The sequence below is a fragment of the Cherax quadricarinatus genome, chromosome 24 (genome assembly GCF_038502225.1).
Source record: "Cherax quadricarinatus isolate ZL_2023a chromosome 24, ASM3850222v1, whole genome shotgun sequence".
NCBI classification, from domain to species: Eukaryota; Metazoa; Arthropoda; class Malacostraca; order Decapoda; family Parastacidae; genus Cherax; species Cherax quadricarinatus.
The window spans coordinates 12,083,114-12,227,292 of record NC_091315.1 but is presented as its reverse complement, the minus strand read 5'-3'; the positions used below and the strand labels follow the sequence as shown (position 1 = coordinate 12,227,292).

The window sequence follows — 144,179 nt, the reverse complement described above, 5'->3', positions numbered from 1 at the left end:
AGGTGCTGTTAGTGTGCAGCAATATTACAGATTAGATAGAACAAGCGACCTGAAGAGTGTCATCATAGACTTGGCATCCCTAGTTTTGATGCGATAGATACAATGTTGTGATCTTTGAAAGTGAGATCCTCTGACATAATAATAATAATAATAATAATAATAATAATAATAATAATAATAATAATAATAATAATTTTTGTTTTGACATGATACATAGTTGTACAAAAGAATGCAATAGTTGGGTGTACATGCCAAAACCCCCTTTGTATGCAGAGCATACATTAGTTTTTCTCTCTATTGTGTGGTTGGAATTTGTTTTATACTCCAATATAGTATTAATTTCCTCACGTTTTCCATATCGAAGTAATTGAAATTTCTCATCATTGAACTTCATATTGCTTTCTGCGGCCCGTTTAAAGATTTGGAGTCTTGCAGTGTCTTCAATGGAAGACACTGTCACACAAATTCGGGTGTCATCTGCAAATGAAGACACGGCGCTGTGGCTGACATCCTTGTCTATGTCAGATATGAGGATGAGGAACAGGATGGGAGCGAGTACTGTGCCTTGTGGCACAGAACTTTTCACAGTAGCTGCCTCAGACTTTACTCTGTTTACTACTACTTTTTGTGTTCTGTTAAGAAATTATAGATCCATCTGTCAACTTTTCCTGTTATTCTTTTATCACGCATTTTGTGGGCTATTACACCATGGTCACACTTGTCAAAGGCCTTTGCAAAATCTGTGTATACTACATCTGCATTTTTTGTCTTCTAGAGCATCCAGGACCTTGTCATAGTGGTCCAGTAGTTGGGACAGGCAGGAGCGACCTGCTCTAAATCTATCCTGCCCTGGGTTGTGTAACTGATGGGTATCTAGATGAGTGGCGATTTTGCTTCTTAGAACCCTTTCAAAGATTTAACGATATGGATATTAGCGCTTCCGTCTGTAGTTCTTTGCTATTGCTTTACTGCCACCTTCGTGAAGTGGGGCTACATATCTGTCGTTTTTAGCAACTGTGGGACGACCTCTGCGTCCATGCTCCCTCTCCATAGGATGTGAAAAGCACTTGATAGGGGTTCCTTGCAGTTCTTGAAGAACACGGAGTTCCATGAGTTTCGGCCTGGGGCAGAGTGAATGGGTTAGTTTTTAGTTTAATATGTTTATTATGCACCCCATACCCATCCTGTGGGCGGTAGTCAAAAGATTACAGAGGTACATAATGGGTCCAGGGACTGGGCCTCAAAGTTTTGATAGCTGAGCAAGTTACAGAGGCAATGAATTCACAATTTACAAAGGTAATGAACTCACAATTTACAAAGGTAATGAACTCCAGGTAGGTCTAGTCACAATCATTACAAGTTACAAAGGTATTTACAGATTACAGAGGTACACAATGGGTCCAGGGACCGGGCTCCAAAGTTTTGATGGCTGAACTAGGTACAAGGTAATGAACTCACAAGTTACAAAGGTAATGAACTCACAAGTTACAAAGGTAATGAATACTGTAAGAATGGTTACTTACGTTTATACATGGCTGCAATCATGAACAAATTTTAGAGTAATGAGCAATTCACACTTCCACACCCGGTCACAACTGTAGTGAGTTATTGGGCATGTCATTAATCGCCTTTTCGAAGTCATTTGGCGTCAGGGTAATATCAGATAGGCTTGAGTCTACCAAATTCTGTGGAACTGTGAACGACTCCTCAAAACTTGCACTGCCGTTACGGACGGTTTGCGAGTGAAGTTTAACACTATTCTGACGCTCCAGGACGCCTTCATTGTCGTGCGCAACGATGATGTTGAGGCTGAAAAGCTACTCACCTCCGCCGCCACCACCACTCTCACTGACCGAGGCTTTACTGTCATGTCCTCTCCGGCTTTAAGGGTCGAGAGGACTGTCTTCCTCAAGAAAATGGGCCAATTTCATGCTTCACAACCCACTGATGACCCCAAGACCTCCATTGAAGATCAGAACTCCTGGGCTACAGTGGGGGGCATTATCAAAATCCCTATTGCTTCATCCATGTTAAAAATCACTTTTACTGATGAGACCATGGCTGTCCATGCTGTGGCTGAGGGTCTGGCCATCTATTATTACTTCATAAGCCCCAGTTATAATGAAGCAGAAAGGTACCACCATATCCCACACTGCTGGAATTGCTATTCTTGTGTGCACAGTACTAAGGACTGCTCCATTAAGGACAGGAAGTTCTACACGACATGTGGTTGTGAGGGCCACGATTTCAAGACATGCTCCGCTACTACTCCGCCAACACCAACTTGCCTGAATTGCAAGAACAATCACCACACTCTTGCTGCAAAATGTCCTACACGGCTTGAAATATTGAAAAAAAAAATCAAGAAGTAGCACAGAAGAAATCCTCTTCCAGATCTCCCACTTACGCTGCTATCGCCAAATTACAGGCTAATACCACTAAACGTCTCCAGGCTACTCAACCCTCCACCACCACCTTCATACCTGATTGTGACCCAACCAAAATTTACTACTGTATGGTGTGTGCAGAATATAGCTCTCCCTGGAACCTTCAACACCACCATTAATGAACTCTTCAGGTTGAGCAACATGCCAGAGTTTACTTTTCCTACTTCCCCACCTTCTTCAGCCATACTCAAGACCACCTCAAATACTGTCAGTGTTTCCACACCAGTAAGCTCCTCTACCACCACCACCACCTTCATGTGACGAGACTCCTCCAAATCCCACTGAGAGGCCACCATAGACTTCTTCCACCACTACTGCAATGGACCAATCAGCCAGCACCATCGATGACTCGCACTCTATATCTTCTTAGGAAGAGGAGGAAGATGTCGATGACTCCTGCACCAGTTTACCTACTTGGGACAACCTGACTTTCTACACATCTTCGAATGAGGACACCATGACCTGCACAGAACTGTACAAAGGGGTCTGTGCTGGGTCTGTTAAATTTCCTTGTGAGACTCCACACCATTTCACTCTTGCCCAAGTTCTGGAGTTCATCAAACCACTCCGTTTTACTTTTGGTAATAAAACAAAACTGTACCACCTCTCCAGAACCATTTCCAAGAAATTTGAGAACGGCTCTTCCTCAAATTCTCCACGCTAAATAACACCTACAACTGAGATGCGTCTGTTGTCCCAACCTGCCTCCTCTCCTGCGACCAAGCCTGCTGCAAGCTACCCAAAAATCAAGACTTCCACCAACTAAGAACGATGCATTCTCGTCCTCAGACTACTCCTGCTTCTCCAGTCCGCTCCACGAGCGCCCCCCTCAAGGGAGGTTCCTTGACGCTGGTGAGGGGCTCTTGATCTAGGGAATTGGATCTGTGCTCCGGGTTCCCTGAATTGAGTCTGAATACCTTCCATCCCCCCCCACATGCGCTGTATAACCCTACGGGTTTAGTGCTCCCCATAATTATAATAATAATCCACGAGCGCCTAGCTGCTAGGTTAAGCCCTGGCATTATTTCTCCTAAAGGAAACGTTTCGCCACGAGTGGCTTCTTCAGTCCTCCTTCAGTTCTCCTACTCATAACCCTCCTCTCACCAGTTACCCTTCCACTATCCCCACTTTCGCGCTCACCTCATAAGGGTCTTACCTAAACTTTCATGCCTTGGTTCCTCTGGCTGTCATGACCCATATCCCCAGCAACAACAAACCGCAGATTCTGTATAAAAGTAAGAGATAAGATTTCGTTCGGATTTTTAACCTCGGAGGGTTAGCCACCCAGGATAACCCAAGAAAGTCAGTGCGTCATCGAGGACTGTCTAACTTATTTCCATTGGGGTCCTTAATCTTGTCCCCCAGGATGCGACCCACACCAGTCGACTAACACCCAGGTACCTATTTGCTGCTAGGTGAGCAGGACAACAGGTGTAAGGAAACGTGTCGAAATGTTTCCACCCGCCGGGAATCGAACCCGGGCCCTTCGTGTGTGAAGCGGGAGCTTTAGCCACCAGGCCACCGGGCCGGGTAAGAGTTCTCAGACTTCTACACCAGCCTTCATCGAGTGTAGGCGTCTTGCTCTTGCCTGAATATTAGTCACAAATTTTCCCCATTCTCTCTGGGACACTTGTCCTCATCTTTGCCCGCCGGGCACATTGTAGGAGGGGCACCTGTCATCGACTCAATTATAGCCAGCTCCAGTTTTCCGTTCTATGATATTTCTTTAATGGTTTTGGTGGGAAGCCGGTTACTGAACTCCATTGTGGGCGTTCCGCTCTGTTGGAGCTACAGGGCTGTATGACTCTTGTGGGTTTAGCGCTTAATGTTGATTATAATAATAATCTGCTGGAGCTTGGCGAGTCCACTTTAGCTCCTCTTTCTAATAATAATAATAATAATAATAATAATAATAATAATTGGCGAGTCCACATGGTCTATTTAGAAACTTCTAGTTTCCGTTTCTATTCACGAAGGGACTACCAATGGAAATTAGTCACTTTGATTTTTTGGGTTATCCTAGGTAATCTACACATATGCTGCTATATGTAATAATCTATGTAACTGTATTCATGTGTACCTGTGTAAACTTACTTCCTGATCTTTCATGGCCTGAGTCTGGTCATCACCGTCCACCGGGAAGTAGGACTCGATACTTCATAAGCTGTCACTGGCCCTTATAAGCCCAACAAGGAGACTGAGAAGAAAGATCTGTTACTTTATATATGTAACATGGATGGTTCGGTAGAAGATGCAATATTAGCAAGTTTGGCAGAGTTGGCTAGTGAAGGAAGCAGAGGCTGCTGCATCAGAGGTTGCAGGAACTCCACGTACAGGACTGATGCTGTGTACTTCACCCTGCCAGAGGATCCTCATAGGTAAGGAACCTAATAGAAATAAGTCAGCATGACTCACGAAATCGTAATGACACGACTGCAATCGTGTCATTACGATTTCGTGAGTCATGTTGACGGCAGTGAGGGGACTTGAGCTAGAGTTCGTCACGGCCACGCTAGCTGGAGATTCGTCTGTAAAAACTTGCATTTGTGGTCACAGTGGTGCTTGTGCTAACTTTCCTATGGTGTAGAAATATACCTAGTTGGATGAATCTTATTGTGGCTAGCTGGTCTAGTGGCTAACGCGACGGTCTGGAGTTTTGAGACTCTATGACCGCGGGTTCTATCCCCGCCCGTGGTATGGTTTAGAAATAAGTCAGTTTTGGGGTTATCCTAGGTATTTATACATATACTGCTATGTATGATCATTTATGTAATGGTATTTATGTGTAGCTGTACCTGAATAAACTACCGGGTATTGTGTACTGTGTTCCATTATTTTGATTACATAGTAAATTTGGTGAGGTATTTTAGGGTCTGAAGTTTGTTTGAGTAAAGGTATACATTCCAGTGATGGTAGATGAGTTTCTGACAGTGTTTGTCTTAAACTGTTTACAGTACTATTTTGAAGTAATCAAAGTAAACTTGGCTCCAGGTTTATAAGATAAGATTTACGGATTTTTAACCACAGGAGGGTTAGCTACCCAGGGTAACCCAAGAAAATCAGTGCGTCATCGAAGGACTGTCTGTCTTATTTCCACTGGTCCTCAATCTTGGCTCCAGGATTCAACCCAAACTAGTCGACTAACACCCAAGTACCTACTTGCTTGCTAGATGAATGGGAGAACAGATGTAAGGAAACACACCCAATGTTTCCACACTTGCCAGGAATCAAACCACAGACACTCAGCGTGTGAAGTGAGAGCATTGCCTACCAGGCCAGGTTATAATTTTAGACACTCCATAATCAATTAAGAGCATCAGTCACTTACTGCCCTCTCTTTTAATTTCTTTCATTCTTCTGCCATGTTTTTTTTCATTAATATGTGCTCTTTTTTGTAAACATTTGCTAATAATTTCTTTATTATTTATTTTAGTTATCTCACTATCCCTGTGACAGCAAAAGACATGGCAGGAGATGCAACATTCCCCCATGAAAACCAGGGGTGTCATGATTACACTGAGAGACAACACAGTAAGTGTCAGGGGCCCAAGACTGTTCAACTGCCTCCCAGCATACATAAGGGGGATTACCAATAGACCCCTGGCTGTCTTCAAGTAGGCACTGGACAGGCATCAAAAGTCAGTACCTTACCAACTGAGCTGTGGTTCATACATCAGTTTGCATGCAGCCAGCAGTAACAGCCTGGTTGAGCAGACGCTGATCCACCATGAGGCCTGGTCTCAGACTGGGCTGCAGGGACGTTGACCCCCGAAACCCTCTCCAGGTATACTTCAGGTATAATCCTCTGACTCAATTATCTGTTTGGGATTTAAATTTATTACATATAGAATGCCTTCTTATGTAAACAATCTGAAACTTTTATTTAGTACTATGCACACTTCCTCTTCCATTTCATTGACTTTTTTGTTTTTTGTCATTTTTAATTTAGGAAAAGGAAGACACTGGCTTGTTGAGGTTCTCCTAGACATGCACTTGACCATCATTAACGATGTTATCCAAAAGCCTCGGCTAACACTCAGATTGCATGAGGTATTACATTGCATTCTGAGATTGGTTCCTGATGCATGAATTGCCTTCAAATTCATGATCTGCTGCCATATCTACTGGATGATCAGTTTGTATTACAACAAACCCAAAACTACACAAACTGACTAATGTCATATCTTTGCTTAGGGGTGACAGGGGCCAGGAAAACATCCTTGTTTTTCCCGTTGAAATGTGTTCCACACCAGTGAATTTTAAATCCATTGTAGTGGAGTGTCGTACTTAAAATATTGGTGAAAGATTGCAAATCTAAATTAAAGCTTTTGCTATTCATTACCACAATATATTCAATTAAAACAAATTTCTGTAAAATATTTGGCTTGTGATGTATACTACTGTATACAGTATTTCACTTTGCCAGAATAATAAATATTGTTTCCTGGGTACAAGGCAATTATAATGTGTGTCTATTAAACTTGTATATACATTATGTATTCAGTTACATAAAACTTTACAGGTGTGCTGTTTGGCTGAAAATCTTGAGCAAATTTGTATCTGAAACTGATGAGAAATCTAAGATATGGATATGCTCAGATCACTTTTGTTCAAGAGATATCTCTCTTATCAATTCTCAGCCAGAACTCACACCTTCAGCAATTCCAAACATCCAAGTATATGCAAAATCTGGTAAGTATGCTTTGTTCTGAAAACTATTGTGACATTGCTTATACAGTATTACACTTTCATTATTTTTACTGTCTTTATTGTACACGTGCTGTATATCTGTTATAGTTTACAGAGCTCTTTTCCCACAGTATGTATATGTATTACCAGCTGTAAGTCTGCCTGGACTGTAACTCTAAGGATATTCTATATTTTGTTCCCAAAAACCAAGTTTTTAAGAATTTACTCCCTAAGGCTGAGTTTACTTTTTATGGAAATTTGTATTAATTCATTGTTATTAAAATCCATTAATTTTTGTACTGGAATTTGAAATGGAAAGTGTAATTAAAAGATGCCTGCCAATTTTTCTTTGATAAAATAACTTATATGAAATTACAGATGGAGCAATGCCAAAACTTTCAGTGATACCCAATTTCAGGCCAGTACCAATACCAATGCTTTCTCTATATTTTATGTTTTTAAACCTATGAAAGCTGTGTTCAGTATGTACAGGGAAGGCTTGTTGTCCAATAGGTATTAAATAATACAGAGAGGTTAAATATAAAATAACTTAATTTCTCTGAGATGCCAATATTATTAGTCATTACCAATTACAGGCACGCTTAAAAGGCTTACAAATTGAAAAAAGAAAACATTAAATATTTTAATCTATTTTTTTTTTTTTTTTTTTTTTTTCAACAAGTCGGCCGTCTCCCACCGAGGCAGGGTGACCCAAAAAAAAAAGAAAGAAAATCCCCAAAAAGAAAATACTTTCATCATCATTCAACACTTTCACCACACTCACACATTATCACTGCTTTTGCAGAGATGCTCAGAATATAACAGTTTAGAAGCATATATGTATAGAGATACATATATTTATTAATCTGATGAAGGCATAATCAAAAATAATTTATGAAAATCAGTGTCTGAATAATTTCCAGGTACATATATTAAACAAACTAAAACATCCAAGACTCATTGTTGAGCTAAAGCTTGAAACAAATTTTGAATACTGAAAAATGCACATCTTTTAAAATACTGTACAGTAAATTCTTAATTTACTGGATTAATAGGGAAACAGGTGGCTGGTAATGGTGATTGGTTTGCTGTGATCATAAAAATAATAGGCAATTCTGTAACCAATAGACTTTGTGCATTATTTACAAATCAGTTGACCCAACATTTTATTCCCGTATTTCCAAAATTTTGTAGGTAGTAGATTGGCAGACAGCAACTGCCCAGGGAGGTACTACCGTCCTGCCAAGTGAGTGTAAAACGATATCCAGTAATTGTTTTACATGATGGTAGGATTGCTGGTGTCTTTTTTCTGTCTCTTAAACATGCAAGATTTCAGGTACGTCTTGCTACTTCTACTTACACTTAGGTCACGCTACACATACATGCACAAGCATATATATACACACCCTTCTGGGTTTTCTTCTATTTTCTTTCTAGTTCTTGTTCTTGTTTATTTCCTCTTATCTCCATGGGGAAGTGGAACAGAATTCTTCCTCCATAAGCCATGCTTGTTGTAAGAGGCGACTAAAATGCTGGGAGCAAGGGGCTAGTAACCCCTTCTCCTGTATAAATTACTAAATTTTAAAAGAGAAACTTTTGTTTTTCTTTTCGGGCCACCCTGCCTTGGTGGGATACGGCCGGTTTGTTGAAAAAAAAAAATTGGTTATATTGAAGGTTTACTTTTATTAACCTGGTGGCTGCCACTATTATTTACTAATCTGATATTGCCTGAATCTTCTGGAACATACCCTTCACAAATAACAAAGTTTTACTGTATTCAAATTAAAATTTTTATTTTGTTTCATGCAGTACTACACAGATAATGTAGTTTACATGTAATATACATGTAGCATTGTTTGGCACAAAAGAAAGCTACTACACAGTAAGTATGAATTACCTCCAATAAATGTATTACTTCATTTATCCATTTATTTCATGAAACAGGTAATAATCATACCATTAAAAATATTTTCTGTGTATTCAAGGTTTTGAAAGTAAGGACAGTAGATTGAGCTGGGGAGATGACCAGTTAAGTTTCACATCACAAGCAGCATCATTGCCCAAGATGAACGTGGAAACTCAGAATGCACCAAAACCACTTGAGGATTGTGTTCAACTGCTGCCGGAATCTAGTAAAGATCATTTTAGTGAGTCTGGGAAATTTTGTATTAGAAAATTAAGAGTAAAGGTGCTTGTGCATGCGATAATTCCTTCAGTGTTTCCATTTGGAAATATAACTGTATTTAAAATACAGTGGACCCCCGGTTATCATAATTAATCCATTCCCAAGAGAGTGACTAAACCCGAATCTGACGATTTCCGAATTCATTTTCCCCATAAGAAATGATGTACATAAATCCAATTAATCTGTTCCAGACACTCAAAAGTATTAAAAAAAAAATTTTTTTACATGAAATATACATTTACCTACACAGAAAACAATGAGACATGCAGAATAAAACAATAATAAAATGACACTTACCTTTATTGAAGACTTGTTGATGTGTGGCATACAGGAGAAGGGGAGAGGATGGAGGAGTTAATATTGTTTGGAAGGGGAATCCCCTTCCATAAAGACTTCAGGTACCAAGTCCTTTTCTGGGGTTACTTCCCTTCTTTGTTTTTTAATGCCACTAGGACCAGCTTGAGAGTCACTGGACCCCTGTCACTCAAAAAGGTGTTCCAGAGAGGTTTGTTTCTGGCATATGTTAAGAATTGTGGCGGCGGCAGGGGAGTGTTGGGAAACAGGACACGATAGTCCTTCAATATGACACTAATATTAATTCTACAGCTTATTTATCTAGCACAATTCATCTAATATAACATACTAAACAATATTAATAACATAGAAACATGATACATACTCTAGAATGAATAAAATATGTCATGTGTCTCTCTCCTTAACTGACAAGTGTTGTATTGTTTGATTTGGGTGTTTAAGGGCCACTGAAAAATAAGCCTTCTATAATGGTGGTGAAGGCAGCAGCAAGAGGTGGTGGTGTTATCCAGTATCCCTATATAACTCTAACAACATTGGAGGAGTCAGTTTCGTGCTGTTCTTTTTCTGTCGATTAATTGCTTAACTTACTTGCTACAGGCTATAAAGAGCTGAGCTGTATAACCCTTGTGGTTTAGCGCTTCTTTTTGATTATAATAATATAAAGGGCTGAGAGAGAGGGGAGAATGTGCCTTCTTCAATGATTCTGTGATATGTACAATACTAAAGCAGCAGCAGTCGATAAAGGCTATAGTGCTGGCTGGCGCTATAGCCTTTATCGACTGCTGCTGCTTTAGTATTGTACATATCGCAGAATCACTGAAGAAGGCACATTCTCCCCTCTCTCTCAGCCCTTTACCAAAGGGCTGGCTGGCACTAGGAACTTTCTTGGGGCCCATGGTGGCTTATTTAGTAGTTGCAAGCACCAAAAAAATGGAATAATACGAAATGTATGAACACGTGGGATCGTGCTAACTGGCTGATAAACAATGGCACATTGAGTATTGGGCCGCTGTTACTGTGTGGATGTGTTTGGGATGAATTACTATTGCCGAACTTAATGACGATCACCAAGCCAATATTTTGACGAAAAAACATTACTATTTCTGAATGTTATGAAATCTGACAACTACAAAGTCCGGGGGTCCACTGTATCAGAAAGTAAAAGGACAACACTGGCAGAAGCAGAGGGTTGCATTATTGCATATATACTGCAGTACACTGCCAGGATAACATAACAGAACATCTTTATGAACATAGCATAATGATAGTGTTCTTAACATTTCTTTTGAATGTATTATAGTATGGTACAGCTGTCCATTGTAGGTAGTAGACTGGTAGACAGCATCCACCCAGGGAGGTACTACCGTCCTGCCAAATGCATGTGAAACGGAAACCTGTAATTATTTGACACTGGTAAAATTGCTGGTGTCTTTTCCTGATCTCATAAACACGCTAGATAACAGGTACATCTTGCTATGTCCTCTTGCATTAAGGTCACACTACACATTTATGAACATGTATATGTATACATGTCTATCAGAGTTCTCTTCTATTTTCCTAATAGTTCTTGTTTCTATTTATTTCCTTTCATCCCCATGGGAAGTGGAAAAGAATATTCCCAACGTAAGCCATGCATGTTGTAAAAGGCAACTAAAATGCTGGGAGCAAGGGAATAGTAACCCCCTGCTCCTGTATAAATTACTGTAACTTGAAAAAACTTTCATTTTCTTTTTAGGTCACCTTGCCTTGGTGGGAGATGGCTGGTGCATTGCAAAAAAAAAAAGTCCATTGCTTTATGCATTAGATGCATACCAGATCCTTGACAAGTGTATTAAACTCAATCAGGCCATCATTACATTTACAAAAAGATACACAAACCACATATGGGAGACTGAAACTTATGACCATGTTTTGGTTTGACTTGAAGACCATTAACTAGTTAATATTGTAAGTCACACTGAAACATTATCATAAGTTTCAGTCTCCTGTGTGCGGGTTATTTGTGTATTGTTCTAGCCACGATATTGTGCCTATTTATTGTTTATGAAAGAATTTAAGGAAACTGGTTAGTCTAGACTTGAATCCAAACTGCAACAGTGCTTGCACTATTGCAGTTTGGAAAGTCATCTGAGCTGTGGTGCCAGCACTGGCAAGACAGTGATTGAATGAATGACAGTGAATGTATTTCCTCCCCCTTTTTTTTTGGAGGGGGGGGGGGGTCACCCAACCTCAGTGGAAATAGGCCGATTTGTTAAAAAAATCTTCAAAATGTTTTGTGAATTTCACTTATCATACTTATATATATTGTGTAACAGTTAGTTTTATCTCATAGACCACTCTGGATTTTGAACCTCCTCCTTTAAATTGAGACCTAGCTGTAGACATGGATCAGAGAAATATTTTTTTCACTATTAACCACTAATTTGAAGAGGAAACTTCAGATGCCATTCAAGTTTGTTCTGGATCATTATCAAGTCACAACTGAGAGACAATAGGAAGGAGCAGAAGGCAAGGCAAGTGAAGGAGTACTTTAATCAGTAGGATGGAATCCCTACAGTGTTTATTTTAGACTGCGTTTTTAAACCGGAATTTTTTGTAATTTTGTGTAAACTGGCCAAATTACAAACTTCTGTGCACATTATAGGGTAGTTCTGATAGTTGAGTGGGCAGTTTCTTGTGCTCAAGTAATAGAACAGAAGGATGCTCTTGAAATAGCTAAGAATTGGGTCAGATTGATCATTGGAATTGGCTTAAAAAAAATTGGGCATAATCGCCAATGTTTAAATTGCGCCAAGGCTGCCAACTTTCGACCTGCTTAATTCCATTATTGTGCCATTAAATACAAAATTTTTGGTGTCACTACCTTCAGAAAAAGATTCTCTACTATTTCAGATAGTAAATTATTATTATTTTTAAACTGCAACACTTTCAATTTCAGGGGTTGCAACAGTGACAGGGTTAAAGACTTTTGAGGATGCACCTGAAATATATGGTATGCTAAAAACATGGCTCACTTTGTTTGAGTCAATTTAGCAGTGGCATTACTAATTACTAACAGTTGAGAAAAATGTGCTATATTATGCCAAAGAAAAGAACTATAAGATATTAAAAAGTACATCTATCCCTGTCACTTTTGAAAACAATATGAATAATTTTTCATAAATTAACATATTGGCCATTTCCTGCCGAAGTAGAGTGACGGAATAAAAGAGGAAACTCGTTCATTATTCATTCAGTCACTGTTTTGCCAGAAGTGAGATTACATCATAGGTCAGATGTTCGCTCTAAACTACAACATCCCTGCCCCTCTTTTATAATATTCTTAATTGGTCTTTTCTGTTATACAGGCTCAGATGTTAAGAGAGAAAACATGATAACAATTAAGGAGGAGCCACTGCCTGAGGTAAAAGCCACTTACAACACCTTTGGGGATTCACAGGTAACGTGCGAGACAAAAGAAGTTGTATTCAAGAGAAAACGGGGTCGTCCAAGAAAAGGAGCTTCTGTTCCTCAAACAATGAAGCCTCAGACAATCACAATAAATGATTCCCAGAAATCGAGTTCTGGCCCTCATGTTGGAAAATCAACCTGTAATACAATCACAAAATCACTGGCATATGACAGCACTGAGGACCCAGGAGATGCAGAGACTGACACTGAAAGTAAATCAAAGAGGAAAAGAAGATCAAAAGTTTTAAATGATTATGTATCAGATTTTAACACTTCTGATGAGGAGGATGTAAATTTAATAAATGATTTTTCTAAGTTTACACACCAAGGTAGAGGCAGGGGTAGAGGCAGAAAAAGTGAACCCTCAGAGACATATGATGACCTTTTTAGTAACTATGTTGGAGTTTTTGGAAAGAAATTTTCATTACCGGTGAATGAAGATTTTCTAGATGATGATATACTTGAAGAAGTGAATGACATTGAAGGAAGCATTTACTCATCTTCCATATTTAATAAATCCAGTTCAATCAATGAATCCAAGCCAATACATGAGTTTGAAGATAAGGTAGAGGTGATGCTTGGTCCAGGTGGTAGGACCAAAATACAAATTGTGTATACGGGTAAGAACTCAATAGTGAATGATGAAGAAAGCCTCATCTATCATGTGATCACAACCACAGGCAAGACTACAAGTGTTACACCTCTCACAATCCCTAAGCTAACTAATGATGCAGAGTGTGAGAGTGACAACATCAACTATCCATCTACATCACAAGCAAAGTGTGAGGCAAGTGATGAAGGCAAAGCTGACACTGATTTAGAGGTGGATGGCAGCAAGCCCAGACTATCATCACGAGGAAGAAGGATCAAAAGCAAGCACATGATGAGGTAAGATTTTGTAGCCAGCTTCTGTGTTGTATTACTATTATTATTATTATTACCAGTAGACCCTCAAGATAATTATTTTTTTATTAACACAGCCATTTCCCACTGAGGCAGAGTGATCCAAAAAAGAAGAAACACTTTCATCATTACTCACACTATCACTGTCTTGCCACAGGTGTGCCTATACTACAGTTAAAAAACTGCAACATATCTCCACCCCTCCTTCATAGTGCAATCACTGTACTTCTCACCCCCAGGACTCGAGTCTGACTAAATGGTTTCCCAGAATCCCTTCATAAATATTACTTTGCTCACACTCCAACAGCACGTCAAGTCATAAAAACCATTTGCGTCCACTTGCTCTTATCTAACACGCTCATGCACTCTTGCACACAAAAACTTCATTTACTCCCTCCCTCCAACCTTTCCTAGGATGACCCCTACTCCGCCTTCCTTCCACTACAGATTTATATGAAGTATTGGTATCCGATAATGTTGACGGTACTGGTATCGGCCTAAAATTGAGTACCATAAACCCTCGATATAATGGGATATCAGTCCCATTATACCTTGGTGGGAGATGGCCAGTGTGTTAAAAGCTTATTGAAAAAATTGAGAAATTGAATGATAAGGATTCAAGCAAAATCTTTAATGGATTAAGATAATATACAGGTGTGCTTAAAACTCATGATACACAGTATGTATGAACATTGTACAATGGACCCTTGGTTTTTGTAGATCTTAGTTATCGCTGATTTCGGTTTTGGCCAACTTTTTTTCGTCAATTTTTGGCTTTAGTTTTTGTCAATTACCTCCATTTTCGTCGATCATACAGAACCTGTCCAGTCCCCAGCGTGCAGATAAAGCCACCTCCGCACGCATTCTCAGCCAGTGTAGCGTTGTTTCTGGGTCATTGAACATATCCTCCCAGGTCATGTGAAGCATTTCGTAATAATCCTTTGTTTTTGCCACTTGTTTATCATGTGTGACTGCTAAATAAGCAACCATGGCCCCCAAAGAAAGCTCCTAGTGCTAGTGCTTTGACCCTAAGAGAGTTCTCGAAGAATCACTTCAATATCTTCCGCTGCATAGGCCTTATAGATAAGGCTTGGCAGGGAGTGACTTCCAGGACGATGAACTCTGCTTGGAGAAAATTGTGGCCAGATTGTGTCCAAAAGGAAATTGCTTCACAGGAGGAGGAAGAAGAGATGGAAGAAGGTGCCTTCTTCAAAGATTAAGGAGATTTGTGCAATGTGAACTAAAGCGCATTCATTTGTGGAGGAACATCACCCTGAGAAAGCTGTCGCAATCTGTGCTGGTGACTTTTACAATGACAAGAAACAGACCTATCTGGACAGATATTTTGTGTGACAGGGATCCAGTGACTCCCAAGCTGGTCGTAGTGACAGTAAAAAACAAAGGAGGGAAGTGACCCCAGATAAGGACTTGGTACCTCGAGTCCTTATGGGGGGGAATTCCCCTTCCAAACAATAACCTATCCTCCCTCTCCCATCCTCCCTGCCTTCCTTCCAGCAACAACAGCCTTCGATAAAGGTAAGTGTCATGTTTAACCCTTTGACTGTTTCCGACGTATAAATACGTCTACGAGCCAATGTTTCTGACGTATTTATACGCACAAATTCTAGCAGCTTCAAATCAAGCGGGAAAGGCCTGGTAGGCCTACATGAGAGAGAATGGGTCTCAGTGGTTGGTGTGCACCCTGTGAAAAAAATCTGGACCCAGCGGTGCATTGTGGGAACGCCATGTTGTTAGTCCATTTTCACCATGCCTCTCGGTAAGAAGTTCCTCACTCCTCGGCGGATTGGAGGTCTTTTGTTCCCAAGTGATAGCTCTAACAGCGATGAAAATGTCAGTGACAGTGAATTCCAGGGTTTTGAAGTGAGTGTTACCGGAAAAAGTGCCCAGGATAACGTAATTAGTGATGACCCACAACCTTCCACCTCTGGTGCTGGGCCGGCTTGTTCACGTTCGCGTTCGCCTGTACCAGGACAATAGAGGAAACTATTTGGTCGTGTACAACACCCAGATGTTAGCAGTGATAGTGATAGTGATTTCAAGGTCATTGAAAGCAGTTCTAGTGACAGTGAGAGTGAATATTCCCCAGTGAAGCGGCAGTATGTACGACGTAGCATGTGGTCTGGTAGTGTTTCATATGTTGTTCCAAGGGGAAGGAGAAACTCTGGGAGCACATCCCGTGGCCCTACACCACGACCTGATAGTGAAGATGATGATATTGTAACGATGGGTATGAATGATGTGAGTGATGGAGCAGGCAGTGGTGGTGATAGTGAGGGTGGCACGGCCCATATGGTACCATCAGCGGGCCACGCTACTACCCACACTGCTGACTCTGCACAACAACCAGCCTCACCCTACCCCACACTCCCACAACCTGCACCACCACAACCTGCACCACCACAACCTGCACAACCACAACCTGCACAACCACAACCATGGTACAATATCCAGACCCCACCAGCAGACCGCATCTGGGATTGGCAGGACGGTGACGAGTTTATTCCCAGTCCCCATGACTTTGATGAAACACAAAGTGGAATAAAGCCATCTTATCCACTTGGGAACAATGCCAGTGAACTGGACTGCTTTGAGTTATTCTTCGATGAACCCCTGATGGACATCATTGTCAGGGAAACAAACACATACTGTGATTACACCATGGCAAATACAATTCTCTCACCAAAATCACGGCTACACAAGTGGAAGGAGACAACTGTGGCAGAGATGTACCTGTTTTTTGCCACAATAATGCTTATGCCACATGTGTATAAGCACACTGTCACCACATACTGGGCAACAGAACGCCTGATTTCAACTCCAGGTTTTAGTGACATTATAGGTGTCAATCGTTTCCTGATACTGTTACGTATGTTACACTTTTCAGACAAAACCAGGCCTGACAGAAGCGACAGGTTATATAAGATCAGAAATGTGTTTATGCACCTGAAACAAAAATGCTGCATGTATTTTTATCCCTTCAGGAAGCTTGTTATTGATGAGTTCTTGATTTTATTCAAAGGAAGACTCTCATTCAAGCAATATATACCAAGCAAGAGGAAATGCTTTGGTATAAAGCTATTTGTACTGTGTGATTGCAGAAGTGGTCTAGTTTTGGATATCATTGTGTACACTGGCAGTAATACTTTGAGAGATACCATGAAGTTATTGGGTATCTCTGGTGATGTGGTTTGAACAATGATGGAACCATATCTTGGTAAGGGGCATATGTTATTTACTGATAACTGGTACACAAGCCCCTTACTCAGTGATTTCTTGCGAGTGAACTTGACAGACGTGTGTGGCACAGTGCGTCGTAATCGTAAACATATGCCAAGGTTCGACGCTGGCACTCGCAGAGGTGAGGTGCAAGCCTTTGCTGCCAATGACATCATGGCATTTCGGTGGCATGACAAACGTGATGTCACATTGTTGACATCAGTTCACAGAAACGAAATGGTACCCAGTGGCAGGGACAATAGAGAGACCAATGAACCCATTCTAAAGCCTGCAGCTGTCATGGACTACAACCTCAATATGCGCTTAGTGGACAAATGTGACATGCAGATTGGGTTTGCAGACTGTGTACGCAAGAGTTATAAGTGGTATATAAAACTTTTTTTCCATCTTGTTGATATCTCTATGCTAAATGCTTATAACACATACAAGTTGAAGACCAACAAAACACCAAAATATGGTGAATTTTGCCTGTCAGTAATCAGACAAATAATTGCAAAGTACCAAGGAGCAACTCCTGCAATAGACCAGCGCCCACACACGTCATCTCGTTTCAGGCCTGGTGATCACTACCCCATACAACTGCCTCCTACTGCTGCCAAGAAAAATGCTCAGAAGAGGTGTTATGTATGTATGCATACCACAAAACGCCCACAAACACGCAGACACTCGTTTTATGTGTGAGGAGTGTGAAGTGCCCCTCTGCATATACCCATGTTTCAAAGAGTTCCACAAGCTGCAGCAGTTCTAGGAACATGTTTAGTGACTGTACATATGTATATATATTATGGAACAATAGTAATAAACATTGTTTTGTATTGTTTGTTTGTGTAAACAAAGTGTATACACAAACTAATAGTGATAAAGTTTGTTCTGTTATTGTGTTGTAAACAGTGAGTGTATATTTGAAGAATGCACCTTACATTGGTCTCACAGGCCACATAAGTTACCTGGAACAGAAAAATATTGAAAAATGCAAGAAACCTTTGAATTAGAGTAAATAAAAGAATACCGGGTGGGCGGCAGTCGCCGCTGTTGCCATACGCACGTCACTTTCTGCAAGCTTTGCGGCTCTATATCTCGGTAAGTACTGATGGCAAAAAAATTTTTTTAGGCTTAAAACATTCACAAAAATATTCCTAACATTTTCATAAGAAATTTTTTTTTTTTTTTTTTTTGAATATTTGGCGACATAGAATGACAGTTTCAGAGAGGGGCCTGAAACAGTCAAAGGGTTAATGTTCATTCTTTTGTGTTTGTAAATGTATATTTAAGGTAAAAAATTTTTTTTTGTTGATACTTCTGGGTGTCCGGAACGGATTAATTCCATTTACATTATTTCTTATGGGGAAAATGGTTTCGGGTTTGGCTGATTTTGGTTTTGGCCAGTGGCTCTGGAACGGATTAAACATGAAAACCAAGGGTCCACTGTACTGTACTTTTTTTTCCAGGACTTACAACCAGCAAGTGGCATCCCTGCAACAGAAGTATTATCGTGCACTACAGGAAATAAGAAAAAGACCAAGAGTATATACTCTGGCAGATCTTGTGTATGGTGCCTCGAGATTTCTGACAGAAGATCAGCTGATATTCTTCACACTACAGCTCAAGTCCAGCTGTAATAACACACAAGGCATCAGGTCAGTTTGGTTACAGTTTTTCAAAATTTGTTTACATATCTTATGATTAATTGCAAATTTGTATAGTATGTAAATAAAAATTCTCCATGGGGAAGTGGAACAGAATTCTTCCTCCATAAGCCATGCGTGTCGAAAGAGTCGACTAAAATGCGGGAGCAAGGGGCTAGTAACCCCTTCCCCTGTATATATTACTAAATGTAAACTAAATGAAACTTTCGTTTTTCTTTTGGGGCCACCCCACCTCGGTGGGATATGGCCAGTGCATTGAAAGAAAGAAAGTAAATAAAAATATAATTAAAATATTAAAATTAGTATGCAAGTGTTGCAACCCCTGAATGCTTGCAATGATTATTATGTATATATATAATTATTACCTTTTCATATAATTTTATATTGCTTATATTTGTGATAATAGCTAAATCGTAAATGTATTGCTTTATATTGTTATTTGACTTATGTTGTTAGGATGTAACATATTATGTGCTCAGTTCAAGTCTTGATTGTCAAACTACTGTAATTATCGCTTGTTGCTCGTTATACTGCCGGCTTCTGCTTCTTGATGGGCGACTGCTGCCCACGGAGTTATCACGTGATCGAGGGGGGGGGTGTCCTCACCTCGTCTGAAGTATTCAGTCTGCTCTAGACTCTCTTGGTGGTTGGACAGATTGTCTGTCTCATTATTCTTGTCAGTTCTGTAGAACTCTGTTCACAGAACATTGTATAGACTTAGTGATTTTCGACGTTGTACTGAGGTTGTGTGTCGCTTAGACACTCCGAGCATCTCAGGTCCTGAGCTGTTGCTTCTGACTTAATTTGAACTGGTTTCTGTGTATGATCACAGTCGGGTATTTTCTTATGCTGAACTTAGATTCAGTATTATGGGAGTTTTGTGACTTTTGTGGAGGATCTGCTGATGGTCCCTACTAGCTGTCGTTATATTATCTCCTTGTTCCTGATTCTGTGTCGCAGTTGCTTGTTATATTGTTGTTCGGCTTATCAGTCGTTTTGTTGTTCAAGCAGACTGTTCTGGTTGCCAGTCGGTCAGGAAGTTAGTTTATTTAAGGACTTTGTCAGTCACTTGTTTAAGTCTAGTCGAGTCGTGAGACATAACGAACTACTTAGAGCACTTACACGCATACACAAACTTGTACATATTTGTAATATCTTATTAAATGTTAATGTACCAGACGGTACTTAAGAATTATAAATGTGATATGTGCTTTCAGCACAATAATATTGAACTCGAGAGAATTGATATTACAGTGGACCCCCGGTTAACGAACTTTTTTCATTCCAGTAGTATGTTCAGGTGCCAGTACTGACCGAATTTTTTCCCATAAGGAATATTGTGAAGTAGATTAGTCCATTTCAGACCCCCAAACATACACGTACAAACGCACTTACATAAATACACTTACATAATTGGTCGCATTTGGAGGTGATCGTTAAGCGGGGGTCCACTGTATTTTGATTACTGTGATTAATTTAATTTAATTTGATAATGTACCTCTAGACTTAATAAATTTATTAAATTTTAATTTCTCTAGTTAGTAGCTTACCAGTTGTAATCCTGAAGCACTATTAATTCATATTGAATTCTAGTGGATAATTGGACAAGGATACTGACTACTTGTTACGAAAACCCAGTAACAGGCTGGATGCTAGAAGGGCAGTCCTTTCTAGTATTCACTGGAGATCTCTAAGCTTTTAGAATCGCATTTTTTGTAACAAATGGGGGCCTGTCCGGGATGCTCTTGATCCAAGGTGTTGGAGAAATTGTCCAGTTTGACATACTAGTACCTCTATGGTCAAACACTTTGAGTACTTTCTTAATCTGAAGACTTTGAGTTTAGTCTTGTACAACATACCAGGTGGATGTATGTACCTGACTGAGTCTCTTGATCCAAGGAGATGGAAATACTGTTTATGAGTTCTAACTCTAAGACGACCAACACTAAAATTCCTATCAGGATTATAGTTTCCAATAATCACTCTCTCGTAGTACAATTATTTTCGTTATGTATGCCAAAGTGAAACAGTTAATTGATACTCTGACTTTGTCTGAGTTAAGTACATTAAAACTTCAGATGTGTTGGCGAGTAGCCAAATATCTCGGTGTGACGTATAACAGGAATTACACCGCAGAAACTGTCAGAGCATTAATTAAAGAGATGTTGTTTCCTGCTCATACAGAAATGTCTGATTATGATTCAGATTCAGAAAGCCTAGTGTCACAATTAGGAAGTATGACTCTATTTGATGAAGAAAGAGCAACTAAGGCAGGAGTGAGCCTAGAGTCTGAACCTAGTGTAGCTCAGTTCTCGCTCACGCCTTCCCTCCTAACTGTTAGCTTGACGCAGCCACACACTAGTACAGTGTATGCTACACCTGTATCGACTTATCCTAGACCAGATCTAGACTCTCTAGAGACGGCTGGACAAAGTGTCCGACCTAAGGACCGTCCAGACCACGTTAATTTCCCTACTCCTCCATTACCTACTGGTCCTATCTCTCAGGAACAGTTTGAGAGGTTTGAACGCCTCATTATGTTGCAGACTGCGCAAATAGAGGCACAGAGGAAATTGAACGAAGAAGATTTCCAGAGAGAAAATGTTCGTCTGGGAAGACAACAGACTGATAGATCACAGGACCCATTTAATGTGCAGAAAGCTGCATCAATGGTTCCTAAGTTTTTTTAAAGTGACTTAGACACCTATTTTGATGTGTTTGAGAACCAGGCACGTGCTATGAACTGGCCACGTAAGCACTGGGCAACATTGTTGCATACAGCGTTGACAGGAAGAGCTCAAACTTGTACCGCTGCTTTACCATTTACTAAGTACATTAGTTATGACGCTGTCAAGCAAACTATTCTAGAGACATATAACTTGTTACCTGTAAGTTATCAAAGAGCATTTCGTACATTACAACGACAACAAGATCAGACTTGTGTAGAATTTGCTCGTGAGAAAAAAGTTGCTTTTGAGAGATGGTCTAGAGCTGCCAAGTGTAACAACTACGACAGCCTAGTTCAGTTGTTACTACACGAAGAGTTTAACAACTGTATGTCTGCTGACATACAAGAATATCTGATCGATCATTCTACCTCGGATATTCTGGAAACTGCAGCATTAGCAGACAATTACGAGATTTCTCACAAACTTGTACGTACTAAAACACAAAGAAACAAGGTAACTAAAAATTGTCCTAGAAGTTGGCAACCTAAATCAGCTGCTCATTGCTGGCCTGATGTACCTGCTACTGTAACTTCTCGTACCTTTACCAGGAAAACTCACAATCCTGAATCTGTCTCTGTGGCTAGACAGAAATCTGATATCGAGAAGAAGAAAGTTAAATGTACATATTGTAACAGAAAAGGACATGCTAGAGAGTATTGCTATAAGTTAGAAAGAGATACGAGAAGCAGTCGTGCGGCTGGCGCCCCCACGCAAGTCGTATCCTCTTCCGAGCAACAAAGGCACCAAAATCCTAGTAATACCTCTGATCCTACTGTTTTAGATAATATTACTCAGAACAGATGACTAGCATCAGAAAGTGTATCTGATGAAAAGATTCGTTCAGCCATGAGTCCTTACTTTTCGAGAGGTAAAGTAGGATTTAACGAATCACATCTAACTGAAATAATTACTTTCAGAGACACTGGCAGTTATCTCACGTTATTAAGAGAAGATGTACTGCCCGTAACTGACGATACCTATTGCAAGATAGATGTATTGTTAGAAGCCTATGGTGGGGCTGTTATAAAAGTACCTCTTCACAAAGTTTATATTCAAACAAGCTATTATACTGGTTATATTTCAGTGGGTATATCCAGTGGTGTATTTCCCATCAGGTCAGTGGACTTGTTGATAGGGAACGATATCCTTCATGCTGGTATATGTAAAGAACCACTTGTGATTGATAATAACACTGATGATAATTATGCCATTGAAGCTTGTAGAGAGAAACCTATTTTATTTCCTCTCAGTGCAATTACTAGAGCTATGTCAAAGATTCAACAACCTTCCTTGTCTCCTGTTGAGTTAGTGGATGACCATGATTTGGGGTTGAATATGTTGTTTAGTGACGCTCTGCGCCCAGGATCATTAACACTGACTCCCCCCGGTCATCAACCTAGTCAGGACACACCTGATGTTAAATTTCTAACCCATGATGATTTAATCAAGGATCAGTTTGTTGATCAGTCACTGGAAAGACTGAGAGATATAGCAGTTACTGAGAGTGAAGCAAAGGATCTCGATAATTGTTACTATTATAGTAATGGTGCATGTAAGTTGTCAGCTGATAGTGTTTCCACCACAGTCAAGCATCTCGTAGTGTTACCAGATACATTTCGTGAACAAGCCATTGATTTTGCTCACAATAGTCCCATAGGAGGACATTTGGGTGTCAAGAAGACACTCGGTAAACTGGCAAAACATTTTACTTGGCCAAAGATGAAGAAAACAGTTGCTGAGCATGTGCGACGTTGCCACGTGTGTCAAGTGACAGGCAAGCCAGCGCACACACCTCCACCTGCACCTCTCACTGAGTTCATTAGTATCAAAGTTCAGTTCATCTGGACTAGACATTGTTCAGATTTGTTCAAAAGGTTGAAGCGCTTGCTATCCTCTGCTCCTGTGTTGAAAAGTCCTAATTTCAATCTTCCCTTCTTTTTACATATAGATGCGAGTGGCTATGCAGTGGGTGCTGTGCTACTCCAACAGACAACATCCACTGACATTCTCCATCCTATATGTTACTATTCATCTAAACTTAAACGACACCAGAAAAATTATGCCACTATTGAGAAAGAGGCTCTAGCTCTTGTGGTGTCCTTGGAACATTTTGTCGAGTATTTGGGCACTTCCCCATTTAAAATTTACGTAATTTTATGCCCAAATATCTTTTGTTACTTGCTATGTCAAATTCAGTAAAGTAACGTAATCCCTCCAGCCCATATTAACTATACAGTACTCATGTCATGTCTAATTATTATATTTATATATTCACAGTATTGTTGTGTGTGGTAAGGAGACATAAGCTGAGTGTTGAGTGGGTAGTGTGGTGTGGGTGTTGTACTGCGTGACGCAACACTGTCCTGCCGCAGACCCCCCCCTCACTACACACCTGCTTAAGCTGTTTCATACTCAGATGTCCATACTGCATAGCATTCCACAACCACTACTTAAGAGTGGAATGCAGTCTCCTCTACTATGATCGAGCCTCATCGTGCCAAGCTAGTCTGCGCTAGCCTGTCTCTACACTGATGTACATAACCTCGAGTATGCAGAGATACGATACTGTGTACTGCCCTAGTACTAGGGGCATATCCTAGTGACGGACGCTGTGAAATTGTAGAAGTGCTTGGCACGAGAGTGACTGATTAATTTATATATTATATTGTTAGTAATGTAACCTGAGTAATCAGTAATGTGAAAGACATTAATGCAACTCCTAGTGCGACCGTCTGTTGTGTTGGGGGGGGGGTGTTGCAACCCCTGAAGGGTTGCAATGATTTTTTTTTTTTTTTTTTTTTTTTTTTCAACAAGTCGGTCGTCTCCCACCGAGGCAGGGTGACCCAAAAAAAAAGAAAGAAAATCCCCAAAAAGAAAATACTTTCATCATCATTCAACACTTTCACCACACTCACACATTATCACTGCTTTTGCAGAGGTGCTCAGAATACAACAGTTTAGAAGCATATACGTATAGAGATACACAACATATCCCTCCAAACTGCCAATATCCCAAACCCCTCCTTTAAAGTGCAGGCATTGTACTTCCCATTTCCAGGACTCGAGTCCAACTATATGAAAATAACCGGTTTCCCTGAATCCCTTCACTAAATATTACCCTGCTCACACTCCAACAGATCGTCAGGTCCCAAGTATCATTCGTCTCCATTCACTCCTATCTAACACGCTCATGCACGCTTGCTGGAAGTCCAAGCCCCTCACCCACAAAACCTCCTTTACCCCCTCTTTCCAACCCTTTCGAGGACGACCCCTACCCCTCTTTCCTTCCCCTATAGATTTATATGCTTTCCATGTCATTCTACTTTGATCCATTCTCTCTAAATGACCAAACCACCTCAACAACCCCTCTTCTGCCCTCTGACTAATGCTTTTATTAACTCCACACCTTCTCCTAATTTCCACACTCCGAATTTTCTGCATAATATTTACACCACACATTGCCCTTAGACAGGACATCTCCACTGCCTCCAACCGTCTCCTCGCTGCTGCATTTACCACCCAAGCTTCACATCCATATAAGAGTGTTGGTACTACTATACTTTCATACATTCCCTTCTTTGCCTCCATAGATAACGTTTTTTGACTCCACATATACCTCAACGCACCACTCACCTTTTTTCCCTCATCAATTCTATGATTAACCTCATCCTTCATAAATCCATCCGCCGACACGTCAACTCCTAAGTATCTGAAAACATTCACTTCCATACTCCTCCTCCCCAATTTGATATCCAATTTTTCTTTATCTAAATCATTTGATACCCTCATCACCTTACTCTTTTCTATGTTCACTTTCAACTTTCTACCTTTACACACATTCTCAAACTCATCCACTAACCTTTGCAATTTTTCTTTAGAATCTCCCATAAGCACAGTATCATCAGCAAAAAGTAACTGTGTCAATTCCCATTTTGAATTTGATTCCCCATAATTTAATCCCACCCCTCTCCCGAACACCCTAGCATTTACTTCTTTTACAACCCCATCTATAAATATATTAAACAACCATGGTGACATTACACATCCCTGTCTAAGACCTACTTTTACCGGGAAGTATTCTCCCTCTCTTCTACACACCCTAACCTAAGCCTCACTATCCTCATAAAAGCTCTTTACAGCATTTAGTAACTTACCACCTATTCCATATACTTGCAACATCTGCCACATTGCTCCTCTATCCACTCTATCATATGCCTTTTCTAAATCCATAAATGCAATAAAAACTTCCCTACCTTTATCTAAATGCTGTTCACATATATGCTTCAATGTAAACACTTGATCTACACATCCCCTACCCACTCTGAAGCCTCCTTGCTCGTCTGCAATTCTACATTCTGTCTTACCTCTAATTCTTTCAATTATAACCCTACCGTATACTTTTCCTGGTATACTCAGTAAACTTATTCCTCTATAATTTTTACAATCTCTTTTGTCCCCTTTCCCTTTATATAAAGGGACTATACATGCTCTCCGCCAATCCCTAGGTACCTTCCCCTCTTTCATACATTTATTAAACAAAAGTACCAACCACTCCAACACTATATCCCCCCTGCTTTTAACATTTCTGTCATGATCCCATCAGTTCCAGCTGCTTTACCCCCTTTCATTCTACGTAATGCCTCACGTACCTCCACCACACTTACATTCTGCTCTTCTTCACTCCTAAAAGATGGTATACCTCCCTGGCCAGTGCATGAAATTACCGCCTCCCTTTCTTCCTTAACATTTAAAAGTTCCTCAAAATATTCTCGCCATCTACCTAATACCTCCCTCTCCCCATCTACTAACTCCCCTACTCTGTTTTTAACTGACAAATCCATACTTTCCCTAGGCTTTCTTAACTTGTTTAACTCACTCCAAAATTTTTTCTTATTTTCATTAAAATTTCTTGACAGTGCCTCTCCCACTCTTTCATCTGCTCTCCTTTTGCACTCTCTCACCACTCTCTTCACCTTTCTTTTACTCTCCATATACTCTGCTCTTCTTATAACACTTCTGCTTTGTAAAAACCTCTCGTAAGCTACCTTTTTATCTTTTATCACACCCTTTACTTCATCATTCCACCAATCACTCCTCTTTCCTCCTGCCCCCACCCTCCTATAACCACAAACTTCTGCCCCACATTCCAATACTGCATTTTTAAAACTATTCCAACCCTCTTCAACCCCCCCACTACTCATCTTTGCACTAGCCCACCTTTCTGCCAATAGTCGCTTATATCTCGCCCGAACTTCCTCCTCCCTTAGTTTATACACTTTCACCTCCCTCTTACTTGTTGTTGCCACCTTCCTCTTTTCCCATCTACCTCTTACTCTAACTGTAGCTACAACTAAATAATGATCCGATATATCAGTTGCCCCTCTATAAACATGTACATCCTGGAGCCTACCCATCAACCTTTTATCCACCAATACATAATCTAACAAACTACTTTCATTACGTGCTACATCATACCTTGTATATTTATTTATCCTCTTTTTCATAAAATATGTGTTACTTATTACCAAATTTCTTTCTACACATAGCTCAATTAAAGACTCCCCATTTACATTTACCCCTGGCACCCCAAATTTACCTACTACTCCCTCCATAACATTTTTACCCACTTTATCATTGAAATCCCCAACCACCATTACTCTCACACTTGATTCAAAACTCCCCACGCATTCACTCAACATTTCCCAGAATCTCTCTCTCTCCTCTACACTTCTCTCTTCTCCAGGTGCATACACGCTTACTATAACCCACTTTTCACATCCAATCTTTATTTTACTCCACATAATCCTTGAATTTATACATTTGTAGTCCCTCTTTTCCTGCCATAGCTTATCCTTCAACATTATTGCTACTCCTTCTTTAGCTCTAACTCTATTTGAAACCCCTGACCTAATCCCATTTATTCCTCTCCATTGAAACTCTCCCACCCCCTTCAGCTTTGTTTCACTTAAAGCCAGGACATCCAGTTTCTTCTCATTCATAACATCCACAATCATCTCTTTCTTATCATTTGCACAACATCCACGCACATTCAGACTTCCCACTTTGACAATTTTCTTCTTCTTATTCTTTTTAGTAATCTTTACAGGAAAAGGGGTTACTAGCCCATTGTTCCCGGAATTTTAGTTGACTTTTACAACACGCATGGCTTACGGAGGAAAGATTCTTATTCCACTTCCCCATGGATATAAAAGGAAAAGTAATAAGACCAAGAACTATTAAGATAAAATCAAAGAAAACTCAGATGAGTGTGTATAAATAAACGTGTACATGTATGTGTAGTGTGACCTAAGTGTAAGTAGAAGTAGCAAGACGTACCTGTAATCTTGCATATTTATGAGACAGACAAAAGACACCAGCAATCCTACCATCATGTAAAACAATTACAGGCTTTCGTTTTACACTCACTTGGCAGGACGGTAGTACCTCCCTGGGTGGTTGCTGTCTACCAACCTACTACCTGATTATTATGTATATATATAATTATTACCTTTTCATATAATTTTATATTGCTTATATTTGCGATAATAGCTAAATCGTAAATGTATTGCTTTATATTGTTATTTGACTTATGTTGTTAGGATGTAACATATTATGTGCTCAGTTCAAATCTTGATTGTCAAACTACTGTAATTATCGCTTGTTGCTCATTATACTGCCGGCTTCTGCTTCTTGATGGGCGACTGCTGCCCACGGAGTTATCACGTGATCGAGGGGGGGGGTGTCCTCACCTCGTCTGAAGTATTCAGTCTGCTCTAGACTCTCTTGGTGGTTGGACAGATTGTCTGTCTCATTATTCTTGTTAGTTCTGTAGAACTCTGTTCACAGAACATTGTATAGACTTAGTGATTTTCGACGTTGTACTGAGGTTGTGTGTCGCTTAGACACTCCGAGCATCTCAGGTCCTGAGCTGTTGCTTCTGACTTAATTTGTACTGGTTTCTGTGTATGATCACAGTTGGGTATTTTCTTATGCTGAACTTAGATTCAGTATTATGGGAGTTTTGTGACTTTTGTGGAGGATCTGCTGATGGTCCCTACTAGCTGTCGTTATATTATCTCCTTGTTCCTGATTCTGTGTCGCAGTTGCTTGTTATATTGTTGTTCGGCTTATCAGTCGTTTTGTTGTTCAAGCAGACTGTTCTGGTTGCCAGTCGGTCAAGAAGTTAGTTTATTTAAGGACTTTGTCAGTCACTTGTTTAAGTCTAGTCGAGTCGTGAGACATAACGAACTACTTAGAGCACTTACACGCATACACAAACTTGTACATATTTGTAATATCTTATTAAATGTTAATGTACCAGACGGTACTTAAGAATTATAAATGTGATATGTGCTTTCAGCACAATAATATTGAACTCGAGAGAATTGATATTTTGATTACTGTGATTAATTTAATTTAATTTGGTAATATACCTCTAGACTTAATAAATTTATTAAATTTTAATTTCTCTAGTTAGTAGCCTACCAGTTGTAATCCTGAAGCACTATTAATTCATATTGAATTCTAATGGATAATTGGACAAGGATACTGACTACTTGTTACGAAAACCCAGTAACAGGCTGGATGCTAGAAGGGCAGTCCTTTCTAGTATTCACTGGAGATCTCTAAGCTTTTAGAATCGCGTTTTTTGTAACAGCAAGCTTTCTTTGATTAATTAAGAGTGAAAAAATAAAGGTAATAGTAATAAGTGAAATTTTAGAAAGGGGTTATACTATTTCTCCTAAACATCTTACATCGGTATCACAAGTTCACTTGCAATTTAACTGGGGGCCTTGTTACACAGCCTTTCATTATCTAAATTGTGCATTAATTTATTTTATCAAATCAAGATGTTTATAAACCAAATATAAAGCTAAATATAGAAGCATCAATGTAGAATTCCAAATAAATGCAAGTCAAAATGAGTTTAGCAGTTTTGTAAATAAAATAATAATACGTATACTTCTTATTCTTAATATTATTACAGTGGAACCTCAAATATCTAACTGCTTCCAACTCAACCAATTATGTAAGTGTATTTTTGTAAGTGCTTTTATAAGTTTATTTTTGAAGGTCTGAAATGAACTAGTCTAATTTACATTATTCCTGACAGGAATAAATTTGTTCGGTAATGGCACTCGAACAGCTGTCTGGAACGAAGAGAGTTCGATATTTGAGGTTCCACTGTATTATTAATTGTCATTCATCATCATCATCATCAGTCATCAAAATGAAATGTTGCAATCTTCAACATGTTGGCCTAAATAGTGTAGTTGCTAAATAACAAAAAAAGACACAATACCGTGACTGGAACGATACACAAATAACCCGCACATAGAAGAGAGGAGCTTACGACGACGTTTCGGTCCGACTTGGACCATTTACAAAGTCACACTGTGACTTTGTAAATGGTCCAAGTCAGACCAAAATGTCGTCGTAAGCTCCTCTCTTCTATGTGCGGGTTATTTGTGTATAGTGTAGTTGCTAGCTGCTTCAGCTACAACCTACATCTAAACTAGAGTCTGCAGTGTTTTTGACCAACCTGACTAATCTTAGAAATGAATACAGCCTCTCTTCACTTAGCAACGTACTCATTTACAATGATTTGGACTTTCGACGGGTTCTCTGACCAGTATGCATACATAAATAATGTATATTAGAGCTGATTTCCTCTATTCTGTTTATTACAATATACAGTACACTGCTCTATAAACATTTAAAAATATACCAGAAATGTTATAAATGGTGCAAAGGTGACATTAAAACATTTTCAAAGATGGTTGACACAAACCCACTACCATTATAGTATGCTCCTCACTTAGCGACAAATTCATTTACCAACGTGGTCTTAGCAACAGAACTCCGTCGTTACGTGAGGAGAGGCTGTACTACGTAGCCTCTCCTCACTTAATGATGGAGTTCTGTTTCTAGCAAATGAATTCATTGCTAAGTAAGGAGCATACTATAATGGTGGTGGGTTTGTGTAAACCATCTTTGATATTGCACCATTTATAACATTTTCAGCATATTTTTAAATGTTTATACAGTAGTGTACTGTATATTGTAATAAACAGAATAGAGGAAATCAGCTGTAATATACATTATTTAGGTATGCGTACTGGTCAGAGAGCCCGTTGTAAGTCCCAGTTGTCGGTAAATGATTACATCACTAAGTGAGGAGAGGCTGTGTTATGAACTCTTTGCCAAAACCATCATTTTTTTTAACTTAATAGCTAAATGACTCGCATGGCTTTACCAGGTAATGCTTTCTTATACAGATACAAATCTTTATTTCAAAATTACTTTACTTAGGGCATACGTTATAGAACATTCTGGCAGGGTGACACTACCAGTGGTATCAAAATTGAAAGGATGTTACACATTGGTTATTATTGAGGGTTTTGATATTTCCTCAGTATCTGCTGTGAGTGGTAGTGTATCTGAAGCTCGCTTGTAACTCGGATTTTGGTTCGCTACTCAAAGCAAAAAAATCGACCGAGCGACGGCTCGTAACTCGGAAAATTCATAAGTTGGGGTACTCATAAGTCAAGGTACCACTGTATCAATATAAACCTTACTATCTTTGTTTTATTTTATTGCTATAATGTAATACTTTTTTTTTATTTCAGACTCAGTGTTCGTGAAAAAATACTGGCATTGGCCTTCTACCTACAAAGCCCAGCATTATACAAATGGTTGAGGGCAATTTTTCACTTGCCCTCAAAGTTGATCTTAGAACGATGGCTGGAAGGCATTGCCAAGAGAGATCCAGAGGCAGTAAAAAAAATTATGTATCACATTTATACTCAATATGTCTTCAGGTCTTAGACAGTATTATTATAATGTGAGGCTAATAATTTATAAAAGAATATGTACAGAAGTTGTACAAAACTATTAATCTATACTGAAAGAATTTTCATTAACCTTTATTACAAATAAAACCAAAAAAATGGGAATTCAAAGCAAAAAATTCTAAATAAATGTAACAAAATAGTTTTATTGCAAGACATAAATTATTCATAATTTAACAAAATTGTGGATAGTGCTGAAAAAAAGTTATGAAACTTTCCCTTCATGGGAGGATCCTTGATACCAGTGATGGTCTCTTGATCTTAGGAATTAGACCAATGCTCCCTTTCCTTGTATCAACCATTTTGCCAAGTGTTGTATGCCCCATACATATTTAACATTCCTCATGAATGTAATAATAAAAAGGAATTTTACATAAAATAACTAGTCCTAGAGGGCTTCAAATATTAACCAGGAGTATCTATGTACAGTGGAACCTTGGTAATCTAACTTAATTCATTCCAGAAAGCTATTTGAATACCAATCTGAGTACTGAACAAATTTTTAACAACCAATTTTCTTTTTTTTGTTGGCTGTTATCACTAATCTTATTAGGCCCCATGGTAACTTATTTATACAAATAATGTAAAAGAAAAAAAACTAAAAAATGCAAAGAAACATGAAATAGCTTAGTGAAGTTCTGGCAGGTCATGTTTGTTTGGTCAAGTGCCGAGCAAATGGTCAACTACCGACTGCTTTTTTTTACCAAAGCGGTCGAATGCTGAATTGGTGAGATTCATTCTGGATGTGGGTCTAAGAGAGCATGTAGGCCAGAATGAATTTTAACAATCAACTAAAGCTAAATTATGTTTATAGAATTGCTCACAACCAGTGTCCCCAATATCTTGTTGACAATTTTGTTAAAGCTGGGAACCAGTGCAATTACAGAACTAGGGGAAGGGAGAACAAATTTGTAGTACCTAGAGTCAGTGGTAAGGCTTTAAAGACATTTTTCTGTACTGCTATAAAAGAGTGTAATAGACTGCCTGCACATGTTAAAGCCTGTCATAGCATGAGCCAGTTTAAGAGGAGAGCCAAAATATACCTCATGAATAAGGCTACAGAAAGGGAGGAGAGTCATTTCTTGTATGAAAATAACAAATTTTGTCTCTCCTCTAGTAGTGTATCTTTTATTGTAACTGTTTTTACATAGTTAAGATTATTATTATAATCATGGGGGGAGTGCTAAATCCATAGGGATTATATAGCACCTGTGGAAGGAGGGGGTGATGGAAGGTATTCAGACTCAATTCAGGGAACTGGATCAGATCCATTTCCCTAGATGAAGAGCCCCTCACCAGTGTCAAGGAACCTTCCCTGATGGGTATAGTTAAGATACCTGTTCTTAACTTTTAAATTTAAATAATTATCACAAGGACCCCAATGGAAGCAAGTCACTCTGTTTGACTTTTTGGGTTATTCTAGGTTCTCTACACATATGCTGCTATGTATGATATTCTATGTAACTGTGTATACCTGAATAAACTTACTTAATTGTTCGAGTACTGAGGTTCCACTGTATATTTTTATATATATTTTTTAATACACTGCTATAAGTAAGTTTATTCAGGTACTGGTGCACATAAATACAGTTACATACATTATTATACATAGCAGCACATATGTAGATTACCTAGGATGACTTAAAAGACCTCTGTATCTGACCTAAGGCCATTACCAGTTGAACCAAATGCATTAGTGCATAACTGTTCGCAATAAAGTGAACAGAATCCTTGGCTTTATATCAAGAAGCATAAATAATAGGAGTCCTCAGGTTGTTCTTCAACTCTATATATCTTTGGTTAGGCCTCATTTAGATTATGCTGCATAGATTTGGTCACCGTATTACAGAATGGATATAAATGCTCTAGAAAACATACAAAGGAAGATGACAAAGTTGATCCCATGTATCAGAAACCTTCCCTATGAGGATAGACTGAGGGTCCTGAATCTGCACTCTCTAGAAAGGCATAGAATTAGGGGGGGATACGATTGAGGTGTATAAATGGAAAGCAAGAATAAATAAAGGATATGTAAATAGCGTACTAGAAATATCTAGCCTAGACAGGACTCGCAGCAATGGATTTAAGTTGGAAAAATTTAGATTCAGGAAGGATATAGGAAAGTACTGGTTTGGTAATAGAGTTGTGGAAGAGTGGAACAAACTCCCAAGTACAGTTATTGAGGCTAAAATGTTGTGTAGTTTTAAAAATAGGTTAGATAAATACATGAGTGGGTGTGAGTTTGACCTGACTAACTTGTGCTACTAGGTCAGATGTCGTGCTCCTTCCTTAAGTGAATGTGACCTGACCTGACTAGTTGAAGGGATTGGCTTAAGCCGACAGGAGAATTGGACCTGTCTCGCATGGGCCAGTAGGCCTGCTGTAGTGTTCTTTCTTATGTTCTTATGTACATACTTTGCTCATGGGACACTTGCACCTGCTAATAACTGCATGAATTCTTTCTGGTACAGTAAACCAAACTAGAAACTTGAAAAGTTGAAACCTATGGAAAATTTGGAGGAAGAAAAAGGAAAAAAAATACTTGTTGCCATCTTGAAAGTATCTCTTCAGGGATACCTAATTACTCCTTCCTTGGATTTTAGATCAATATATGACTAAAAGTGAGTAAGGTTATCCTTATTTGTGGGTTTCCTATAAACAGTTTGACTCTGTCCTTGTATGGTCAGTGTGATGCCCAGTACTGGTATTGTCATTAATTTCTTCCTCCAGGATGAACTGTACTGAAGGTTAAAGTTGGTTGAATTGGTTTTTAAAGTGTTTTAATATAAAGCGCCAAAGGACTACCGCTAAATGCCGTGCTCCTTCCTTAAGTGAATGTGACTTGACCTGACTAGGTTAGGGCATTGGCTTAAGCCGGTTGGAGAAATGGACCTGCCTCGCATGGGCCAGTGGGCCTGCTGCAGTGTTCCTTCTTTCTTATGTTCTTATGACTATAAATAAATAATCCAGTTCCCTGAATTAAGCCTGAATGAACATTAAAATGGTATAAAATACCGACAGATTGTTAGGTAAGACACATATGCAACAGTTAGGTATCTTTATTTCGAAACGTTTCGCCTACACAGTAGGCTTCTTCAGTCGAGTACAGAAAAGTTGATAGAAGCAGAAGATACTTGAAGACGATGTAATCAGTCCATCACCCTTAAAGTTTTGAGGTGGTCAGTCCCTCAGTCTGGAGAACAGCATTGTTCCGTTGTCTGAAACAATATGAAATTGAAGTGACAAAATGGGGCCTTATATAGTGCCAGGAGGTGAGACGTAGGTTGCTTTGGGAGGGCAGGTCCCTCTCAAACCCAGCCGTTCTCACTAGTAGAGGTTGTCGAAGTAGATGGTCTGTACCAAGATACCCTTGTGTTGCAGTGTCTGACAGAATGAACATTAAAATGGTATAAAATACCGACAGATTGTTAGGTAAGCCTGAATGCCTTCCACATCCCCCCCCCACAGGCGTTGTATAATCCTACGGGTTTAGTGCTTCCCTTAATATTAATAATAATAATAATGATAAATATAAACAATTACCTGAATATATTCACCAATCTGACTTCCCAAAAAAATGAGCAATTTTTGTATTTGTCATGACAAAAGAACCAACGTAAAAGTTATAAATTTGTTCGAATATTCTTCAGGCGAAATTCATTAAACCTTACATTGTTAATAATTGTCACTGTTAGTCATTGTAACTCAATAAATACATAAAAAATAATTTTCATGTGGTTAAATAACGCGTACAAATATAAGCTGACAAAATTTTATATATTTATAAAACAAAACCAAAGTCAAGGCACGAACACATTAGGCAAGTAAACAACAACAGTTATACTTCTCATTTCGTTGTTACAATGGCACTTGTTGCATATAGTGATGACAGTGACATTGGTAGTGACTCTGAAGAGACAGAAAAGCCTTTGGACAGTTCAGCTAGTAAAGAATTTAAAGACGAAATTAGAGTAGATGACGTTAATGTGAGAGGATTGTGTGTGGTAGAGAGTAATTCTGTCAACTCTCAAGTGCCACACAATACTGACTCTACATCACATGGAGTTAATAGTATAGTTGATGATGATGATGATATTAATTTAGAAACTAAAAGCTGTGGTTTACTGTCATCAATACCAGCAGCAAAGCCACTTCCAGTTGCTGGACATGGACTTAACCTTGGTGAGGAGGATGAGTTGACTGATGTGCCAACCGTTGATACCTGGAACATTACACAGCAACTTAAAAAACACAGAAATGATATCAATATAGTCTCACCTATGCCTGTAAAGTCAGCAACAGATTCTATATCAAAATCAAAAAAGAAAAGAAAAGTTCAGTTTTTTGTGCCTGCTCTTTCTGAGGTATGTTATTAATGCAAAATTTTGTTCACAATTGAAGTAATGTACGAGTCTTTAACGAAGGTGCCTTGCTGAGAGGCTCTTGATCCAGTGCCTTGGAGTCATCCTCTTTCCTTGGATCAAACCTGGTTATTTCCCATTCCCCTGGTGCTGTATGACTCACAATCCTTGTTATATGTCACTTTGCTTGCTTATATCCTAATAAATATTATTTCTAGGTAGTAGGCTAGTAGACAGCAGCCATCCAGGGAAGTATTACGATCCTCTCAAATGAGTTCTGTTGTCTGTTAAGTGATTATGGGGATTATTTACCCCATGACCCAGCCTCAGACCAGGTATCAGTTGCAAAGGAAATATTACGGCAGTACTTAATAATTTTTTTATAATCAGGCAGAATTGCTGATCATTTCAGTAATTTTTTTAATTTGTGCCTCAAGATAATTTTTGTGATTATTTATATGAGCATAACTTGCTAATATAGGTAGGTAGGTTGGTAGACAGCAACCAACCAGGGAGGTACCACCATCCTACCAAGTGAGTGTAAAACTGAAGCCTGTATTTGTTTTACATGATGGTAGGATTGCTAGTGTCTTTTTTCTGCCTTATAAACATGCAAGATTTCAGGTATGTCTTGCTACTTCTACTTACACTTAGGTCACACTACACATGCAGGTACATGTTTATGTATACACACCCATCTGAGTTTTCTTTGATTTTATCTGAATAGTTCTTGTTCTTATTGTTTTTCTTTTCATATCCATGGGGAAGTAGAATAAGAATCTTCCCTCCGTAAGACATGCATGTTGTGAAAGTCAACTAAAATGCCAGGAGCAATGGGCTAGTAACCCCTTTTCCCATATAACTTACTAAAAGAAAGAGAAGAAAACCGTCAAAGTGGGATGTTTGAAAATACGTGGATGTTGTGCGAATGATAAGAAAGAGATGATTGTAGATGTTATGAATGAAAAGAAGCAGGATGTCCTGGCTTTAAGTGAAACAAAGCTGAAGGTGGTAGGAGAGTTTCACTGGGGAGAATTAAATGACATTAGGTCAGGGATTTCTAATAGAGTTAGAGCTAAGGAAGTAGTAGCAATAATGTTGAAGGATAAGTTATGGCAGGAAGAGAGGGAATATAATTGTATAAATTCAAGGAGTATGTAGAGTAAAATTAGGGTTGGATGTGAAAAGTGGGTTATAGTAAGCGTTTAGGCACCTGGGGAAGAGGGAAGTATGGAGGAGAGAGGGATTTTGAGAAATGTTGAGTGAGTGCATGGGAAGTTTTTGCTAAAGTGGGTAAAAATGTTGTGGAGGGAGTAGTAGGTAAATTTGGGGTGCCAAAGGTAAATGAAAATGGGGAGCCTTTACTTGAACTATATGTAGAAGGAGGTTTGGCAATAAGTAATAGGTATGTTATGAAAAAGAGGATAAACAAGTATACAAGGTATGATATAGCATGTAATGAAAGTAGTTTGTTAGATTATGTATTGGTGGATAAAAAGTTGATGGGCAGGCTTCAGGATGTACAGGTTTATAGAGGGGCAATGGATATATCGGATCATTATTTAGTTGTAGCTACAGTTAGAGTAAGAGGTAGATGGGACAAAGCGAAAATGGCAACAGTAAGTAAGAGAGAGGTGAAAGTGTATAAACTAAGAAAGGAAGAAGTTACGGTAAGATATAAGCAATTATTGGAAGAAAGGTGGGATAGTGCAAGTATGGGTAATGGGGGGGGGGGGGTTGAAGAGGGATGGAATAGTATTCAAAATGCAGTATTAGAATGTGGGGCAGAAGTTTGTGGCTATAGGAGGAAAGAGGAGTGACTAGTGGAATGATGAAGTAAAGGGTGTGATAAAAGAGAAAAAGGTAATATCTGAGAGGTTTTTACAAAGCAAAGTGATACAAGAGGAGCAGAGTATATGGTGAATAAAAGAAAGGCAAAGAGAGTGGTGAGAGAGTGCAAAAGGAGAGCAAATGATAGAGCGGGAGAGACACTTTCAAGAAATTTTGTTGAAAATAAGAAAAAAATTTGGAGTGAGATAAACAAGTTAAGAAAGCCTAGGGAATGAATGGATTTGTCAATTAAAAACAGAGTAGGGGAGTTAGATGGTGAACTGGAGGTATTGGGTAGATGGCGGGAATATTTTGAGGAACTTTTAAATGTTGATGAAGAAAGGGAGGGTAATTTCATGCACTGGCCAGGGAGGTATAACATCTTTTAGGAGTGAAGAAGAGCAGGATGTGTGTGTGGGGGAGGTGCGTGAGGCAGTTATGTAGAATAAAAGGGGGTAAAGTAGCTGGAACTGATGGTATCATGACAAAGGTTAAAAGCAGGGAGGGATATAGTGTTGGAGTGGTTGGTGTTTTTGTTTAATAAATATATGAAAGAGGGGAAGGTACCTAGGGATTGGCAAAGAGCATGCATAGTTCCTTTATATAAAGGGAAGGGGGAAGGGGAACAAAAGAGATTGTAAAAATTATAGGGGAATAAGTTTACTGAGTATACCAGGTAGTGTACAGTAGGGTTATAATTGAAAGAATTAGAGGTAGGACAGAGAGTAGGATTACAGATGAGCAAGGAGGCTTTAGAGTGGGTAGGGGATGTGTAGATCAAGTGTTTATATTGAAGCATATATGTGAACAGTATTTAGATAAAGGTAGGGAAGTTTTCATTGCATATATGGATTTAGAAAAGGCATATGATTGAGTGGGTAGGGGAGCAATGTGGCAGATGTTGCAAGTGTATGGAATAGGTACTAAGCTTCTAAATGCTGTAAAGAGCTTTTATGAGGATAGTGAGGCTCAGGTTAGGGTATGTAGGAGAGAGGGAGATGATTTCCCAGTAAAATTAGGTCTTAGAGAGGAATGTGTAATGTCACCACGGTTGTTTAATATATTTAAAGATGGGGTTGTAAAAGAAGTAAATGCTAGGGTGTTGGGGATAGGGGTGGGATTAAATTATGGGGAATCAAATACAAAATGGGAATTGACAGTTACTTTTTGTTGATGATACTGTGCTTTTGGGAGATTCTAAAGAAAAGTTGCAAAGGTTAGTGGATGAGTTAAGGAGGGTGTGTAAAGGTAGTAAGTTGAAAGTGAATATAGATAAGAGTAAGGTGATGAAGGTATCAAATGATTTAGATAAAGAAAAATTGGATATCACATTTGAGAAAGGGAGTATGGAAGAAGTGAATGTTTTCAGATACAGTGGAACCTTGGCTTACAAACTTAATCTGGTCCTTGACCTTGTTCGTATCCTGATTTGTTCATATGCTGAGTCAGTTTTCCTCATTTAAATTAATTGAAATGCAATTAATCCGTTCCAGCCTGTCAGTAGGCATGACAAAATAATGCTAATATCAACTCTGTGGCTTAGTTATCTGTCACTATTCATCTAATATGACATAAACAATATTAATAACATAGAAACATGATATATACCCTAGAATGAATAAAATAGGCCATGATATGACGAGTGATGGCAACGCTGGCGGCAGCACCCTGTCACCATTTACTTTCCCACTCTAGAATCTTCCCAGTCTTCGTTTCTCCAGTTTTTTTCATAGTTTCTAATTGCTTCCTGAGCTTCTTGCTGATTGTACATGAATACTATGTCTTTGGGTGAGGCATTGTGTGAGAAATTTGTACAGTATAAGACAAAATTACGCATCCCAAGGGTCTGCTGCGGTCACTCACAGCGGCTCACCTCCTCCCCCCTTCAAATTCAAATTCAATTCAAAGTTTATTCTCTATAAGGATTACAATGCTGAGTTTACAGAATTTGGTTATTGTGTGGTTTACATGTAGTAAAATAATAATTACAGAGTGTACCACTAGAACACCTAGCATGGCTAGGCATTTCGGGCAGACTTAAATCGAATCTTAAGTTTAAAATATTACAGAATTATGAGGTAAGTTGGTATTATGGCTAAGTGACTAAATACTAGTTTGTGAGTTTAGCAATGTGAATGCTTTTGTTTTGGCACTATACATAGTTTCAGTATTGGAGTATCACAGGCCAACTTATGACTAGTTAAGATTCATTATTTTAAGATTGAGATTAGTATTTCTGTTTATGGTCAAATGGGTGAGTGAGTGTAAGTGTTAACCACCAGGTCGTATTCGTGTAATTAGTTGACAGGGTGTATCAGGGAGATAAGATGTTTTGTGATAGTAGTTTTGAAGGTGATGAATGTGTCTGCAGTTTTAGAATTTTCACGTAGGGTGTTCCAGATTTTAGGGCCTTTGACGTACATTGAATTTTTGTAAAGGTTTAGTCGGACACGGGGAATGTCATAGAGATGTTTGTGTCTGGTGTTGTGCCTGTGGTTCTGTCACAACTATCAAGAAAGCATTTTAGGTCAAGGTTAATATTGGAATTTAAGGTCCTGTAGATGTAGATTGCACAGTAGTAAGTGTGGATGTACTGAACAGGGAGTAAGTTTAGATCTATGAAGAGTCCGGGGGGGGTGTGTTGCCAGGGATGGGATTTAGTGATTATTCTTACTGCGGCTTTTTGTTGGGTTATTATTGGCTTTAGATGTGTTGCTGCAGTTGAACCCCAAGCACAGATAGCATAGGTGAGGTATGGATATATAAGTGAATGGTATAATGTGAGAAGGGCAGTTTGCGGCACGTAGTATCGTATCTTGGAGAGGATCCCTTTTGACCCTTGGTTGGCACTGAGATAGCCGTGGTCTAGCAGCTGTACCTACAGCCACCCAGAGGGTTACCAATTTGTATTTTGAAGCATTTGGCACAAAAATATGAAAAAAAAAATTATGAAAAATATCTAAAAATAACATATTATTACTACTACTATTATATTGTATTATTATTTTTATAATTTTTATTATTCTTAGTATGTACATATAATTATTATTAATACATATTATAATTATTATTATATTATTGTTATAATTATTATTCTTAGTATGTATTATTATAATTATTAATACATATAATTATTATTATAATTATTATTATTATTATTATTAGTATGAACATATTATAATTATTATTATTATTAATACATACATATTATACAGTAGGGCCCCTTTTTTCGGTGTTCCGCTAATACGGCGATCTCAAATTATGACCAAAACTTTCTATACGGCAAGCAGTCTTTCAAATACGGCACACGCCATCCGGTTTGTTTACATTCTCCATGAGCACATTTCTGTTATGTAATAATCATTCTTGGGCATATTAAATGTCTAATTGTACGTCAATATAGACATTTTTATTAATTCATCTTTGATATTTTCTTCAAAATCATTTAAGAAACATGTTACACAGCATATAAACATGCTGTTTATATGCTATGGAGGTGTGGTTGCCAGGTGGTGGGAAAACATTACATAATACTAATAGTAAGCACTCTTGGGCACATTAACCCCTTGACTGTCGCAACCCCCAATCCTGAGGTGTCTCCTGGTGTCGCAAAATTAAAAAAAAAATTATTTTTTCTTATGAAATGATAGAGAATCTTTTCCCGATTGTAATGACACCAAAAAAAACGAAATTTGATGGAAAACTGATGGAATTATGCTCTCGCGAAGTTAGCGACCTCGGTTTACAAATTGTCGATTTCGCCCACTTTGAGCCCTATTTTCGGCTAATTCCGTTGTTCCAGTCTCCCAAACTCATAGCTATTTCTTTAGAACTCCATTTTTTCTATCGATTGAGTACAAGAAACTGCCCATTTACCGATTTCAACTACCTAATAATGTGGTCAGAAATTTGCAATTTGGCCAATTTCACGAAAACTAAAAAATATGACAATTTCAAAATAAGGTCCAGAATGAACAATGCAGACATTCCTGGTTCTAAAATAGCATTTTCTTTGTTCATCAGTCATGTCTCCAGGCCCCTCTGATATTACTCTTGCTTTCTATTTTGAATTTTTATTCAAACATAAAATAGAAGACTTACTATTATGCAGACTACTGCAATACTGTAATAATTGTATAAATAACATCAACCCATTCATGACTGCATATTAGAATGGCTAGTTGGACATTTATTGGACAATGGCATCATTTGTTTACTTTTGAACATTGGCAAAAATCAAACATTTCCCCTACTTTGAGCTCCATTTCTAGGTTCTTTTTATAGTAAAATCAATCAAAATCACCTCTATTTCTATAATATGTTTTCCATTCTATCAAATGAGACCAAGAAAACGAGAATACAACCATAAATACTATACGAAAATAGACCACAAAGTCAGCATTTTAATTAAAAAAAACGGTCGGAGTTTTTTCTTTCTCATTATGCACTGCGTGCTCCAGGATTTTTTTTATATGGTGCACACTGACCACACAGACCCATTCTCTCACATGTGGGCCTACCAGCTTTCTCCTGCTTGATTTGAAGCCGCTAGAATTTACGAGTATATATACGTCAAACACGGTACCTCGTAAGACGTATATATACGGCCGCGACAGTCAAAGGGTTAAGTGTCTTATTTTATGTTAATACACGTATAGACATTTTCATTAATCCATCTATGATATTTTCTTCAAAATTATATAAGAAACACGTTACAAAGCATATAAACATTTTATGTTTATATACGTACTATGGAGGTGTGGTAGCCAGGCAGAGAGAAAACATTACGTCACTCCCCTTAATACATAACGCTTTTGTTTACAATTCTCAGCATGAATGAGTCATTACTTCTCCCTTTGTTTATGATGGCATCTAAAAGTAGTTGTTATAACGATTAAACTCAGTAAACATGGTATGTTGATGGTAATAATATGGCTCTGGGTCACATTAAATATCATGTAGCTATGTAGGTAGGTGTAAGTATGTAGCTCAGGCGGACTACATACCTACATTACTATTATAGCTGATAATTATACGTATTTTAGGTAGTAGGTTGGTAAACAGCAACCGCTCAGGGAGGTACTATTGTCCTGCCAAGTGAGTGTAAAACGAAAGCCTGTAATTGTTTTTCATGATGGTAGGATTGCTGGTGTCCTTTTTTCTGTCTCATAAACATGCAAGATTTCAGGTATGTCTTGCTACTTTTACTTACACTTAGGTCACACTACACATGCATGTACAAGCATATACATGTATATACACACCCCTCTGGGTTTTCTGTTATTTTCTTTCTAGTTCTTGTTCTTGTTTATTTCATCTTATCTCCATGGGGAGGTGGAACAGAATTCTTCCCCTGTAAGCCATATGTGTTGTAAGAGGCGACTAAAATGCCTGGAGCAAGGGACTAGTAACCCCTTTTCTTGTATAAATTACTAAATTTAAAAAGAGAAACTTTCGTTGTTTTTTTTGGGGCCACCCTGCCTCGGTGGGATACTGCCGGTTTGTTGAAAAAAAAAAATTATACGTATATGTACCTGTACCTAAGTACATGTATGCCTTCACTCAGGGCGTCATTTCTTCTAAAAATAATGTTACATGAGAATGGGAGTGTTTCTTTATTTATTCTACTGTATCAACATGGAGACAACCTGTACACAATGTAAAGTGACGAAAACCAGACGCTTTCGTCTGGTTTGTTTACATTACGTATGGGTGGGGTGGGCTGCCCTGGCTGGCTACCCATACTTCCTAAACCTGACTTCATACAAATAAAACTCACCTCTCACCCTACATTAATTAAGACTACAAATATTTTAAGGTAATTAATGAGTGTACTGTATATGCATTTTATCGCTCTGGGGAGCTTTAATTAAATAGTGTAGTACATTAGTGTGGGTGTTGTGGGGAGAGCTTCCCTGGTTGAATTCCATACTTCCCAAACCTGACTTCCTATAAATAAAACTCACCTCTCACCCTACATTAAGACTACAAATATTTTAAGATAATTACTGAATGTACTGTACATATATTTTATCGCTCTGGGGAGCTTTAATTAAATGTAGTATATTACGTGTGGGTGGGGTGGGCTGACCTGGCTGGCTACCATACTTCTCAAACCTGACTTCCTACAAATTAAACTCACCTCTCACCCTACATTAAGACTACAAATATTTTAAGGTAAGTAATGGGTGTACTTTGTGTGTATTTTACTTTTTATTGTTTTTAATGCCTAGTTCTATTGCTAACATAATACATGTATATGTTAGTGTAAACTTGTTACTTGGCATTTATATGTATTTATAAGTGGAAAAAATGGTGTTCTGCTTTCCGGCAGTAGCCTGGAACCTAACCTGCAGAATAAGTGGGGCCCTACTGTAATTATTATTATTATTATTAATCTAGGGAACTGGATCATGGATCTAATTCCCTAGATCATGAGCCCATCACCATGTACATACATACTAATAATAATAATAATCCTAGGTAGTAGGTTGGTAGATAGCAACCACCCAGGGATCTGGTGATGATTGATGGGATGGGAGGAGGGGAGAGAGAATGTTAGTGTTTAGAAGGGGAATCCCCTTCCATTAAGACTTGAGGTGGCAAGTCCTTTTCTGGGGTTACTTCCCTTCTTCTTTTAATGCCACTAGGGCCAGCTTCAGAGTCACTGGACTTCTTTCGCACAAGATATCTGTCCATAGTGGCCTGTACCTCTCGTTCCTTTATGACTTGCCTAAAGTGTTTCACAACATTGTCAGTGTAATAATCACCAGCACGGCTTGCAATAGCTGTGTGAGGGTGATTTTCATCCATGAAGGTTTGCACTTCAAGCCACTTTGCACAGATTTCCTTTATCTTTGTAGTAGGCAACTTCTTCAATTTCTCTCTCCCCTCCTCTGAACCAGTTTCCTCAGGTCTGGCCTCTTGCTGTTGAAGTTGATCTATCAGCTCATCAGTGGTTAGTTCTTCATTGTCCTCCTCCACCAACTCTTCCACATCCTCCCCACTAACCTCCAACCCCAAGGACTTTCCCAATGCCACAATGGATTCCTCAACTGGAATAATCCTCTCAGGGTTAGCCTCAAACCCTTCAAAATCCCTTTTGTCTACACATTCTGGCCACAGTTTCTTCCAAGCAGAGTAAGGTCTTCTTAGTCACTCCCTCCCAAGTTACCTATAAGGTTTACACAATTGAGGATATTAAAGTGCTCTCTCCAAAACTCTCTTAGAGTCAGTTGAGTTTCTGAACAAAGCACCTTTCAAACAGAGCTTTTGTACAGTTTTTTAAGTTTGCAATAACCTGCTGGTCCATGGGCTGCAGGAGAGGAGTGGTATTAGGAGGCAAAAACTTCACCTTAATGAAGCTCATGTCCCCATAAAGTCACTCTGCCACGTCTGTAGGATGACAAGGGGCATTGTCTAACACCAGGAGGCACTTAAGGTCTAATTTCTTTTCAGTTAGGTAATCTTTCACATTGGGGGCAAATGCATGGTGTAACCAGTTATAGAAAAATTCCCTAGTGACCCATGCCTTACTGTTTGCCCTCCACAGCACACACAAATTATCCTTGAGGACATTCTTTTGCCTGAACGCTCTGGGAGTTTCAGAGTGATACACTAATAAAGGCTTAACTTTGCAATCACCACTAGCATTGGCACACATCAACAAAGTAAGCCTGTCTTTCATAGGCTTATGTCCTGGGAGTGCCTTTTCCTCCTGAGTAATGTAGGTCCTGCTTGGCATTTTCTTCCAGAACAGGCCTGTTTCATCACAATTAAACACTTGTTCAGGTTTCAGTCCTTCACTGTCTATGTACTCCTTGAATTCCTGCACATATTTTTCAGCCGCTTTGTGGTCCGAACTGGCAGCCTCACCATGCCTTATCACACTATGGATGCCACTACGCTTCTTAAATCTCTCAAACCAACCTTTGCTGGCCTTAAATTCACTCACATCATCACTAGTTGCAGGCATTTTTTTAATTAAATCCTCATGCAACTTCCTAGCCTTTTCACATATGATCGCTTGAGAGACGCTCTCTCCTGCTAGCTGTGATTTATCCACACCAATAAGAGTAGCGATCTGCGAAAACACAGTTAAACCTTTGGTTCCTTGATTGTCCTGGTGCCCACAATAGTAGCGATGGTTGATTGGGGTTTCTTGTACAACTTGACTAGGTCGGCGATACGCACTCCACTGATCTCTTTCTTCATTTCAATGGGAATTCTCAGGTGTACGGTCACTAGAAGCTTTCTTGGGGCCCATGGTCACTTATTTTCTAATAATACGAAATATTCCGAGTGTATGCTTGGATGTTACTGGCTGGTAGGCACGGGCGGCACATGTGAGGCTGGCTGAGGGCGCACATTGGACGCGTCTCGGACGAAAATCGGTGAGCGGGTTTTTAATCGGTATGCGCGGCAAAATTTTTGCGATTAAAGCAAGCGGTATGCGGATTAATCGCTGTGTGATGCCATCGTTATGCGGGGGTCCACTGTACAAGTATATATATATACACCCCTCTGGGTTTTCTTCTATTTTCTTTCTAGTTCTTATTCTTGTTTATTTCCTCTTATCTCCATGGAGAAGTGGAACAGAATTCTTCCTCCGTAAGCCATGCGTGTTGTAAGAGGCGACTAAAATGCCGGGAGCAAGGGACTAGTAACCTCTTCTCCTGCATATATTACTAAATGTAAAAGGAGAAACTTTTGTTTTTCCTTTTGGGCCACTCCGCCTTGGTGGGATACGGCCAGTGTGTTGAAAGAAAGAAAGAAATAATAATAATAATAATAATAATAATAATAATAATAATAATAATAATAATAATAATAACAGTAAGGAGAAACTTCAAAAGGTTGCCACTAGTTGGTGCCACCATCAGCAAAACACTGGTAACCACTACAGTACTAGTACACTTTTCACCTGTCTAGACTTAAGTAGTCTATTAGCATTAGGTTAAATTTGCCCGAAATGCCTCAGCATGATAGTGGCTTTCTTTGCTCCAATCATATTATGATATGTAAACACACATTGTAACCTTTGCAAAGTTATAAATATTTATTTACTTATTTATTTAAGGAACCTCCCTTGAGGGGGAAGTTCGCATCCTGAAATTTCATTCATATCCAGAAGCAAAAAATTGACTGAACGACAGTTCGTATCCTGAAAAATTCGCATGGTGAGGCGTTCATAAGTCAAGGTTCCACTGTATTTGGAAGTTGACTTGTCAGTGGATGGGTTTATGAAGGATGAGGTTAACTACTGAATTGATGAAGGAAGAAAGGCGAGTGGTGCATTGAGGTATCTGTGGAGACAAAAAAACATTATCCATGGAGGCAAAGAAGGGAATGTACGAAAGTAGTATAGTGGTACCAACACTTATATGGGTGTGAGGCTTCGGTTGTAAATGCTGCAGCGAAGAGGCAGCTAGAGGCAGTGGAGATGTCCTGTCTAAGGGCAATGTGTGGTGTAAATACATGTATTATGCAGAGAATTCGGAGTGTGGAAATTAGGAGGAGGTGAAGAAGAGTTGTTGAGGTGGTTTGGTCATTTAGAGAGAATAGAACAAAAGAGAATGACTTGGAGAGCGTACAGATCTGTAGGGAAAGGAAGTCGGGGTAGGGGTCATCTTCAAAAAAGTTGGAGGGAGGTGGTAAAGGAAGTTTTGTGGGTGAGGGACTTGGACTTCCAGCTAGCATGTGTGAGCGTGTTAGATAGGAGTGAATGGAGACGAATAGTTTTTGGGACCTGACGAGCTGTTGGAGTGTGGGCAGGGTAACATTTGTGAATGGATTCAGGGAAACCAGTTAGCCGGACTTCAGTCCTGGAAATGGGAAGTACAGTGCCTGCACTTTAAAGGAGGGGTTTAGGATATTGGCAGTTTGGAAGGATTTCTAAACTGTCATATCTGAGCACCTCTGCACAGACAGTGATTATGTATGAGTGATGGTGAATGATTAAAGTTTTTTTTCTTTCTTTTTGGGTCACCCTGCCTCTGTGGGAAACAGTGTGTTGAAAAAAAAAAAACTCACTAATTTGGTGCTTTGCTAATACAGTGCTTTTGAGTTATATTAATGTTTATTATTTTTGGCAGAGACACACATCAGCTGACTGGTGCCATTTTTTATTTATTTTACCTTTGCATCTCCTTTTAGGCATAATGGTATTATGCACTTAATAAATGATAGTGTAAACATGTTTTTAGGCTTTTATGTAGAATGGCAAGTGAAAAAAAAGGCTGTGATTTACAATATTCCCTGGGTTATATTAACATTATGTAATTTATGTGTCTATTACACCTGTGTGCCTTCATGACTACTGTAACACTAACACACACACACACACACACACACACACACACACACACACACACACACACACACACACACACACACACACACACACATATGCACACACACACACATATGCACACACACACACATGCACACACACACACACATGCACACACACACTGACATGTATAGTATGCAAAATCATGGAGAAGATTATCAGGAGAAGAGTGGTGGAACACCTAGAAAGGAACGATCTCATCAACAGCAGCCAACATGGTTTCAGGGACGGGAAATCCTGTGTCACAAACCTACTGGAGTTCTATGACATGGTGACAGCAGTAAGACAAGAGAGAGAGGGGTGGGTGGATTGCATTTTCTTGGACTGTAAGAAGGCGTTTGACACAGTTCCACACAAGAGATTGGTGCAAAAACTGGAGGACCAAGCAGGGATAACAGGGAAGGCACTACAATGGATCAGGGAATACTTGTCAGGAAGACAGCAGCGAGTCATGGTACGTGGTGAGGTGTCAGAGTGGGCACCTGTGACCAGCGGGGTCCCGCAGGGGTCAGTCCTAGGACCAGTGCTGTTTCTGGTATTTATGAACGACATGACGGAAGGAATAGACTCTGAGGTGTCCCTGTTTGCAGATGACGTGAAGTTGATGAGAAGAATTCACTCGATCGAAGACCAGGCAGAACTACAAAGGGATCTGGACAGGCTGCAGACCTGGTCCAGCAATTGGCTCCTGGAGTTCAATCCCACCAAGTGCAAAGTCATGAAGATTGGGGAAGGGCAAAGAAGACCGCAGACGGAGTACAGTCTAGGGGGCCAGAGACTACAAACCTCACTCAAGGAAAAAGATCTTGGGGTGAGTATAACACCAGGCACATCTCCTGAAGCGCACATCAACCAAATAACTGCTGCAGCATATGGGCGCCTGGCAAACCTCAGAACAGCATTCCGACATCTTAATAAGGAATCATTCAGGACCCTGTACACCGTGTACGTTAGGCCCATATTGGAGTATGCGGCATCAGTTTGGAACCCACACCCAGCCAACCATGTGAAGAAACTAGAGAAAGTGCAAAGGTTTGCAACAAGACTAGTCCCAGAGCTAAGAGGTATGTCCTACGAGGAGAGGTTAAGGGAAATCAACCTGACGACACTGGAGGACAGGAGAGATAGGGGGGACATGATAACGACATACAAAATACTGAGAGGAATTGACAAGGTGGACAAAGACAGGATGTTCCAGAGATTGGACACAGTAACAAGGGGACACAGTTGGAAGCTGAAGACACAGATGAATCACAGGGATGTTAGGAAGTATTTCTTCAGCCACAGAGTAGTCAGTAAGTGGAATAGTTTGGGAAGCGATGTAGTGGAGGCAGGATCCATACATAGCTTTAAGCAGAGGTATGATAAAGCTCACGGCTCAGGGAGAGTGACCTAGTAGCGATCAGTGAAGAGGCGGGGCCAGGAGCTCGGACTCGACCCCCGCAACCTCAACTAGGTGAGTACAACTAGGTGAGTACACATGCATGCACACACACACACACACACACACACACACACACACACACACACACACACACACACACACACACACACACACACACACACACACACTTGAAAACCTCATGCATCAACATGTCAGGGACACAACCAGAGAGAGAGGGGAGGATGAGCCAGCAAGACTGGATCTTGTGTTCACCCTGAGCAGTTCAGACATCGAGGACATCACTTACGAGAGGCCCCTTGGAGCTAGCGATCATGTGGTTCTGAGTTTTGACTATATAGTAGAGTTACAAGTGGAGAAGGTAACAGGAACTGAAGGGGACAGGCCAAACTATAAAAGGGGGGACTACACAGGTATGAGAAACTTCCTGCAGGAGGTTCAGTGGGACAGAGAAATGGTAGGAAAATCAGTAAACGAGATGATGGAATATGTGGCAACAAAGTGCAAGGAGGCAGAGGAAAGTTTTGTTCCCAAGGGAAACAGAAATAATAGGAAGACCAAGACGAGTCCTTGGTTTACCCGAAGGTGTAGGGAGGCAAAAGCTAAGTGCAACAGAGAATGGAAAAGGTACAGGAGGCATAGGACCCAGGAAAACAAGGAGATTAGTAGAAGAGCCAGAAACGAGTATGCGCAGATAAGGAGGGAGGCCCAGAGACAGTATGAAAACGACATAGCATCGAAAGTCAAATCTGACCCGAAACTGCTGTATAGCCACATTAGGAAGAAGACAACAGTCAAGGACCAGGTGATAAGGCTGAGGAAAGAAGGTGGGGAACTCACAAAAAACGATCAAGAGGTATGTGAGGAGCTCAACACGAGATTTAAGGAAGTATTTACAGTAGAGACAGGAAGGACTCTGGGGGACAGACCAGATGGGGACACCAACAAGGAATACACCAACAAGTGTTGGACGACATACATACAGATGAGGAGGAGGTGAAGAAACTGCTAAGGGACATCGATACCTCAAAGGCAATGGGACCGGACAACATCTCTCCATGGGTCCTTAGAGAGGGAGCAGATATGTTGTGCGTACCACTTACCACAATCTTCAACACATCCCTGGAAACTGGGCAACTACCTGAGGTATGGAAGACAGCAAATGTAGTTCCCATTTTCAAAAAAGGAGACAGAAAAGAGGCACTAAACTATAGACCTGTGTCATTGACGTGTATAGTATGCAAAATTATGGAGAAGATTATCAGGAGGAGAGTGGTGGAGCACCTGGAACGGAACAGGAGTATAAATGCCAACCAGCACGGATTCACGGAAGGCAAATCCTGTGTCACAAACCTTCTGGAGTTTTATGATAAAATAACAGAAGTAAGACAAGAGAGAGAGGGGTGGGTTGATTGCATCTTCTTGGACTGCAAGAAGGCCTTTGACACAGTTCCTCACAAGAGATTAGTGCAGAAGCTAGAGCATCAGGCGCATATAACAGGAAGGGCACTGCAATGGATCAGAGAATACCTGACAGGGAGGCAACAACGAGTCATGGTACGTAATGATGTATCACAGTGGGCACCTATGACGAGCGGGGTCCCACAGGGGTCGGTCCTAGGACCAGTGCTATTTTTGGTATATGTGAACGACATGACGGAAGGGTTAGACTCAGAAGTGTCCCTGTTTGCAGATGATGTGAAGTTAATGAGGAGAATTAAATCTGATGAGGACCAGGCAGGACTTCAAAGAGACCTGGACAGACTGGACACCTGGTCCAGCAAATGGCTTCTCGAATTTAATCCTGCCAAATGCAAAGTCATGAAGATAGGGGAAGGGCACAGAAGACCACAGACAGAGTATGGGCTAGGTGGCCAAAGACTGCAAACCTCACTCAAGGAGAAAGATCTTGGGGTGAGTATAACACCGAGCATGTCTCCGGAAGCACACATCAATCAGATAACTGCTGCAGCATATGGGCGCCTGGCAAACCTGAGAACAGCATTCCGACACCTTAGTAAGGAATCATTCAAGACACTGTACACCGTGTATGTCAGGCCCATACTGGAGTATGCAGCACCTGTTTGGAACCCGCACTTGATAAAGCACGTCAAGAAACTAGAGAAAGTACAAAGGTTTGCAACAAGGTTAGTTCCAGAGCTAAGGGGAATGTCCTATGAAGAAAGATTAAGGGAAATCGGCCTGACGACACTGGAGGACAGGAGGGTCAGGGGAGACATGATAACGACATATAAAATACTGTGTGGAATAGACAAGGTGGACAAGGACAGGATGTTCCAGGGAGGGGACACAGAAACAAGAGGCCACAATTGGAAGTTGAAGACACAAATGAGTCAGAGAGATAGTAGGAAGTATTTCTTCAGTCATAGAGTTGTAAGGCAGTGGAATAGCCTAGAAAATGACGTAGTGGAGGCAGGAACCATACACAGTTTTAAGACGAGGTTTGATAAAGCTCATGGAGCGGGGAGAGAGAGGGTCTAGTAGCAACCGGTGAAGAGGCGGGGCCAGGAGCTAGGACTCGACCCCTGCAACCACAAATAGGTGAGTACAAATAGGTGAGTACACACACACACACACACACGGCAAATGTAGTTCCCATTTTTAAAAAAGGAGACAGAAAAGAGGCACTAAACTATAGACCTGTGTCATTGACGTGTATAGTATGCAAAATTATGGAGAAGATTATCAGGAGGAGAGTGGTGGAGCACCTGGAACGGAACAAGAGTATAAATGCCAACCAGCACGGATTCATGGAAGGCAAATCTTGTGTCACAAACCTTCTGGAGTTTTATGATAAAATAACAGAAGTAAGACACGAGAGAGAGGGGTGGGTTGATTGCATCTTCTTGGACTGCAAGAAGGCCTTTGACACAGTTCCTCACAAGAGATTAGTGCAGAAGCTAGAGCATCAGGCGCATATAACAGGAAGGGCACTGCAATGGATCAGAGAATACCTGACAGGGAGACAACAACGAGTCATGGTACGTAATGATGTATCACAGTGGGCACCTGTGACGAGCGGGGTCCCACAGGGGTCGGTCCTAGGACCAGTGCTGTTTTTGGTATATGTGAACGACATGATGGAAGGGTTAGACTCAGAAGTGTCCCTGTTTGCAGATGATGTGAAGTTAATGAGGAGAATTAAATCTGATGAGGACCAGGCAGGACTTCAAAGAGACCTGGACAGACTGGACACCTGGTCCAGCAAATGGCTTCTCGAATTTAATCCTGCCAAATGCAAAGTCATGAAGATAGGGGAAGGGCACAGAAGACCACAGACCGAGTATAGGCTAGGTGGCCAAAGACTGCAAACCTCACTCAAGGAGAAAGATCTTGGGGTGAGTATAACACTGAGCATGTCTCCGGAAGCACACATCAACCAGATAACTGCTGCAGCATATGGGCGCCTGGCAAACCTGAGAACAGCATTCCGATACCTTAGTAAGGAATCGTTCAAGACACTGTACACCGTGTATGTCAGGCCCATACTGGAGTATGCAGCACCTGTTTGGAACCCGCACTTGATAAAGCACGTCAAGAAACTAGAGAAAGTACAAAGGTTTGCAACAAGGTTAGTTCTAGAGCTAAGGGGAATGTCCTATGAAGAAAGATTAAGGGAAATCGGCCTGACGACACTGGAGGACAGGAGGGTCAGGGGAGACATGATAACGACATATAAAATACTGCGTGGAATAGACAAGGTGGACAAAGACAGGATGTTCCAGGGAGGGGACACAGAAACAAGAGGCCACAATTGGAAGTTGAAGACACAAATGAGTCAGAGAGATATTAGGTAGACAGCAACCACCCAGGGAAGTACTACCGTCCTGCCAGATGACTGTGAAACAAAAACCTGTAATTGTTTTGCATGATGGTAGGATTGCTGGTTTCTTTTTCTGTCTCATAAACACGCTAAGATAACAGGGATATCTTGCTACTCCTACTAACACTTTGGTCACACTTCACAGACACGCACATGCATATATATATATACATACATCTAGGTTTTTCTCCTTTTTCTAAATAGCTCTTGTTCTTTTTTATTTCTTCTATTGTCCATGGGGAAGTGGAAAAGAATCTTTCCTCCGTAAGCCATGCGTGTCGTATGAGGCGACTAAAATGCCGGGAGCAATGGGCTAGTAACCCCTTCTCCTGTATACAATTACTAAAAAAGAGAAGAAGAAAAACTTTATAAAACTGGGTTGCTTAAATGTGCGTGGATGTAGTGCGGATGACAAGAAACAGATGATTGCTGATGTTATGAATGAAAAGAAGTTGGATGTCCTGGCCCTAAGCGAAACAAAGCTGAAGGGGGTAGGAGAGTTTCAGTGGGGGGAAATAAATGGGATTAAATCTGGAGTATCTGAGAGAGTTAGAGCAAAGGAAGGGGTAGCAGTAATGTTAAATGATCAGTTATGGAAGGAGAAAAGAGAATATGAATGTGTAAATTCAAGAATTATGTGGATTAAAGTAAAGGTTGGATGCGAGAAGTGGGTCATAATAAGCGTGTATGCACCTGGAGAAGAGAGGAATGCAGAGGAGAGAGAGAGATTTTGGGAGATGTTAAGTGAATGTATAGGAGCCTTTGAACCAAGTGAGAGAGTAATTGTGGTAGGGGACTTGAATGCTAAAGTAGGAGAAACTTTTAGAGAGGGTGTGGTAGGTAAGTTTGGGGTGCCAGGTGTAAATGATAATGGGAGCCCTTTGATTGAACTTTGTATAGAAAGGGGTTTAGTTATAGGTAATACATATTTTAAGAAAAAGAGGATAAATAAGTATACACGATATGATGTAGGGCGAAATGACAGTAGTTTGTTGGATTATGTATTGGTAGATAAAAGACTGTTGAGTAGACTTCAGGATGTACATGTTTATAGAGGGGCCACAGATATATCAGATCACTTTCTAGTTGTAGCTACACTGAGAGTAAAAGGTAGATGGGATACAAGGAGAATAGAAGCATCAGGGAAGAGAGAGGTGAAGGTTTATAAACTAAAAGAGGAGGCAGTTAGGGTAAGATATAAACAGCTATTGGAGGATAGATGGGCTAATGAGAGCATAGGCAATGGGGTCGAAGAGGTATGGGGTAGGTTTAAAAATGTAGTGTTAGAGTGTTCAGCAGAAGTTTGTGGTTACAGGAAAGTGGGTGCAGGAGGGAAGAGGAGCGATTGGTGGAATGATGATGTAAAGAGAGTAGTAAGGGAGAAAAAGTTAGCATATGAGAAGTTTTTACAAAGTAGAAGTGATGCAAGGAGGGAAGAGTATATGGAGAAAAAGAGAGAGGTTAAGAGAGTGGTGAAGCAATGTAAAAAGAGAGCAAATGAGAGAGTGGGTGAGATGTTATCAACAAATTTTGTTGAAAATAAGAAAAAGTTTTGGAGTGAGATTAACAAGTTAAGAAAGCCTAGAGAACAAATGGATTTGTCAGTTAAAAATAGGAGAGGAGAGTTATTAAATGGAGAGTTAGAGGTATTGGGAAGATGGAAGGAATATTTTGAGGAATTGTTAAATGTTGATGAAGATAGGGAAGCTGTGATTTCGTGTATAGGGCAAGGAGGAATAACATCTTGTAGGAGTGAGGAAGAGCCAGTTGTGAGTGTGGGGGAAGTTCGTGAGGCAGTAGGTAAAATGAAAGGGGGTAAGGCAGCCGGGATTGATGGGATAAAGATAGAAATGTTAAAAGCAGGTGGGGATATAGTTTTGGAGTGGTTGGTGCAATTGTTTAATAAATGTATGGAAGAGGGTAAGGTACCTAGGGATTGGCAGAGAGCATGCATAGTTCCTTTGTATAAAGGCAAAGGGGATAAAAGAGAGTGCAAAAATTATAGGGGGATAAGTCTGTTGAGTGTACCTGGTAAAGTGTATGGTAGAGTTATAATTGAAAGAATTAAGAGTAAGACGGAGAATAGGATAGCAGATGAACAAGGAGGCTTTAGGAAAGGTAGGGGGTGTGTGGACCAGGTGTTTACAGTGAAACATATAAGTGAACAGTATTTAGATAAGGCTAAAGATGTCTTTGTGGCATTTATGGATTTGGAAAAGGCGTATGACAGGGTGGATAGGGGGGCAATGTGGCAGATGTTGCAAGTGTATGGTGTAGGAGGTAGGTTACTGAAAGCAGTGAAGAGTTTTTACGAGGATAGTGAGGCTCAAGTTAGAGTATGTAGGAAAGAGGGAAATTTTTTCCCAGTAAAAGTAGGCCTTAGACAAGGATGTGTGATGTCACCGTGGTTGTTTAATATATTTATAGATGGGGTTGTAAGAGAAGTAAATGCGAGGGTCTTGGCAAGAGGCGTGGAGTTAAAAGATAAAGAATCACACACAAAGTGGGAGTTGTCACAGCTGCTCTTTGCTGATGACACTGTGCTCTTGGGAGATTCTGAAGAGAAGTTGCAGAGATTGGTGGATGAATTTGGTAGGGTGTGCAAAAGAAGAAAATTAAAGGTGAATACAGGAAAGAGTAAGGTTATGAGGATAACAAAAAGATTAGGTGATGAAAGATTGAATATCAGATTGGAGGGAGAGAGTATGGAGGAGGTGAACGTATTCAGATATTTGGGAGTGGACGTGTCAGCGGATGGGTCTATGAAAGATGAGGTGAATCATAGAATTGATGAGGGAAAAAGAGTGAGTGGTGCACTTAGGAGTCTGTGGAGACAAAGAACTTTGTCCTTGGAGGCAAAGAGGGGAATGTATGAGAGTATAGTTTTACCAACGCTCTTATATGGGTGTGAAGCGTGGGTGATGAATGTTGCAGCGAGGAGAAGGCTGGAGGCAGTGGAGATGTCATGTCTGAGGGCAATGTGTGGTGTGAATATAATGCAGAGAATTCGTAGTTTGGAAGTTAGGAGGAGGTGCGGGATTACCAAAACTGTTGTCCAGAGGGCTGAGGAAGGGTTGTTGAGGTGGTTCGGACATGTAGAGAGAATGGAGCGAAACAGAATGACTTCAAGAGTGTATCAGTCTGTAGTGGAAGGAAGGCGGGGTAGGGGTCGGCCTAGGAAGGGTTGGAGGGAGGGGGTAAAGGAGGTTTTGTGTGCGAGGGGCTTGGACTTCCAGCAGGCATGCTTGAGCGTGTTTGATAGGAGTGAATGGAGACAAATGGTTTTTAATACTTGACGTGCTGTTGGAGTGTGAGCAAAGTAACATTTATGAAGGGATTCAGGGAAACCGGCAGGCCGGACTTGAGTCCTGGAGATGGGAAGTACAGTGCCTGCACTCTGAAGGAGGGGTGTTAATGTTGCAGTTTAAAAACTGTAGTGTAAAGCACCCTTCTGGCAAGACAGTGATGGAGTGAATGATGGTGAAAGTTTTTCTTTTTCGGGCCACCCTGCCTTGGTGGGAATCGGCCGGTGTGATAATAAAATAATAATAAAAAAAATTCTTCGGTCATAGAGTTGTAAGGCAGTGGAATAGCCTAGAAAATGACGTAGTGGAGGCAGGAACCATACACAGTTTTAAGACGAGGTTTGATAAAGCTCATGGAGCGGAAAGAGAGAGGGCCCAGTAGCAACCGGTGAAGAGGCGGGGCCAGGAGCTAAGACTCGACCCCTGCAACCACAAATAGGTGAGTACACACACACACACACACACACACACACACACACACACACACACACACACACACACACACACACACACACACACACACATGCACACACATGCACACACACATGCACACACACATGCACACACACATGCACACACACATGCACACACACACACACACACACACACACACACACACACACACACACACACACACACACACACACACACACACACACACACACTTTTTTTTTTTTTTTTACAAGAAATACTTTTGATATTACAATTGTTTCAAGGTGTGTTTCTCATCAAAACATGGAAATAATCCACTTTTTTTTAAACTACTGGGTTATCCTAGGTTAAATTTCACTCTTTGCATCATGATATTGTAATAAATTTGAATTAATATGGCATTTTTCTGCTAGCTCTTTGCTCTGTTTGCAGATAGGAAAGTTGATAATGGAACAACAGGTCTTGATTTCATTGCACTGTGTGGACTTATCTGCTCTTAGCTTTTTTTTTTTTTTTCAAAGGCATGAAGAGAATTGTGGTGATGTCAAAAAATATTGGTAGGTAGTATATATGGGGGCACAAAAATTTTTGCATATTTGTGTGGACACAAAGTCATCACCTGTGTACTAATATGTTGGACGCAATTAAAATGTTAATGGTCTCTTATTGGTGTCTGTCACTCATCTATAAGATTTCATATATGTATAAGAGAGCATGTCCTCTAATTCCATAATGTTTTAATTTTAGCAGTAGAATGTTGTGGTCTGCTGTGTCAATGGCTTTTTTTTTTTTAGATTAATTCAAGTATTGTAAGTGATGCCTTTGATACTGCATACTTGTTGTTTCCATGAAATTACTTCACTCCGGGACAGATGCAATACTGTCATAGATTAATATACTTTTTAGTTAGTACATATATGATTTGCAAGGTATGAATATACTTAAAAATCTTTTATTAATTTATGTATATACTGTACAAGGCTTTTATTAACTTCTGTCCTAGTTTGCAGAGGAAGATGAGGAGACTGAGCAACAGGAACCTGAGTGCAAGAAGTTAAAACCCTCCTCATCTGGTACAGGTCTCTTCTCATTGCTGCCTGAGCCCAAACATATTACCATCAAAGAAGCAAAACGTAGTCTTGTACCCCACGTCCTCACTAAAAAAACAGTGCCCGTGCAAAAATCTTCCAAGCCTAAATTTGAGCCGAAAAATTCAATAGCTAATAGTGGAAATGATTCTGAAGAAGATGAAGGTAATGAAGGATCTTCTGATTTCTTTTCCCTGTCTGAATCTGCTTCTGACATTGATTTAAAGACCATACCAGCAGGAATTGTAAGTGCATCAGATGTGGGCTCCATCAGCAAAAAACTAGCTGTATCACAGATTGTTGAAGAACACAAGTCTTTATCTCAAAAAGTAACTGTATATTCTGATGATTACTCTAACAATTCTCAGTATTCATCTACACAGTCTCAGGAAACAGAAGTACTTTATCCCTCACAACAGACAGAACCCTCTCCAGAGGGTCATGCTGGAATTGATGAAGAAACGATGCTTCGACTGGCTGGTAAGCGGAGAGGCAAAGTTGAGGCTATTAACTTTATAAATGTTAATGCAGATGATGCATTGCTTACACGTGATGAATGGATGACAAAGGCCTTGTCCGAGGAGAAACCAACCCATAGTTTTAGTAAGAAGAGGGATGGACTGCCATCACAGAAACAAAAACAAAAGCATCAGATCACATACCTTGCCCATCAAGCAAAGGAACGAGAGCTAGAACTGAAAAATAATTGGGCCCAAAATCGTATGACAAAAATGCAGACACAAGCAAAGTATGGATTTTAAAAAACTGTGCATACTTCATTTACCTGTCCAACATAGATAATTTTATAGACAAATGTCAAAAGTTATTCCAGTTACTATTTATTTTCTTTAGCGAAGTGGTTGTATTTTGTGTTAATGATAGTTTCACTACAATATGTCTTTGATAACATGTTAAAAATAGTTAATAATTAATAAATAAATTTGACTTACTTGTTATCTGTATGATATATAATGAATAGCCTGTCTTTTCTATTGACATTGTATGTACCTTGAATATTAACTACAATACTGTATTAGATGACTCATTTGAAATATAAGATATCTTGCATTATTTTTAACATGAAATTGAGTTTTTAAAAATATTAAAACAAATTCATCTAGCTAACCAGTTGCCTCCCTGCTAAAATAAAAGTTAACAGACAGTACAAATGTTTAAGTTAAATGTTTAGTATAACTGGTTTTAAATAACTACAAAAGGAAATGAAAAATCTAGAATTTCACAGTTCAAACCATATTTTTGTAAGTGTTTATTTGTACAGCATTGTGATACTTCTTAGTTATGTATATTAATCTAAATAAATTTTCCTTCGTAACATTTATCAGCTGTTTCACACTCAAATTATTTCCAAACAGTGTTGTACATTACTTTTGTTATATTGGTAGATAGTGAAACTACTGTAAGTAACACAGATTACAGAGGAGTCTATTGATACAAGACTGCTACAAACTGGCTTTATTAAGTACATAAAAACTAACAGAAAATCACTTCGTGTATAGTACATACTGTATAGTCTTCAGAGTACACAGCAGTATAAGCTTGTTAATGAGAATAACAGTTCAGCAGTTAATCACACTTGCTTCACAATAGGTGAAGACAAATAAGAAGCACATCTGTCTTGCATTCAGCAGATGGAGGATCAGGCCTCCACCAATTCATGCACTGAATGACCCCACATGGGTTTAGCGCTTAACATGAATTTTTTTTAATTACACTTGCTTCAACATCTTGCTATGTAAGTCTACTACACTGGCTCACTAATACTGCTTTATGTCACTAGTCTTCACAAATTTCTGGCACTGGCAGCTGATGATGTCTTTCATCTTATAATATCATTTGCCTGCTCTTAAATAAATATTACTAAGTTCCCATCTCCAGGACTTGAATCCAGGGGGGTGGAAAGTACATTCTGAAGATGAGGTGGGGATGTAGTTCAAGGGGCCATTTGAACTGTGATGTCTGCACACTTCTGGCAAGATAACTATTGAATGACTGGTGGTGAATGTATTTCCTGTTTTTTAGGATCGCCCTTTGTCAGTGGGAGATGGCCAGTGTGTTAAAAAATATACATTGTGACCCTTGCAGCCAGTATACAAAATGCGGTGTATCTATACACTGTATCATGACATCTACCAAAGTTTTTTTTTTTTTTTTAATCTGTACATGCTTTTCAACATTATTACTAATACACTGTTACATGAAGGCCTTGCTTATACAGCAGGTCAGAATTTGGGCTACTGCTGTAAAGCTAAAATAGCTGTAAGGTGAAGCATGAAGTTTTTTTCACTTTCAAATGCATATAAAAGCTTGATAATATATTCACACTATCATATATTAACCCTTTGACTGTTTCGGTCATATATATACATCTTACGAGGTACCGTGTTTGACATATATATACACTCATAAATTCTAGCAGCTTCAAATCAAGCAGGAGAAAGCTAGTAGGCCCACATGTGAGAGAATGGATCTGTGTGGTCAGTGTGCACCATATAAAAAAAATCCTGGAGCATCATGCAGTGCATAATGAGGAAAAAAAAAACTCCAACCGTTTTTTTTTTTAATTAAAAATGTCGACTTTGTGGTCTATTTTCTATTATAGTTGTATTCTCATTTTCCTGGTCTCATTTGATTAATTAAAAATGTCGACTTTGTGGTCTATTTTCTATTATAGTTGTATTCTCATTTTCTTGGTCTCATTTGATAGAATGGAAAACATATTATAGAAATAGAGGTGATTTTGATTGGTTTTATTATAAAAAGAACCTGGAAATGGAGCTCAAAGTAAGGGAAATGATTGATTTTTGCTGATGTTTAAAAGTAAACAAATGCCATTGTCCAATAAATGTCCAACTAGCCATTCTAATATGCAGTCATGAATGGGTTGACATTATTTGTACAATTATTACAGTATTGCCGTAGTCTGCATAACAGTAAATCTTTTATTTTTTGTTTGAATAAAAATTCAAAATAGAAAGCAAGAGTAATATCAGAGGGGCCTGGAGATGTGACTGATGAAAAAAGAAAATGTTATTTTAGAGCCAGGAATGTCTGCATTGTTCATTCTGGACCTTATTTTAAAATTGTCATATTTTTTAATTTTCGTGAAATTGGCCAAATTGTAAATTTTTGACCACGTTATTGGGTAGTTGAAATTGGTAAATGGGCAGTTTCTTGTACTCAATTAATAGAAAAATGGAGTTCTAAAGAAATAGCCATGAGCTTGGTTGACTGGAACAATGGAATTAGCCGAAAATAGGGCTCAAAGTGGGTGAAATCGCCGATTTGTAAATATCGCCAAGGTTGCTAACTTTGCAAGAGCGTAATTCCATCAGTTTTCCATCAAATTTCGTTTTTTGGTGCCGTTACAATTGGGAGAAGATTATCATTTCATAAGAAATTTTTTTTTTTTTTTTTTTAAATTTTATGACACCAGGAGACACCTCAGGATTGGGGGTTGCGACAGTCAAGGGGTTAACCCTTTGAGGGTCGACAGGCCCTCTCCGAAACTCGTTCTCAGGGTCGGCCAAATTTAAAAAAAAAAAAAATTATTTTCTCTTATGAAAAGATAGAGAATCTTTTCCCGATCGTAAAGACACTAAAAGTTTGAAATTTGATAGAAAACTTACGGAATTATGCTCTCGCAAAGTTAGCGGTCTCGGCGATGTTTACGGATCGGCGATTTTGCCCACTTTGAGCCCCATTTTCGGCCAATTTCACTGTACTAGTCGACAAAAAACATGAATATTTCGCTAGAACTCCATTTTTTCTATCGAATGGGTGCAAGAAACCACTCATTTATGAAATTCAACTATCCAGTACAGTGGTCAGAATTTAGCAATTTTGCCAATTTCACACAAATTTCAAAAGATGCCAATTTACGAATAGGGTCCAGAATAAACAAGAAAGACATTCCTGGCACTAAAATGACATTTCCTCTAGTCATTAGTCACGTCTCAAGGCCCCTCTTATATTCTTTTGCTTTCCACTTTGAATTTTTATTTTCACAAAAAATATAAGATTTACTGTTATGCAGACTACTGCATTAGTGTAAAAAATGGTATAAATATTATTGGTGCACTTGTGAAAGAATATTAGACTCACCAGTTGACGTGTATTGCACGCTTGGTACGATTTGTTTACTTTTGAAGTTTGATAAAAATCGAACATTTCTGCTACTTTGAGCTCAATTTCAAGGCACCTTTCTTTGTAAAACCAGTCAAAATCATCTCAATTCCTGTAATATGTCTTCCATTCTATAAAATGAGACCAAGAAAACTAGAATACAACAATAAATACCATACGAAAATACACTGCAAAGTCGCTGATTTATTCAAAAAAAATGGTCGAAGTTTTTTTTTTCTCATTATGCACTGTGTGCTGCAGGATTTTTTTTAGACTGTGCACACTGACCACATAGACCCATTCTTTCATATGAAGGCCTACCAGCTTTCTCCCACTAGATTTGAGGCCGCTAGAATTTATGAGTACTAGTACGTCAAAAACCCCTACGCGTAAGACGTACTAGTACGACGAAAACCCTCAAAGGGTTAAATGAGCAATAGCACCAGGCAAAAAATGCATATACAGTACACAATTTATGTTAAAATATTTTTGTACTTAGCTTAGTGAGTGGTGAATATATTTAATGTAGAAAGTCTGAATAAATGAAGAATGGGTATACCTGGAGTTTACCTGGAGAGAGTTCCGGGGGTCAATGCCCCCGCGGCCCGGTCTGTGACCAGGCCTCCTGGTGGATCAGAGCCTGATCAACCAGGCTGTTACTGCTGGCTGCACGCAAACCAACGTACGAGCCACAGCCCGGCTGGTCAGGAACCGACTTTAGGTGCTTGTCCAGTGCCAGCTTGAAGACTGCCAGGGGTCTGTTGGTAATCCCCCTTATGTATGCTGGGAGGCAGTTGAACAGTCTCGGGCCCCTGACACTTATTGTATGGTCTCTTAACGTGCTAGTGACACCCCTGCTTTTCATTGGGGGGATGTTGCATCGTCTGCCAAGTCTTTTGCTTTCGTAGAGAGTGATTTTCGTGTGCAAGTTCGGTACTAGTCCCTCTAGGATTTTCCAGGTGTATATAATCATGTATCTCCTGCCTGCATTCCAGAGAATACAGGTTTAGGAACCTCAAGCGCTCCCAGTAATTGAGGTGTTTTATCTCCGTTTTATATATATATATATATATATATACAGTGGACCCCCGCTTAACGATCACCTCCAAATGCGACCAATTATGTAAGTGTATTTATGTAAGTGCGTTTGTACGTGTATGTTTGGGGGTCTGAAATGGACTAATCTACTTCACAATATTCCTTATGGGAACAAATTCGGTCAGTACTGGCACCTGAACATACTACTGGAATGAAAAAAGTTCGTTAACCGGGGGTCCACTGTATATATATATATATATATATATATATATATATAAATATATATATATATAAATATATATATATATAAATATATATATATATATATATATATATATATATATATATATATATATATATATATATATATATGTGTATATATATATATATATATATATATACAGTGGACCCCTGGTTAACGATATTTTTTCACTCCAGAAGTATGTTCAGGTGCCAGTACTGACCGAATTTGTTCCCATAAGAAATATTGTGAAGTAGATTAGTCCATTTCAGACCCCCAAACATACACGTACAAACGCACTTACATAAATACACTTACATAATTGGTCGCATTCGGAGGTAGTAGGTTGGTAGACAGCAACCACCCAGGGAGGTACTACTGTCCTGCCAAGTATGTGTAAAACGGAAGCCTGTAATTGTTTTACATGATGGTAGGATTGCTGGTGTCTTTTTTGTTTCTGTCTCATGAACACGCAAGATTTCAGGTACGTCTTGCTACTTCTACTTACACTTAGGTCACACTACACATACATGTACAAGCATATATATACACACCCCTCTGGGTTTTCTTCTATTTTCTTTCTAGTTCCTGTTCTTGTCTATTTCCTCTTATCTCCATGGGGAAGTGGAACAGAATTTTTCCTCCGTGAGCCATGTGTGTCATAAGAGGCGACTAAAATGCCGGGAGCAAGGGGCTAGTAACCCCTTCTCCTGTATATATTACTAAATTTAAAAGGCAAAACTTCCGTTTATACTTTTGTACCACTCCACCTCAGTGGGATACGGCTGGTGCGTTGAAAGAAGAAAGATGTTGATGAAGATAGGGAAGCTGTGATTTCGTGTATAGGGCAAGGAGGAATAACATCTTGTAGGAGTGAGGAAGAGCCAGTTGTGAGTGTGGGGGAAGTTCGTGAGGCAGTAGGTAAAATGAAAGGGGGTAAGGCAGCCGGGATTGATGGGATAAAGATAGAAATGTTAAAAGCAGGTGGGGATATAGTTTTGGAGTGGTTGGTGCAATTATTTAATAAATGTATGGAAGAGGGTAAGGTACCTAGGGATTGGCAGACAGCATGCATAGTTCCTTTGTATAAAGGCAAAGGGGATAAAAGAGAGTGCAAAAATTATAGGGGGATAAGTCTGTTGAGTGTACCTGGTAAAGTGTATGGTAGAGTTATAATTGAAAGAATTAAGAGTAAGACGGAGAATAGGATAGCAGATGAACAAGGAGGCTTTAGGAAAGGTAGGGGGTGTGTGGACCAGGTGTTTACAGTGAAACATATAAGTGAACAGTATTTAGATAAGGCTAAAGAGGTCTTTGTGGCATTTATGGATTTGGAAAAGGCGTATGACAGGGTGGATAGGGGGGCAATGTGGCAGATGTTGCAAGTGTATGGTGTAGGAGGTAGGTTACTGAAAGCAGTGAAGAGTTTTTACGAGGATAGTGAGGCTCAAGTTAGAGTATGTAGGAAAGAGGGAAATTTTTTCCCAGTAAAAGTAGGCCTTAGACAAGGATGTGTGATGTCACCGTGGTTGTTTAATATATTTATAGATGGGGTTGTAAGAGAAGTAAATGCGAGGGTCTTGGCAAGAGGCGTGGAGTTAAAAGATAAAGAATCACACACAAAGTGGGAGTTGTCACAGCTGCTCTTTGCCGATGACACTGTGCTCTTGGGAGATTCTGAAGAGAAGTTGCAGAGATTGGTGGATGAATTTGGTAGGGTGTGCAAAAGAAGAAAATTAAAGGTGAATACAGGAAAGAGTAAGGTTATGAGGATAACAAAAAGATTAGGTGATGAAAGATTGAATATCAGATTGGAGGGAGAGAGTATGGAGGAGGTGAACGTATTCAGATATTTGGGAGTGGACGTGTCAGCGGATGGGTCTATGAAAGATGAGGTGAATCATAGAATTGATGAGGGAAAAAGAGTGAGTGGTGCACTTAGGAGTCTGTGGAGACAAAGAACTTTGTCCTTGGAGGCAAAGAGGGGAATGTATGAGAGTATAGTTTTACCAACGCTCTTATATGGGTGTGAAGCGTGGGTGATGAATGTTGCAGCGAGGAGAAGGCTGGAGGCAGTGGAGATGTCATGTCTGAGGGCAATGTGTGGTGTGAATATAATGCAGAGAATTCGTAGTTTGGAAGTTAGGAGGAGGTGCGGGATTACCAAAACTGTTGTCCAGAGGGCTGAGGAAGGGTTGTTGAGGTGGTTCGGACATGTAGAGAGAATGGAGCGAAACAGAATGACTTCAAGAGTGTATCAGTCTGTAGTGGAAGGAAGGCGGGGTAGGGGTCGGCCTAGGAAGGGTTGGAGGGAGGGGGTAAAGGAGGTTTTGTGTGCGAGGGGCTTGGACTTGCAGCAGGCATGCGTGAGCGTGTTTGATAGGAGTGAATGGAGACAAATGGTTTTTAATACTTGACGTGCTGTTGGAGTGTGAGCAAAGTAACATTTATGAAGGGATTCAGGGAAACCGGCAGGCCGGACTTGAGTCCTGGAGATGGGAAGTACAGTGCCTGCACTCTGAAGGAGGGGTGTTAATGTTGCAGTTTAAAAACTGTAGTGTAAAGCACCCTTCTGGCAAGACAGTGATGGAGTGAATGATGGTGAAAGTTTTTCTTTTTCGGGCCACCCTGCCTTGGTGGGAATCGGCCGGTGTGATAATAAAAAAAAAAAAAATAATAATATATATATACATATATATATATATATATATACATATATATATATATATATATAAATATATATATATATATATATATATATATATAAATATTTTTTTTTTTCTTTTTTTTTTTCCAACAAGTCGGCCATCTCCCACCGAGGCAGGGTGACCCAAAAAAGAAAGAAAATCCCCAAAAAGAAAATATTTTCATCATCATTCAACACTTTCACCACACTCACACATTATCACTGCTTTTGCAGAGGTGCTCAGAATACAACAGTTTAGAAGCATATACGTATAAAGATACACAACATACCCCTCCAAACTGCCAATATCCCAAACCCCTCCTTTAAAGTGCAGGAATTGTACTTCCCATTTCCAGGACTCAAGTCCGACTATATGAAAATAACCGGTTTCCCTGAATCCCTTCACTAAATCCTGCTCACACTCCAACAGATCGTCAGGTCCCAAGTATCATTCGTCTCCATTCACTCCTATCTAACACGCTCATGCACGCTTGCTGGAAGCCCAAGCCCCTCGCCCACAAAACCTCCTTTACCCCCTCTTTCCAACCCTTTTGAGGACGACCCCTACCCCTCCTTCCTTCCTCTATAGATTTATATGCTTTCCATGTCATTCTACTTTGATCCATTCTCTCTAAATGACCAAACCACCTCAACAACCCCTCTTCTGCCCTCTGACTAATGCTTTTATTAACTCCACTCCTTCTCCTAATTTCCACACTCCGAATTTTCTGCATAATATTTACACCACACATTGCCCTTAGACAGGACATCTCCACTGCCTCCAACCGTCTCCTCGCTGCTGTATTTACCACCCAAGCTTCACATCCATATAAGAGTGTTGGTACTACTATACCTTCAAACATTCCCTTCTTTGCCTCCATAGATAACGTTTTTTGACTCCACATATACCTCAACGCACCACTCGCCTTTTTTCCCTCATCAATTCTATGATTAACCTCATCCTTCATAAATCCATCCGCCAATACGTCAACTCCCATGTATCTGAAAACATTCACTTCTTCCATACTCCTCCTCCCCAATTTGATATCCAATTTTTCTTTATTTAAATCATTTGATACCCTCATCACCTTACTCTTTTCTATGTTCACTTTCAACTTTCTACCTTTACACACATTCTCAAACTCATCTACTAACCTTTGCAATTTTTCTTTAGAATCTCCCATAAGCACAGTATCATCAGCAAAAAGTAACTGTGTCAAATCACATTTTGAATTTGATTCCCCATAATTTAATCCCACCCCTCTCCCGAACACCCTAGCATTTACTTCTTTTACAACCAAATCTATAAATATATTAAACAACCATGGTGACATTACACATCCCTGTCTAAGACCTACTTTTACCGGGAAGTATTCTCCCTCTCTTCTACACACCCTAACCTGAGCCTCACTATCCTCATAAAAGCTCTTTACAGCATTTAGTAACTTACCACCTATTCCATATACTTGCAACATCTGCCACATTGCTCCTCTATCCACTCTATCATATGCCTTTTCTAAATCCATAAATGCAATAAAAACTTCCCTACCTTTATCTAAATACTGTTCACATATATGCTTCAATGTAAACACTTGATCTACACATCCCCTACCCACTCTGAAGCCTCCCTGCTCATCTGCAATCCTACGTTCTGTCTTACCTCTAATTCTTTCAATTATAACCCTACCGTATACTTTTCCTGGTATACTCAGTAAACTTATTCCTCTATAATTTTTACAATCTCTTTTGTCCCCTTTCCCTTTATATAAAGGGACTATACATGCTCTCCGCCAATCCCTAGGTACCTTCCCCTCTTTCATACATTTATTAAACAAAAGTACCAACCACTCCAACACTATATCCCCCCCTGCTTTTAACATTTCTGTCATGATCCCATCAGTTCCAGCTGCTTTACCCCCTTTCATTCTACGTAATGCCTCACGTACCTCCACCACACTTACATTCTGCTCTTCTTCACTCCTAAACGATGGTATACCTCCCTGGCCAGTGCATGAAATTACCGCCTCCCTTTCTTCCTCAACATTTAAAAGTTCCTCAAAATATTCTCGCCATCTACCTAATACCTCCCTCTCCCCATCTACTAACTCCCCTACTCTGTTTTTAACTGACAAATCCATACTTTCCCAAGGCTTTCTTAACTTGTTTAACTCACTCCAAAATTTTTTCTTATTTTCATTAAAATTTCTTGACAGTGCCTCTCCCACTCTTTCATCTGCTCTCCTTTTGCACTCTCTCACCACTCTCTTCACCTTTCTTTTGCTCTCCATGTACTCTGCTCTTCTTATAACACTTCTGCTTTGTAAAATCCTCTCGTAAGCTACCATTTTCTCTTTTATCACACCCTTTACTTCATCATTCCACCAATCACTCCTCTTTCCTCCTGCCCCCACCCTCTTATAACCACAAACTTCTGCCCCACATTCTAATACTGCATTTTTAAAACTATTCCAACCCTCTTCAACCCCCCCACTACTCATCTTTGCACTAGCCCACCTTTCTGCCAATAGTCGCTTATATCTCGCCCGAACTTCCTCCTCCCTTAGTTTATACACTTTCACCTCCCCTCCCTCTTACTTGTTGTTGCCACCTTCCTCTTTTCCCATCTACCTCTTACTCTAACTGTATATATATATTTATACAGTGGACCCCGCTTAACGATCACCTCCCAATGCGACCAATTATGTAAGTGTATTTATGTAAGTGCGTTTGTACGTGTATGTTTGGGGGTCTGAAATGGACTAATCTACTTCACAATATTCCTTATGGGAACAAATTCGGTCAGTACTGGCACCTGAACATACTTCTGGAATGAAAAAATATCGTTAATCGGGGGTCCACTGTATATATATATATATATACAGTAGACTTCAGGATGTACATGTTTATAGAGGGGCCACAGATATATCAGATCACTTTCTAGTTGTAGCTACACTGAGAGTAAAAGGTAGATGGGATACAAGGAGAATAGAAGCATCAGGGAAGAGAGAGGTGAAGGTTTATAAACTAAAAGAGGAGGCAGTTAGGGTAAGATATAAACAGCTATTGGAGGATAGATGGGCTAATGAGAGCATAGGCAATGGGGTCGAAGAGGTATGGGGTAGGTTTAAAAATGTAGTGTTAGAGTGTTCAGCAGAAGTTTGTGGTTATAGGAAAGTGGGTGCAGGAGGGAAGAGGAGCGATTGGTGGAATGATGATGTAAAGAGAGTAGTAAGGGAGAAAAAGTTAGCATATGAGAAGTTTTTACAAAGTAGAAGTGATGCAAGGAGGGAAGAGTATATGGAGAAAAAGAGAGAGGTTAAGAGAGTGGTGAAGCAATGTAAAAAGAGAGCAAATGAGAGAGTGGGTGAGATGTTATCAACAAATTTTGTTGAAAATAAGAAAAAGTTTTGGAGTGAGATTAACAAGTTAAGAAAGCCTAGAGAACAAATGGATTTGTCAGTTAAAAATAGGAGAGGAGAGTTATTAAATGGAGAGTTAGAGGTATTGGGAAGATGGAGGGAATATTTTGAGGAATTGTTAAATGTTGATGAAGATAGGGAAGCTGTGATTTCGTGTATAGGGCAAGGAGGAATAACATCTTGTAGGAGTGAGGAAGAGCCAGTTGTGAGTGTGGGGGAAGTTCGTGAGGCAGTAGGTAAAATGAAAGGGGGTAAGGCAGCCGGGATTGATGGGATAAAGATAGAAATGTTAAAAGCAGGTGGGGATATAGTTTTGGAGTGGTTGGTGCAATTATTTAATAAATGTATGGAAGAGGGTAAGGTACCTAGGGATTGGCAGAGAGCATGCATAGTTCCTTTGTATAAAGGCAAAGGGGATAAAAGAGAGTGCAAAAATTATAGGGGGATAAGTCTGTTGAGTGTACCTGGTAAAGTGTATGGTAGAGTTATAATTGAAAGAATTAAGAGTAAGACGGAGAATAGGATAGCAGATGAACAAGGAGGCTTTAGGAAAGGTAGGGGGTGTGTGGACCAGGTGTTTACAGTGAAACATATAAGTGAACAGTATTTAGATAAGGCTAAAGAGGTCTTTGTGGCATTTATGGATTTGGAAAAGGCGTATGACAGGGTGGATAGGGGGGCAATGTGGCAGATGTTGCAAGTGTATGGTGTAGGAGGTAGGTTACTGAAAGCAGTGAAGAGTTTTTACGAGGATAGTGAGGCTCAAGTTAGAGTATGTAGGAAAGAGGGAAATTTTTTCCCAGTAAAAGTAGGCCTTAGACAAGGATGTGTGATGTCACCATGGTTGTTTAATATACAGTGGACCCCCGCTTAATGATCACCTCCAAATGCGACCAATTATGTAAGTGTATTTATGTAAGTGCGTTTGTACGTGTATGTTTGGGGGTCTGAAATGGACTAATCTACTTCACAATATTCCTTATGGGAAAAAATTCGGTCAGTACTGGCACCTGAACATACTACTGGAATGAAAAAAGTTCGTTAACCGGGGTCCACTGTATTTATAGATGGGGTTGTAAGAGAAGTAAATGCGAGGGTCTTGACAAGAGGCGTGGAGTTAAAAGATAAAGAATCACACACAAAGTGGGAGTTGTCACAGCTGCTCTTTGCTGATGACACTGTGCTCTTCGGAGATTCTGAAGAGAAGCTGCAGAGATTGGTGGATGAATTTGGTAGGGTGTGCAAAAGAAGAAAATTAAAGGTGAATACAGGAAAGAGTAAAGTTATGAGGATAACAAAAAGATTAGGTGATGAAAGATTGAATATCAGATTGGAGGGAGAGAGTATGGAGGAGGTGAACGTATTCAGATATTTGGGAGTGGACGTGTCAGCGGATGGGTCTATGAAAGATGAGGTGAATCATAGAATTGATGAGGGAAAAAGAGTGAGTGGTGCACTTAGGAGTCTGTGGAGACAAAGAACTTTGTCCTTGGAGGCAAAGAGGGGAATGTATGAGAGTATAGTTTTACCAACGCTCTTATATGGGTGTGAAGCGTGGGTGATGAATGTTGCAGCGAGGAGAAGGCTGGAAGCAGTGGAGATGTCATGTCTGAGGGCAATGTGTGGTGTGAATATAATGCAGAGAATTCGTAGTTTGGAAGTTAGGAGGAGGTGCGGGATTACCAAAACTGTTGTCCAGAGGGCTGAGGAAGGGTTGTTGAGGTGGTTCGGACATGTAGAGAGAATGGAGCGAAACAGAATGACTTCAAGAGTGTATCAGTCTGTAGTGGAAGGAAGGCGGGGTAGGGGTCGGCCTAGGAAGGGTTGGAGGGAGGGGGTAAAGGAGGTTTTGTGTGCGAGGGGCTTGGACTTCCAGCAGGCATGCGTGAGCGTGTTTGATAGGAGTGAATGGAGACAAATGGTTTTTAATACTTGACGTGCTGTTGGAGTGTGAGCAAAGTAACATTTATGAAGGGATTCAGGGAAACCAGCAGGCCGGACTTGAGTCCTGGAGATGGGAAGTACAGTGCCTGCACTCTGAAGGAGGGGTGTTAATGTTGCAGTTTAAAAACTGTAGTGTAAAGCACCCTTCTGGCAAGACAGTGATGGAGTGAATGATGGTGAAAGTTTTTCTTTTTCGGGCCACCCTGCCTTGGTGGGAATCGGCCAGTGTGATAATAATAATATATATATATATATATATATATATAGGTAGTAGGTTGGTAGACAGCAACCACCCAGGGAAGTACTACCGTCCTGCCAGATGACTGTGAAACAAAAACCTGTAACTGTTTTGCATGATGGTAGGATTGCTGGTTTTCTTTTTCTGTTTCATAAACACGCTAAGATAACAGGGATATCTTGCTACTCCTACTTACACTTTGGTCACACTTCACAGACACGCACATGCATATATATATATACATACATCTAGGTTTTCCTCCTTTTTCTAAATAGCTCTTGTTCTTTTTTATTTCTTCTATTGTCCATGGGGAAGTGGAAAAGAATCTTTCCTCCGTAAGCCATGCGTGTCGTATGAGGCGACTAAAATGCCGGGAGCAATGGGCTAGTAACCCCTTCTCCTGTATACAATTACTAAAAAAGAGAAGAAGAAAAACTTTATAAAACTGGGTTGCTTAAATGTGCGTGGATGTAGTGCGGATGACAAGAAACAGATGATTGCTGATGTTATGAATGAAAAGAAGTTGGATGTCCTGGCCCTAAGCGAAACAAAGCTGAAGGGGGTAGGAGAGTTTCAGTGGGGGGAAATAAATGGGATTAAATCTGGAGTATCTGAGAGAGTTAGAGCAAAGGAAGGGGTAGCAGTAATGTTAAATGATCAGTTATGGAAGGAGAAAAGAGAATATGAATGTGTAAATTCAAGAATTATGTGGATTAAAGTAAAGGTTGGATGCGAGAAGTGGGTCATAATAAGCGTGTATGCACCTGGAGAAGAGAGGAATGCAGAGGAGAGAGAGAGATTTTGGGAGATGTTAAGTGAATGTATAGGAGCCTTTGAACCAAGTGAGAGAGTAATTGTGGTAGGGGACTTGAATGCTAAAGTAGGAGAAACTTTTAGAGAGGGTGTGGTAGGTAAGTTTGGGGTGCCAGGTGTAAATGATAATGGGAGCCCTTTGATTGAACTTTGTATAGAAAGGGGTTTAGTTATAGGTAATACATATTTTAAGAAAAAGAGGATAAATAAGTATACACGATATGATGTAGGGCGAAATGACAGTAGTTTGTTGGATTATGTATTGGTAGATAAAAGACTGTTGAGTAGACTTCAGGATGTACATGTTTATAGAGGGGCCACAGATATATCAGATCACTTTCTAGTTGTAGCTACACTGAGAGTAAAAGGTAGATGGGATACAAGGAGAATAGAAGCATCAGGGAAGAGAGAGGTGAAGGTTTATAAACTAAAAGAGGAGGCAGTTAGGGTAAGATATAAACAGCTATTGGAGGATAGATGGGCTAATGAGAGCATAGGCAATGGGGTCGAAGAGGTATGGGGTAGGTTTAAAAATGTAGTGTTAGAGTGTTCAGCAGAAGTTTGTGGTTACAGGAAAGTGGGTGCAGGAGGGAAGAGGAGCGATTGGTGGAATGATGATGTAAAGAGAGTAGTAAGGGAGAAAAAGTTAGCATATGAGAAGTTTTTACAAAGTAGAAGTGATGCAAGGAGGGAAGAGTATATGGAGAAAAAGAGAGAAGTTAAGAGAGTGGTGAAGCAATGTAAAAAGAGAGCAAATGAGAGAGTGGGTGAGATGTTATCAACAAATTTTGTTGAAAATAAGAAAAAGTTTTGGAGTGAGATTAACAAGTTAAGAAAGCCTAGAGAACAAATGGATTTGTCAGTTAAAAATAGGAGAGGAGAGTTATTAAATGGAGAGTTAGAGGTATTGGGAAGATGGAGGGAATATTTTGAGGAATTGTTAAATGTTGATGAAGATAGGGAAGCTGTGATTTCGTGTATAGGGCAAGGAGGAATAACATCTTGTAGGAGTGAGGAAGAGCCAGTTGTGAGTGTGGGGGAAGTTCGTGAGGCAGTAGGTAAAATGAAAGGGGGCAAGGCAGCCGGAATTGATGGGATAAAGATAGAAATGTTAAAAGCAGGTGGGGATATAGTTTTGGAGTGGTTGGTGCAATTATTTAATAAATGTATGGAAGAGGGTAAGGTACCTAGGGATTGGCAGAGAGCATGCATAGTTCCTTTGTATAAAGGCAAAGGGGATAAAAGAGAGTGCAAAAATTATAGGGGGATAAGTCTGTTGAGTGTACCTGGTAAAGTGTATGGTAGAGTTATAATTGAAAGAATTAAGAGTAAGACGGAGAATAGGATAGCAGATGAACAAGGAGGCTTTAGGAAAGGTAGGGGGTGTGTGGACCAGGTGTTTACAGTGAAACATATAAGTGAACAGTATTTAGATAAGGCTAAAGAGGTCTTTGTGGCATTTATGGATTTGGAAAAGGCGTATGACAGGGTGGATAGGGGGGCAATGTGGCAGATGTTGCAAGTGTATGGTGTAGGAGGTAGGTTACTGAAAGCAGTGAAGAGTTTTTACGAGGATAGTGAGGCTCAAGTTAGAGTATGTAGGAAAGAGGGAAATTTTTTCCCAGTAAAAGTAGGCCTTAGACAAGGATGTGTGATGTCACCGTGGTTGTTTAATATATTTATAGATGGGGTTGTAAGAGAAGTAAATGCGAGGGTCTTGGCAAGAGGCGTGGAGTTAAAAGATAAAGAATCACACACAAAGTGGGAGTTGTCACAGCTGCTCTTTGCTGATGACACTGTGCTCTTGGGAGATTCTGAAGAGAAGTTGCAGAGATTGGTGGATGAATTTGGTAGGGTGTGCAAAAGAAGAAAATTAAAGGTGAATACAGGAAAGAGTAAGGTTATGAGGATAACAAAAAGATTAGGTGATGAAAGATTGAATATCAGATTGGAGGGAGAGAGTATGGAGGAGGTGAACGTATTCAGATATTTGGGAGTGGACGTGTCAGCGGATGGGTCTATGAAAGATGAGGTGAATCATAGAATTGATGAGGGAAAAAGAGTGAGTGGTGCACTTAGGAGTCTGTGGAGACAAAGAACTTTGTCCTTGGAGGCAAAGAGGGGAATGTATGAGAGTATAGTTTTACCAACGCTCTTATATGGGTGTGAAGCGTGGGTGATGAATGTTGCAGCGAGGAGAAGGCTGGAGGCAGTGGAGATGTCGTGTCTGAGGGCAATGTGTGGTGTGAATATAATGCAGAGAATTCGTAGTTTGGAAGTTAGGAGGAGGTGTGGGATTACCAAAACTGTTGTCCAGAGGGCTGAGGAAGGGTTGTTGAGGTGGTTCGGACATGTAGAGAGAATGGAGCGAAACAGAATGACTTCAAGAGTGTATCAGTCTGTAGTGGAAGGAAGGCGGGGTAGGGGTCGGCCTAGGAAGGGTTGGAGGGAGGGGGTAAAGGAGGTTTTGTGTGCGAGGGGCTTGGACTTCCAGCAGGCATGTGTGAGCGTGTTTGATAGGAGTGAATGGAGACAAATGGTTTTTAATACTTGACGTGCTGTTGGAGTGTGAGCAAAGTAACATTTATGAAGGGATTCAGGGAAACCGGCAGGCCGGACTTGAGTCCTGGAGATGGGAAGTACAGTGCCTGCACTCTGAAGGAGGGGTGTTAATGTTGCAGTTTAAAAACTGTAGTGTAAAGCACCCTTCTGGCAAGACAGTGATGGAGTGAATGATGGTGAAAGTTTTTCTTTTTCGGGCCACCCTGCCTTGGTGGGAATCGGCCAGTGTGATAATAAATAAAAAAAAAAAATATATATATATATATATATATATATATATATATATATATATATATATATATATATATATATATATATATATGCATAATTCCTTTGTATGAAGGCAAAGGGGACAAAAGAGAGTGCAAAAATTATAGGGGGATAAGTCTGTTGAGTATACCCAGTAAAGTGTATGGTAGAGTTATTATTGATAGAATTAAGAGTAAGACGGAGAATAAGATAGCAGATGAACAAGGAGGCTTTAGGAAAGGTAGGGGGTGTGTGGACCAGGTGTTTACAGTGAAACATATAAGTGAACAGTATTTAGATAAGGCTAAAGAGGTCTTTGTGGCATTTATGGATTTGGAAAAGGCGTATGACAGGGTGGATAGGGGGGCAATGTGGCAGATGTTGCAAGTGTATGGTGTAGGAGGTAGGTTACTGAAAGCAGTGAAGAGTTTTTACGAGGATAGTGAGGCTCAAGTTAGAGTATGTAGGAAAGAGGGAAATTATTTCCCAGTAAAAGTAGGCCTTAGACAAGGATGTGTGATGTCACCGTGGTTGTTTAATATATTTATAGATGGGGTTGTAAGAGAAGTAAATGCGAGGGTCTTGGCAAGAGGCGTGGAGTTAAAAGATAAAGAATCACACATAAAGTGGGAGTTGTCACAGTTGCTCTTTGCTGATGACACTGTGCTCTTGGGAGATTCTAAAGAGAAGTTGCAGAGATTGGTGGATGAATTTGGTAGGGTGTGCAAAAGAAGAAAATTAAAAGTGAATACAGGAAAGAGTAAGGTTATGAGGATAACAAAAAGATTAGGTGATGAAAGATTGGATATCAGATTGGAGGGAGAGAGTATGGAGGAGGTGAATGTATTCAGATATTTGGGAGTGTACGTGTCAGCAGATGGGTCTATGAAAGATGAGGTGAATTATAGAATTGATGAGGGGGAAAAGGGTGAGTGGTGCACTTAGGAGTCTGTGGAGACAAAGAACTTTGTCCTTGGAGGCAAAGAGGGGAATGTATGAGAGTATAGTTTTACCAACGCTCTTATATGGGTGTGAAGCATGGGTGATGAATGTTGCAGCGAGGAGAAGGCTGGAGGCAGTGGAGATGTCATGTCTGAGGGCAATGTGTGGTGTGAATATAATGCAGAGAATTCGTAGTTTGGAAGTTAGGAGGAGGTGCGGGATTACCAAAACTGTTGTCCAGAGGGCTGAGGAAGGGTTGTTGAGGTGGTTCGGACATGTAGAGAGAATGGAGCGAAACAGAGTGACTTCAAGAGTGTATCAGTCTGTAGTGGAAGGAAGGCAGGGTAGGGGTCGGCCTAGGAAAGGTTGGAGGGAGGGGGTAAAGGAGGTTTTGTGTGCGAGGGGCTTGGACTTCCAGCAGGCATGCGTGAGCGTGTTTGATAGGAGTGAATGGAGACAAATGGCTTTTAATACTTGACGTGCTGTTGGAGTGTGAGCAAAGTAACATTTATGAAGGGGTTCAGGGAAACCGGCAGGCCGGACTTGAGTCCTGGAGATGGGAAGTACAGTGCCTGAACTCTGAAGGAGGGGTGTTAATGTTGCAGTTTAAACTGTAGTGTAAAGCACCCTTCTGGCAAGACAGTGATGGAGTGAATGATGGTGAAAGTTTTTCTTTTTCGGGCCACCTTGCCTTGGTATTTGTCAACATATATATATATATATACAGTGGACCCCTGGTTCACGTCATTAATCCGTTCCTGAGAGCTCATCGTAAAGCAAAATTATCGGAAAGCGAATCAATTTTCCCCATAAGAAATAATGGAAATCAAATTAATCCGTGCAAGACACCCAAAAGTATGAAAAAAAAAACTTTTACCACATGAAATATTAAGTTTAATGCAATAGAATAATTACAATAGCAATAATAAAAATGAAATAAACACAATAGAATAATTGACACATACCTTTAATGAAGATCTGGTGATGATTGATGGGATGGGAGGAGGGGAGAGTGTCGAAGTTTTTAATTTTTAGAAGGGGAATCCCTCTCCAATTTTTCACAGTGGGGGCAAATGCATGGTGTAACCAGTCATAGAAAAAGTCCCTAGTAACCCATGCCTTAATGTTTGCCCTCCACAGCACACAAATGAGCCTTGAGGATATTCTTTTGCCTGAATGCTCTGGGAGTTTCTGAGTGATACACCAATAAAGGCTTCACTTTGCAATCACCACTAGCATTGGCACACATGAGAAGAGTAAGCCTGTCTTTCATAGGCTTATGTCCTGGGAGTGCCTTTTCCTTCTGAGTAATGTAGGTCCTGCTTGGCAATTTCTTCCAAAACAGGCCTGTTTCGTCACAATTAAACACTTGTTCAGGTTTCAATCCTTCAGCCTCTATGTACTCTTTGAATTCATGCACATATTTTTCAGCCGCTTTCTGGTCTGAACTGGCAGCCTCACCATGCCTAATCACACTATGTATGCCACTACGATTCTTAAATCCTTCAAACCAACCTTTGCTGGCCTTAAATTCACTTACATCACCACTAGTTGCAGGCATTTTTCTAATTAAATTCTCGTGCAACTGCATAGCCTTTTCACAAATGATCGCTTGAGAGATGCTATCTCCAACTATCTGTTTTTCATTTATCCACACCAGTAACAGTCTCTCAACATTTTCTAACACTTGTGATTGCTGTTTTGTAATCACAGTTGCACCTTTTGCAAGAACAGCTTCCTTGATTGCCATTTTCCTGCTCACTATAGTAGAGATGGTTGATTGGGATTTACTATACAACTTGGCCAGGTCCGACACATGCACTCCACTTTCATACTTTGCAATTATCTCTTTCTTCATTTCAATAGTCATTAGCACCCTTGGTCTCGAAGGGTTGGCACTAGAAGCTTTCTTGGGGCCCATGGTGACTTATTTTGCAGAAACAAGCACCAGAAACAGTGATAATATGGATAATATGGAATGTACTGAATGTATCCTTAGATGCGCGCACATTGGCTGGCTTGTAAACACTGGCACACATGGGGCAGTTCAGGCCACGTGTGGACACGTCTCGTACGAATCGTATCGCGTACCGGGTTTTGTTACGGGAACCGGGGCAGTTTTTTGGCGATATAACGCTTCGGATACCGGATTTATCGGTTACTGGTGACTTCGCGAACCGGGGGTCCACTGTATATACATACACCTACCATCCGACTTACGACCGAGCTTGGTTCTGACCAACTGGTCGTAAGTCAAAATGGATGTAAGTCGAACCTTACTACTGAATATCAACATCACATTTTTCTAATGATTTTATTTTATTGTTTTATTCTTGTATTTCATTTTTTACATTACTTTTTATGCTGTTAGTACTGTGTTTTATACTGTAAGGTTTAGGACAAACACTGTGTACATCACAAACAGTTGTTTATTTCCCAGAAATTTGGCATACAAAACACAGTCATAAGTCGAGTGGTCGTATGTCAAGCAGGTCGTAAGTCGGATGGTAGGTGTATATATATATTTTTTTAACCCTTTCAGGGTCGAGAGGCGCTCTCTGAAACTCGTTCTCAGGGTCGAAAATTTTTTGGACAAAAAATTATTTTTTCTTATGAAACGATAGAGAATCTTTTGCCGATCATAATGACACCAAAAGTATGAGATTTGATGGAAAACTTAGGGAATTATGCTCTCGCGAAGTTAGCAGTCTCAATGATGTTTACGCATCGGCGATTTCGCACACTTTGAGCCCTATTTTCGGCCAATTCCTATGTACTAGTCGACAAAAATCATATTTATTTTGCTAGAACTCCATTTTTTCTATCGAATGAGTACAAGAATCCACTCATTTACCAATTTCAACTGTCCAGTAAAGTGGTTAGAACTTGGTAATTTTGCCAATTTCACACACATTTCAGAAGATGCCAATTTCCAAATAGGGTCCAGAATAAACAAGACAGACATTCCTAGCACTAAAATAACAAGTTCTCTGTTTGTTAGTCACGTCCCAAGGCCCCTGTTGCATTTCTTTTGCTTTCCACTTTGAATTTTTATTCTCAAAAAATGAAAGATTTACTGTTATGCAGACTACTGCATTAGTGTAGAAATGGTATAAATAATATCAGAGCACTTGTGAAAGAATATTAGACTCACCAGTTGACGTGTATTGGACGCTTGGCATGATTTGTTTACTTTTGAACTTTGGTAAAAATTGAACATTTCTGCTACTTTGAGCTTAATTTCAAGGTACTTTTCATTGTGAAACCAATCAAAATCATCTCAATTTCTGTAATGTCTTCCATTCTATAAAATGAGACCAGGAAAACTAGAATACAATCATAAATACCATACAAAAATATAGTGCAAAGTTGCTGTTTTAATCCAAAAACACGGTCCAAGTTTTTTTTTTTCTCATGCACTGTGTGCTGCAGGATTTTTTTATACTGTGCACACTGACCACATAGACCCATTCTTTCATATGTAGGCCTACCAGCTTTCTCTCGCTAGATATGAAGGCACTAGAATTTAAGCGTTCTAGTACGTCAATAACCCTGGTGCGTAAGCCGTACTAGTACGTCGGAAACCCTGAAAGGGTTAAGTCGGCCATCTCCCACTGAAGCAGGGTGACCCAAAAAGAAAATACTTTCATCATCATTCAACACTTTCACCTCACTCACACATAATCACTGTTTTTGCAGAGGTGCTCAGAATACAACAGTTTAGAAGCATATACGTATAAAGATACATAACATATTCCTCCAAACTGCCAATATCCCAAACCCCTCCAACTGAGTGTGGAGAGGGAGTGCATGACCTGTCGGTCTTTTCTGAGTAGAATGGGAAGGTAACGAAGTAACATCATCAGGAGATTGTCGTTGGCATTTAGAAGTGGGACCAGAGTCAGTCCGGACAGGCTGGCGATTCGAAAATCGCCTCGCCGCACCGTAGGAGAGGCCGGAAACATAGTCAAAGGAGAGCGGAGGTCAGACAAATTGAAGGAGTCAGTCGAAACCCCGGCACCTGAAGTGGGTGACGAAACAGCACCAGCAAGAGGTACAGGGGCCTTAGGAGTGTCCAAAGAGTGGCCAAAAGACGAGGTGAGGTCAGAACGGGGTGCGGTAACAATAAGGGGCCCGGGGGTAGCGGGGTCATGGATCGGGTACTCCATGGTTAGGTTACTTCTTTCTTTTTGTTTTTAAGAAAAAAAAGAAAGAAAAAAAATAAAAAGAAAAAAAAGAATAAAAAAAGGGGGAACCAGGGAGGGATAGTTCCTAGGAGGAATGAAAGGGCCAGAAATCTCCCTCAGCGCCCAAGAGGACCTCAGTACCGCAAGTAGCAAGTAGCGCAGATGCAGCATGGAACCTGTGCCATACCCTACCCTTCATACCAGTAAACCAGCAATCCGGGATAGCAACCTCACATCTGCCGAGCTACCTCGGTGGACAAAAGAGAGGGTGGCCGGATATCTGCCACAAAGCATACCTCCTTCAGCCACCACCCCCGGAATCCGAAAGGTGGCTTCCAGAGATACACCCGTCGCCCGAAAGATACCCAAAGCCACCCTCCGGGATACCGGAGAGGGATCGGGACATTCCCAGGCGATCCAGATTCCACGGCAAATAATAATAATAATAATAATAATAATAATAATAATAATCCATTTCTACAGGTACATGACACAGACCTAGTTAATATCATTGGCATACTATAGAGAAAGTCTCTGGTTATTCAAAGCATTTCAAACAACTTAGGTTAATCTTGTCCACTAGTTTAATATGTTTATTATGCACCCCATACCTATCCTGTGGGGGTAGACAAAAGATTACAGAGGTACATAATGGGTCCAGGGACTGGACCCCAAAGTTATGATAGCTGAGCAAGTTACTGTTCACTAGGATGTAACTCACGACACTCGCCTAACACCCAGGTACTGAGTTAATATAAGGTGAACAAGGGCAGGAGAGATTGATCCCAGACACCAGTGTGTGAGCTGAGGACTTGTTTGAAGAAAACGTCTAAGACAAGATTTGCAGGAATGGATCACAGCTGAGAAGTCCAGGTGTGGCAATATAGTTGTAGACGAATGGAAGCAGCTCAGGTAGCATTACTGAGACAAGAACTTGGACCGGAACGTGAATGGGTGTGGGTGTGTATGGGAAACACTTATTATGTTTCCTGACAAACCTTACCTAACCTAATAAGATAATAAAAGGACCCCAATAGAAATAATGTAAGTCATATCATGATTTTTTTTTTTTGGGGGGGGGGTATCCTAGGCAATTTACATGTGTTCGTGTATGTTTATATATGATAATTGTGGTCACCTAAATTTATGTACCTGTACCTAAATAAAGTAATATATATAATTTTTATCTGCACATGGATCATATTTACATGTCAAAAAACGAAATAGCATTAGTGCAGTTTGTCATAATATAAACGAAATAAAAAATTTAATATGCCAGTTACATAGGAAATTGATATTCTTTTTCACTGTTCTATAACATGGGTAAATATTGATTTCTTACAGATATTCTTATCCCATCTCTGAGATAGCACCACCTGTTTCAATCCTTGAACTGAATGTTAACTGTTACCTGATACTCTCACATTCCGAAGCTTAGCCAACATAAGTTAGTAAACATTTTTTTGCAAGTACTTACTAATAATATGTAAGTTACATTTGATATAAGTGCTTCATTACATATCGGCATTCTGGATGACATTATAATATAATAAGTCAAAATGTAGCTATACGGAGGAGGCGAGCAGGAACACCACAATCATCACACAGGAGGCGCAGCTGTGGGAAGGTTCTCTGTGGTAACAAGACATAATAATAATAATAATAATAATAATAATAATAATAATAATAATATATCTTTATTTGTACAAGTGCATGTACAAGGTATACATGTACAAGGTAGTTCTACAGTACATGTACAAGGTGTACACTGAACCAGGAGCATCACACAGGAGGCGCTGCTGGGGAAGGTTCACTGTGGTAACGACAGACATCACTCAACCAAAAGAAGCGTCATAATACATCCCAGCTCGTGCAGTTATCAGGTAAAGGAACCTTGGCACAAACTGCATATGCTGTATTACGTAGGTTTGGTGCTTCTTTTTGATTATAATAATAAAGTGCATATATCCTGAAGAAGGAGGTGGGTGTCCCAGCCTCACTGCAACATACTACCACCTCCAGGGGCAATACTTGTGCTATGATATATTTCATTGGTTTCCTATCTCTGATGACATTATCTGTCATTTTCATAACTTATTATTTTGACAAACTCTAATCCTATTATTATTATAATCAAAATAAAGCGCTAAACTCCCATCCTCTTATTGTAGCCAACTGGCCCAGTGGCCTATATAATGGCCTGGAGTTTAATGACTCTCTTACCTGGAGTTTACCTGGAGAGGGTTTCAGGGGTCAACGCCCCTGCGGCTTGGTCTGAGACCAGGCCTCATGGTGGATCAGGGTCTGATCAACCAGGCTGTTACTGCTGGCCACACGCAAGCTGACATACGAACCACAGCCCAGTTGGTCAAGTACTGACTTTAGGTGCCTGTCCAGTGCCTTCTTAAAGACAGCCTTGAGTTCTAACCCCCACCCACACTGTGGTTTGTTAGCCACTGTATTTGATATGTATTCAGTGTATTATACTATGCTGTGTAAGTTTTTATTCAGGTTCAGGTACACATAGTTACATATATTATCATACATAGCAGCATATGTGTAAATTACCTAGGATAATCCCAAAAAGTCAAAATGACTTATTTCCATTTCAGACCTTGTTGTGTTGTGGTAATTTTTAAAGCATAATTCCCTAGCACCTCAAGGAAGTGATATGTAGTTATAACTTATGAATATGATGCCAAGTATGTACCATCTTACTTTGGTCAGGCTATTGCAAGTAGTATTTATGCGAAGGTCATATAAAAGTGGTATGTTTTAGCTGATTAAGATATCACGTGCAGTAATTTGTGTTTTAAAATATGGTTTATGTGGCTGTTAATCATAGTCCTAAATTCAGATCAAATTAAAAGTTTATTCTCTAGAACGATTATAATGTAGGGTTTGCATATTATAAAATATTGGTTACAATGTGTGGTTTACATATTAAATACTAATTACAGAGAGGGCCACTATCATGCCTAGCATGATTAGGCATTTTGGGCAGACTAATAATAATTCAAACTCAATATTGATACAGGTTATGGAGCATATTGATATTAAGGCTAGGTAACTGCATTACAGTTTGTAAATTTAGCAGTGAGAATGGTTTTGTCTTGGCATGATATATAGTTTCTGTTAAAGCTCCTATATTGAAGTATCTCAGGCAAACTTATGACTAGTTTAAAATTCATTGGGTAATTGCTTTATTACATACTTTTATGTTTACAGTCATTTGGGTGAATGTAAGTGTAAATTGGGGGAATCATGGATATCAAGAGTAGGTCTAGTTTGTTTTTTATGTGTGTATAATACAAGTAAGAGAATAGGTGGTTTTCATGTAGTTAGCCGACGGCTGGTTGTGTCAGGGAGTTAAGATGTTTTTTAATGGTAGTTTTGAAAATGATGGTTGTGTCCTCATTTCTCGAGTTTTCAGGTAGGGTGTTCCAGATTTTCGGTCCTTTTATGTACGTTGAAATTTTGTGTAGGTTTAGCCGGTCACAATTTTAACGGTAGTTTTGAAAGTGATGGTTGTGTCTGCAGTTCTAGAGTTTTCAGGCAGGGTGTTCCAGATTTTGGGTCCTTTTATGTACATTGAATTTTTGTATAGGTTTAGCCGGACACTGGGAATGTCATAGAAATTTTTGTGCCTGGTGTTGTGCCTGTGGGTCCTGTCACAACTATCAAGGAAGTGTTTTAGATCAGGGTTAATAGTGGAATTTACAGTTCTGTAAATGTAGGTTGCAGAGTAGTAAGTGTGGATGTTCTGTACAATGAGTAAGTTTAGATCTGTGAAAAGTGGGGAGGTGTGTTGCCTGGGATTGGATTGCATGATTATTCTTACTGCAGCTTTTTGTTGGGTTATTATTGGCTTTAGGTGTGTTGCTGCTGTTGTTCCCTAGGCACAAATAACATAGGTGAGGTGGGGATAGATGAGTAAATAGTATAGTGTGAGAAGGGCTGATTGTGGCACGTAGTAACATATCTTGGAAAGGATCCCACCCGTTTTGGATACTTTTTTTGTCTTGTGTTGGATATGGGTGCTAAATTTCAGGTTGCTTTCGAGGTGTAGGCCCAGGAGTTTGCCCTCATTATGTTTGGCAATAAGAGTGTTGTCAATCTTAATGTTCAGTTATGCAACACCGGCTCTGTTACCAAACATAATATAGAAGGTTTTGTCAGTGTTAAGTTTAAGTTTATTGGCTGTCATGCAAGTAGATATGATCCACCCTTGTTGAAAAAGAAGGCAGGTAGAGTGAGTGACAGTGAATGCCTTCTTAGGGTCACTCTTGGTGAAAAATTGCAGATACAGTATTTAAAAAGTTTAATGAGGCCCTTGAGCTGCATTACTTTTGTTAATTACTGTAGTTAGAAAATTGATCAATTAATAGCTATTGAGAGTGTATAAATCTGTAGTGGAGGGAAGGCAGGGTAGGGGTCATCCTAGGAAAGGTTGGAGGGAGTGGGTAAAGGATGTTTTGTGTGCAAGGGGCTTGGACTTCCAGCAAGCATGTGTGAGCGTATTTGATAGGAGTGAATGGAGACAAATGGTTTTTAATACTTGATGTGTTGTTGGAGTGTGAGCAAAGTAACATTTATGAAGGGATTCAGGGAAACCGGCAGGCTGTACTGAGTCCTGGAGATGGGAAGTACAGTGTCTGCACTCTGAAGGAGGGGTGTTAATGTTGCAGTTTATAAACTGTAGTTTAAAGCACCCCTCTGGCAAGACAGTGATGGAGTGAATGATGATGAAAGTTTTTCTTTTTCGGGCCACCCTGCCATGGTGGGAATCGGCCGATGTGTTAATAAATAAATAAATAAAAAAATTTAAGTTTTGGTGATAATGATAATTTTCTATTACAGATTTGGAAGATATCTTTGGGAAAAGAAAGGGAATCAACTATTAAAGATATGCCTAATTCTGATGATGTTATGAATCATTGAAATTAACATAAATTATCTGAGGAGGCAAGATATCACAACTGCAAGACTGCAACCACTAAAAAAATGTACACTTGTTTTGAATGTGGTGTAGCTTTTCTCACCCAAAGTGAAATTGTATGTCATATGGCAGCTCATGAAGACAAAGCTCACACATGTACTAACTGTAGGAAAGAATTTGCCAGTGAACATGATTATCTTTCACATGTAAGATCATATTGCATTAAAAATAAGGATGAATGCCAGCCTAATAATAGCACTGTTTCTCTTTCATGCAATGAGTGTGGTAAAATATTTACTAATAAGAGTAAGCTTGTTTCCCATATTAGAACTCATACTCAAAAAAAGACATACAGTTGTAGTATGTGTGGTGGGCAGTTTTCTAATAAAAGTACCCTAAATTCTCATGTAACTCGTCATTCTAGTGAAAAAAGTCACCACTGTAGTGTCTGTGGCAAAAGTTTCTTTAATAAGCACAATTTAATTTCACACACTAGAGTACATACTGGTGAGAAACCGTATCAGTGTAAATTTTGCAGTAGACATTTTTCGTCTAAGTCTACATTAAATATTCACATTAGAATCCATACTGGTGAAAGGCCATACAGATGTAAAGTTTGTGGTGAAGCTTTCCTCCAAAAGAGTACTCTCACCTCTCATATGCTCATACACATGGATGACACACCACATAAATGCTTAGAATGTGGCAAAGGATTTTCCTTTGCTAGTGGCCTTCTCAGCCATATGAGAATGCATACTGGTGAAAAACCTTTCCAGTGCAGACTTTGTAGTAAAACATTTACAAAAAATAGCACTCTTAAATGCCATATGAAACTTCATTCAGGAGTCAGGCCATATAAATGTGAATACTGTGGAAAAGAATTTTCATTAAAATGTAACCTAACATCACACATGAATGTACATACCAAGGAAAAGAAATATGCATGTAAAGAGTGTGATAAAGTATTTTTATACAAATGTAATTTGACTTCACACTCAAGAATTCACACAGGTGAAAAACCGTATCACTGTATGGAATGTGATAAAGAATTTAATAAGAAAAGTTCACTTACATCTCATATAAGAATGCATACTGGAGAAAAGCCATTCGAGTGTAACTATTGCAAAAAAGTATTTTCGCAAAAAAGTTCATTAATTTCACACATGAGTAAGCACTTGGAAGAAGCACCATATAAGTGTCTGGTGTGTGGCAAAGGATTTACATTTTCCAGTATTCTTAATTGTCATATGGCTACACACACAGGTGAGAAGCCTTATAAGTGCATGATTTGTGGCCGAAGATTTGGAACAAAAGGTAATTATAACTCTCATGTAAAATTACACATGAAAGAAAAGTCAAAGTATTATAAATTACTCTCTCATGAAACCCATAAACACTTTCCTATTCTTTCACCATTTGAATATGTGGAATGTAATATTGATGCACAACCAGACAAACCTTCACAAATTGAAGCTTTTGAGCCTTCTTTATCAAAGTCTGTGCTCCCTGCACTCTGCAAATCTAAAGGTACAAATGAATATGAAGGTACTTTGCTAGAAAATTATGAGAAAAATCAGGAATATTTAAATCTAAAAAGCTTTGAATCAAATTTTTCACAAAATTTTGTCAAAAAAGAAAACACAGACCTTCACATGATTGTTAAAGAGGAAGTGGACATATCATCTGACTATCAAGATTAATATACTGTATTATACTCCTCTCAAGGGAAGTGCCTTGATGCCAGTGAGAGGTTCTTGATCCAAGGAAAAACACCTAGCATAATAGTAATAATTGTTGCTGCTGATTTAGAAACTAGGTTGCAGTGGGTAAAGTTTCAGTATATTTATTTATTGACAATAAAAATTTGCATTTCTTTTGAAATATACTTTACATAAAAGTTACAATTCATTTAGTTACAGTTTTGATACAGCTATGTTACAAATACAAGTTGATTAAATTCAATAAAACTGTATGTTCAAAAGAAAGCCATATTTTTTTTTTACAGCATTTCAAACTAATCTTAAAACTTACAAACTACAGAACTTAATTCTAGTCATAGCATATAAATTTAGGCATTGTGTGATAGTAAAGTGTGAATAATTCAGTTCCAGTTATTATAAGGTAATTGGGATAAAGATATATAGGTATTAAGAGTTTGCTTGCTGTTGAAAAGGAATTTACATTGAGTATGAAGAGAGATTTCAAATGACATATTGGACAATTAGACTATTGGACAATAGTTTTTCCCAATTTTTTTCTCAATACTGTATACACTCCATTCATTAATACAATACTCCTTCATTCTAAGTCTTAACCCTTTGGCTATCTGTTAAAAAGAACTACGTTGTTAACGCCAAGGTCCGTCATGCAGATCTACATCATTCAGATAGGCTGTGAGCAGTAAATTTTGACAAAGATATGAGAGAAGGGGTCTATTGTGAATGTGCAGAGTAAAAAAAAAAAAAAAACCTGCCTCATGTGGTGCATGATGGGAAAAGTAAAACTCTGACCTTATGTTTGGTTTAAAATAGCAAATTTGAGGGCTTTTTTTAGGATGCTTTTTATGGTTTTATTGGCAGGTTCTTGGTATCATCTGATAGAATGGAAGACATTCTAATGAATTAAGAGATGATTTTAGCAGGTTCCAAGATTGTAATCAGCCTCAAAGTAGTGGAACTATTTGATTTTTGCTGATATTCCTAATGATGGCTAAGGCCTTCCTTACATCCATGGTCTGTTGTATGGGTTTTTACTAGGTCTGATTCAAATATTGGGATGCTGTAAACCATAACAAATTATTCCTGGTTATATTTTAATAGAGAAATCTTCGATGTTTTGTGTGGTGTATTCAAAATGGAAGGCAGATGTAATATATGAGAGGCTTGGGGATGCAATTATTGCACAGAGTAAATGTTTTAGTGCCTGGAATGTCTACAGTGTTTATATTGGACTGGTTTTAAGATTCTTTATTTTAGCATGATACAATGTTTGTACAGAGGTTAATGATATTTAGGTGTACATGCAGAAAGCCTCTTTAACTCTTTGACTGTCGCGGCCGTATATATACGTCTTACGAGGTACCGTGTTTGATGTATATATACTCATAAATTCTAGCGGCTTCAAACCAAGCAGGAGAAAGCTGGTAGGCCCACATGTGAGAGAATGGGTCTGTGTGGTCAGTGTGCACCATATAAAAAAAAATCCTGGAGCACGCAGTGCATAATGAGAAAAAAAACTCCGACCATTTTTTTTTAATTAAAATACCGACTTTGTGGTCTATTTTCGTATAGTATTTATAGTTGTATTTTCGTTTTCTTGGTCTCATTTGATAGAATGGAAAACATATTATAGAAATAGAGGTGATTTTGATTGATTTTACTATAAAAAGAACCTGGAAATGGAGTTCAAAGTAGGGGAAATGTTTGATTTTTGCCAATGTTCAAAAGTAAACAAATGATGTCATTGTCCAATAAATGTCCAACTAGCCATTCTAATATGCAGTCATGAATGGGTTGATGTTATTTATACAATTATTACAGTACTGCAGTAGTCTGCATAATAGTAAGTCTTCTATTTTTTGTTTGAATAAAAATTCAAAATAGAAAGCAAGAGTAATATCAGAGGGGCCTGGAGACATGACTGATGAACAAAGAAAATGTTATTTTAGAGCCAGGAATGTCTGCATTGTTCATTCTGGACCTTATTTTGAAATTGTCATATTTTTTAATTTTCGTGAAATTGGCCAAATTGCAAATTTCTGACCACATTGTTGGGTAGTTGAAATCGGTAAATGGGCAGTTTCTTGTACTCAATCGATAGAAAAAATGGAGTTCTAAAGAAATAGCAATGAGTTTGGTCGACTGGAACAACGGAATTAGGTGAAAATAGGGCTCAAAGTGGGCGAAATTGCCGATTTGTAAATATCGCCGAGGTCGCTAACTTCGCGAGAGCATAATTCCGTCAGTTTTCCATCAAATTTCGTTTTTTTGGTGTCATTACAATCAGGAAAGATTCTCTATCATTTCATAACAAAAAATAATTTTTTTTTTTTTTTTTAAATTTTGCGACGCCAGGAGACACCTCAGGATTGGGGGTTGCGACAGTCATGGGGTTAATATGCAGAGCATTTCAGTCAAACTTAAGACTATCTTAAGATTAATAAATCAGTGACTAAAATTGAGTGCTTTATTTACAGTCTCTTAGGTGGTTATAAAAATAAATTTAGGAGTTACAATGAATACAAGAGAATTGAATATCCTATAAATACATTCTCTATGGCTCTTATCAAGTTTAATTGTTTTAAGAATTACAGCTTTGATTATGATTACAGGTAATGAGGATTCTAGCATATTAACATAATATCGACACATTCAATGCTTTAATGGTTGTGAGGATTACAGATATTGAGAATAAGATTATATAGTTTTCCATATGTTTGTGACAATGAGAATATAGATATATAGTTTTCACATATGTATTTAGCTGATGTTGGGATATGTTAGGGAGAGAATGTGTTTTTTAATGGTAGTTTTGAAGATGCTGGCTGAAAGAGTGGCTCTGGAGATTTCCAGTAGGGAGTTCCAGATTTTGGGCCCTTTTATGTACATGAATTTTTATAAAGATTAAGCCTGACATTGGGTACATAAAAGGGCTATACACAGTCTGTTGTATCAACATAGGCCCTCTTTCCCTTTTCAAAAACCCTGATCCAGAGATAAACACATTGGTACTCTTAAGTGTCTTCATTCCCACTTGTCAGCTCTTCCCATTGTCTGCGTATCTCGGATGTGATCTGGTATTTTTTTAAATGCAGAAATTTAATTATATGAGCATCGTTCTCATAGTTCATTTACCTAATTAAGATGTTGCTCAGAACATTTGACAAGTAAAGTACTGTATTCAGTTTGTGTAGTCATATAAGGTATATACCGTACTAAAATATCTAAAAGCATTACATGCATCACTAATAATTATTGCAGTGCTTGATTTTGGTAAAATCTAAGTGATCATTGGTAATGATAATTCAGCACATTTCTGTTATATAGTGTCATTGTCTTAATTTAATTCTGGTAATTGTATTTGGGATGCACTGAAGAAAATATATTTTTTCTTAAAGTTTTATTGATTTTATGTAACCTAGTAGGTTTTTTTTAATACATCGCCCGTTTCCCACCGAGGCAGGGTGACCCAAAAAGAAAGAAATAACTTTCATCATTTAACACTTTCACCATCACTCATACATAATCACTGTCTTTGCAGAGGTGCTCAGATACGACAATTTAGATTTCCCTCCAAACTGCCAATATCCCAGACCCCTCCTTTAACCCTTAAACGGTCCAAATAGATCGATGTTCAAATCCGTAGTGCTCCAAAAGTAGATCTATGTTTTTTTACATATTTTCAAATATAACAAAAAAAAAATGTAGATAAAAGTTTTTTTACACATTTTCAAATGTAAAAAAAAAAGACGATGTAAATTTTTTTACATACGTACTTTCAAATGTTGAAAATACGTATATATACGTTTGGACCATTTAAGGGTTAAAGTGCAGGCACTGTACTTCCCATTTCCAGGACTCGAGTCCGGCTAACCGGTTTCCCTGAATCCCTTCACAAAATATTACCCTGCTCACGCTCCAACAGCTCGCCAGGTCCCAAAAACCATCCGTCTCCATTCACTCCTAACGTGCTCACACACGCTTGCCTGAAGTTCAAGCCCCTCACCCACAAAACCTCCTTTACCCCCTCCCTCCAACGTTTTTGAGGACGACTCAGTAGATATGTACTGTATATAATGGCCAAATAGTTTTTAAACCTGTTTTTTAAAAAATATGAGTCCTTTTGGATTTTGTGAAGTTCTGTTCCTGTCAACTCCTTAGTGTTTCTGTTATGCCTTTTTTTCATTACCACATGTCGTAAAATTATTAGTATTTCACTTTATGGAAGTCATAGTATATATAAGTTTAGTGCTGTAGAACACTTTTGGGGTTAGTGCTCATTTTCATAACTAAAAAATAATCTCTGGAAGAAAAATCTTTGATGTTTTAAAAAAAAAAGTGAATAAAGTAAAAAAATTTAATGATCTTTGATATGTTACTTTAAAAGTTCCCCCCCCCCCAAAAAAAAAAAAAAAAAGTTATTTGACCTTTTGATTTCATTACTTTTTGCTTTATGGCACTGAATCACTGTGTGTCTTGAAATACGGTATGTCAGATCTACAGTATATTAATCCATACCTTTTTCAGGAACTTAACCAGCTTGATGATGGTAGAGATTTGGTTCTTTGTTACCTTGGAGCTGTATAGCCCTTGTGGCTTAGCGCTTCTTTTTGATTATAATAATAATAATAATGTTACCTTGGATTTCAACACCTGCCAAGCATTTTCTATGTCAAATTGAGATCAGGCTGTTATCTGGCCACTCTAAAACAGGGATTTCATGCTGGCTAAACCAATCTTTGGCCCTTTTGCATTGGTTGGGGGGGGGGGGGGAGGCTCCTTTCATACAGATGCTGGTGCCATAAATATGGTAACAAGTGAGAAGTTTCTCATCAAGACTCTGTCATCCAGGAAAGTGATAACATGAGTCATATAGATAAGCTAAGATTAATTGCAAGTGCAGGAAACATAGATATTATTGCTATAAGAGAGACCTGGCTCAATCTGAAGGATAGATGCCTTCTGAATGTCACATACAAGGCTATAAATTATTCCACACTGACAGGGTCAACAGGAAGGGTGGTGGAGTAGTGATGTATGTCAAAGACAGTTTAAATTGTTGTATTAGACAAGATATAAAATTAGAAGCATCAGCCACTAAATCTGTTTGGATACAGCTTCTCGAGGGCCGTGAAAAACTTATTTTGGGTGTGATTTACAGGGCCCCAAATCTTGATAGGGAGTGCAGTAAACTTCTATGGGACGAAAACACTGTATGGCCCTTGTGGTTTAGCGCTTCTTTTTTATTATAATAATGTGGGACGAAATTCGTAAGGCATCTACATACGAAAATGTTGTGCTAATGGGAGATTTCAACTGTAGACAGATTGACTGGAGCAATTTGACAGGAAATTTAGTCAAGTGACTTTCTTGATACGATTCAGGATTGTTTTTTAAAACAGTTTGTGACAGAACCAACTAGAGGAAATAACCTGCTTGACTTTGTTCTTGCCAGCAGGGAAATGCTAATTAATAATCTTGAGGTTAATGATGAGCTTGAGGAAAGTGATCACAAATCACTCAGTTTTAATATATCATGGAATTCCCCTAATAATGGCAATCAAGTCTCTGTCCCTGAATTCCACTTGGCTGATTTCATAGGACTGAAAAATTACTTGGGTAGGCTGAACTGGAATGACCTGACTATGGGTCAGGTAGGTGGTGGTGATTGCCGATATGACGTTTTCCAGGGCATAGTTCTAGCTGCTCAGACAACTTATGTTCCAAATAGGGAAATCAGATCAAACAAAAATGATCCTAAATGGATGAACAATAGATTAAAACATCTCATTGGTCAAAAGAGAGGCATATATGTATAGGCAAATCAAAAGAGGAGAGGGGCAATTAAGAAATCAGTATATTCAATTAAAGAGATAAATAAAAAAGGGAATAAGAAAAGCAAAAAGATTATGAGGTTAAAGTTGCAAGAAAATCAAAGACTAACCCAAAAGGATTCTTTCAGGTATACAGAAGTAAGATCAGGGACGAGATAGGCCCACTCAAAAGTTACTCGGGTCAGCTCACAGACAGTGATAAGGAAATGTGTAGAATTTTTGACACATACTTCCTCTCAGTTTTTGCACAGGAAGATATTAGCGATATTCCAGAAATAATAAATTATGTAGAACAGGACGATAAACTATGCACGATTAGGGTCACAGGTGACATGGTCTTTAGGCAAACAGAGAAATTAAAACCTAACAAATCCCCAGGCCCTGATGAACTGTACGCAAGGGTTCTAAAGGAATGTAAAGAGGAGCTTAGCAAACCTTTGGCTAATCTTTTCAACATATCACTACAAACTGGCATTGTGCCAGATAAGTGGAAAATGGCAAATGTGATACCTATTTTCAAAGCAGGTGACAGGTCCTTAGCTTCGAACTATAGACCAATAAGCCTAACCCCCATAGTGGGAAAATTTATGGAATCAATTGCCGAGGCAGTTTGTAGCCACCTTGAAAAGCATAAATTAATCAACGAATCTCAGCATGGTTTTACAAAGGAGCGTTCCTGTCTTACGAATTTATTAACTTTTTTCACTAAGGTATGCTGTATAGCCCTTGTGGCTTAGTGCTTCTTTTTTATTATAATTATTCATTAAGGTATTTGAGGAGGTAGATCATGGTAATGAATATGATATTGTGTATATGGACTTCAGTAAGGCTTTTGACAGGGTCCCACATCAGAGACTATTGAGGAAAATTAAGGCACATGGAATAGGAGAAATTTTTTCCTGGATAGAGGCATGGTTGGCAAATAGGCAGCAGAGAGCTTGCATAAATGGGGAGAAATCAGAGTGGGGAAGTGTCATGAGCGGTGTTCCACAGGGGTCAGTGTTGGGCCCCCTGTTGTTCACAATCTACATAAACGACATTGATGAGGGCATAAAGAGCGACATAAGCAAGTTTACCGATGACATCAAAATAGGCTGTCGAATTCATTCTGACAAGGACATTAGAGCACTCCAGGAAGATTTGAATAGACTGATGCAGTGGTCAGAGAAGTGGCAGATGCAGTTTCATATAGACAAATGCAAAGTTCTAAATGTTGGACAGGAAAATAACCATGCCACATATAAACTAACGTAGATCTTAATATACAGATTGCGAAAAAGATTTAAGAGTTCTGGTTAGCAGTAATCTGAAACCAAGACAACAGTGCATAAGTGTTCAAAATAAAGGTAACAGAATCCTTGGTTTCATATCAAGAGGCATAAATAATAGGAGTCCTCAGGTTGTTCTTCAACTCTATATATCCTTGGTTAGGCCTCATTTAGATTATGCTGCACAGTTTTGGTCACCGTATTACAGAATGGATGCAAATGGTCTGGAGAATATGCAAAGGAGGATGACAAAGTTGATCCCATGTATCAGAAATCTTCCCTATGAGGATAGATTGAGGGCCCTGAATCTGCACACTCTAGAAAGGCGTAGAATTAGGGGGGATATGATTAAGGTGTATAAATGGAAGACAGGAATAGATAAAGGGGATGTAAATAACACGCTGAAAATATCTAGCCTAGACAGGACTCGCAGCAATGGTTTTAAGTTGGAAAAATTTCAGATTCAGGAAGGATATAGGAAAGCAATGGTTTGGTAATAGAGTTGTGGATGAGTGGAACAAACTTCCAAGTACAGTTATAGAGGCTAAAATGTAGTGTAGTTTTAAAATAGGTTAGATAAATACATGAGTGGATGTGGGTGGGTGTGAGTTGGACCTGATTAGCTTGTCCTACTAGGTCATTTGCCGTGTTCCTTCCTTAAGTGATTGTGACCTGACCTGACTAGGTTGGGGCATTGGCTTAAGCCGGTAGGAGACTTGGGCCTGCCTTGCATGGGCCAGTAGGCCTGTGAGTAAGACAAGTGTGGCCAGTGTGAAGACAGGAGAGAGTAGTCTCCCAACCCTGACGTTGATGACAAGAAGACGGTCAAAAACCTATACTCGGTTTAATAGAATGAAGTTTGTTATGGAGCAGATCAGACCAATGTTGTTGCCAACGGGTGCGAAAGTGCATAGCAATTTCAGCAAAATAGTCTGTGAATGGAACACCTCTATATGAAACTGGTGACCACGCAGCAGTGTCTGCCTGTTCAATGCCCTGTACGTCAACACGACCAGGGACCCAGCAAAAAGCAATATCTTTGTGTTTGCTAGAGATATGGTATAGCCAAAGTTGGAGACAAAGAACTACAGGGTGAGGTGTATCAAATTTTCTTATAGCCTGTAAAGCACTAAGGGAATCTGAAATGACCACAAATGGTGACACAGGCATAAATGCTGAATAAGTGCTACAAGAATGGCATACAATCCAGCCGTAAAAATGCTAGTTGAGGATAATAAATGTCCTTGCACGACACTGTCCAGAAACACTGCTGCAAATCTGACGCTGTCAGAAGACTTAGAATCATCGGTGTACACTGCAATGGCATGAGAATGAGAGTGGAAGTGGTCAAGAAAAAGAGAGCAGGAAGCCACCATAGGGAGTTGGGCTTTCACACATGGCAGTGGGAAAGAACGGACTCGAACAGCTGGAACTTCCTAAGGGGGCAGAGAAAAGTGAGATGCTACATGAACATAGAAAGGTGGTAACTGAAGAGAAGCCAAGAGCAAATGTAGGCAGAGAGAAAAGGGGTGAAGTAAGCAGGGGCGATGAGCAAATTAAGAACATCTACTAATATCAGTGACCATCCTATATATGGAAGGATTGTGGAGGTAATGAGATTGAACATAATAGCGAAGGCAATGAGCATCATGGTGATCAGACAAGGATGGAATATTTGCTTCTGCATAGTGGCTCTCAACGGGATGAACGAAAGGCACCAAGGCACAGACGGAGACCATGGTGATGAATGAGTTCTAACTTAGAGTTGTGGGAGAGGCCGCAGAATAGATTTGGTCACCATAATCCAGCTTGGACAAGACTAGGGTGGAATGCAAACTGAGGAGAGTGTGACGATCTGCTCCCCACGAATGATGAGCAAGAACTTTAAGGAGATTTAGCCAACCATGGCAAGTTGTCTTTAAAGAAGAAATGTGTGGTCTCCATGTCAGCCGGCGATCAAGGAGCAGACCCAGAAACTTGACTGTATCACATGTCGGAATACATGAACCGTGTAAGTACAAGGAAGTATCCAGAATAAGAGCACATCTAGTGAAGGTAATGAACTGGGTTTTCATGCTAGAGAGAAGTGGTCCAATGGGAGACTTGGTCTATCACAACCTGAAGAGAGGCTGTTACTAATCGACAGTCAGTGCCCTAGTAAGCTATAGCAAAGTCATCAACATAAAGTGACGACCAAATATGCGAAGGAAGAATGGAAGGGAGGTCATTTATAGCTAAAAGAAAGGGTAGTGCTGAGGACACAACCTTATGGAACTCCCTCAGCTTGTACAAAGTCCGAGGAAAGTGAAGCATCAATACGGACCTGAAAATGTCTTATCAGACAAGAAAACAGCAATGAAGTTTGATAGATTACCGTGGAGGCCTAAGGAATGGGCTTGGGCTAAGATGTTATACCTCCAAGTGGTGTCATATGCCTTCTCTAGATCAAAAAAGACCACTAGGACAGAGTGGTTGTTAGCAAAGGCATTTCAAATATACTTATCTAAGTGGAGCAAGGGGTCTACAGTAGAGCGGCCTTTGTGAAAGCCATATTGGCGAGGGGAAACACTATTGTGTGTCTCTAAGACCCACATCAGACGTCTATTCACCAATCGTTCCATCACCTTGCAGACCACACTGGTCAGGGCAATGGAACGATAGTGAGAGGTGTCAAGTCCCGAGGCACCTAAACGGTAGTACATTAGCCGATTTCCAGAGTTGAGGGAGAACCCCTTGCTTCCAAATTAGATTGAAAAGATGTAAAAGAGCAGGAATGGCCATAGAATGGAGATGTTGAAGCATATTGATGTGTATATCAACAGGTCCTGGTGCCGACGGCCAGCAAATGGAAAGCATGGACTCCAGTTCTTGAAGAGTAAAAGGTACATCATACAGCTCCAACCCATCGGAGGAGAAATCTAAGGGCAATTGCTCTTTGGTAGGTTTAGACTAAGAAATAAGGGACAGAGGTGAAACCCTTGGGAGATACAGACAAGATAGTTCCTGATTGCTGTGGCAACTTCTAAGGGTTCCACGACATCAACTCCAGCAACCCACAAAACGGGAGCTGGGCCCTGAGTGTACTTACCACACAATTTCCGCACTTTTTTCCAAATCGCGCACATAGGGGAAGATGAGTTAATGGTAGACAAGTAGTCTCGCCAATAAGTGCACTTAGCATCGTGGATGATGCGGCAAGCAACTGCCCTTGCCCGCTTGAAATCCAACAGATACTTCATGGTACAGTTATATTGATAACGGCTCCACACAGCATGTTTTAAACACACCGTGCTGGCGCATGTAGGAGACCATGGTACTCATGTCTGAGAATGCCTACCTGAGATTTTGGGGATAGAATGAGTCGCCACAGCGAGGACTAAGGTTGAAAATTGGTGCACCAGTTCATTAACCCTTAAACGGTCCAAACAGATCGACGTTCAAATTCGTAGTGCTACAAAAGTAGATCTTCTTTTTTTTACATATTTTCAAATATAACAAAAAAAATGTAGATAAAAGTATTTTTTACACGTTTTCAAATGTAAAACAAAAAAGATCTACATTTTTTTACATGCTTTCAGATGTTGAAAAAACGTATATATACGTTTGGACCATTTAAGGGTTAATAGAGGACGAAAGGGGGTCCTCGCAACAGGTGGTAAGATGGGAGCATAAGTCCCAATCTGCTTGAGCAAATTACCAACGAGACCTACGAAACGGTCAGGCATACATAGTAGAAGCAATAAGGATGGGAAAGTGATCCCTAGCGTGTAAATCTGGAGGAACAGACCATGCAAAATCAAGTGCAATGAGTGAGGAACAGGTAGAAAGATCAATGCAGGAGAGAGACCGAGTACAAGACTCAAAATGGGTAGGAGCACCTGTGTTTAAAAGATGAGGATGAGATGTGAGAAGAGTCTCCAACTGATCACCACGAGAATCCAATTGGAACCCTCCCCACAGGTGATGGTGAGCATTAAAATCGCCCAGCAACAATATGGGCGGTGGTAGAGATGAAATTAAAAATGCGATATCAGAGATACAGAATGCACGGGAGGGAGAAAGATAAAGAGTAAATTGTAAACCATTGGTATAAATTAATACGAGCTGCAGTATAATGCAGCAGGGAACGAATAAAAACTTGTTGATATGGTATGTCAATGCGTACAAGAAGCGTGCTTTCATTAAATGATTCATCAGGTAAAGGATCAGAAGAATGTATCAGCAAGTAGCCCGAAACGGGGCGAATGACAACAGAACGAATTTTGGGCTCTTGCAACCCAACACATACTGGGGACAATTGGGAGAGCAACAATTGGAGTTCTCCTCGATTGCCCCTAAGGCTACGAATATTCCATTGTAAAGAAGACATGTACAGAAATAAAAATGACAACAAGAAATAAAACCTATCTGCTTTGAGGATCAGTAAAGTTAATGTGTAGGGGCAATGGTAAGCGTGTAAGAAAGAATTAGAATACTACTGAGGAGTAGATTGTTGCATGGGTCGTGAAATAAAAGGGGTAGAAGGAGGCGCGTTGGTGTCCGTCGGGGGTGTCATCTCTGTTATATAGCTGGAGATAGCATCTAACGTCTCAGTTGATAAGGAAGCCAACGATGCCATGATGTCAGAGACAGGAGAGACATTGCAAGCACCCATATCCAGCATATAACCAAAAAAGTATCCAAAACAGTTGGGATCCTCTCCAAGATACGATACTACGTGCCGCAAAATGCCCTTCTCACACTATACCACTCACTTATTTATCCATACCTCACCTATGCTATTTGTGCTTGGGGATCAACTGCACCAACACACCTAAAGCCAATAATAACCCAACAAAAAGCTGCAGTAAGAATCACTAAATCCCATCCCTGGCAACACACCCCCCCACTCTTCATAGACCTAAACTTACTCCCAGTTCAGTACATCCACACTTACTACTGTGCAATCTACATCTACAGGGCCTTAAACTCTAATATCAACCTTGACCTAAAACGCTTTCTTGATAGTTGTGACAGAACCCACAGGCATAACACCAGACACAAACATCTCTACGACATTCCCCGTGTCCGACTAAACCTTTACAAAAATTCAATGTATGTCAAAGGCCCTAAAATCTGGAATACCCTACCTGAGAACTCTAGAACTGCAGACACATTCATCACCTTCAAAACTACCATTAGAAAACATCTTATCTCCCTGATACACCCCGTCAACTGACTACACGAATACCACCTGGTGGTTCACACTTACACTCACTCACTCATTTTACCATAAACAGAAATATTAATCTCAGTCTTAAAATAATGAATCCTGTGATACTCCAATACTGAAACTATGTACTGTGCCAAAACAAAAGCATTCACATTGCTAAACTCACAAACTAGTATTTAGTCACTTAGCCATAATACCAACTTACCTCATAATTTGTAATATTTTACAATTAAGAATAAAACTAAGTATGCCCGAAATGCCTAACCATGTTAAGCGTTCTAGTGGTACACTCTGTAATCACAATTTTACTGCATGTAAACCACACAATAACCAAATTTCTGTAAACTCAGCATTGTAATCCTTATAGAGAATAAACTTTGAATTTGAATTGAAAAGTGAAGGTCGGAGTAACTATGGAGGCAACCAAAGAGGTCTGAGGAGGGCGTGGAGTATGAGCCTGGAGAGATGCACTGGCTGGGGGAGAAGAGTCCTGCAGTGTAACAGGAGAGGTTGGAGGGCAACTATGGAAGAAGACAAGGGGAGAAGAGGGGAAGAGGGAACTACACTAGAGAGAGGGTGAACCTCCACCTTTGTGTGAGAGCTGGAATGGGGGTGAGAACTAGTCTCTGAGGTAGTAGATTCTGGACAGGAGATGGACGCAAAGAAAGCGTAGGTCTGCAAGGTCTAGTAGACTGAGAAGTAAGCGAGCGAGATGAAGTAGAAGTAGAAAGTGGTGCAGAGGTAGGAGTGTCAGAGGATAAAAGTGCAAAAGCATTAGAAACTGGGGTGACTCTGGAAGACACGGATGCAGAGGGATTGGGAGGTGAGAGGACTGTCAAGGTTGGAGGTTTGCGGCTACTCGAGCATATGGGACACAGGGAAGTTTTCCTTGAAGGCAGAGCTGAAACACTGCCATAGTGTAAGTAGTCCCCTCGCGCTTTTTAAGGTGACAGATCTCTCGTTCATTACGATAGACCTGGCACCGGCGGGAAAAAGAAGGATGAGGTTCCTTGCAATTGAGACAAGAGGGGGGAAGACTACAAGACATTGGAATGATCTGCTGCACCACAGATTGGGCATTCTGCTGCAGATCTACAATGTTTAGTGGGGTGCCCAAAACGCTACCAGTTACAACACTGTTGGGGGAGGGAACTACTTGAACCTCTAAATGATGGCTCGCAATGTAGACAGAGGACAGAAGTTCATGGCAGTCAAAGGGTAAACCAGTGATGCTACTAGGAAAGCACCTTTGCCCATGAGCGAGCAGGATGTATTACCTGGAGTTTACCTGGAGAGAGTTCCGGGGGTCAACGCCCCTGCGGCCCGGTCTGTGACCAGGCCTCCTTGTGGATCAGAGCCTGATCAACCAAGCTGTTACTGCTGGCTGCACGCAATCCAACGTATGAGCCACAACCCGGCTGGTCAGGTACCAACTTTAGGTGCTTGTCCAGTGCCTGCTTGAAGACAGCCAGGGGTCTATTGGTAATCCCCCTTATGTATGCTGAGAGGCAGTTGAACAGTCTCGGGCCCCTGACACTTATTGTATTGTCTCTTAACGTGCTAGTGACACCCCTGCTTTTCATTGGGGGGATGTTGCATCGTCTGCCAAGTCTTTTGCTTTCGTTGTGAGTGATTTTCGTGTGAAAGTTCGGTACTAGTCCCTCTAGGATTTTCCAGGTGTATATAATCATGTATCTTTCCCGCCTGCATTCCAGGGAGTATAGGTTCAGGAACTTTAAGCACTCCCAGTAACTGAGGTGTTTTATTTCCGTTATGCGCGCCATGTAGGTTCTCTGTACATTTTCTAGGTCAGCAATTTCACCTGCCTTGAAAGGTGCTGTTAGTGTGCAGCAATATTCCAGCCTAGATAGAACAAGCGACCTGAAGAGTGTCATCATGGGCTTGGCATCCCTAGTTTTGAAGGTTCTCATTATCCATCCTGTCATTTTTCTAGCAGATGCAATTGATACAATGTTATGGTCCTTGAAGGTGAGATCCTCCGACATGATCACTCCCAGGTCTTTGACGTTGGTTTTTCACTATATTTGTGGCCGGAATTTGTTTTGTACTCAGATGAAGTTTTAATTTCCTCATGTTTACCATATCGAAATAATTGAAATTTCTCATCGTTGAACTTCATATTATTTTCTGCAGCCCATTGAAAGATTTGGTTGATGTCCGCCTGGAGCCTTGCAGTGTCTGCAATGGAAGACACTGTCATGCAGATTCGGGTGTCATCTGCAAAGGAAGACACGGTGCTGTGGCTGACATCTTTGTCTATGTCAGATATGAGGATGAGAAACAAGATGGGAGCGAGTACTGTGCCTTGTGGAACAGAGCTTTTCACCGTAGCCAATAAACTGAATTCTATCTCTGGACTTTTATAATGGAACTAAACTCGTATAAACTATCTATTTTAAGTTGGAATATTACGTCACTTAGAAAAAAGATTTCCTGACCTGCATCATAAAGTAACTACTGAATCCATTGACATTGTGTGTCTACAAGAGTGCAGAGTCCTTGAAAAATCCGAGCCCCCTAAATTGCCCTCATTTGTTACATATAACCTAAAATCATCTACTATTGTGCTCTATATATTAAAAAATCACTTCCCCATCAACTTCTTGCACATAAGAAAACAGAGGGGCTACAATACCACGGTGTTAGGATTTATATAGGGAACTCTGCTCTCAACATATTTAACTTGTATGCTCCTGCTGATAAGTTTAATTACTTGGAGCTCCCAACTTGTGCTCAGTCTGAGCCTACTCTTTATTATTGGCGATTATAATGTCACAAAAGCATTGGAAACTCAGTTTGGTAATCGTAATGGTTAACAACTGTTGTCACTGTTAAACAGTCATGATAATGTGCAAATTGTAGGTGAGCTTGAACCCATACATATCTATGGAGGCGTCCTTGTAACAGATATATCATCAGACTATTTCCCAAGGCTAACCTCACTAGATATTGGTAATACTATCCTTCCTGGTGGGATATTCAAACGGAAACGTTTTAATGTTTCCCCTGATCAACATGATGACTTTGTCGCACATGTGGCTGACTGGTATAATTCCTATGAGTGTTCCTCTGTGTTCCACTGGTTTGCATGACAGTGTCCTCCATCGAAGACACCGCAGGACTCCAGGCGGACATCAACGAAATCTTTCAGTGAGTCGCAGAAAACAATATGAAGTTCAATGATGAGAAATTTCAATTACTCCGGTATGGAAAACGTGAGGAAATTAAAACTACATCAGAGTATAAAACAAATTCCAACTACAGAATAAAGCGAAAAACTAATGTAAAAGACCTGGGAGTGATCATGTCAGAAGATCTCACCCTCAAAGACTATAACACTGTATCAATTGCATCTGCTAGAAAAATAAGAGGATGGATAATGAGAACCTTCAAAACTAGGGATGCCAAGCCCATGATGACACTCTTCAGGTCGCTTGTTCTGTCTAGGCTGGAATATTACTGCACGCTAACAGCACCTTTCACGGCAGGTGAAATTGCTGACCTAGAAAATGTACAGAGAACCTTCACGGCACACTTAACTGAGATAAAACTCCTCAATTACTGGGAACGCTTGAAGTTCCTCAACCTGTACTCCCTAGAACACAGGTGGGAGAGGTACATGATTATATACACTTGGAAAATCCTAGAGGAATTTATACCAAACTTGCACACGAAATTCACTTCCTATGAAAGCAAAAGATTCGGCAGACGATGCAACATCCCCCCAATGAAAAGCAGGGGTGCCACTAGCATGATAAGAGACAACACAGTAAGTGTCAAGGGCCCAAGACTGTTCAACTGCCTCCCAGCATACATAAGGGGGATTACCAATAAACCCCTGGCTGTCTTCACATAGGCACTGGACAGGCACCTAAAGTTGGTACCTGACCAGCCGGGCTGTGGTTCATACGTCGGGTTGCGTGCGGCCAGCAGTAACAGCCTGGTTAATCAGGCCCTGATCCAGCATGAGGCCTGGTCACAGACCGGGCCGCTGGGGAGTTGACCCTCGGAACCCTCTCCAGGTATATATTTTGTCTTCAAGTGGAAGTACGTTGACGCTTGTGCAAGGCTCTTGATACATGGAATTGTGGCTACCCTCTTTCTAAGTCTCAGGAACTGAAGTGTATGACCCCCAATGGGTTTATGTTTTTCTCGCGATAATCAGTAGGCCTACAGTGCAGAATAGAGTGTAACTATTAGTGACTAGTGTGTTAGGTTTAAGGTGAGTCATTAAGTCCTCATATAACAACATGCAGGCCTACGTAATTCAGTAACGTGTGAATGCAATGCCAGAATTACACTGGGGATCCTGGCGAGACTCGTGCATAATTTTATAAACATCCGCTGCTCTTGTAGAATAAAAATTAAACTCCAGAATAATAGCCCTAGGTTAACTGAAATATAATCTGTAAGAGTTTATTGTTTGTGTCCCTTCAAGGAAGTTGCCTTGATGCTGGTGAGGGAACTGATGGATCTAAACAGGAGTCTTCTGGCAGAGCTGCATCTGCTCTTGTTGCCACCTCTCTAGTTAAGAACGATAATAAATTTGTTGAACTAGGCATAAGAATTAACAACTGGGCGTTTACACTGCAAACTGAATTGTTTGCAATCCTAATGGAGCTAAAGCTAACTTATGACACTGAGCTTGACTCAATCATCATTACTGATTCCATGTCACTACTGAAGGCGCTTGACTCACATAATGACTCCAACAACATGCTCATTGGAGAAGCCAGGCACACCATCTAAAGGGGACAAAAAGATACAAAACATCCATACCATGGGAAAACCTGGGTAGCCACAGCCACTCAAGAGGGAGAGGTTTTTTAGTGCCAGGAAGGAAAAAAGAACTGGCAGGAAAGGGCAGAAATCGTACACTATATCCAGTCATTCCTGGAGTGGAACCACAGTCGATGGCCTCCACTCCAAACCAACAGATACAGATACTAATGCCGGAAAAAAAGGTTCCCCCCAGTACCACCAATACCACCAGTCCGATGACATTCTTCTTTGCAAATATACAGGGTCTAAAGCCAGCAACGAACAACAAAATACCTTTCATCCGTGGACTGCTTGCAGAGGCAAATGCAATGTTCACGGCTTTCACAGAGACCCACATAAAGGATCACTTGGACAACGAAATATGGATCCCAGGTTACAACCTATACAGATGCGACAAAGTGAACAGGTAAAAGGGAAGGAAGGGGGGGTTAGCCTGTATATCGCAGAGTCACTTGTTTGCACAGAACTGCTTAATGCCTCAAATGATGTAGTGGAAGTTTTAGCAGTAATGATCGAGAACCAAAACCTAGTCATTGTGGTAGTCTCCTACCTCCGGATGCAATGTCCCAGCAATTCCAGGAACAGCTGTTAAAAATTGGCCACTGTCTGGAAAATCTGCCAGCTCCTGCCCCCAACATCTTGCTCCTGGGGGATTTCAACTTAAGGCACCTAAAATGGAGGAATATAGCAAATAATGTTGTTTCAGTGATAACACCAGGAGGCAGCTCTGACGAGAACTCACACACACACGAGCTTTTAAATCTCTGCACAGAATTCAACTTAAACCAGAAAATAATAGAGCCTACTAGACTGGAGAATATACTAGACCTCATCTTCACTAACAATGATGATCTGATACGAAATGTCACCATATCAAAAACAATATACTTAGATCACAACATAATCGAGGTTCAGACATGTATGCGTGGAGCCCCAGACCGACATAATGAGACTAGTCACGAGGGAGCATTCACCAAATTCAACTTCAATAACAAGAACATAAAGTGGGACCAAGTAAACCAAGTCCTAACCGATATAAGCTGGGAAGATAGACTAAGCAACACAGACTCCAACTTATGCCTAGAACAGATTAACTCGGTGGCACTCGATGTATGCTCAAGGCTTATTCCTGTAAGAAAAAGGAGGAGTAGATGTAAAAATAGAAAGAGACAGGCGCTCCCTTTACAGACGACGAAAAAGAATAACAGAGCGGCTAAAAGAGGCCAATATATCTGAAATGCGTAGGGAGTCACTGGTCAGAGAAATAGCAAACATCGAACTTAAGCCCGAGACTGTTCTACTGCCTCCCAGCATACATAAGGGGGATTACCAATAGACCCCTGGCAGTCTTCAAGCTGGCACCGGACAAGCACCTAAAGTCGGTACCTGACCAGCCGGGCTGTGGCTCGTACGTTGGATTGCGTGCAGCCAGCAGTAACAGCCTGTGATGAATGGTTTGAAAAACCGACAAGTTGAAGATTGAGACACTTATGCAGCATATGGGAATCTTTATTCAGGAAACGTTTCGCCACACAGTGGCTTCATCAGTCCAATACAAAGAGGAAGGCGTAAGGAGAGGAGGAGAATGAGGTAATCAGTCCCTCAACCTGGAGTCGATGTGTTCAGTCCATCAATCTTGTAGAATGTACGGTATAGGGCCGTAGACGTGGCTTATATACTGTAGTGAGGTGAGGTGAAGCAGGCGGAGGCGGGGTCATAGTGGTACCATCCACTAGTCGAAGTAGGTCTTCGTCCAAAGGTTGAACAAGTGTTGAAGAATTCTTTGTAACAAGATCCCATGATGCTGCTGTGTCTGACAGTTGTGATGAATGGTTTGAAAAACCGACAAGTTGAAGATTGAGACACTTATGCAGCATATGGGAATCTTTATTCAGGAAACGTTTCGCCACACAGTGGCTTCATCAGTCCAATACAAAGAGGAAGGCGTAAGGAGAGGAGGAGAATGAGGTAATCAGTCCCTCAACCTGGAGTCGATGTGTTCAGTCCATCAATCTTGTAGAATGTACGGTATAGGGCCGTAGACGTGGCTTATATACTGTAGTGAGGTGAGGTGAAGCAGGCGGAGGCGGGGTCATAGTGGTACCATCCACTAGTCGAAGTAGGTCTTCGTCGAAAGGTTGAACAAGTGTTGAAGAATTCTTTGTAACAAGATCCCATGATGCTGCTGTGTCTGACAGTTGTGATGAATGGTTTGAAAAACCGACAAGTTGAAGATTGAGACACTTATGCAGCATATGGGAATCTTTATTCAGGAAACGTTTCGCCACACAGTGGCTTCATCAGTCCAATACAAAGAGGAAGGCGTAAGGAGAGGAGGAGAATGAGGTAATCAGTCCCTCAACCTGGAGTCGATGTGTTCAGTCCATCAATCTTGTAGAATGTACGGTATAGGGCCGTAGACGTGGCTTATATACTGTAGTGAGGTGAGGTGAAGCAGGCGGAGGCGGGGTCATAGTGGTACCATCCACTAGTCGAAGTAGGTCTTCGTCCAAAGGTTGAACAAGTGTTGAAGAATTCTTTGTAACAAGATCCCATGATGCTGCTGTGTCTGACAGTTGTGATGAATGGTTTGAAAAACCGACAAGTTGAAGATTGAGACACTTATGCAGCATATGGGAATCTTTATTCAGGAAACGTTTCGCCACACAGTGGCTTCATCAGTCCAATACAAAGAGGAAGGCGTAAGGAGAGGAGGAGAATGAGGTAATCAGTCCCTCAACCTGGAGTCGATGTGTTCAGTCCATCAATCTTGTAGAATGTACGGTATAGGGCCGTAGACGTGGCTTATATACTGTAGTGAGGTGAGGTGAAGCAGGCGGAGGCGGGGTCATAGTGGTACCATCCACTAGTCGAAGTAGGTCTTCGTCCAAAGGTTGAACAAGTGTTGAAGAATTCTTTGTAACAAGATCCCATGATGCTGCTGTGTCTGACAGTTGTGATGAATGGTTTGAAAAACCGACAAGTTGAAGATTGAGACACTTATGCAGCATATGGGAATCTTTATTCAGGAAACGTTTCGCCACACAGTGGCTTCATCAGTCCAATACAAAGAGGAAGGCGTAAGGAGAGGAGGAGAATGAGGTAATCAGTCCCTCAACCTGGAGTCGATGTGTTCAGTCCATCAATCTTGTAGAATGTACGGTATAGGGCCGTAGACGTGGCTTATATACTGTAGTGAGGTGAGGTGAAGCAGGCGGAGGCGGGGTCATAGTGGTACCATCCACTAGTCGAAGTAGGTCTTCGTCCAAAGGTTGAACAAGTGTTGAAGAATTCTTTGTAACAAGATCCCATGATGCTGCTGTGTCTGACAGTTGTGATGAATGGTTTGAAAAACCGACAAGTTGAAGATTGAGACACTTATGCAGCATATGGGAATCTTTATTCAGGAAACGTTTCGCCACACAGTGGCTTCATCAGTCCAATACAAAGAGGAAGGCGTAAGGAGAGGAGGAGAATGAGGTAATCAGTCCCTCAACCTGGAGTCGATGTGTTCAGTCCATCAATCTTGTAGAATGTACGGTATAGGGCCGTAGACGTGGCTTATATACTGTAGTGAGGTGAGGTGAAGCAGGCGGAGGCGGGGTCATAGTGGTACCATCCACTAGTCGAAGTAGGTCTTCGTCCAAAGGTTGAACAAGTGTTGAAGAATTCTTTGTAACAAGATCCCATGATGCTGCTGTGTCTGACAGTTGTGATGAATGGTTTGAAAAACCGACAAGTTGAAGATTGAGACACTTATGCAGCATATGGGAATCTTTATTCAGGAAACGTTTCGCCACACAGTGGCTTCATCAGTCCAATACAAAGAGGAAGGCGTAAGGAGAGGAGGAGAATGAGGTAATCAGTCCCTCAACCTATGACCCCGCCTCCGCCTGCTTCACCTCACCTCACTACAGTATATAAGCCACGTCTACGGCCCTATACCGTACATTCTACAAGATTGATGGACTGAACACATCGACTCCAGGTTGAGGGACTGATTACCTCATTCTCCTCCTCTCCTTACGCCTTCCTCTTTGTATTGGACTGATGAAGCCACTGTGTGGCGAAACGTTTCCTGAATAAAGATTCCCATATGCTGCATAAGTGTCTCAATCTTCAACTTGTCGGTTTTTCAAACCATTCATCACAACTGTCAGACACAGCAGCATCATGGGATCTTGTTACAAAGAATTCTTCAACACTTGTTCAACCTTTGGACGAAGACCTACTTCGACTAGTGGATGGTACCACTATGACCCCGCCTCCGCCTGCTTCACCTCACCTCACTACAGTATATAAGCCACGTCTACGGCCCTATACCGTACATTCTACAAGATTGATGGACTGAACACATCGACTCCAGGTTGAGGGACTGATTACCTCATTCTCCTCCTCTCCTTACGCCTTCCTCTTTGTATTGGACTGATGAAGCCACTGTGTGGCGAAACGTTTCCTGAATAAAGATTCCCATATGCTGCATAAGTGTCTCAATCTTCAACTTGTCGGTTTTTCAAACCATTCATCACAACTGTCAGACACAGCAGCATCATGGGATCTTGTTACAAAGAATTCTTCAACACTTGTTCAACCTTTGGACGAAGACCTACTTCGACTAGTGGATGGTACCACTATGACCCCGCCTCCGCCTGCTTCACCTCACCTCACTACAGTATATAAGCCACGTCTACGGCCCTATACCGTACATTCTACAAGATTGATGGACTGAACACATCGACTCCAGGTTGAGGGACTGATTACCTCATTCTCCTCCTCTCCTTACGCCTTCCTCTTTGTATTGGACTGATGAAGCCACTGTGTGGCGAAACGTTTCCTGAATAAAGATTCCCATATGCTGCATAAGTGTCTCAATCTTCAGTAACAGCCTGGTTGATCAGGCTCTGATCCACCAGGAGGCCTGGTCACAGACCGTGCCGTGGGGGGGTTGACCCCCGGAACTCTCTCCAGGTAAACTCCAGGTAGATACTAAACCATCCGGGACAAAGGAATTAATGTACAATTGCTATGGATCCCATCACACATTGGATTACTCCTTCATGATAAAGTTGAGATGTTAGCCAAGAAGAGTACCCAGGAGAATGTATAATATAACTTTGGTATATCTGTCTAGCAATAGGAATAATATGAGGAGAGAAGTAAATAATGAAAATGATTGTTATAAGAATGCAGTTAGAAGCCGGAATAGATCTATAACACAATGGCCTGGTGGCTAAAGCTCCCGCTTCACACACGGAGGGCCCGGGTTCGATTCCCGGCGGGTGGAAACATTCCGACACGTTTCCTTACACCTGTTGTCCTGTTCACCTAGCAGCAAATAGGTACCTGGGTGTTAGTCGACTGGTGTGGGTCGCATCCTGGGGGACAAGATTAAGGACCCCAATGGAAATAAGTTAGACAGTCCTCGATGACGCACTGACTTTCTTGGGTTATCCTGGGTGGCTAACCCTCCGGGGTTAAAAATCCGAACGAAATCTCTCTCTCTCATAACATGAACGTAGTTAAGTATGTTTATGGAGCAACTTGCAATGTGTACAGACTGACTGATGTTGTTGTGGCCAGGCCTAGGCATGTTTACAAGTACTTCTGGCAGTTTGGAGGAGACACAGATGATGATCAAACTAAATGCAAATTATGTGACCAGGCATTTGGTCACTGTCTTGAACACTATGTGCTTAACTGTCCACCCTCAACACCATTGTTAACGAGGAGCTACTCAAAATATCTTCTTGGATGACAGCCAATAAACTTACACTTAACACTGACAAAACCTTCTATAAGAGCAGGTGCTGCAAAACTTAACATTAAGATCGACAACACTCCTACTGCCAGACATAATGAGGGCAAATTCCTAGGCCTGCATCTCGACAGTAACCTGAATTTCAGCACCCATATCCAACACAACAATAATAAAAAAAAAGTATCCAAAACGGTTGGGATCCTCCCCAAGATACGTTACTACGTGCCACAATCAGCTCTTCTCACACTATACCATTCACTCATTTATCCCTACCTCACCTATGCTATTTGTGCTTGGGGATCAACTGCAGCATCACACTTAAAGCCAATAATAACCTAACAAAAAGCCGCAGTAAGAATAATCATGCAATCCAGTCCCAGGCAACACCCCCCCCCCACTCTTCATAGATCTAAACTTATTCACTGTACAGAACATCCACGCTTACTACTGTGCAACCTACATTTACAGAACCTTAAATTCCAATATTAACCTTGACCTAAAACACTTTCTTGATAGTTGTGACGGGACCCAGAGACATAACACCAGACACAAACATCTCTATGACATTCCCCGTGTCCGGCTAAACCTATACAAAAATTCAATATACATAAAAGGGCCTAAAATCTGGAACACCCTACCTGAAAACTCTAGAACTGCAGACATATTCATCACTTTCAAAACTACAGTTAGAGAACATCTTATCTCCCTGACACACCCCACCGTCAGCTAACTACATGAAAATCGCCTATTCTCTTGTATCACACATAAAAAACAACCTAGACCTCCCCTCGATATCAGTGATTCCCCAAAATTCGCACATAAACTCACCCAATTGACTGTAAACATAGAAATACGTAATACAACTATTATCTAATGAATCTTAACTAGTCATAAGTTTGCCTGTGATACTCCAATATAGGAGCTTCAATAGAAACTATGTATTGTACCAAAACAAAACCATTCACATTGCTAAATTTACGAACTGCAATGCAGTTATTTAGCCTTAATATCAATATGCTCCTTAATCTGTACCAATATAGAGTTTTGATTTAATCTTAGTCTGCCCGAAATGCCTAGTCATGCTAGGTGTGATAGTGGCTCTCTCTGTAATTAGTTTTTATATAATATGTAAACCACACAATATCCTATAATATGTATACCCCACATTGTAATCTTTATAGAGAATAAACATGATTTGATTTGATTTGATTACAGAGAAAGTATAATAACCTGGAGTTTACCTGGATAGGGTTTCGGGGTTCATCGCCCCCGCGGCCCGGTCTGAGACCAGGCCTCATGGTGGATCAGGGTCTGATCAACCAGGCTGTTACTGCTGGCCGCACGCAAGCTGACGTACGAACCACAGCCCGGTTGGTCAGGTACTGACTTTAGGTGCCTGTCCAGTGCCTTCTTGAAGACAGCCAGGGGTTTCTTGGTAATCCCCCTTATGTATGCTAGGAGGCAGTTGAACAGTCTTGAGCCCCGGATACTTATTGTGTTGTCTCTCAGTGTACTCGTGGCGCCCCTGCTTTTCACCGGGGGAATGTTGCATCTCCCGCCGAGTCTTTTGCTTTCATATGGAGCGATTTTCGTGTGCGGGTTTGGTACCAATCCCTCCAGGACCTTCCAAGTGTATATTATCATGTTTCTCTCTCGCCTGCGTTCGAGGGAATACAGATCAAGGACCTTTAACCGTTCCCAGTAGTTTAGGTGTCTTATCGCATTTATGTGTGCCGTGAAAGTTCTTTGTACACTCTCCAGGTCTGCAATATCGCCAGCCTTGAAGGGGGGCTTTAGTGTACCTGTGTAACATGTCAAGATATCTTATTAATGAAAATAAGATACCAGATATACTAAGCAAATTTCCTAAATTTGCTTGTAACAGATAAGTGAACTGTAGATATAAATCGATATGTACACCTGTTAACCCTTTTGGGGCCTAGTTCCTAGGCCGTTTGTGTATCCATATGCTCTTGACCTACCGTTCACAGGATGGATATGGGGTGCACAATAAACTAGCCAGTTCGGTGGCAAAATCTAATCTGGTGAGGGAATTTAACCTGTCTTCCGATCAAACTTGATTACCTTCCATTCCATCAGGTGCTGTATGACCCTTATAGGTTTAGCGCTCCTTCCTTCCATGGTTTGAGCCTTGGAGATGGGAAGCACGGTGCCGGCACTATGAGGGAGGGGTGAGGATATTAAAGTGCAGAGGGTCTTGAATTGTGATGCCCACACACCTGTTTCTAGTTATTTTACCTTGGTGGGAAACGGCTGGTATATTAAAAAAAAAATCCTGATTTGAGGAAGTAAAATATTTTATTTTATCTACCCCTTATAATCCTTTAAATTGCCGTTTTCTATAAATTTGTTGGGAATAATAATGTTGAAGCGACGGTGCAGCAGGTGAGATTCAGTTGAACATCACCACCTGTTCTGAGTAGTTATATTGCTCTGGTGTTTCTAATTAATGCTTGAAAAGGGCAAGAAATGTTTGATTCTTGAATCTCTCAGCTTACGGAGATGCTGAGAATCCCGCATATTAACCAACAGGTGACTAAGTAAAGGCTGAAGAAGTTACACTACAGTGATCTGTCCTCATTGCTCAAGGTCGCGAAAGCTTGAAAAGGAAAAACTTACCGGTACGAAATTGTTTTTACCTAGTTAATCATGTAAAGTCAGTGATTTCAGTATGGATAAATCATTAATTAACTCATGATGGTGTTGGCTGTTGTACATGACCTTATAAATGATTTGTACAAATAACAAGAAACTTCAAAATGAACCAAAATAGCTGTCATTACATTCCACAAACTACACCGTATATAATTAGGATGAACTAATGGAGTGCAATGCCGCTTTCAAGATTTGTGAAAAAATCGCTATGCAATTTGTCAGTGAATGCGAGATGTCAGACTGTAGCCATTATGATGAAGCAAGTGACTGGGTGCCACCCTGGTGGACTGCTGCTTGTGTGCCTTACTCTGGCTGTGGTGTTTATGATAGGGGTGTGGCAGGACCCCGCTACACACAAACTCATCACCCCATCTCCTGTCAGTGTTCATCCTCTGTATCCTTCCCGTGTACCATTGTTGGATCTTCCAGGATTTACCTATATAATTAATAATGATGTTTGCAGCGCGGATGTTTTTATAATAGTGATAATCCACACTCATCCAGCGAATCGTATGGAACGGGACCTGATGCGCCAACACATCCCAGAGGAGGACCTGAGGGACCTAGGAATGCGTAGGGTCTTTCTTCTCGCTCGAGCCGAGTGGGAAGATCAGGAGCTTTACCACAAGACTTCCCAGTGGAGCATCAATGAAGAAAACTTAATGCATCATGATATAATCCAGGGAAATTTCAAGGAGCACTATCACAACCTCACCTACAAGCACATTATGGGCCTACAGTGGGCTACACATTACTGTCCACACACTAAATTTATAATTAAAATGGACGATGACATAGCCGTTGACTTATACCAATTTCGTGACAAACTGAGAACCAGATTCTGGGGCAGAAAGAATCTTATTCTAGGACTGATGCAAATCGAGGCCAAACCTGTTCGAAATAAAGCCAGCAAGTGGTATGTGAGTGAGAAAGAGTATCCAGAGAAGTATTACGCCCCGTTCATGTCTGGCTGGGCTTATGCCATGACCATGGACGCTGCTTCAGCCATTGTGGCTGAATCCATCAAATGGCCATACTTCTGGATCGACGACGTCCATGTCACTGGAACACTTGCTGAAAAGGTTGGAGTCAAACGTGAAGGGTTGAATCGCTTCTACACACTCCACGTCGATCACCTCCACTGTTGCGTTGAACTGCCAAATAATGCTGATTACTTCTGTGATTTCTTGGTTGGCCCATCGGAAGGTGACCCGGACGTGTTGGGCAAAGTGTGGGATCATGCTCGATCATGCTACATCAACCCATGCCAGAGACGACCTCCAGAGATCAGTGTGAGCAAGACCTGTGTGAGGGCTAAACTTCCTCCTCTCGCACCCCTTGGCAAGGGACACGGAGAGATTGTAAAGGTTTATGGACCTTTTTTGTAGGAAAACCCCGTGGAAAATTATAACTGATTTGTATTTTAACATTAGTTATTAAAAATCAAGTGTTTATTTTACTCAGGCAATAAAATCTTTATTAATAATAATAACAACACTAAAAGCAGGTGGTATATAAATAATAAAGAAACTTGACAGGAGAATTGCTAAAGTAAATAATATATATTTTTGATATAGCAGGCTACCTTCATGTTTGGCAGATTTGAAGTTTTTCAAAATTTTATCAAGGAAATGTAAATGTAATTATGGATACTGTACATCTCAAGGGAGGTTCTTTGATGTTGGTAAAGGGGCTCTTGTTCTCCCTCTTAGATCAAACCCGATTGACTCCCATTTCTCAGGGGCTGTATAACCCTTTTGGGTTTAATGCTTCCCACTAGGTATAATAATAATATTGTAATTAAAAGAAAAAGGTGTAACAATACATGCATTCATTTGAATGTTTGTTGATATGTAACTTTGCAACTAAGATAGCACTAAAAAGGTTTGAAATCTGTAAATGGTTTAAAATGTGATGTCTTTTGTTAAGTAGGTGTCAGTTTAAAGAAATGCAGCGTGAAGATAATGCCATTTTATTTATTAGTTACTGTGTAACAACCAGTAAACAAGGAACATTTTTTCCCCAAGCTGGGTCACTAATGTAATGAAGGATTTCGTGGATTGTGCTTGGATGATTATTATCTCCCCAACATTGTTAAAACCCAGCATTTTCTATGGTTTATATAACGAGTTAAAATCCTAGTTACTGCTAAGTAATAATTTCATTGGTGCCACAGATCTGTATAAAAATGTATTATGCAATGGCTTTCTAGTCTTTTAAATGTGTACAATTTTTTAATAGAAAAGTATATAATCAATTATTTTTTATTTACATTACTTTGTACTTCATATCTACCACTCACTCTATTTTTTATATTTTGTGTGAGAAATTACCTGCATGAGGTTTACAGGGTATTACCTGAACTATTATGTGCAAGTAATGTGGGTGAAGTAAGTGGGACTTAGTCATATTAGGTCACAGGACTGTCACTTCTTCGATGCCCACTCCATCACCACTCATGATAAGCTTGACCTGACATTAAATTAATAATTACAATATTAAACATTAATACCAATAATGGAAAATTATGTTATTAGGCTTGCTGGATACACAATATAATTATTGTACAATACATATAATACAATAGTGTTATTAGAAAAGAAATTCATATTACCACTTACCATTTAATTACTGTAGATGGATACCACCACAATGCCTACCTAACATATAGAAACCTACACTGGCCAGCATGAAATCTAAATGAAAGGACAATGGCACATTTCCCTGTGTGAGTGATGGTGTAATTTCCTTATATTTCACCATCCACATGTAATTCTGGAGATCCTGCAAATTTCCTGTCCCAGTTTTTCAGTAGGGGACATGAAACACCCAGTTATGGCCTCAATGACATCGGATTAAATTTCACTATTAACAGACCAGTGCTCACACATTATTTCCACTATAGCATCCCCATCTTAGCATCACTCCACTGCCACTGCCACCAAAAATTTCTTGAAGGGTCAAATCAGCATCACATTGTAATACACAATTATTATATTATTCATATTTACATATGCTGAATTCAGGAAAATTATATAAAAAAATCACATTGCAGCTAAGTGGAGATCGTTGATGAACGACTTAATTAATTGAAATTACTTTGTACTCCACCTTGCTTTACAATTTTTACACAAATTTATAGTAATTAAAATTTTCAGAGAATTAGCTTTGGTATAATAGGATACATTACATATTTACACAGTTCAGCATATTACCTATCTATACATTTAATTACATCAAATAAATACAGCCCTAATTTATTTATTATTGAACCTTTTACAATTTTTCCTTTTATCAATGATTTAATTTCATCTCCATAGATTTCTTCTTGCATCCTCTGAATCCAGTATTTCAGAGGATGTAAAAAATTATATGAAATATTCATTTTGTTTATAAATTAAAGCACTAGCAATGTTACATTAATTACTTTGAGTAAGGAAGAATATCTGTTAATCTCAATGGCCAACGAGGGACAAATTATTGGAGCGGTGGTCACAGTAATTTCAGCAGGTGCCTTTTGTAAAGGTCAATTTTATTTATCAACCAACTTGGTCCTTTGAACCATGATACAGTATTCAAATATTTATCATAAGTCAAGCTTCGTGACAAGAAATCAGCTGGATTTTCGTCACCAGGTATATGATTAAATGTTAATAAATGTTGACCCAAACTCTTACGTTTTTCTTGCATTTGATTAATTTCAGTGACTGTTATGGAGGTACACAATCTTACTGTTACCATTACGAATCCACTGTAAGGACACCTCATTACCAGACCAAATCACAGTGTCGCTAATATTTATCTCCTGCAATTTATCTCTTACCAAATTAGCTAATTTGACACCTATGTAAATGGCTGTTAATTGCAACTGAGGAAATGTAAGCGCTTTAATTGGAGCCACTTTAGTCATAGACATGCCACCATCTTGACTTACTACATTATGTGAGAATTCCAACAGTGGTATCTGAACATAATGACCTATCAATCTTCCCACTTTTTAATTTCATTAGGTAGGGCTTCATCCCATGTACATTTAAGCTTCCATGCTTCTTGTATTAATTTCCCTCCTATTGGAAGGGGTGACACTAAGCCTAGTGGATCAAAGCATTTGGAAACTTCAGCAAGCAAGGTTCTTAATCAATTTATCAGACATTACAGAATTATTAGATTATAATAACAAATATTTACTGTTCCATTTATTTATTAATTATTAGAGTGAAGAAGCTTGCCATATATTGCATGGCCTCCTGCTGTTTTTGGAAGAGTGACGCCACATTTCTTTACCATCAGTACCTGACCAATCGGGCTATGGTTCGTACATCAGCTTGTGTGCGGCCAGCAGTAACAGCCTGGTTGATCAGACCCTGATCCACCATAAGGCCTGGTCTCAGACCGGGCTGCGGGGGCGTTGACCTCCGAAACCCTCTTCAGGTAAACCCCACTATTTCCTCCCCAAAACCCTGCCGATGAAGAATTTTCCCTAAAGCGTTCCTCTCAACTGTGTCATATGCCCCCTTCCAATCCAGTGCCAACAGATTCCCCACCACCCTCCCTGATCCCCTCTGGTTACCTGGAGTTTACCTGGAGGTTATTCCGGGGATCAACGCCCGCGCGACCCGGTCAATGACCAGGCCTCCCAATGGATCAGGGCCTCATCAACTAGGCTGTTACTGCTGGCCGCACGCAGTCCAACGTACGAGCCACAGCCCGGCTGATCCGGCACTGACTTTAGGTATCTGTCCAGCTCTCTCTTGAAGGCAGCCAGGGGTTTATTGGTAATTCCCCTAATGCTTGATGAGAGGCTATTGAACAGTCTTGGCCCCCGGACACTTATGGTGTTTTCCCTTAGTGTACCAATGGCGCCCCTACTTTTTATTGGGGGCATTTTGCATCGCCTGCCCAGTCTTTTACTTTCGTAGGGAGTGATTTCTGTGTGCAGATTTGGGACCATTCCTTTCAAGATTTTCCAAGTGTAGATTATGATATATCTCTCCCTCCTGCGTTCCAACGAGTACAAGTCAAGTGCTTCCAAGCATTCCCAGTAGTTAAGGTGCTTGACAGAACTTATACGTGCAGTAAAGGATTTCTGTACACTCTCTAGATCTGTGATTTCACCTGCTTTGAATGGAGATATTAATGTACAGCAGTATTCCAGCCTAGAGAACAAGTGATTTGAAAAGGATCATCATTGGCTTGGCATCTCTCGTTTTGAACGTTCTCATTATCCATCCTATCATTTTCTTTGCACGTGCGATCGTGGCACTGTTGTGATTCTTGAAAGTGAGATCCTCAGACATTACTACTCCCAGGTCCCTTACATTATTTTTCCGCTCTATTGTATGGCCAGAGTCTGTAGTATACTCTGTTCTAGTTATTATCTCCTCCAGTTTTCCATAACGGAGTAGTTGGAATTTGTCCTCATTGAACATCATATTGTTTACCGTTGCCCACTGGAAAACTTTGTTTATATCTTCTTGGAGGTTAACCGCGTCCTCAGTAGATGACAGCCTCATGCAGATCCTAGTATCATCCGCAAAGGATGATACGGTGCTGTGATGTATATCTCTGTCTATGTCTGATATGAGGATAAGGAATAAGATGGGGGCGAGTACTGTGCCTTGTGGAACAGAGCTCTTCACTATGGCAGCCTCCGATTTAACTCTGTTGACCATTACTCTTTGTGTTCGATTTGTTAGGAAGTTGAAGATCCATCTCCCCACTTTCCCAGTTATTCCTTTAGCACGTATTTTATGGGATATTACGCCATGATCGCATTTGTCAAATGCTTTTGCAAAGTCTGTGTATATTACATCTGCATTCTGATTTTCTTCCAGTGCATCCAAGGCCATACCATAGTGATCCAGTAGTTGCGAGAGGCAGGAGCGACCTGCCCTGAACCCATGTTGCCCTGGATTATGCAGATTTTGGGAATCCAGGTGATTTGCAATCCTGCTTCTTAGCACTCTTTCAAAGATTTTTATGATGTGGGACGTCAGAGCTATTGGTCTATAGTTCTTAGCTAATGCTTTGCTGCCACCTTTATGGAGTGGGGCTATATCCGTTGTTTTAAGTGACTGGAATTTCACCCATGTCCAAGCTCCTCCTCCATAGTGTACTTAGGGCATGCGAGAGGGGTTTCTTGCAATTCTTCATGAAAACAGAGTTCCACGAGTCTGGGCCCGGGGCTGAGTGCATGGGCATGTTGTCAATGGCTTTTTCGAAATCTATCGGAGTTAGGGTAATGTCGGAAATCTGGCATACATTTATGGAGTTTTGAGGCTCATTCATGAAGAAATCATTTGGGTCGTCGATCCTCAGACCGATTAGTGGTTCACTAAACACAGAGTTGTACTGGGATTTCAATATTTCACTCATTTCCTTGTTGTCATCTGTGTAAGTCCCATCCTGTTTGAGTAAGGGCCCGCCCGATACTAGATGTGGTATTTGCCTTGTTTTTGGCATATGAAAAGAAATATTTTGAATTTTTTTAAATTTCACTAATAGCTTTAAGCTCCTCCTGTCTCTCCTGGTTCCTGTAAGAGTCATTTAACTTAAGTTCGATAGTTTCCACTTCCCTGGTCAGCGCCTCCTTTCGTGTATCAGATATTCTAGCACTCTTGAGGAGCTCAGTGACTCTTCGTCGTCTTCTGTAGAGGGAGCATCTTTCTCTCTCCAGTTTACTCCTACTCTTCTTCTTTCTTAGAGGAATATGCCTAGAACATGCTTCAGCTGCCAGGAAGTTGATCCTTTCAAGGCACTGGTTTGGATCCATGTCATTTAAGATATCTTCCCAACATGTTTCGTTTAGGACATGGTTTACCTGGTCCCAGTTGATGTTCTTATTGTTGAAGTAGCATTTTGTGAAGACACCTTCACAGGTACATGCATTCTGCTGATCAGGACCCCTATGCATGTATGTCTGGACTTCGATTATGTTGTGATCGGAATCAGTTGTTTTTTTATATTCTTATGTCTCTTACAGGTCCTCATTATTTGTGAAGATAAGGTCAAGTGTGTTTTCTAGTCTTGTTGGCTCCACTATCTGCTGGCTTAAGGTGTGTTTTTCGCAGAGACTTAGTAGCTCATGTGTGTGTGACCTTTCATCTGCGCTACCTCCTGGGATTGTTTCAGCTATAACATTATTTGCTACATTCTTCCATTTTGTATGCCTTAAGTTGAAATCACCAAGCAGTAAGATGTTTGGGGATGGAGCTGGAAGGTTTTCCAGACAGTAATCAATTTTCAGTAGCTGTTCCTTGAACTGTTGTGAGGTTTCATCTGGTGGCTTATATACAACCACAATGACTAGGTTTTGGTTCTCGATCTTTATTGATAGAACTTCAACTACCTCATTTGTGGTGTTCAGCAACTCCGTGCAGAGTAATGCCATGCCCCGTGAGCATGGACCTGCCTGGCAGACTGAACTGGCTTCTCAAGACAACCCAGTCAACCACGCACTTCAAACGATTTCCCAACACTTTCATGAAAAGCTTGTAATCCTTGCATATCAAGGATAATGCTCGGTAATCCTGGAGTGTGCGCTGCTGCTTCCCCTTAGGTACCAGAACCACCACCGCTGTCGCCTGCCCCTTACCCATTTGACCCTCCTTCTTCATCGCATTTAGTAACTTTACAAAAAAAAATCCCTTATTAACTCCCAGTGCTGCACATAAAATTCACACGGCAGCCCGTCAACCCCTGGTACCTTACCCTTGCTCATATCCGCCAGCCCCCTTTCAAATTTCCTCCTCTTCGATTGCTCCTTCTAGTGCCATACGATCACTCCACCCCAGGTGACCCTCAATGCCCCTCCACACCCCTTCCAAATCCTCTCTCACCACTTCACACCCCTTCCAATACTTAGCCAACCACCTATCCATATACATACCCATCGCCTCCATCGTCTGCAGCACCTGCCCCCTCCAAAATCCCTCCTTCCCCGTATCCAGCACCTCCAACGGCATCATGGATGTCGCCTGCCTGTGCTGTTGCTGCCTGTTATGGCCTGTCGCTCCATAACACCTCCTCCACCCTGGCCTGCACGATCACAGCTCCTAAATGCTCATCCTGCACCTCCCTAATTCCCCCCTTCGAAACCTCAATCTCCTCCACCAGGTAAACTCCCCCATGACTCCCCCACCATAACAAGCTTCCGATCTGTATTCCAAATAATTGGTCAAGCTATAGTGATAATGATTAACCCTCCACCCCTCCCGCACATAAAATTTGCGTATCCTATCCTTTGCGGCCCCATCCCACCACGTCACTAAATCCTACACCCACTTCCCCTCCTTCTCCAGCTTTCCCCACAATGTTGCGAAACCACACAACGCCTCCTCATCCATAAGCACCCTCGTGTTGAGTTTCCAGTAACCAGTGTGCCGACGCGCCATTGTCGACCAGCCCACCTCCGCTACCACCACTTGATCTGAGTATGGTGCCACCATGGTCCAGAAGGGCTCACCGTGCCCTGTACCCTGCCCTAACGCAGGTGTGCTCCACCTGCCACGGATCCCCGCTAAATGCCTCCCGCAGGTTAACATCCTGAAGCAGGTCCCCTAGAGCTCCCCCAAAAAAAAACCTCACCTCACGGCGCCACATCCGCCCTCCACACCATGCAGTTCCAGTCCCCCAACTAATGCTACTGACAGCAAACTACACAGGAAGCACACCAATTCGTCCCTAACAAACCCCACCTTAACTTATTCCACGTTCTTCGTAGGAGCATAAGGGGCAGTATAACAACTTTTTTTTTTTCCGTCAGATTTCTTTCATTGTTGGTGCACAAGACGATGTATTTACAATATTTACTATAAATATTTGTCAATAAGATATCCCAAACAACAACTGAGAAAAAACGATTTACTGAAAATATCCTTTGGCAGGATCGTAGTCCTATATGGGACGACGTAAGGTTTGGCCACTTGGTACCGAAAGAACAATGCTAATACGAATTTTTCATGAAGCACTTTCCTCTAAATATCTTATCTTTATTCCACAAAAAAAAATAAAGTTTGTCAGTTCTTAGACTTTTGCAAAAAATCTGCCATTTACTCTCACGTAAATCCCAAAATATTTGGAATATTTCCAAAAGTGCATCACTAAAATTAAGAACAATCATTATTTTACAATTTCTGTGAATATTACCCCACTTAATTAAGTAATAAAGGCGTAGGAAAGCGAAATAAGTGAATAAGTTACTTCCGAGATATTGGCCTGCCCGCCGTCTCGTTCTTTTTTTTTTTTTGCGAAAATCCCGTTTGTTTCGGTGGTTTCCTTAGTAAACTGGTGTTCTACTGCAGTTATCCTCTTCAAAATACCGTTTTCTCTTACTCAAAGACCAAAGAATACGATATGGAGACGAGGAGTAATAACTTTATATCGAATATTGCTGGTGGACTCTCGCCATATTATGGCCTATTTTATTCAGTGTAGAGTATATAACATGTTTGTATGTTATTTATAGTGTTTATTAGATCAATTCTGATAGATAAATAAGCTGTAGAGTTGATATAAGAGTAATAATGAAGTGATTTCTCCTGGCTCTCTCTGGAGCGGGAATACTGCTGGTGTTCCCAGATGGTTCCTGATTGGCTAGAAGTCTACGTATAAGCTCCGCCTACTTTTTTATGATGCCAAATAGTCAATTATTATATTATTTATTTATTTATTTATTTATTTATTTAGAAATTTTAGCATACAAACAGAGGTACAAAAAATACAGGTAAGAGCAGCATGCCAAAGCCACTTATATGCATAGCATTACGGGCTGGCTTAAAATTAACTTAAGATTAACTAAGCAATGATGAAATCAGTGATAAAACATTATTGTAAACAGATAACTAAAAAATAACAAAGTTAGATTGGGTTTTAGGTTTAACATTTATGTGATATAATTGTGAGAAACATTTAAGATATACAATTTATAAGGTTCAGTTATTCAGTATTTATTTGGTTTTGGGTGAGTAAGTGATCTTTGAGAAGAGACTTGAATTTATAAACAGGTAGTGTTTCTTTTATATTTACAGGTAATGAATTCCAGATTTTAGGGCCTTTTATGTGCATTGAGTTTTTGCATAGCGTGAGATGGACACGAGGAACATCAAAGAGTGATCTGTGCCTTGTGTTATGGTCATGTGTTCTGTTGAGGTTGGCAAGGAGATGTTTGAGGGGAGGGTTAATATCAGAGTTAAGTGTTCTATGTATGTAATAGGTGCAGTAATAAGTATGGATGTTTTGTATGGTGAGTAGGTTTAGTGTATTGAATATTGGTGGAGTGTGCTGCCTGTAGTGAGAATTTGTTATCATTCTAACTGCAGCCTTTTTTTGGGTAATTAGTGGTCTGAGATGGTTAATTGTTGTTGAGCCCCATGCACAAATTCCATAGGTGAGATAGGGGTAAATAAGAGAGTGATATAGGGCCATGAGGGCTGACTGTGGAGCATAGTACCGTATCTTCGATAGTATGCCTACAGTCTTGGAAATTTTCTTAGAAATTTGTTGTATATGTGTATGAAATTTGAGTCTATTATCAAGGTGGATTCCTAAGAATTTTCCCTCTGTTAGCTTTGTGATAGGTGATCCGTTTATCATTATGTTAAGAGGGACATCTGTAGCTCTGTTACCAAACTGAATGAAGTAGGTTTTGTCAATGTTTAGTGTAAGTTTGTTAGTCCTCATCCAGGTAGATATTTTCTGTAATTCGGTATTTACAGTATTGGCTAGCGTGACTGGGCTCGGGTGAGAGAAGACGTATGTAGTGTCATCTGCAAAAAGTGTGGGTTTGAGTAATTGCGAAGCATTTGGAAGGTCATTTATGTATAGGAGAAAGAGAAGAGGGCCAAGGACACTTCCCTGTGGGACACCAACTGTAATTGGTTGCGCAGAAGAGTTTGCCCCATTTGCGTACACATATTGGCTTCTGTTGCTGAGGTATGACTTGAGGTAGTTGAGGGAGTGCCCTCTTATACCATAGTGTGACAATTTTACGTGGAGCAAGTCATGGTCAACTGTATCAAAAGCTTTACGTAAGTCAATGAAGATCCCCAGTGGGACTTCTTTTTTCTCTATTGCAGTGTATATATGTTCTAGCATGTGTATAATAGCATCATTAGTATTTTTATTAGGCCTGAATCCAAATTGGCAGGGGTTGCGTATGTTTTGGGAGATAAGGTAGGAGTAGATTCGTTTATGAATTAATTTTTCGAAGATTTTTGAGAGAGGGTGTAAGTTGGATATTGGCCTATAGTTATTCAACTCTGTTTGGTCTCCTCCTTTGTGGATCGGGGTGACCCTTGCTATTTTGGGTACTGTAGGGAAGGTGGAGGATTCTATGGATTTGTTAAAGAGTGTTGCAATGATTGGTGATAGCACTTGTGACAGTTTTTTGTATATAAAGGGTGGTAAGGTATTTAAATCTCCTGCCTTGTTTTTTAGTGCGTTGATAATAAGGGAGACTTCGTAAGGGTTAGTCGGAGCTAGGAACAGTGTGTTCGGGTAGTTGCCGGTGAGGTAGTCATTTGGTGGGGTATCTGAGCTTGGGATTTTATTGGCAAGGTTTTGTCCTATAGTGGAGAAGAAATCATTGAGTCTGTTTGCTGTTTCTGTTGGTGGGAGTTGGGGTTCATCTGATTTTGCTAATTTTATTTCGCTATTTCGTGATATCTTTTTTGTTCCCAGAATTTCTGATAGGGTTTTCCAGGTCTTTTTTATATCACCTCGTAAGTTGGATAATCTGTTCTCATAATACAATTTTTTTGCCCTTCTTATCAGGCTGGTTAGGATTGACGAGTAACGTTTTGTTTGGTCTCTGGTTATGTGACCCATTCTGTACTGTTTTTCATATTGGTGTTTTGTATTTATGGATTTGAGAATGCTGGGTGTTAGCCAGGGACTGTTCAGTCTCTTAGCTGTCATCTGTTTAGTTTTTTTTAGGGCAGTGCTTGTTATAGAGGTATTGGGTCTTTTTTAGAAAATTATTAATACATTCGTCAATATCTGTATAGATTTCTAGCTCAGTGTGCCAATCAATGTTTGCTACTGCTGTTGTGAAGTTATTAATGGCTGCCTCATTGTGAAGTCTGAAGGTGACTTTAGTAGTGTCTTGGGGTAGTTTACCAAGAGTTGTTATGAGCAAAGTAGGGTAGTGGTCTGTGGTATTATCTGTAATTATGCCTGATTTTAAAGGGGATATGGTGTTGGTCCAGATGTGGTCAAGTAGGGAAACACTAGTCTCTGTAACTCTTGTAGGTTTTGTTACTGTTGGTAGTAACATACAGTTACTCATTGTGTTTGTGAATTCAGTAACGTGTGGGTCCTGGTCTTGCAGGAGATTTATATTGAAGTCACCTGAGAGTAGTAAGTGATCTTTGTTCATGCGTGCATCAGTTATCATACTTCCTAGGTTTTGACTAAATTGGCTAATGTTTGACTGTGGAACTCTGTAGATGTTTATCAATGTGAGAGGTTTTGTAGGTATTTGGATTTGAATTTAGCTATTATATATTCCCCATGTTCATCCCTTGTGCAAGTATTAGTGATACATTCTAGTTGGTCTGAGTAGTATATGGCTGTGCCACCCCCTTGTTGGTCTGGCCTACAGTTGTGTATGGCTGTGTAACCAGGAATGGCATAGACATCTGTACTATAAGGCTTTAGCCAGGTTTCAGTTAGTGTAATGATGGATATATTGGCATGTAAGGAATTTAATAATGCTATGAGGTCATCGTAATGCTTGCTTAAAGATCTGATATTGTAGTTAAAGATAGTTATGTTGTTGTTGGCTCTGAGAAGTGCCTTTGATTGTTCTGCAGTGTAGTAATTACAGTAACTGTTTGATTCATTTAAGTCATTAAATAAGAGGTTGGTATCAGGATCAATGCTTGTAATCATAAGATTTGTAGTGAATCTATAATTAGAATTAAGTATAAAACAAAGTAAATAGTCTTAAGCTAAAAAATAGCACCTGAATTATTTAACAAATGTAAAATAATGAGCTAAGGTAGTTTTTTTTTTATTTTTATTTTAAGCTAAAATAAAGGAGACAATATAAAAGGGACTAATACAAATAAAGTGATGATCAAATAATGGAGCTTGGGAATATGATAGTAGGTAGTACTATAAAGGTAATTATTTAAAGTTAGAATTATAGTATAAAATTATAATATAAAAGGGACTAATATAGGTTGTGGTGAACAATAAAGTGGTAATCAAATAAATGAGCTTTGGAATATAATGGCAAAATTGTGAACTTATTCTACTTTAGCACCTGAGAATAGCACCTTGATTATTTTAACAATTGTGAATATATAAACTAGGGTAGTTATATAAAGCTAAAATAATGGAGAAAATATATAAGGGACTAAAAATAAGTAATGGTAAACAAAGTTAAATGGACAGATGGTAGGAATTATAATATAAACTTATAATATAAAAATACAATTTGAAATGGTACTTGCAATTGCACTAGAGTCTGGTATAGGTTGTTGACAAGATCAAGATTATAACTAGATTTAAATTGACAAAATAAAATTCACAATTAAAGTACCAAAAGAACTGGTGTTTAATAAAATTTTAGTAAGTAATAATGATTACAAAAAAGTGAAAAAGTAATGTTTATTTCATTCAATATTGCACTGGTAGTTATACTTGGTTATATGGCAGTACAAGGTAATTAAGAGTAATCTAAGATAGTAAATGTGGTATTAAAACAGGTAAAGGTAATTAGACAAGTAATGGTTATTAAATGTCAAAAATGTTAAGAGTAAATTGAAATTTTAGTAAAAATGATAATTATTAATTTTAGTAAGCAATATCAATTGATAGTATTTAAAAAAATATGAGGTAGTAATATGGACAGAGAAAGTATCAATTCAGCTAATGTTTAAGCGAACAATAGTAAATAACAAAATCACATAAGGTGATTTATGCTTACTAGTAAAATCACAAAATGAGGTAGTTGATTATTTCATTACTAAGAGATTGCACAATGAAATTTGAACAATAATGGAGCAAAACATACACTACACTACGTAGGCTTTTAGGTTGGACATTGTTTAGTTATTCTCTGTAAGATTAGTATCCCTGAGAAATCGTGATAGATCATTCTCGTTCATGATTGTGTACAGTTGACCTACATTTGTTTTCCTAACAAGAATTTTCCCATCCCGTGTGAAACATTGGTGTATTGTGTCGTTATTCTCCCGCTTAAGTTTTCTGACTCTATACAGGAGGTTCTGACGTTTTTTGGTAAGACACTCGTTTATGTATACCTCTTTCTTTACTTTAATAGATGCAATAATTAAGTCTTTTTTCCTGTCATGTGAGTGGAATCTAAGCATAACACTTTTCTACCATGGGATCCTAGTAACCTGGCTTCTTTTATTTCTGACTCTGGTACAATAACACTTGTTTGGTCCTTTATGATCTGCAGAGTAATTTCTTTACTGTTTGTTTGGTTCATATCACTGGGAAAAAGTGGACTGTTAACTATTACTGCGTCCGATAGTTTATCTTGTTCAGTTTTATCTTCTTGGAGAGCAAAGTAGTCACTGAACTGGTTATCTAAGTTGTTCTTCCAGTCTTTTACTGCTTCTTCAACCTTTGTATTAAGATATATTATTTGTTGGGTATGGCTATCTATGACTGTTTGGATGGTCTTGTCACAGTTAGTCATTCCTGGTGTTGATAACTTTTGTTCAAGACTGTGGATTTTGTTCTCGAGTTGTGTCATCCTGGTGTCTTGTTTTGTTAGCGTCTCTCGAAGATTCATATTTTCAATAGCTAAGTTGGAGATGCATGTCTTTAGGGTATCTGGATCGTTGGTCATACCTGAGAGACTACTTGGTAGGTTGAATCCGGGGAACTACTACTACTACTATAATCAAGGGGGAAGCGCTAAACCCGGAGGATTATACAGCGCCTGGGGGGGATGTGGAAGGCATTCAGGCTTAATTCGGGGAACTGGAGCACAGATCCAATTCCCTAAATCAAGAGCCCCTCACCAACATCAAGGAACCTTCCTTGAGGGGTGAATCCGGGGAAGAGAGGGGAGGATGGGCTGGTGGCAGCCATGTTTGTTGTTATTGTTGTGGTGTGGCCTTGAGTGGTGGTGAGTGGGGTGGTTGCTGAGCCGGCGTCCTCCTGGCTACACTTGTTGAATAGTTGATTTTTCGGTGTTTTCTTGCTGGCCTTGGTGCTGTTTCCTCTTAGACTGCGCCTCATAATACTACAGGAATTGTTGTAGTTAAGAAGAAGTTGTAGTATACAAAGCTTAGGGTTACGTTGTTTGGCTGGCAGCGGGGTGTTGCTTTCGGTTTGTGTGCAGTCTTCCTTTGATCTCTATTATTTTCGATTTGTAGGTTTCACTGTTGGTAATCTTTGGTCATTCTGGGTGCTACGTTGGGTAGTGCAGTTTTGTTTGTAACTAGGTCATCATAGGAGCATTGGTAGCTCTGGTTGTTGGAGAAAAGTACGGAGCTTGGAAGTCGCTGCTGCCGCTACCGCTGCTGATATTCAGAAAGAATAATGCAATAGAAAGCAAGAAAAGAAAGGAAAAAAAATCCAAAAAATATATGGGCTGTGAGCAGACGCGCTACGCACATCGCCGTCACCATACCTGATATAAATGACTATAATTCCTTGTAGAAACGTCGTAAAACATTGATTCTTGTACCAGAGTGTTGCTTAAGTGTTAAGCTATTTTTCTATATGATTAACTCAATTTCCATAATTTTTCGATTTTTTTTCGCTCGCGCGCTGCGCACATTGTACCTTCCCTAAACTCCTACAATGGTCATGCGCTCCTCTCCCCACTAACTATCCTCTCTCATGACCTGGCCCTAATTTCTACATTCACCATGAGTAAAGCTACTTTATCTGTACCATTCTCATTTACATCAGCTGCAATTTTTACATTAGTAACTGTTGTGTCAGTGTTAACATCATTATTATTATCATCATCAGTATTATGATCATCACTATTATTTATTACACATTACTACATGATGCCTTCCATTGTGACATTGATAGCAACTATTGAGTTTGGCATAACAATCCTTTACATTATGGCTGCCTAAACATCTGATACATCTGTCAAGTTCTTCCAGTGTTACCACCTTAACATCCCATGAATCATAAGCATTAAAATTCTTGGAGAAATAAGTACCGTGGCAAGAGAGACAATCTCTCTTTTGCTTGACTTGTCCATTTTTAGCCTGGCCATTCTTATTAAGGTATTTATTCTTCTTAATTTAATGTGGAGAATCTTTAATTTTGGATCCTGCCACTTGATATGTGCCTATGCATCCCTTTTTATGGGATGAATTGTGATTATTAGCATAAGGATATTTTTTCAACTTGTTAGACCTGACAGATGCATCAGAATCATCATGTGTTAAATTCTTAGAATTTTTTTTGTTGGCTGGTCTGTAATTGAACAATTAATTCTTGAAGACCTAATCTTATTTCTTCCAGAGAAAAATAACCTTTGTGGTATTTATTAGACAACCACTCTATTGTCTTGCTGGTCAATTTATTTTGTAAGACAGTCTGATTCACCTATTTCATATCTATTTCTCAAGGATTTAAGAAGTGCTTTCTAATTTGACCCTAAATTGTTGCAAATTATGCTAATTGTGTTCTGGAGTTCTTAATCACAATATTTACTATGTTCCAGATTACCATAGGAATCGCGGAACGAACTAAAAGCCATAAATAAAATCGAAAGAAACCCAAAGTATTTCTTTTCTTATGCTAAATCAAAGTCGAGAACAACGTCCAGTATTGGGCCCCTACTTAAACAAGATGGGTCTTACACAGATGACAGCAAGGAAATGAGTGAGCTACTCAAGTCTCAATATGACTCAGTTTTTAGCAAGCCGCTAACCAGACTGAGAGTCGAAGATCTAAATGAATTTTTTATGAGAGAGCCACAGAATTTGGTTAACACAAGCCTATCTGATGTTATCCCGACGCCAAATGACTTCGAACAGGCGATAAATGACATGCCCATGCACTTTGCCCCAGGGCCAGACTCATGGAACTCCGTGTTCATCAAGAACTGCAAGAAGCCCCTATCACGAGCTTTTACCATCCTATGGAGAGGGAGCATGGACACGGGGGTCGTCCCACAGTTACTAAAAACAACATAGCCCTACTCCACAAAGGATAGCACTAACATCCCATATCATAAAATCTTTGAAAGAGTCCTAAGAAGCAAGATCGCCACCCATCTAGAAACCCATCAATTACACAACCCAGGGCAACATGGATTTAGAGCAGGTCGCTCCTGTCTGTCTCAACTACTGGATCACTACGACAAGGTCCTAGATGCACTAGAAGACAAAAAGAATGCAGATGTAATATACACAGACTTTGCAAAAGCCTTCGACAAGTGTGACCATGGTGTAATAGCGCACAAAATGCGTGCTAAAGGAATAACAGGAAAAGTTGGTAGATGGATCTATAATTTCCTCACAAACAGAACACGAAGAGTAGTAGTCAACAGAGTAACGTCTGAGGCGGCTACGGTGAAAAGCTCTGTTCCACAAGGCACAGTACTCGCTCCCATCTTGTTTCTCATCCTCATATCTGACATAGACAAGGATGTCAGCCACAGCACCGTGTCTTCCTTTGCAGATGACATCCGAATCTGCATGACAGTGTCTTCCATTGCAGACACTGCAAGGCTCCAGGCGGACATCAACCAAATCTTTCAGTGGGCTGCAGAAAACAATATGAAGTTCAACGATGAGAAATTTCAATTACTCTGATATGGTAAATATGAGATGATTAAAACTTCATCAGAGTATAAAACAAATTCCAGCCACAAAATAGAGCGAAAAACCAACGTCAAAGACCTGGGAGTGATCATGTCGGAGGATCTCACCTTCAAGGATCATAACATTGTATCAATCTCATCTGCTAGAAAAATGACAGGATGGATAATGAGAACCTTGAAAACCAGGTATGCCAAGCCCAAGATGACACTCTTCAGGTCACTTGTTCTATCTAGGCTGGAATATTGCTGCACATTAACAGCACCTTTCAAGGCAGGTGAAATTGCTGACCTAGAAAATGTACAGAGAACCTTCACGGTACGTATAACGGAGATAAAACACCTCAATTACTGGGAGCGCTTAAAGTTCCTGAACCTGTATTCCATGGAAAACAGGCGGAAGAGATACATGATTATATACACCTGGAAAATCCTAGAGGGACTAGTACCAAACTTGCACACGAAAATAACTACGAAAGCAAAAGACTTGGCAGACGATGCAACATCCCCCCAATGAAAAGCAGGGGTGTCACTAGCACGTTAAGAGACAATACAGTAAGTGTCAGGGGCCCGAGACTGTTCAACTGCCTCCCAGCATACATAAGAGGGATTACCAATAGACCCCTGGCTGTCTTCAAGCTGGCACTGGACAAACACCTAAAGTCGGTACCTGACCAGCCGGTCTGTGGCTCGTACGTTGGATTGCGTGCAGCCAGCAGTAACAGCCTGGTTGATCAGGCCCTGGTCCACCATAAGGCCTGGTCACAGACCGGGCCGCGGGGGCGTTGATCCCCGGAACTCTCTCCAGGTAAACTCCAGGTCACCTCTAACAAGTCAACTGCCTCTAGAGTCTATATTTTGGAATCCTTGAATCAGGACATAAGCATCGCTTCTGATCTGCCGTTTGAGATAAAATAATTTTGTGATATCTGCTGGGTCATCCCTCACATGCACCACAGACTTAAATACTCACCAGAATTCCTCCCAGCTGTTTCCTGGACTAAATATTGGTAGACATAACTTTGGGAGTTTGGACAAAGACCTATCATTTACTTTACTAAACTGGTCAACTGCAGTATTTAAATATTTCAATTTACTTAATACCTCACCGTTACATGATAGTATTTTATCATCTAGTTCATAATACTGATTAATGAATAATTCCTTTTCATTACCATATGCACAATTCACCAGCAGATCGCCTTCATATTATTTGTAATACAATTTGTATGACACATACTTATTATCTAATGATTCCAAATATAATTCTAAATTAACTTATTCACAGTTTCTTCTACCACCAATTCTAGACATTTATTATAAGCTCTGGTCACATGACCTTTTTTTTTTGCATTTAATGATGTATTCATACCTTTGATTCCCTTGGATTTTTCATCAGCATTAATTACATTACCTTCACCTTAATGTACGCTGGATGTACAAATTATACAGAGACACTGGTATAATTATTACAATATACGCCAAATATCCTAGCCAAATATTTCCTGGCTTAGGAAATGATTTATATTTATTATTAATATAATCAGAAAGAAGACAATTAACATTCCTAGCCCTAACTGGGCTTAGCAAATAAGCAATTATAGCAATTACAATCCAAGCCTCACTGGGCTTAGGAATTAATTTACAGGATATAATAATTACACAAATCCATTAATATTACAGATGTATAAGAAATACAATTCCAGCCCCACTGGGCATGCATATCCAATTAATTGTGGCAACTATAATCAATTACACAAACACCATTAATTAATTAAGTAATGTCAATTACAGTATATGTGAACCCAGCAATCCATTACTTTTAATCAAATCATTAAATTAAATTAAATTTTCCTTGATTACATATCCAAGTTCGTTAGGACCAAAGGATTTTTTGTGAATTATTATGTTAGCAAATTACCTGCACGAGGTTTACAGGGTATTACCTGAATTATTACAGACAAGTTATTTGAGTGAGATAAGTGGGACTTAAGTCACAGTAGGTCGTAGGACTGTTACTCCCTCGATGCCCAGTTCATCACCACTCATGTCATTAAATTAATAATGACCATATTAAACATTAATATCAATAATGGTAAATTATAAACTAATGTGGACTGTATATGACTGGGCTTGCTGGGTATACAGAATATAATTACTGCACATAAATTACAATAGTGTTATCAGCAAGGAAATTCGTATTACCACTTACCATTTAATTACTGGATCATAATTATGTTTTGGAAACACACCCTAATGCTAGGATTTAGGATGGCCAATGCAAAATCTACTGTACATTATAGGTAAGCATCACATAGCTAAGGTGTGTTGCTGGAAAGGATTGGAGTCTTCTATTTTTTTCCATTTTTGTTACCAAACTGTAAGGATTTTCCACACTATTTATCCCAATTCTTCAGCAGGAATGTGTCATCAATTTCTAAATTATAGATTGAGGCCGATATACACCAACTGACCTTCGAGAATGCCTGATTACATTGCACAATTCAGCCCAGTGCTCACGCATTAAATTCAATATGGCGTCTCCCTATTCTCATCACTCCCCGGGCTGTTCTACCTCCCCCCTCTCACTCGAAATTTATCGAAAGGTCCAAATAGCATCACATTTTAATATGCAGGTATTATATTATTCATTTATATGTTCTACATTTAGGAAAATTATGTAAAAAAATTCGACAGCAATCATAGTACCTGAGGGAAAGAGTACAACTTTGTAGTAGCCACAGTCAGTGGCCAGGCTTCAAACACTTCTTTATTGTACAACAGTAAAGGAATGGAACAGATTGCCTGCACATGTCAAAGCCAGTCATAGCATGAACCAGTTCAAGAGGTCCAAATTTGCCTTATGAATGTGGTGACAGAAAGGGAGGAGAATGATTTTTTTATTTTTTTAGCTAACACACATGCAAATATAAATAACTCATTTTAGTTTATTTCTGATATGTATCCTTTATAGCATAATATTAAGATATTATCTCCTTTATAGTATAATAATAAGGTATTGAAAGGATATTATCTCGGAAATTATCCTGACATCACAAGACTTTGTAAAGGCAATATATGACATGTCCATGCACTCTGCCCCAGGCCCAGACTCATGGAATTCCGTGATCATCAAGAACTGCAAAAAGCCCCTGTCACGTGCCTTCAGCATTCTATGGAGAGGGAGCATGGTCACAAGGGTCATCCCACACTCATTAAAAAGAACAGACATAGCCCACTCTACAAATGTGGCAGTAAAGCAATTGCAAAGAACTGCAGACCGATAACACTAACATGACTCACGAAATCGTAATAAAACGATTGCAAACAAACCATACCCCGGCCGGGACGGGCTGGAGTTTTGAGATTCTATGACCGCGGGTTCAATCCCGGCCGGGGTATGGTTTAACACTAACATCCCATATCATAAAAATCTTTGAAAGGGTTCTAAGAAGCAAGATCATCGCCAGCCACCTAGATACCCATCCGCAACACGGATTTAGAGCAGGTCGCTCCTGCCTGTCCCAGCTACTGGACCACTATGACAAGGTCCTGGATGATGTAGAGGATAAACAAAATACAGATATAGTATACACAGACTTTGCAAAAGCTTTCAACAAGTGTGACCATGGTGTAATAGCACACAAAATGCGGGATAAGGGAATAACAAGAAAAGTTGGTAGATGGATCTATAAGTTCCTGACAAATAGAACACAAAGAGTAATAGTAAACAGATTAAAGTCTCAGGCAGCCACTGTAAAAAGTTCTGTTCCACAAGGCACAGTACTCACTCCCGTTCTATTCCTCATTCTCATATCTGACATAGACAGAGATGTAAGCCATAGCTCCGTGTCTTCCTTAGCGGATGACACCCGGATTGCCATGGCAGTGACCTCCATCGAAGACACCGCAATACTCCAAGCGGACATTAACCAAATCTTCAAATGGGCCAGTCAAAACAATATGAAATTCAGTAAAAAGAAATTTCAACTACGCAGATATGGAAGACTTGAGGAAATTAAATCTGTATCAGGGTATACGACAAATTCTAGCCATACAATAGAGCAAAAAAGGAATGTGAAGGACCTGGGAGTGATAATGTTAGAGGATCTCGCCTTCAAAGAACATAACAATGTATTTACCGCATCTGCTAGGAAAATGATAAGATGGATAATGAGAACCTTCAAAACTAGGGAAGCCAAGCCCTTGATGATTCTCTTCAAATCATTTGTTCTCTCTAGGCAGGAATACTGCTGTACACTAACTGCCCCCTTCAAGGCAGGCGAAACTGCTGTCCTGGAGAATGTACAAAGACTTTTCACGGCACACATAAGTATGATAAGGCACCTAAATTACTGGGAACGGTTAAAGTCCCTTGATTTGTATTCCCTGGAATGCAGGCGAGAGAGATACATGATAATATACACTTGGAAAATCCTAGAGGGATTAGTACCAAACTTGCACACGAAAATCACTCCCTATGAAAGCATAAGACTCGGCAGGAGATGTAACATTTCCCCAATGAAAAGCAGGGGCGCCACGAGTACACTGAAAGACAACACAATAAGTGTCCGAGGCCGAAGACTGTTCAACTGCCTCCCAGAATACATAAGGGGGATTACCAGTACACCCCTGGCTGTCTTCGAGAAGGCACTGGACAGGCACCTAAAGTCAGTACCTGACCTGTCGGGCTGTGGTTCGTACGTCAGTTTGTGTGCGGCCAGCTGTAACAGCCTGGTTGATCATACTCTGATCCACCACGAGGCCTGGTCTCAGACCAAGCCGCGGGGGCGTTGACTCCCGAAACCCTCTCCAGCTATACTCTTGATATACCCCAATGGAAATAAGTCACTATCTGGCTTTGGGTTATCCTAGGTTCTCTACACATATGCTGCTATGTATGATAATTAATCTATGTAACTGTATTTGTGTATACCTGAATAAACTTACTTAAGGATCAGCAGTGATCACAGCTAAGAGGTAAAAATTCCAGTTAGTATCGAGACGTGTTGAGAGGGAGAAGAGTTACTTGCTAAGTGTAAATAGTGTCCTCAATGTGAGGGGTGACACCAGGTGCTAAGAAACTTAACAACAAAGCTTTACAGTAGACCTACTGGGTCACTGGAGGCAATATATTCACAACTATTCACTGCACTAGGCCAACTGACTCATGCAAATTATCATCACTAAATTCATTGGGAAGCATTGAACCCACAGAGGTGATACACCATCTGGGGGAATGGGAAGTAATTAAATTTGATCCTAGGAAGCGGAGAGTAACTGCAGTTTCTTGGATCAAGAGCTCCTCTTCACTGGTAGGCAAAGATTACCAGTGATGTTTGTGAAATATAAACTTGTATGCAACACTTAAGACATTTTATTCAGACATGACTTGTTCGCTAGTAACGTTTGTCCCAATAGAAACGTTCAGTGCACCAGGGATATTCAGCCCTCAATGAACGTTTGTCCCAATAGAAACGTTTTGTCTACCAGGGATATGCAGCCCTTCAGGAACAATTCAGCCAGCTTAGTAAGTAAGTAAGTTTATTCAGGTATACACAAATACAGTTACATAGAATTATCATACATAGCAGCATATGTGTAGAGAACCTGGGATAACCCAAAAAATTTAGAAAGAGTGACTTATTTCCATTGGGGTCCTTCTAGGAGCATTTTGTCTATTAAGTACGTTTTGCCCCTTAAAAACGTTTTTCCCCATTAGGGACGTTTCGCCAACAGGAGCTTATTCAATCCATTATTCTTAATGTTGGATACGTGTTTCATGTTGTGTGGGTACCGAGACATGTAGTGGTCATGTTTCAGGTTGTGTGGGTACCGAGACATGTAGTGGTCATGTTTCTTACACACAGCTACAGAAAAGGAGGGGAGTGATTTCTTGTATGAAAATAGATAATTTTATCTCTCCCCTAGTATATCCAACATTTAGAATAATGGATTGAATAAGCTCCTGTTTGTTTTTACATAGTTAAGTATAAATAATAATTATCACAAAGACTCCAGTGAAAATAAATCACTCTGTCTGACTTTTTTTGGGTTATCCTAGGTTGTCTACACATATGCTGCTATGTATGATATTCTATGTAATTGTGCACATCTATCTATGACACTCTTCCCAGTATAAGAGAAGCGAAATTAATGGACAAACATGATGCAAGAGAGAGTTAGTTTAATATGTTTATTATGCACCCCATACCCATCCTGTGGGCGGTAGTCAAAAGATTACAGAGGTACATAATTGGTCCAGGGACTGGACTCCAAAGTACAACATACTCAGATTTCTATGTCGAGTACCAGGTAATCCTTTACTTGAATTATATAACAGAAGCTATGCAACTGGGGAGCTCCCTAAATCTTGGACCAACAGCCTCATTATTCCCATTCCAAAGCCCAATCAACAAAACTCATTTCGTCCAATATCTCATACTAGCTGTTTGTGTAAAACATTCGAGAGCATGATTCTTAATAGTCTCATTCACAGAATTAAAAAATTTTTTGTCTCTCCGGTTGCATGGTTTTTATGCACGGAAGGAGCGTGCATCATTGCATAACTACCTTTCTCACTCTGCATACTGACATACTTGACCTTAAATATGCTTTTGATGTAGCCAACCGACATGTAATCATTAGTGAACTTGCCAGAATGGATGTTGGAGAACGGCTTCTCCGCTGGTTTAAAGGCTACCTGTCCAACAATGTCTTCTGTGTTGTTCCATGGGCATAGAAGTGTAAATAAAGACTTTGAATTAGGAACCCCACATAGAGGTGTGCTCAGTTCCACCTTATTCAATATTCTAATTAATGCTTACTTAATGCTATGCCTAGCCAGCCCCATCATTATATGATTAGTTTTGTGGATGATATAATGATTCACACCAACACCCAAAACATCCTTAACCATGTACTAGCCTCGTGTCAGGCTCTGGAGTTGATAATCTTTACTGACCTCAACAGACCTCCTCCTCGACAGAGAGGCGCAGTTCGTTAGTTAGTTTAATATCTTTATTATGCACCCCATACCCATCATGGGGGCTGTAGTCAAAAGATTACAGAGGTATATAATGGGTCCAGGGACTGGGCCCAAAGTTATCATAGCTGAACTAGTTACAAAGGTAATGAAGTCCAGGTAGATCTGGTCACCAGATCCAGTTGCATGATGGGTCTCTTCTAGAATATTTAACCAGATACAGGTATCTAGGCTTTGAGGTCCCACTACTTGGACCTGTTGTAACGAGACTTTGTCGCCAATACAAAGGCTGAGAGCACTTAGAGTTGTGGGAGGTTTTCACCCCAGGTATGGTGCTAATGTTAAAATTGTGAAAATTAGATCATTGGTTGAATATGCTGCGCCACTACTTGCTCTTGTGTCTGACTGGAAGCTTGAAGGGCTGGAAAAACTACAGAACGAAGCAAGGAGGATCATCCTATGATGCCCTCGTACTGCCAAAATTTTAAATACGCGGAAAGAACTTGATATTCTAAGCATCAGAGATCGTGTTACTGTAAGAAATATCCTTATTGGGGTAAATATGCTTAGGTTAGCCCATTCAAACCACTGCACAGAAGCCCTCCAAACTTTCCTCAGCACTGGTGAACACCCCTCCAGATGGATCGAGAAATCTGGAACCGACCTCCTCATGAACCAGCTATATTATCTATGTCAAGTAAGGCAACAGCGGCGCTTCCCTGCTCCATGGGATATTGCCCCATTCCAAACTACCATCCCTCCATTTCCCTTCAAAAATCTTCTTAAATAATGAAGCCAAACAGGATGCCTTAAACTGTACTGATAGCTTAGTCACACAGAACACTCTTTCACAAATTATTTACGTTGATGGTTCTGTTCACCAGTCCACTGGTGCAGCTGGTAGTGCTGCTGTTGTCATACAGAGTGATGGCTCTCGTAAAGAAATTAGAGCACGCATCAATAACTGGGCCTCTACCCTTCAAACAGAACTGTTTGTCATACTCCTTGCACTCAAATGTGTCCATGTATCTAAGGTTGACACTTTAATTGTAACTGATTCTCTGTCATCCATAAATGTTCTCAACTCATTAAGTACACTGGTTTGCATGATTTTCTTTTATTAACTCGATGGTATCTTTTTCGGTATATATATATATATATATATATATATATATATATATATATATATATATATATATATATATATATATATATATATATATATATATATATATATATATATATATATATATATATATATATATATATATATATATATATATATATATATATATATATATATATATATATATATATATATATGGAAAATAGTGATTCATTTTTTTTATTCATCTCTATCACATCAGGTTGTCAAGTTATACGGAAACGTTACTTTTCTCTTTTCGTATAACATAATTAAATGAGAAAGTGGTATATTACCAATTAAAATGCTTACGTTATACTGACTTAAATGTTAAATCTAATGCATTTTCTTTATTTTCAGATTATTAATATGTCTAGAGCTGCATAAATTTACCAGACATATTTTATTATGTCTGCGGGCAATTCACCCTTCAGATTCCCGGAGCAACATTACTCCTTTATTGCAGCGCTGCTACTTTGCTTATTTTGGCTGCAAACTTGGAGATCAGGACAAATCATTTGCACTACACAAAGCTTGCAAGAGTTGCATCAGTAAGCTCCAAATGTGGTCAGTTGGAAAACTTAAATGTATGCCTTTTTTGAGTACCAATAGTATGGCGGGAGCAGATGAACCACCATGATGACTGCTACTTTTGTATGACTAAAGTAGCTGGAGTCAACAAGAAGACTAAAGATCGCATAATATACCCAAATATTCCTTCAGCAATAAGACCTGTTCCACATAATGAAGATATTCCTGTACCTGTGCCACCTGAGACATGGCAAATTTCATCAGGGTCTGATACCAGTGATTCTAAAGAGATGGAAGTAGACTATGAACCACCAACAAATGACGATCCCAAACCCTTCAACCAAGTTGACCTCAATGACTTGGTGAGAGACCTTAACCTTCAAAAAGAAGGCTTCTAGCTCCTGGAACAACATTCGCTTGGCACAGTCATCGTGAAGCGGATTCACTCAGTTCTTTGACAAAGAGGAATCTTTAGTTTTCTGTTCGAATATTTCTGGCCTTATTGAACACTTGAGGATGTCATGAAAAGCACATGAATGGAGACTCTTCATTGATCAACGCAGCTGCATCTGTGACAATTGGCTATAGTGTCCAAATGTCAGAAATTTACGCAAATATGAAGACACTGATATCTGTAATCAAGTACCAGAATCACAATTTTCTCATTTGTGGTGATTTAAACGTTAATGCTCTCCTACTAGATCTTCAAGGCAGATACACCAAGCATCCCTGTTTTCTGTGTCTTTGGGATATTAGGGCAGACAGCCAGCACTGTGAATAAAAATAATGGCCACCAAGAACCAGCTTCTTACCCGGAAATCACAAAGTGAAAACTGTGCCACTAGTTGACCCCAAGAAAATTCTGCTGCCACCACTCAACATCAAATTAGGGCTTATGAAAAATTTTGTGAAGGCCTTGAACAAGAATGGAACTGCTTTCAAGTACCTGGAGTCAAAGTTTCCTCGCATAAGTGAAGGCAAGCTAAAGGTAGGAATCTTTGTTGGCCCTCAGATTCAGGAATTGATGAAGGACAAGCATTTTGATGAAGCATTAGCAAGTATCGAGGTTTACCTGGAGGCTGACGTACAAACCACACCCCGGTTGGTCAGATACTAACTTTAGGCGCTTGTCCAGTGCCTTCTTAAAGACAGCCAGGGGTCTGTTGATAATCCACCTTATTTAGGCTGGGAGGCAGTTGAACAGTCTTGGACCCCGGACACTTACTGTGTTGTCTCTCAATGTACTCGTTGCGCCCCTGCTTTTCATTAGGGGAATGTTGCATCTCCTGCCGAGTCTTTTGCTTTCATAGGGAGTGATTTTCGTGTGCAGATTTGGTACCAATCCCTCCAGGACCTTTCAAGTGTATATTATCATGTATCTCGCCTGCGTTCGAGGGAATACAGATCAAGGACCTTCAACCGTTCCCAGTAATTTAGGTGCCGTATCGTGCTTATACGTGCCATGAAAGTTCTTTGTACACTTTCCAGGTTTGCCATGTCGCCAGCCTTGAAGGGGGACCATAGTTACATAAATGACCCCTTGAGTAGGAGTCCTGCATATTATTGTTTGAGGAAGGATGGTGGGGTGGGGGATGGGGTGGTGTGGGGGTGGGGTGGGAGTGGGGTGGGGTGGGGTTTGGGGTGGGGTTTGGGGTGGGGGTGGGGTGGGGGGTGTTCTCCAGGTCTGCAATGTCGCCAGCCTTGAAGGGGGCCGTCAGTGTACAGCAGTATTCCAGCCTAGAGAGCACAAGCGATTTGAAGAGAATCATCATGGGCTTGGCGTCTCTAGTTTTGAAGGTTCTCATTATCCATCCTATCATTTTCCTAGCGGATGAGGTAGATACATTGTTGTGGTCTTTGAAGGTGAGATCCTCTAACATTATCACTCCCAGGTCCTTGACATTACTTTTCCGCTCTATTGTATGGTTATAAGTTGTGGTATACCCTGACACATTTTCAATTTCTTCAAGTTTTCCATACCTGAGTAGTTGAAATTTCTCCTTGTTGAACTTCATATTGTTTTGAGTGGCATTCGAAGATTTGGTTGATGTCCGCTTGGAATCTCGCAGTGTCTTCGATGGAGGTCACTGCCATGGTGATCCAGGTGTCATCTGCAAAGGAAGACACGGAGCTATGGCTTACATCTGTCTATGTCAGAAATGAGGATGAGGAATAGAATGGGAGTGAGTACTGTGCCTTGTGGAACAGAGCTTTTTACAGTGGCTGCCTGAGACTTTAATCTGTTTACTATTACTCTTTGTGTTCTATTTGTCAGGAAGTTATAGATCCATCTACCAACTTTTCCTGTTATTCATGCATTTTGTTTGCTATTACACCATGGTCACACTTGTCGAAAGCTTTTGCAGTCTGTGTATACTACATCTGTATTTTGTTTATCCTCCCCAGAATCCAGGACCTTGTCATAGTGGTCCAGTAGCTGGGGCAGGTAGGAGCGACCTGCTCTAAATCCGTGTTGCCCTGGGTTGTGTAATTGATGGGTATCTAGGTGGTTGGCTATCTTGCTTCTTAGAACCCTTTCAAAGATTTTTATGATGTGAGATGTTAGTGCTATCGGTCTGTAGTTCTTTGCAATTGTTTTACTGCCACCTTTGTGGAGTGAGGCTATGTCTATTTTTAGTGTGTGTGGGATGGCCCCTGTGTCCATGCTCCCTCTCCATAAAATGCTGAAGGCACGCGATAGGAGCTTCTTGCAGTTCTTGATGAACACGGAGTTCATGAGTTTGGGCCTGGGGCAGAGTGCATAGGCATGTCATTTATTGCCTCTTCAAAGTCTTGTGGAGTTAGGATAATATCCGAGACTTTTGGGATGTCCAAATTTTGTGTCTCGCTTATAAAGAATTCATTTGGATTGTCGACCCTTAGTCTGGGCAGCGGCTCGCTGAACACCGAGTCATATTGGAACTTTAGTATCTCACTCATTTCTTGGCTGTCATCTGTGTATGTCCCATCTCGCCTAAGCAGGGGCCCCATACTGTATGTGGTTTTTCCCATAGATTTCGCATAAGAGAAGTATTTTTTTTTTTTCGTTTCCTTTTTGGCTTTTAGCTCTTCCTGTGATTCATGTCTCCTCTAAGATTCCTTCAGCCATTCTGGAAAAATATCCTGACTTTGCTCATTGTAAATAAAGCATTATCAAGTGTGTGTTTGTGTACTCACCTATTTGTGGTTGCAGGGGTCGAGTCATAGCTCCTGGCTCCGCCTCTTCACTGAGTGCTACTAGGTCCTCTCTCTCCCTGCTCCATGAGCTTTATCAAACCTCACCTTAAAATTATGTATGGTTCCTGCCTCCACTACATCACTTTCTAGGCTATTCCACTTCCTGACAACTCTATGACTGAAGAAATACTTTCTGATATTCCTTTGACTCATCTGAGTCTTCAACTTCCAATTGTGACCCCTTGTTTCTGTGTCCCATCTTTGGAACATCCTATCTTTGTCCACCTTGTATATTCCGCACAGTATTTTATATGTTGTTATCATGTCTCCCTGCCCTTCAGTGTCGTCAGGCCAATTTCCCTTAACCTTTCTTCGTAGGACATTTCCCTGAGCTCCGGAACTAACCTTGTTGCAAATCTTTGCACTTTCTCTAATTTCTTGACATGGTTGACCAGGTGTGGGTTCCAAACTGGTGCTGCATATTCCAGTATGGGCCTGACGTACACAGTGTACAGTGTCTTGAACGATTCCTTACTAAGGTATCGGAACGCTATTCTCAGGTTTGCCAGGCGCCCATATGCTGCAACAGTTTTCTGGTTGATGTGTGCTTCTGGAGAAGTGCTCGGTGTTATGCTCACCCCAAGATCTTTCTCCTTGAGTGAGGTTTGCAGTCTTTGTCCACTCAGTCTATACTTTGTCTGCAGTCTTCTTTGCCCTTCCCATAATCTTCATGACTTTCCATTTGGCGGGGTTGAATTCGAGAAGCCAGTTGCTGGACCACGTGTCCAGCCTGTCCAGGTCTCTTTGTAGTCCTGCCTGATCCTCATCTGATTTAATTCTCCTCATTAACTTCACATCATCTGCGAACAGGGACACTTCTGAGTCTATCCCTTCCATCATGTCATTCACATATACCAAAAATAGCACTAGTCCTAGGACTGACACCTGTGGGACCCCGCTCGTCACAGGCGCCCACTGTGATACCTCATCACGTACCATGATTCGTTGTTGCCTCCCTGGCATGTATTCTTTTATCCACTGCAGTGCCCTTCCTGTTATACGCGCCTGATCCTCCAGCTTCTGCACTAATCTCTTGTGAGGAACTGTATCGAAGGCCTTCCTGCAGTCCAGGAAAATGCAAACAACCTACCCCTCTCTCTCGTGTCTTACTTCTGTAATGTCATAAAACTCCAGAAGGTTTGTGACACCGGATTTGCCTTCCATGAATCCGTGCTGGTTGTTGTTTATAATCTTGTTCCGTTCCGGGTACTACACCACTCTCCTCCTGATAATCTTCTCCATGACTTTGCATACTATACACGTCAGTGACACAGGTCTGTAGTTTAGTGCCTCGTTTCTGTCTCCTTTCTTAAAAATGGGGACTACATTTGCCGTCTTCCATACCTCAGGTAGTTGTCCAGTTTCAAGTGATGTGTTGAAGATAGTGGTTAGCGGCACACACAGCATCTTGCTCCTTCTCTAAGGACCCACGGGGAGATGTTGTCCGGCCCCATCGCCTTTGAGGTATCAAGGTCACTTAGCAGCTTCTGCACCTCCTCCTCAGTTGTGTGTATGTCATCCAACACTTATTGGTATATTCCCTGCTGGTGTTTCCTTCCGTGCTGTCTTCCCAGAGCCCTTCCTATCTCTACTGTGAATACTTCCTTGAATTTCGTGTTGAGCTCTTCACATACCTCTTGATCGTTTCTCGTGAGTTCCCCCTCCCCCTTTCTTCTTTCCTCAGCCTGATCACCTGGTCTTCGACTGTTGTCTTCCTCCTAATGTGTGTGTGTGACACAATTAATATTTG

General features: G+C 40.1%; 4 protein-coding genes across 6 annotated transcripts; all 4 read left to right on the top strand.

The window, feature by feature from the left end:
• The first annotated feature begins 4,578 nt into the window (after nt 1-4,578).
• LOC128690798 (uncharacterized) lies at nt 4,579-31,526 on the top strand. 3 transcript variants are annotated; one of them, XM_053779520.2, is made up of 6 exons: nt 4,579-4,825; nt 6,970-7,139; nt 9,122-9,283; nt 12,984-13,974; nt 18,696-18,884; nt 31,252-31,524. In XM_053779520.2, exons 1-6 carry the CDS (start codon nt 4,680-4,682, stop codon nt 31,448-31,450), a joined length of 1,857 nt encoding a protein of 618 aa, XP_053635495.1. In that variant the 5' UTR covers nt 4,579-4,679; the 3' UTR covers nt 31,451-31,524. The 3 variants fall into 3 exon arrangements, with proteins under 3 accessions (XP_053635495.1, XP_053635497.1, XP_053635496.1); XM_053779521.2 differs by lacking the exon at nt 4,579-4,825 and adding an exon at nt 6,474-6,497 and having other exon boundaries at nt 31,252-31,525; XM_053779522.2 differs by lacking the exon at nt 6,970-7,139 and having other exon boundaries at nt 4,616-4,825; nt 31,252-31,526.
• A 3,743-nt stretch (nt 31,527-35,269) lies between these two features.
• Nucleotides 35,270-59,425, top strand: LOC128690797 (proline-rich protein PRCC). The gene is made up of 2 exons (XM_053779518.2): nt 35,270-35,837; nt 58,002-59,425. The coding sequence occupies exons 1-2, from the start codon at nt 35,337-35,339 to the stop codon at nt 58,845-58,847; spliced, it is 1,347 nt and encodes a 448-aa protein (XP_053635493.1). The 5' UTR covers nt 35,270-35,336; the 3' UTR covers nt 58,848-59,425.
• A 22,745-nt stretch (nt 59,426-82,170) lies between these two features.
• On the top strand, nt 82,171-87,336 carry LOC128690796 (zinc finger protein 569). Its single transcript, XM_053779517.2, has 2 exons — nt 82,171-82,431; nt 85,409-87,336. Exon 2 carries the CDS (start codon nt 85,553-85,555, stop codon nt 87,185-87,187), a length of 1,635 nt encoding a protein of 544 aa, XP_053635492.1. The 5' UTR covers nt 82,171-82,431; nt 85,409-85,552; the 3' UTR covers nt 87,188-87,336.
• Nucleotides 87,337-112,474: 25,138 nt separating this feature from the next.
• LOC128690795 (beta-1,3-galactosyltransferase 5-like) lies at nt 112,475-116,427 on the top strand. The gene has a single exon (XM_053779516.2). The coding sequence runs from the start codon at nt 112,933-112,935 to the stop codon at nt 114,142-114,144; it is 1,212 nt and encodes a 403-aa protein (XP_053635491.2). The 5' UTR covers nt 112,475-112,932; the 3' UTR covers nt 114,145-116,427.
• The last annotated feature ends 27,752 nt before the right edge of the window (nt 116,428-144,179 follow it).

Coding starts and splice junctions, on each gene's coding strand:
- LOC128690798 (XM_053779520.2), top strand. CDS start 4,680: ATGGATGGTTCGGTAGAAGATGCAATATTAGCAAGTTTGGCAGAGTTG. Junction 7,140..9,121: donor CCAAGTATATGCAAAATCTG/GTAAGTATGCTT, acceptor TGTGTATTCAAG/GTTTTGAAAGTAAGGACAGT. Junction 18,885..31,251: donor AATAACACACAAGGCATCAG/GTCAGTTTGGTT, acceptor TTTTTATTTCAG/ACTCAGTGTTCGTGAAAAAA.
- LOC128690797 (XM_053779518.2), top strand. CDS start 35,337: ATGGCACTTGTTGCATATAGTGATGACAGTGACATTGGTAGTGACTCT. Junction 35,838..58,001: donor TTGTGCCTGCTCTTTCTGAG/GTATGTTATTAA, acceptor CTTCTGTCCTAG/TTTGCAGAGGAAGATGAGGA.
- LOC128690796 (XM_053779517.2), top strand. CDS start 85,553: ATGTACACTTGTTTTGAATGTGGTGTAGCTTTTCTCACCCAAAGTGAA.
- LOC128690795 (XM_053779516.2), top strand. CDS start 112,933: ATGCCGCTTTCAAGATTTGTGAAAAAATCGCTATGCAATTTGTCAGTG.